Consider the following 144,179-nt stretch of genomic DNA (forward strand, 5'->3'; position numbering starts at 1 on the left):
CTGCACCTGGTGATGTTGGGATGCTGCAGCGTGGTGAGTGTCTGTGGAGACAGACGGGCGCTCAGCAGTCCCATTCTTTCCACCACACCGTCGCCCCTCCATCCACTGCGCCTCTGTTTGTGTGCTCGCACATAATAAAAAGGCCATCCCCGAACCATATTGGTAGTGGACTATAAATCCGTGCTGTGCTGTGCTGTGCTGGTCTGGTCTGGGGAAATGGAAAAAAAACATTACATAAATGTGCTGCATTTTCCTTACACTATGTTTGATTTCATGGTGGGTTTAGTGGACATATCAGAAAATGTGATGGCATTAAAATAAAACCGGGATATAAATGCATCACGTTGTCCCTGAATTCATTTTACATTAGACTTGAATGTCCAGACATCAATTTAAAGAAAAAAAAAAAAAAAAACTATCATGTTGGACAAGCTGATATGGTTTTGTTGTAGGGATGTATGCATTTGCAGGGAAGCATTTTGCAGGGAAGCTGTGCAGAATAAAACCCAACAGCTGAGCAAGCAGTGCATCTATCAGTGTCAATGGTGATGGCTGAATCCTGTTAATGATGAAGTCCCAGGGTTTACCTGTTATACCCTCCCTCTTAATATGGAGGACCCTCCACAGCTAAAAGTGTTACTTCATGCAGGGGTAACACTTCACAGTGAAGAGCTACTGAGGAGGGATCGTTTTGGGATAGGCCCCCTGTGTCTGCCAATCAAGTGACATTGCAAAGGCCATAATGTCTATATTTTTAAAACTCTGCTTGGACACCACCCAACAATATGTCGAGACAATGTTCTTTGATTTGGTTCTCAACGGTTTTCAATATGGCAATGGCTGAGCCTGCAGCTGGCAGCTAGCAGTGCTAACACAGCACTGACAGCTAACAGGGACTTGAGGGGGAACCTGAGGGCGGGTGCTTCGCGTCCCCAACGACGCTATCGGTCTGTACGGCGTCAGTGCAGCTGTTTATGTTTGTAAGGTCACAGATGAAAGTACCAGCCTTGACAAGCTCAGCTGAGGCTGCTCATGCGTGACTGACACTGACGTTGCCACCTGTTTTGGCTGTTTGTTAACATGCTTGTCTTCGAAACTGGTTGCCGCCGGCAGCGGGGACAGGGGTGCAGCGGTGGAAGTAATAGGTCTGTTTGCGCTCTTGCTTATAACACCTGATGCCAACTCAGTCCCACCCTGGAGAAAGTCCAAAAAAGGGCATGTCTATGTCCACCATAACTGCACAATGTATTAATCAATGCTTAATGAGAGTGTACTTATGTGTTTTCACATAAGCAGTCCTTTGTTGGGACGCAGCTGAAGTAAAGGATGCATCAATGAAATGAAGATGTTGTTGAATAAAATGGCACAAAAAGATATGAAGAGGACCAGGGAGCAAATTATTAATTCAGTAATCGTACCAGGGTGGCTGGAGAACAATTGTTGCAATGCTGATTTGCATAATGAACTGAAATTGACCATACGCACCTTCCAACCCCAACTGATATCCCCTGATCCAGAATACATTACGCAGGCAAACAAAGAGGTCCTTATTAGTCAATCCTTGCATGTGTGTAAGTGAGTGAGTGATGTTGGAGGGGAGAGCTTTGGCGACTCTGACATCAGTGATTTAATTTAGCACCATTGTGTTGTGGCCGGGCCATTCATCTAGCTGCATTGTGAGTGTGTGTGTGCGTTGTATTTTGAGTCTGACTGCTGTGTTTGTGCTCTTTGATAAGGCTTTCGACTGAGGCAGCGCCGTACTAGGGATTTTTGTAAAGGGCAAAAGCGTAAAGAGAGTATAAAACAGAAAGAAAAGAAGAGAGAGGGGGATGGTCAAGCAGAGGTTTAAATCACATGTAAAGTCAAGGTGATAGTGTTATATATGTTCAGATGACCAATATTTCGATCTTTAAGCCATAGGCTACAATATGATGATGATTTACATTTAATAGTAATTTTTGAAAATGTTATGCAGCAAGAGTTAAAGAGAGTACAAAAATGGAAGCTTTGCAAAAACATATGTACTTTAAATATGATCTTGTTCTACCTACAAACATAACTGAAGTTCTGAAATGGCAGCCTGCCAGCGCTGTCAGTGTCATTGCAGTCATTGTTCCTCCCTTGATTGATGTTACAGAGTTTATTTTATTATTTCTTTAAGTATTGTGCACCTTTTAGTTAATAATGGAGGGTGCCCAGCCTGGGTTTTCTGTAGTTTCTGAAGGTCTTGCAAGTTGAGCCATATCTGACAGCATTTGGTGAACTTTATTTTTAGAAGCTACTATATAGGGACCAATTACACCAGTGCAGAACACTGTGCCTCTGCAGCCCCTCCATTATCTGTGTATTATCATTCAACACAACAATCCTTGGAACTTATTGAGCACATACAGATCTATTAGCTGTCATGCTCTTGAGGGGAGCACTTATCCAGTGGTATTTCCAGGTCAGAGGTGAGGGAGGATGAGGAGCATCAACAACATGATAACTATGTATCGAGGAGCTACTGTACTAGCTTAGGCCTATTGACTCTGCTCAAATTACAAAAGTACACATCAGCAGTGGCATAAGCCTGTTTAAGTCAATGCTGGGTTAATCAGTAAACACAGAAAGAAATACACTAAATCTATACTAATGAATATTTTATACAATTTTTGCTTTCTTTGTTTTGAATATACAGTGGCTCAGCAGAGAGACAAGAGCATTGTCAGATTGCAGATTACAGAGTGAAGTGACAGCTATTTAGAGGTGCACATTCGCATTCATTACACAGATGTTTGCATAAAGAGGATTAATATGGATCTACATAATTCATATACATTCATCTACATGCATCTCATTACTCTGACTTTACAGTGTAGGATTGTATGCAATCTGATTATAGAAGAATGTATTTTTTTTTAAGTAATTTTGTATCTTGACTGATTTTCTAACTTAAATTACGAAACAAAACTAGACAAAATGAATGTGGAGTTCCATAAACAGGCCACGCTCACAACAATGTGCATATGCACAAAGTACAAATGTCCTTACACACAGACTATTCACCTCTTGAGGATTCTAGCCACTTAAAATCTTACAGATGACCTAACAGGGAAAGACCTTGTCGCACTCTCTCAAACTCAAGACGGATCCATCCGAAACGCGCCACACTGTGCAGCCCCAGAGCTCGGCATCACAGTGAGCCCTGTTTGACCCCTATAGCGGCGAGTCCCAGTGCTGGAGTAAGTGAAAAAATCCAGGAGGACACAGGGGACAACAGCAGGTCGCAGAGAGCCGGGGCGTCTGCCTGTCATGCAGAAGGACTAGAGGGACAAGGACCTCTCCGCCCTCACTGACAGCTGTAGTTAATCAAGTGAATCATAGCACACCTGAGTTTAGGGCTTATGACCCCAACCTGTCCTGCGGCATTCAACCACTGTGTCCTAATGCAGTAAGTATATGCAGCACAGCACTAGCTAACAAGTGAGAGGATATACAGTATCATCACACATATAACTCACCCACACATGTGCTGGGGGCTCGTGATTAAAAGAATCAAGCGGAAGATGCTCACACAAGTAGGTTAGTCACAAGAATTTGTACACTCGTAAAAAAAAAAAAACAGAGGCAAAGAGGAAACATACGAAGCTAAGGAGAGTATGCTTGACACACTCACACGTCCCAGGAGATTGCAAGTTAATGAGTCAATGCCCTTGAGGGAACACTTGATTGTCTCTGCTTAATTTAAATAGGAGGATGTATTCAATGTCAAACATTCCCCCTGCAAACACACATGTAGATGGGCCGATGCGGATGGCAACAAAGCTCGGAGGGACATCTGTAATTGTTTCCTCCCCAGAGCTCCTCCCCCCACCCCCCCACCAGTCCTTATGGTTACACTGGGGCTTATAAATATTGATGGGAGGATAAAAGAGATGAGGAGATGGGGGTGAAGAAATTGACAATACCATAACGCCTTCATCACGTTCATAGCTTTCCTAATCCAAAAGCTAGAGTCTAACACAAGCATGAGTTTATGATCCTGGCGTCGCACTTCATTTTTGATAAATGCGGGAGTGAATAGAAGACCGTAAAGATCTTTCTCCACCACGACAACAGTAAAGACGTGTTGTCAGCTCAAGCTTTCAAGGTCATAAGGCCATACGTACCATACGTACCTAACGAGCCAGAAATTCCATTAATTTTGTGGCTTGTGTGTGTATGTGCAGGTATGTTTAGTGCAAACATCTCAGGGGATGGACGTTACACAACTGCAGCTTGTCTCTACTCAGGGCAGCACAGCTGGTATCAATTCCAATAATCAGCCGAAGCGAGTAGCTCACAATCAAAACACACACACACACACACACACACACACACACACACACACACACACACACACACACACACACACACACACACACACACACACACACACACACACACACACACACACACACACACACACACACACACACACACACACACACACACACACACACACACACACACAGATGGATGTTGCTATAAAGGTAAAGGGCAATGCCGATGTTTCCATTGCAGCGACTCAGGACCTCGTTGAGGACAGGTTCTTCGAAAGAAGCTGCAGTTGGCGTGAAGCTAATATGAAGTTGGAGATTTTTATAAAAAAGACATGGGAGGTGTATAGCATTTTGTCCTCAGTTCAATGTCACTGACTCAATAAATCAAGACCACTACTATGAGCAGTCCCTGAGGTTTAAAACAGCAGACGGGAAATCCAATACGGTATAAGAAAGCCTACCATGATTGTACTAGTATCCGGGTGAACATTGACACAAAACTCAACACCTTCAGTTTTATATATATATATATATATATATATATATATATATATATATATCCTGTTATAAAACTGAAGGTGTTGAGTTTTGATTTTATATATATATATATATATATATATATATATATATATATATATGAATGGTTAGATGCACAAGGAACATTAGGATCAAAGGGATGTGAGCGTGTAAGTGTGAGTCTGAGAAAGAGAAAAGTCTCCTGTCCTGTTATCGAAGATAGCAATAATCAATGCTGAGCACAGGACAGTTTATCGATGACTCCCTTGTAGAGCCACCTCCTGTTGGTTTTAGCTCTGATAAGCTCACACATCAAATCAGCACTTCACCAAGACCATGCCTGTGTTGGTGAACCTGTATGAGTCCTCTGTGTCCACACATTAGGAGTGAATGTCTATCAGGTAAGAGTCATGACCTGGTGTGTTCAAATAAAAAGAGAAATTGAAAGCCTAACAAATCGTTGCTGAAGAAGGCACACTGAAAAGCGGATTCTGAGGAACGTTAAATTCCTTTTCCCTCAGGACTACAGCAGCGTGATGGTGAGCCGCCTTGCCGAAGTCTCCTCTCTTTCTGTAGCCTCTGATGGCGAATTAAGCCCCACAATTATCTCTTGTGATTGGCAAAGGCTATTGCACAATCCAATAAAGTGGGATGAAACTTAGACCCCTGTTTTATTGGCAACCTGACACATCTCAGCTATGCTGTGTAAACTGAGTCTGGATCGCTGAATTAATGTAATCATCTCAACACAATTAGGTCTGGCAATTAGGTTTGTATTCAAGCAGTTGCTGCGATGCTATTTAAGGAAATTGTGTGTATCCTCCCATCCAGCCATCTATCTATTAGCTTACCCTTCATCCATCTATCAGCTGAGGCAGAGCTTTGAAGAGGGGACATCAAATGATGCATGATTAGTGCTGTGCTAAACAAAAGTGTGCCTTATACACAGGTACAAGCAAACAAAGAACCACATCTGGGGCAGCCTAAATCCACATTCAAAGGTCTTTTGAAATAAACACTTTGGACAGGCTGTGGCACAACAGGAAGTTACATCAGCTGCATCCTGACAACCACGATTGCTTCACCGTAATAGATATAGACACAGGCGACTTTTGAAACACAACAGCGGCCACCAAAAGAAGTTCCCTCCTATCAGTAGCAGTTAGTACAACTGTCAGGCGATGTAGTTGGGACTAAAATATCTAAGAAGACAGCTCGGATGCAATAACAAACTTTGATCAGTATGTACACACACAGGAAGCAATGTGCCCACACATACACACACTTCCTTGATCACTCCACTGTTAAAGTTTTTGTAGTGATGTGCTGAGTGAGGGACAGCTGTCGACCCAGGCCTGTGCTTTGAATAGCAACTTGCCCATTTCTGCTGTCGCTGGAAACTCTTTAAGTGACCATGGAGCTGCACCAGATACATTTTATCATATTGAAGCAGGGCGGTTCCCCAGCCCTGCTTCAATATTGACTAGGTTTGACCTTCAAATAGGAATAGACTAATCTTTAAAAAGTATTAACTGGTGGTCCAGGGAGGATACTGCAGACACTGATAAGTGAGGGCCCGAGGGAAATAAGAAAGATACAAGTAGAAAGCCTATCTGTATAAGTTACAATAGAACACATTCTTACACAGGATTTCTCACGCTTTACACTAGGTCTCATGTCACCTAAATCTGATGACAGGTACTGTTTTTCCAATGGTGATGATGACCTTGTGTTCGGTGTTTCATTCACTCGGCTACTCTAAAACTGAAGTGTTGCAGTTTTTTTGTGAACTTCTCCAGACTCATTATTTGATTTTCACATCCCCCCCCCCCACCCCCGGTGTCTGCAGAGCTGCGCTCTGTTGGCTGAAAAGAGAGAGGTGGCTTGCTGGAGGCGGGTGGGCCAACAAAAAAAAAAAAAAAAAAAAAGAGTGAAGCCAAAGCAAGGTGAGGCAGGGGAGCTAAATAGTTGGGTTACGAGAGTGAGGCTGCAACCAGGTCAGCATTTTTGTATGTGTGTATGTGTGCTTCAGTGACAGAGTTATTTGGGATTACTGCAGTACAGTCTGGATGTCAATCTCACCTTTTCTCCTTCAATGCTATCGCTGTGTCAACATACAGGAACGGGTTGGCCTTTTGCTCCTTGTCGTCTGAGCTGAGTCTTAGCCATGGCAGCACCGGCTTCTCTCCCTCAAGTCTTGCTCCTCTGTCTTTTGTCAGCGTAGCACACTCTGTGAACAGACCTCGAGAGACATTCAGTCCTGAAGGGAGAGAGCAACAACAATCTGACAATGCTGCAGCATGTTGAGCCAATAGACCAAAGGACCCTGTATCCACCTCTTGCCAACCCCTTGCCAGCTGGGAGTGCATATTTGTGTGTGTGTGTGTGTGTGTGTGTGTGTGTGTGTGTGTGTGTGTGTGTGTGTGTGTGTGTGTGTGTGTGTGTGTGTGTGTGTTTAATGATGCGTGGGGGACTGCATGTGCCTGTGCAAGGCAGAGAAAGGTGAAAGAAAACACAAAAGGAGCTAAGGGATCATAAGGCTCTTGAGGACTTGGAGGGCATTGCATATTCTTTGCAGACATTACAGATTTATAGATCGAATGCAAAACAAGACTACACTTTTTTATGGAAGAAAAACACTGGGTGGTGCATTATTCAGAGATGTACACTTAAAGGAATGGTTCAACATTTTGGGAAATATGCTTAGTTGATTTCTTGCTGAGTTAGATGAGGGGATCAATAACACTCTCATATCTGTATAAAGCTACAGCCAAGATACGATTAGATTAGCTTAGCTTAGCTTAGCATAAAGACTGGAAACTCTGGGGAACAGCTAGCTGGGTCTGTCTTCAGGTTAAAAAAAAGCTAAAATCAAGACCCAACAAAAAAATAAATGTAAAATTGTTGATTTGTGTATATTTACATGCTTGAACTATTTCTTGCTTTGAACTATTGCCAGTCTGCCGATCTCCTTGCATCAGGCTAGCTGTCTTCATGCTAAGTTAACATGCTCCTGGCTCTACTACACCGTTCATATAATCAGTTTAACCACTAACTGATATACGGGAAAGTCAATGTCAGTGACTTGGATTAGACTTTGACCCCGATACTGAGACACATAATATATGAGAAAGGTAGAGAGGACAGCATCATAGCTCACTGAAAAACAACATTAAGTAGCCTATATATTGTACATTTGACAGAGATGTTGCCATAGAAACAGAGAGAGAGAAACGTTGAATACACAGGCAGTTCCTGGAAGTCGCCCTTTTTGTCATTCACAAAAGTAATAGCAAAGAAATTGATTGAGGCACTCTTGAATTATTACCTCTAAAATGGAAAGTGAATTAAAGAGCCACCACAGTCTGCCCACTGCTCTGGGAATGTGTATCTACTTTCACTTAATTTCATCATCCCTCTATGTGGGTCCATTTAAGAATCAAATATTTTCTTATTACTTGTGGGAAGTCAAATGCACACACACACACACATAGACACACACAATGGACGAATGTCCCCGGGTTTTCAAGGTTACACCAGAGTTCTTCCGTCTCTCACAACACATTTGCATCAAACCACCAGCCAACAGCTGCCAATTAACAAACAGCCTCTCTGTTAATACACACGTCACTGCCAATTACAGTGTCGGGGAGGAGGTGGGCGGGTTTAGAGGTACTGAAAACAGCAAATAATAGCAAGTGTGTTTTTAGAAAGGGAGTAATGATTTGGCGAGAGGGAACAAGGCTTTCAGGATTAGCTCTGTCATGCAGTTTAAACGGTAGAAATAGTGTGGTTTTTTTTTATTTTTTATATATGAGGCCTTACAGATAAAGTGGAAAATACATATCACACAGCAGCATCATTTTATAAGCAAAAGAAATACACTAAGCAATGTAAACATGCACACACTGTGTTCTGTGTGTGGAGCACAGCAGCACAAGGTATTTGTATCAAACATTGTGTGCACGTATTTACACTGACATAAACAAATTAAAGTTTGCTTGTGTCTACAGCATCATTGTATGAGCCCAACTATCTGATACATATTTTGCATACTATTCCTATTTGAAGTCCAATATCATAACAAAAGGGAATCATCTCCTACAAAGACGAGTTTTAATAAACGAATTGTCAGCAGCAGGGTACAAAAGCTTTAGAGCAGGAGCGGATTACTGCAGGATGACTTTGCACATGCACACACACACACACACACATACAAGGAAGAACAAATAATACCTCTCACCCCGCTATCTTATACACACACGTACATCCACACACTAACAAACGCTCACACACATGCTCACTATAGTCATTTCCTTCATGCAGCAGCACAAAATTGAACTATTCATTATTGTCAACCATGAAAAACAGCATAGTGCAGACATGGTAATGAAAATGAATTAAGATCCACAGCCACTAGATGGCACCCTCTTCCCTTTCATTTCCAATTTAGCTTCCCATTCCTCAGCTGGTGTGGGACTTCAAATACTATGCTAAGATAAGGGCAATTACTTTACTAGATCATATTCATTTGACAAATTTACACCTGCTGATGAAGAGTTATGCATATCAGAAGCCTAAGCCTCACAAATGTATTCACTTCAACCTTAGGGATTATCGGATCGTTAGCTGCAATGTTGCTGAAATATCTGCCACTACCTATCTATGTTGCAGTTTTTTTTTTTTACACTTCGTCTTGGTCTTGTAGGAATGGAGTCTTTGGAGGTTTTATCAGCAAGAAAATATCAATTAACCAATCAATCAGTACCGCTCAGTCCGTTGGAGGTTGGCTGTGTCCAGCATGCCTGGAGTCATGCAATCAATACAGTGACCTTTAAGAAAAACAAAAGATTTGTGGAATATAACCAGGCATACTGGGCATTAAAAAGTCAAATCCATACATTGCATGTGAGAATACCTGACATTCTCAGTGGAATGAAAAATGCACAGTCAGTAACAGGCTTTTTTCCCCCTTATAAAATGTATTATACTTGATATTTCCAAAGCAAATGAACACAAAAAGCAAAGATTGCTTTTGTAGGTGAACAGTGGCCATGTCAACGCAGGTTAAAAATGGAAGAAGAAGGATTTAGATGTGTGGTATATGCATGTATTTTTTTTTAAATATGATAAGGAATACAGTACACACGTTGTGAAAGTATGAATACATTTGGTAAAAAACATTATAAACATTAACAAACTAGCTTTTTAGAGTTTCATATTTCAAAAGAGTCTAAAGACAAATGCAATAGCACTCTCAGCTCTGAATCAGGTGCAACAACAATCTATTGGTCAGGTATTATATCATCTAGTGCAGGCTACTATGGTAAATTAAGATTATTTAGTGTTCAAACAGACTTGTTGAGAGCTGTCTGCTGAGGAGAATTTAGACTGGAGCTTAGTGCCAATGACCATCATTTCTTCTTGCCAGCACTCTTGGCGCGTTTGTTTGGCTGCTGGTTGGCAGAAGAGGTGGGCGTTCTTTTTCTTGGACTGACTGTTGAGCATCCTCCAGACCTTGTTTCTCTTCTTGTTTCTTTTTCACGGCCTCCATCTGACGGCTACTTAATGACTCGCAAGCATCCAGGAATTTCTTACAGCGCTGCCACAAGACTGCCTGGAGTCAAGACAGAAATGTAAAAAGAAGGAAGTTACACAAATATGTTTACCCAGAGGGAAAGGAAGCTGACAAGTGATCTTTCTCACTCTCTTTGATAGTCCTAACTGTCTTCATCTTCACTTTTAGACATCACACAGTCCCCCTGTTTGTCTTTACTGACCTGCATGTGCTCATACATCTCCAGCTGGTGTCTTATTAGCTCCTTCCTGTTGAGCTCCTGCTGTTTCTGATGCTCCAGCACATTGTCTCGGACCAACCGGTAAGTCTGGATCTTCTCTAAGCGCTCCTTCTGCTGGATCTCCTCTATCTGCGAGTCCATCAGTGCTGGAAAATCCTTTTGGTGTCTACGGACGTACACAATCTTTTTTTCAATATAGTCTCGAACCAGAATGTTATTGCTGGATGGTTTATGTAATCATCGTGAAAGCTCAATACTTTTTCTGTTAAATACAGTGTTGTGCAGTTGCATATGTTCCATTAAATTCTGAAGGGAGTATTTTGAGGATCGGATATGGCAGATGTCATCAGCTCAAGCAATAGAAAATGTCATAAATTCTACTGACAAAGTTGACACCGGCAGAACAAATAAAAATGGAAATGTGGCTAATAAATGCAAAGAAAGGCAGAGGAAATGATGGACACACAGTCCCATGCCTTATATCATATCCCAAGTTGTATATCCAGACTCATATCTGAGAAGTCTATTTGGTTCTGGTTGTAACTACTGTATTTGTGTGTGTGTGTGTGTGTGTGTGTGTGTGTGTGTGTGTGTGTGTGTGTGTGTGTGTGTGTGTGTGTGTGTGTGTGTGTGTGTGTGTGTGTGTGTGTGTGTGTGTGTGTGTGTGGGAGGGACATGCATAGAATGAATGATTGAAGCAATCTACATGAATTTGAGGAAGAGAAATGTCTAGGAGTGGCCCTCTGAGGCAGACACACAGAGGGAGAAATTCAAAGAGAGATTATAAGGGCTAAATATACGGCGGCCTTTTTTCCTATAAGATGACCTTAATGAAGTGATGAGGCCAGATGAGGTGATGATAGAGTTCATGGCCTGTAACAACGTGTGTGCAAACGTTATAAAGACGGCATGCATGCGTACGCCTGCGTGCATAAGTGTGAATCTGTGACGTGCCCTGTGGTGCGCCTTTGTTAAAGAGAGAGTTGTATTTCAGACTAATCAGACTCCCCTAATAGACTTCTCCTCGGGATCTCTCTCTTGGCTCGGATTGCAGGCCACACTGTCAGCAGCCATTAGCAGCTGGACAAGGACACAGGTGCGGGCGGGTGCACACACACACACACACACATACACCCGCAGCAGGAGAGGGTGGAGAGGTGATGGGAGTGGGGCACATCTCATCGGAGCGACGAGCTCATTGGGGTCCGGAAATAGCGATCTAATTAACAGACCCAAATATCATCTCATTTATCATGGAGACAGACGGATACGGGGAAAGATGGAGGGAGGGCCATGAGGGAGAGCAATGGGAGACTCCGAGGGTAACAATGGAGGGAGACTCTTCCTTTAGATCCCTGTCAATTGAGTTGACACTTTATATTTGATAAGCAGGAAAGTCATAGGTGCTTACACCACGTATTGATTATAAAATACTCTATTATTCTTTTGCCAATGGTGAGCACAGTTTTTCAACAATTTACAAAAAGATGTCATGCTGTGGAGCTGTTGACTTGCATCTTAAAATGATGTTAAGTAAGCCATGAAGCTGATGCATTGGGGGAAGCCATCCTCAAGTTAAATCAAACATACATTGTTAGTACATTAAAGCTGCGTTGGAAACATTGGAGAAGCAAGCAAGAGTAAGCTAGATTTTATAGCTCTCTGACCCTCAGCCCAGTGTTGCCAACTATTTTAAATTGAAAGTAGCAGTTTCCGTTGGTTGGTAAAAAAATGTAAAATTTCGATGTAAAACAATACAACAAGTCCTGTGTCATTGTTTACATTTTTGTGTGACTAAGAACACAATGCCTAATGAAGATTTGTTCTTGAGGTTGTTTATGGAGAACATTTCATCTGTAAGCCAATGTATAAATTCATAATCTTTGAATTGTTTGTCTTTTTCTCCACTTAGCCTCCCCTTAATGTCTAGTGTACATCCCTGTCCACTGGAGTCCATGTATTGCCCTTTCAGGCTAGCCACAGTGCACAGTCTTTGTGCTGCTATTCACTGCTATCCACAGCACCAATGGGAGCAAAGGTCAAAAAAACAGGGAATCACTAGCAATGTCCTGCAGACACTGTATGAACCAATCAGCTGGAGATACAGATGCCGGCATGTCCACCAACATAGCAACACGCATACTGAAAATACACAACATACACACACTCACAGTCCCCTGGTGCAACCAGGCCTTGCAGCTATAGTAAGACTGAACTCAGACTCAGAAAGCTAGAAAAGTAGAGGGATCCAATGACTTAATATTGCTGCCCTCTATGCACAGATATTAATGTGTCTGTTTGGAACGGGGTGAACTGAATGTCTGTTACAGGGAAGTACACAAGCAAAAACAATGATAAATCTGCAATGTTTAGTTGATGTGATTGAATAACTATGACATTATGGAGTGACGGCCACAATCTTCTCTGACCATCATTTTATCGTTATATTTATGCTGTCTAATAAAAAAAAAAAGAATTCCATATAAACACAAAGAGTGTAAGAGTGGCAAGGTACCTGATGAACGGAGTGTAGTCCATGGTTAGTTCTTTATTAGATAGAATAAGAGCAGTGCCAGGATCAGATCTGGAAACAGCTGTCAAAGAATCATAAAATGTCTCATTACCACACTATATATGACAAATAAAAGAATCATAAAATGTCTCATTACCACACTATATATGACAAATAAAAGAATCATAAAATGTCTCATTACCACACTATATATGACAAATAAAAGAATCATACAGTACCTAAATACATATGTATGTATGTATGTATCAGTGTGTGTGTTTTAGAAGTATGGTACCTTGCTCTATGCTTTCTGCGTCATCTGTAGTGGTTTCATCACTTGCTTGATGCTGGTTGAGAAACTTGAAACGAGACTGTAAAGCCTTAAGGACAGCAAAGAATGTTTTGTATTGTATGTTGGAGTATAGAAAAGTATTTATACACATTTCTAAGTCATACCTTTCACATCTCTACAGGTGATAATATTGGACACACCTCATTGAAAGGGCTTCATATTGTAAGTAATGTCATTAAATCACCAATACAATCACAGCTTCTGGGTTACCTTGGCACAGCGGCCTGGTTCAGCCATTACCCAGGCTTTTTTAATAGCTTGAATCTGGTCCGTTCTCTCCGTGTCCTTTGACACCTCAATGATCTCCGTTTTGCTCTTGTCAGTGACCACACGCAGAGTCCAGTTCGCCTTAGTCAGGTCAAGGCTCTGCACAAAGCAAACAGACAGACAAAAACATGACGCACATGTTCAAGCACACAAACATCCCAGTTGAAGGTCACCTTACCACAATGCATTATGAGTATGTCTCTTTCTATGAGCCACTCAGACAGTCTGGTACACAGTCAGCCAGGATTATATATCCTGTTCAGCTATCTCGTCTTCATAGTAAAAAAATAGATAAGTGTTGGTTCATTTATTCAGAGATCATCCTGTCCTCTACCTGCCAACGGCCCCAAAAAAATTCAAAATGGAAATTTATTAGGACCGCTATTCGAAAAATCAGCCTTTCAAATGTAACCGTCTTCAGGTTTGACATGTAATGCAGTAGAGAATAAAAGGCACTTGCGTGGATCAGAGATTTTTCAAGCAGCTGTGTTTCTGACAACTAAACCAAGACCATAATACTGAGAATTATAAACTGCGAGATTATAGTGTGTGATAAATACATGCAGGTCATCCAGACAGTTGTGGGTTTCCATTGATGCCAGTCTCTCTTTGTTAGCATTTCAGAACCAAAGAAATAGGTTAATATTGCTCTGCCTGATAAAATAAAACAAATAAAAATGATACAAAATATTTCAGGACAGTTCAACAACAATCTCATTAACTGTGGGCGGGAATCTGTGAAGAGGGGTTAAGTGTGTACTCAACTGAAGTGCCTCCACTCCCTCCTCTGAAAAAGGTTAATATTAGTACTTTTGCTAATTCTTACTAAGTTAAACATGTTCCACTGCACCTTATCTTAACATGGGACAATGTGAAAAAAAGAACTTATCTAAAGACTACAAAAGGAGTTCACGGCCTTAAGTTTATATTGAGTGAATATTGTCTATTGCATTTGACTTTGCTAGAACCTATTGAATAATTAGTTTTCAAAGCTAGCATTGTAACATAATTGCCTCTTGCAATCAAATGAGAATACCCAATCCAATAAAAGCTAATGGGACAGTTATTTGGAAATTCAATTAAGCAGATATGATACGATGAAACGCTTTTCAAAGGTTCCTGGGCTGCATAGTGACCACTGGTAATGAGAGAAAAGATTTTCCTGCAACAACTAAGCACTGAGTTCATATAAAAATACATATATAAAATAATAACCAATTTGCAGTAGACAGTGTTGCGGTGTTATGTGGCTTTAGTCAAGTATTACCGTTTCCTGCCTGGAGCCAGATTTAGAGTTGGCAGCTGGCTTCCCCTTCTCCTTGTCACCTTCCCCTTTGCGGTTGGCTTTGGGTGTGCCAGATTTGTGCCCATGTTGGTGCGGCGTGTCAGTGGTGGATGATCGGTTCAAGTCCTCAAGCTTGTATACTACATTTTGCAAACAGAGATTAGATAGATTTGCTTCAATCATTATCTACAGCACGTCATCTGTGTACGTATGTGATCAATATCGGCAACCTGGTGGTAATTACTTAGTGATGTAAAAACATGTCTATTAGTTAGCATGTCTAACATTAAAAGTGAGTAAGAATAGAATATCAAAACTATGGATACCTTAAAATATTTAGATGTGCAAACATAACTTGTATGTGTGCAAAATTATCATTTTATTTCCAAACTTTTGACATGTTTAGATCAAATAAATTATTGTTTGAAGGGGCAAAAATACTTCCTTTTCAACATATATATTTCCATGAGTGAGCATTGATCTTCACAATGAATCAGCTGTTCGCATTCTAATCAACACAATTAAGGCTCATCTGTTGTGGGAGTGTGACATAGTGAGCAAACGATGCATATGTTGTGTGCTCACATGTGTGCTAGATGGCACTGTTGCACTTTATAGCTAAAGTGAACACAATCTCCAGCATAGATGAAGCATTAACGATGAGTCTCACTCCTCTGAAATAGAGAGGCATAATAATCCATCATTTATCTGACACCCTGCCATTCTGCCTGAACAGCTTTGGTGCATGCTCATTAAGTTACTCTTATCTCAAGCCATACAGATATTCAATATTCAAATTGGATCTATCGGTGTTGTAATTTCTGGCTGATACATGTTTCGAAAACAGATTTTTTCAGCTGGCTAAACATTTATAGAATGTATCTTTTTTTCTTTTACTGAGAGCGTAAAAGCAGTATTGTTTAGATGCTAAAAATGTAGCACAGTAAAGTAATACGTTAAGGAGGTTGAGAAAGGGAATGAATAGCTTCTGCTGACAGCTCTAACTGTATATAATGGGGTTTAAAGCAGATATGGGTAAACGTGCATTCATTAAGCACGTGCAGTACAGTGTCAGCTTGTTAAAGAGGTTTCAAAGCTTGCCGTAGCATGTACTGCTTGTGTATCCATGTAGCATGTAGGGAGCATGATCAAGGGCACAGCCTCACCACTGAGACTGAGTTAAACTGGGTGAAATTAATTCACTTTCCTGCTGAGATATTTCCCAGGGCACCAGGGGGCAAGAGCCAACTTCATTTGACTTCCCATTGACCCACTTTCACAAGCTTATTGGAGAACCACAGGAGGTTTGTGTGGACATTGGCCCACACGTACACATATGGACAAACTAAAGAAAATGTTGGGAAAAAACCTTAACATGCTCACATTTATCCATGAACAGAAAGCACATGCAAATGACAAGAAGAACATGTAAGAAATCGTTACTGTTCATCCTGTACCACCATAACTATAATACGTATGTAAACAGAGGTTTGACTTCCTCTGTAGTCAAAATACAACTGATTACTGTATTTTTTGTTTAGGAACGCCTCCCACAGAGAGACAAACATGGACCCTCACATACACAAACACATCATCCACAGATTTCCTGCCCATGCAAACTGAAAGGAATGTTGTCAGAAGCAACAGAGAGAAGAGAATGAGAATTCAATGACAGCAGGCTGGCCTTTCTCTTCAGGCAATCATGCGAATTGTCACCCATGCAGCACCTCTTTCACATCAACATCCACCCGTGTCGCAATTAATTCATCCCCCTTAAAATTTTAAAGAAGCCTCTGCAAATTTCAAAGCCCGGATTTTTCAATCGATGCAATTTGTGCAGAATGATTAAAGAAAGAGAAGCAGAGTTGGTGGCAGAGGACGGGATTATTGCCTCAGCCAACGACCAGTGGGCACAAGGAATCACGCTCTGATCTGCGAAAGCAGCTGTATTCATTTGCCTTTCATTAGGCTTGTGATTAAGAGGCCCCTGGCTAGTAGAAGCAAAGAACAAACAGCTTCTGCATGGCCCCCGACACTGCCTACTGTGTATCTGCAGTATATCACACTGAACACAAAATAAGCCCTGCAAAAATGAAAATGAAGGCCATATTTGAAAATGCATTCAGAACCCAGGGCTTAAATCCTGAAAACATTTAAATGCTAAAATAAAAATTACCTATTATAGGGATATTGGGAATATCTGAACCCTGCATATTGAATATTTAGACCCTTATTTGGATGTTCAGATTAATTTAACATATATATGTTTTCAAGGGGAGCAGAGTAAAAACCCTAAGTTTCTTTCCTGTCTATCCCTTGGGTGACTCAGTGCAGCTGACTGTTTGATGTTGGGTTTGGGATTGTCTTAAGTATGTACCTCTCATTTCCTTCTTCTCCAAGTCTCTGAGTGTCTGGACAAAAGCCAGCTGAGATTCATCCAAATCCCAGCTCTTATGAAGCACCTCTGCCTGCACCACATACTTATGAACCTGTAAAATACATACAAGCAAAGGCAGTGAACAACACTCATACCACTGTTTAAACACAAACATAATAGACAGATACATGCATTACAAAAATAAACATACAGCATAACACATGTGGCATGCAACCCCATAAACGCACAGCCAACATGAGATTTTTTTTTTTAGTGCTGATGAATCAGAGAGAGACACAGAGATCTTAAATATTTTTTTTTTGCTGTTCTCTTCGCTCTTTGACAGAAGCAAATGCTTGGCATAATGGGAGAGAGGAGGCAGAGGGCGTGATGGCCAAGATTTTATCAGGGGTGGCAACTCCCACATCCATCTCACTAAACAGAAAAGACAGAATTTAAACTAAATCCCAAGCTGAAAATCAAACTAATAGAGCAAGACAGAAAAAAAAACTAAAAAATAAGCCCTTAACAGAATTAAATTCTCTGATGTTATGCTTGTTATTGTACTAGAGCCTAAAAATTACAATTTGCACACGTGATTGTGTTCCTATTGAATTCCTATAACACCACTGTACATCTCTATAGATAAAATGAAGGACACGTTAACATCAGTGTGTTTGTCTTTTCCTGTATTTACATGTTTATTTATGTCTCACACAAATAACCCTAAAGGAGCGTTTACCATTAATATACCATTACTAAGTTGGCATCAATATGTCTGATGTGTCTCCCTGCAGCGCAAAACAACGCTTTAAGCACTGACCCTTTGCTCCAAGTCTTGATCAATGGTCTTAGTCGTGATCAATAGCTGTATATTCTGGCCTCCTGCTGATTTGACATGATATGTCTCGATGTTATTGATGTCACTACAGTGTTGGGTTACTTTGTTGAAGGATGTGACCAACTTCTTGAGAGGTCTATTGCAAAAAGATGTTTGTTGTTAAAAGGTTCAATCCACTGTTGTAAATTACATATATATCGATTTAATTTATGAGGTCTAAACATTAACTGAGGGAACATTAAAATGATGCTTGTACTCCAGATGTATCGCTGACAGTCACCGCAACAAAATGAATAAACCTCAGTTGATTTCCCTAGTTTTATAGACACTGTACAAGCGATGTGTTGTGTGTCTGGTGGTAGAGTACGCTCTATATACCGTGGCAATCATCACACTATGTCTTTCTAACAGGTCTGTTAGATAGGGGGTCTTCAGACATTCGAGTGGCTCATAAATCATGCACAAATCACTGCTCCCTGACAAGCACTGATAAGTCAGACAGTAACAACAAAACCACCCCTCCAGTTTCTGCTGCTCTACTCTCGCAAATTTTGTCTGTGCGAGAATAAGTGAGTGGGTGTGTGTAAGTTTGTGTGTGTGTGTGTGTGTGTGTGTGTGTGTGTGTGTGTGTGTGTGTGTGTGTGTGTGTGTGTGTGTGTGTGTGTGTGTGTGTGTGTGTGTGTGTGTGTGTGTGTGTGTGTGTGTGTGTAAGGCGTTATGTGTATCTGGCAGTGAAAAATTGATATCAACACAGGCAGCAAGCAAGTGGGTGACAAAGGCAGAGAGGGAAAGTGAAATGCACGCTTGTGTGCGTGTGCAAGTGAGATTAGTAAAGTGTTTGAGCAACAGCAGATACCACGCAGGCAGTTGTCAGTGATACCATAGTCTCTGTGGGAGGCTGGAACTGGTCAGACGAGGAGTCTGATTTCCCAGCTTTGCTGTCCTCCTCATCTTTCTCCTGGGGAGTGTCCACCACCTTGACTCCCTTTCCCCGGGTGGGGGATCCCTTCTGGTTCTGGTTCTTTTCATCTGTGGAGATATCAAAACTTCATATCAAAGAGAAGACAAGAGTGGTCATCAATCTGTGCATTTGTAACTGATGGAAGCATCAGTGAAAAGTAGACTGAAGGGTTTGAGAGGCAGGTTTTGAAGAGCTCTTTTGTATTTTACTGTACATCAGGCTAACGTAGAAAAAATAGCCTGTTTAATTTTACTAAGAGGCTCAGTTTAGCCAAAATGAAAGTAAATAAAATGTCCTCAATAACCATTAGTGGTATTTATCAATGGGGATAGTTTAGAATTTTTTTTTAAGATAGCTCTTTCTGTGATTTTCCTCCACCACAATACAATAATATTTTATTAATGTTGCTCACAGCGTTTGACAATAACATTCAAAAATGCGAACAGGGTGTGATATATATAAAACCATATAGCGTTTCTATTGTAGTGTAGTTTAAGTAGCAGAGAAAACAAGCTAGTATAACAAATTAGATTTTGAGTCTCAAAAAGGAATGTCTTTATAATATCTATAAAGAGTACATTTGTATATGTTTTACCCTAAAATGGACCACATCAAATCAGTTTGTTAGTCCATCTTGTAAAACATCCTCTAAAACATTTGTGTTATATTTGAGAAAATCTCATTACATCACAACAGCAATCAATGAATCAAATGACAAAAGACAAGAATAAGAGTTGCAGGACTGTATTAATTAATCATTTTCATTTGGCTAGAATTTTCCCAAGTTCGTAGTTTAGTTCATTTTGACAGGACACATTTTTTTATAGTCATGTGTACTTCTACAGAGTGAAAATGCATTCAGTGTGTGTTGCCATTAATCTCTTTGGGAGTGGCTGGCCGGCTAGCATTGTCCACCACATAACTTCTATAACATGAATAAGAATGTTTAAAATAGACAAGAGAGAAAAGAGTAGAAGGAAAAAGGGTCCTGTTACCATAGCAGAGTAAAGCATACAAACTTAGACTGGAGTGCAGAATCTGAAAATCCAGTTAAATGTTCGGTGATTTGAGAATGGCAAAACAGTGACACGGTTACATTGCTAAAAAATCTTCTACAGTGATCCACAAGGGTCACATTCAATTACCTCAATTACTTAATCCTAATGACTCACCTTTGTTTGCCTGGAAGCAGAACACTGGAATTACCACATGTCCCTTGCCAGTATTGCCGGCCACCACCTTCTCCTGGTCCAGAATGGACAGACGGATCAATACCTCTGGCTTAGAAGTCTGAAACTGAATTGTTCCAAGGACGTCTGCAGTCACCTGCACTAAGTAACTGTGGGAAAGTTTTAAATGATTGTGGGTACCATTCGTCTTTGAGAATCTTCAATGTTGTGTTGTGTTAGAAAAAGTGACCCCTTTGCAAGGTTAACGGTTGTGTTTAGTAAAATATGTGCGCTGACTCTTGTCACGCTTTGTTTCTAATAATCAAACATCTCAGATTCATAAACTGTAGTGTTTATGACCCACCTCAGGTACAATGGATTTCAATGGACCAGTATAAATATAACTCTTAACCAGAGGTGGAAAGTAACGAATTACATTACTCGCGTTACTGTAATTGAGTAGCTTTTTTGTGTACTTGTACTTTTTTAACTACTTTTTAAAATGTGTAATTTTACTTTTACTTAAGTACATTTTCTTTGGAGTAATGTACTTCGGTAATTTTACAGCACAAGCGTTACTGAGTAAAAAAAAATCTCACTGAAACAAAAAAACATGTTCTGGTAATGAATTATGGGATGTAAAAAACTGAACGTTGTGCCCCTGCGCGCCGGCAGCTCTAGAATTCTAGCCTAGAACCTAGTTCTTTTATAGAGTGTTGGCGCGTACGATCTGTCTCTCACTCAAACGATGATGGCTGACATGGAGGCAGACGATGGAGATTCACCTGCTACTTCAGAGGAGACCAACACGAGCCGTTCATCCTCTAACCTAGTGCACCCCTGGCCCTATCTTGAAAACATGTTCAGCTTCGTGGAGAAACGTGGAGAAAGCTATATCATGCAATGTAAACTATGTGTGCCGAAGAAGTCCAACATATCAGCTTACAAGAATTCGACGTCGAATCTCCGAAAGCACGTTGAGGTAAGTCATGTTTCTCGTGCCTTTCCAGGTTTAAACTGACAACAAGCTAGCCATATCCCGAAAACTGTGTATGGTACTGCTAATACTAATAAGCGAGTGCGAATGTTGCAGGTTTTGTGACCAAAATGTTCATTCAGATGCACAAAATATATAGTGTGTACAGATTCAGAAAACATGTCTGCATATTAGGGCTTTGACTTCGAACTTCGTGATTCGAATATAATTCGAATATCAAAAAAATAAATCAAAATTCGAACGAATATTAGGCAGCCCTTAATATTCGAACCTGTTATGGGCAAAAAAGTAACTTTTTACTTTTACTCAAAGTACATTTTAAATTATTTACTTTTTACTTTTACTTGAGTAGATTTTTTGACCGGTAAATTTACTCGTACTTGAGTACAATTTCAACAGAGTAACAGTACTTGTACTTGAGTAAAATATTTTAGTACTCTTTCCACCTCTGCTCTTAACATGAATATTCTAAATAAATAGATAGTTTATAAATTATCTTACCGACATATGAGGTTTTCGTCATTGGGAATGTAATAATCACGGAATTCCTTCACTGAGAACGTGTTGAGTGGAGTCTCACGGGACAGTTTTGGAAGAAGTTCCCTTGCGCCAATCAAGCGCATCCTCCACTTGGCACCAGAAGGGGTTGATTCAGGTGTGACAGCCTCTGCTACAAAGGTATAACCAAGCTGGAAAAGGAGAGATTTAATCATGAAATCAAATATTTATTTTTTTCCGAGGGAATGTGTTGGGCAGATGTAAATAAAGAAAAGCACAATTTACTGTTCTCTCCTTTAGGATTTCTTTCTTATGAATAATACTAGAAGAAATGTTCCCAATATTACACCAGGATGCTACAACTTGTGGCCAAACAGTCAACAAGTTGGTACCCAGTTTTTGATTTAGTCAGAAAGGAAGCCTTCCTTAATGAAACGAATGTATCATGGTAATATAAAAACTGGTAAAATATGCAAATCTTTCACACTTACCAAAAAATATTACAAATACATGAAAGTTTGAAGTGCATATGCATTTACAGTATCCACAGACCTTGTTGGGTTGATAGACATGGGTTGCTACTTTGTTGAAGAACATGTCCAGCTCCTCTCCTGTGTCGTTGTTTATGACGTGTAGCAGACAATTAGGGACTGGGGAGTAGACCTTTGGTACTAGCTTCATCTCCTTATGCACCAGGAACACCTCTCTTAACAAACAACAAGGCATCAGGTCTGACAAAATTGTCAATTCTTTTAAACCATTTTTGTTGAAATTTGGAAATGTAATGTTACAGAAATATCTACATTTCCGGTATTAGCTTTACAATAAAAAATGAGAGCGTAGTGCATTGATCAAATGCAGTTTGCACCTGGATTCAACCAGATTTTCCAAGGCAGGTTGTCTTTTACTGACAAGCCTAACGAGCAGGAAATTACACAGTTCTCTAACCTAAAGACCAAGACCCAGGAGTTGGCTGTGTCTTGAAGAGAGACGGAGTAATCAGCGAAGGTGACTCCGGTCCATTCATCCTGCTGACAGGAGTAGAGCTCTGCTCTCCTCTCAGAGTGGTCAATGATACACCTGTGCAGAAAACACAGAAGTACAGAGCACATTTAGACATTTAAAATGTAATTGAAGTATTTAAACCATAATTTGGGTAAAATCTACACAAACTGCTTGGAGAAACACAACTATGATGTGGCTGATTTAGAGTGAAATCCATTAATGCATTGGAGGAAAGTCGATGTGGTTCACGTCTCAGCGTGAACTTTGACTGAAGTGGATGTCAGTTAAGAAAAACACATGCTCAAGGGGTCACAACACCCAACAAACCAACCCCCTCCCCATACTCCACACACACACTCACTGAACGAGCTCTTAATGCTCATGCACACACATTCTTCCCCAGGCATCGGGTCATTCAGCAGACGCTGCTAGCCGATTGGAACAAGGAGAGGATAAACAGCAGATGGTACCACTGGGAAAAGATGGAACACAATGTGGAAAATGCTCCCTGCCTGGCCGCCACAGGCCGCCACAACCAGGAGAGGAGTAGATTCTGGGCATGCAGTGCAACAGAGAGGCTAAATACAAGCCATACAATGCACACAGCATTGGCACAGGACTGCAGTAATAGCCCTGGTATCCTCTCTTTTAATGACATCCGTGTGAATGAATACCAGCTAGGTTAATACATTGTGAGATGTTACAGTTAATACATTGTGTGCACATTATTCAGGATCTTTCCTTATTACGTCTTCATGATGACACATTTTTCTCTTTCATTTACCGTAGCAAGAGGGCAGCATGTTTTTCTCCATCCGATTCAACCTTCGGCCACATGTCTAAAAGGATCTTAGATGCACTGAGGTTCTCCTTGGTGCCTGAATGACATGAGCACACACATGCACAAACAGAAAAGTAGCAACCATTACAGATGAAAGACAACCTATGTTGCTGTCGAACACATACAGAAATGATTGTCAATGATCTTGTTCAAGGTAGATAACAGGAATTACAAAATGCGGTCTGACACCTTGACATTAACTTTCACACTCATCTCACCAGACGATTAACAACTCTGACAGAACAGAACATTTGATAAAAGATGCGGTACCATGTGTTTTTGAGTACATGTGTGTCAGTAGATGATGGCCAGTGCATATAAGTGAGAGAATGACTGTGAAGAGACAGCTGCATGGTAGAAGTAATGTGTCCTCACAGCCTACCTCCACTGCTCCCTCTCTAGCCCTCGCTTTTCAAATGGCCACTTTTCCAAATTGATATAGCCATTATAGCAGGCCATTGGCCAAGACTGGCTATTGAGAGATGAAGACGTCCTATCATTAGAACCAAAGAGGGGTGCCTTTCAGACAGACAGACAAAGAGGCAGACAGGAAAGAGTAGAAAGAAGAACAAAGTGGAGAAGAGCAAGGAGAAAAAAAAGATGTGGTATAAACAGGTGTGCTGGCAAATAAGAAATATGAAAAGGCAAGTACTTACTTTTCTCAAACGAATGGCTTTTCAAATTGTAGTTAGAAAGGTAGTGTTTTTAAAACATGATTGATGTTTTGCCATTACATAAGTGCCACTCTGAAAGCTGCACTTTGTGCTTTGACAGGTAAATGAATAAGATTTGAGAGAACTTAACCATGACAGGCCTATTTCTTAGAAGTCAAGCAGTTCAGACTCTGTGTGTGTGTGTGTGTGTGTGTGTGTGTGTGTGTGTGTGTGTGTGTGTGTGTGTGTGTGTGTGTGTGTGTGTGTGTGTGTGTGTGTGTGTGTGTGTGTGTGTGTGTGTGTGTGTGTGTGTGTGTGTGTGTGCTCATGCTAATGCCACTCAACCGCAATGCTTTTGAGGTTGCTGGCAGATTGGTTCTATATTGATGTGGATATTTTGGATGTTTGCGATGCTCAAATCAAATTTTCAACTCATAAACAGATGATGACAGAGTCAGATGGTAACTTCAGGTCCAAGCAATAAATAGAGAATGTCTGGGCAATGAAATGCTGCAAACAGCAGTGCACCTACACAGTAAGACAATTACCACCACTTCTGGAGAAAATTGGATATTAAAAATAATTGAACTGAAATTGGGGACAAAAGAAACAAAAGCAACACATTATTCCAAAGAAACATTGATGAATCAATTTACAAAGGAATAGCTGCTCAGTTCTGTCCACATATTTACTCTCTTTTTCTTTCCTACAAACTGTCCAGTGTTTCCACGTCTTCTCTTGCCCATCTTTCAATTGCTGTCACTATTGAGAGGTTTGGCTATTGATGCAGGAATGTTTTGTGCATATGTGTGTGTACATCCCCTCTGTGGCCACCGCTCATCTGTCAGGGTGTATTAGTAAGAGTGGCAGTCTCATCAGAGGCTAAATATATGCCATCAGGCTAAATCAAACAGTGGATGTAAGACACAGAAGGTGATTTGTGTGTTTTTTTGGACACTAAATAATAATCTAGAAAAGGATCACAGGTATTCTGTTGTTTTCGTTCCCCTTATTTGGCCCTTTAACCATCCCAATTGCTGCATATTTGTTTGTCCTTCAAACCTAGAGCATTGAAGAAGAAAGCTGAATTTACTTTCATTTTACAATGATACTTGAATGAATACGTTTTCTATGTGTGTATGAGTGTTTTTACCTGGTTTTGAGGCACTCAAGATCTTTCCCACCAAGTGTCCTTTGAATGCAACCTGCAGAACGGTGACTGCTTTAACCTCCCTGTCTGTTGGCTCCCTGTTTCTCCAGCTTTCTGGAGGCTTTGATTCTGCATCCACTTAAGAGAGTAACAGTAACATTGCAGGTTAATATTGAATAGTGAACCACAGAAAAGGCAAAAGAAGATTACTTTAAATTAATTTAAATCACTTTACTGTAGTTTAAGGCATTTACTCACATATGCAGATGGCAACATACAAGATTAACAAATACACAAATGACACTTACATGTAGGGGAGTGTTCTTTGGGATCAGTGGACGATAGGAAAGGGTCAGCTGTGAGGGCCAGTATGGCAAACCGCTCCTCTGATGTCAGCTTCCTGCCCAGAGCCTCAAACAGCATCTTGTGAACTGCAGAGTTAAACACCTACACACACACACACACACACACACACACACACACACACACACACACACACACACACACACACACACACACACACACACACACACACACACACACACACACACACACACACACACACACACACACACACATTAGCAATTGTGTGCTGTATATGTGTCTATTTGTGTGTGTGGTTAAGTAGGCGAGATGTTAGACCCCACATCATTCACTTGTTTTAATAACTGATGTCTGTTTACAGACGTTGATAAGAATGAGATTTCAAGCTTAACAGACATTTTGCATTCATTCAAAACTTTATAAACAATGTGATATTTAAATAAAAAACACTTTGTCAGGCTTAAAAACATGCTATTTTACTACTAAACAAGTAGAATAAGCAGCTTTATAAAAGGTGAAACAGGTGGCCTTATAATCATGATTAGCTTAGAACATTGTTAGCTTACATCAGTATGCATCCTGGTGTGCAGAACTGATTATTGTCAATATAATAATAGTCAATTATTATAGTCAATTATTATAGTCAATAATAATAGTCACTGCGAGCCGGGGGCGATGGTGATTAAATACTTCTGCATTCTCTTAAATAACATTATCGCTGAATGAAAGAAGTTAAAAACATCAGTTGACTTAGTCACACACTTCTTCCCCAGTAAGTAAACAACATGGCTGGTAGATAATTTAAGGAATGAATAGTACAACTATGAATGGTCATTTTTTTTTCATTCATTATTATCTCAATTACATACTTCACAGGTGTACTACAAAATTTGAATTAGCCAAACCAACTGTATCTCAAAGTAGCAACTGTAATATAAAGCAAAGTGTAAGGTATAAAGCCATGTGAGCTGTCCAGTATGTACCACACAACAGAGTAGTACTACACTGTAGGTAAACAAGATACCTTGTGGAGTTCCCCTTTTCCCAGGGCTGTGTTGATGTTTTGGGGGCAGTAAGCCTCTTCTAGAGTTCTTCTGGCTGCTGGCTGGTCCTGCTCATCGCTAAAGGAAGCCACTAATCTTGAGAGGGCCCTCCATATGGACGAGGCAAGGTCAGTGAAACGAGCACTTTCCTGTTTAAAAAAAGAGAAAGCAGTGGGGTAGCATTAAAAATGTTTTTAAAAAATGAGAAAAACGGCCAAAATAATAAGACTTTCCAATGTGAAATTCGGTGTTGGAAGATCAGGTTAAGGAAGCTAGAAAACAGAGGCATCATCTTACTACCATGATGTCATTTTTTTTACAATTGAAAGCCTTATTATTAATTTTTTTACAGCAAGTACATTGCAACTAGACCAATAACATCCTGTCCGTCTCTCTGTTCATCCAAGTTGTCCTATACTTTTTAAAATGATCATGAGATTGAACACGTTGCATTTCTTTTTTCCTTATGCAAACTTTTTGTTCCAAGATTTCTTTGTTCCAACACGTCCAGATTAAAATAAAAAATATATATATTTTCATAATTTTTCTTTTTAAAAGGATTGTGCAGCCTTGGCAGAAGTTTCTGTGCTCTCAGTGCTTTCTAGTTCATTTGTTTGCCACCACTGTATTTCTCACTCACAATGTGCCACTCTCAAAGCCTTTTTGTTTCTGTGTATTTAACAAATTTTAGCTTCTATGAGCGAGGAAGTGACTTTGAGACGGAGAAGGAAATTAGGAGAGAAAGAAGGGAAAAGAAAAATGTCATGTCAAATTTCCTTTACTGTACATTATCCACAGATGGATCCTCATAAATATTTATCCACAAATAAAAAAAATATTAAATAAACATTCCTTATTCAGCAAAAAAACTAAAATGACTATCAAATCTCAACTGACTGCCTCGGTCACCTTGGTAAGGAGTGACATGATGGTTTCTTCATCCCCAAACATGAAAGGTGTCTTGCTGCAGAGGTGAACGTGGTAGCCCAGTGCTGCCTTTGCCTGGAAGGACAAGACGTGGCGCCTGGAAGGGAGAGAAAGGAAACTGTTTAAACAAATAATCCGCTAGTGTCCATTTACTGGACACTACAAATTATTCTAAAACATAGTTTTGACTTGTGATACATTTTGAAGATGAAGTCTATTCATGACTCACTTGCTGCATATGTTGCTACAATGTCAATGCCTTATTTGAGAGTTGTAATTAAAAAAGATTTAGAGGCCTGCAGAAATCTAACTCTTGATTTTCAATAATAAATCAAAATACAAAATGCATACTATTTTCTTTATTCCCCTTTCCCTTGCAGATCCTGACTCCCGGGTTGGGCTCTAGACAATTTACTTTATCTTTTTATTGCAATTACTAAAAGTAACAATGTCTAAATATGAAGCTACTGAATTTAATGAACTGATATTAAGGAGCACAGAGGTGTCCCTCCACAAACGACCCTGTGGCTGCACAGTATTTGGTCAAATAAATTGCGTAACGATAGAAAAATACATGACATAACAGTGCATTCCACTGAAAAAAATCCCTTTCTATTCTCTAATAGAGGAACTTTGTTTCTGTCAAGTAATACTGAATGGGTCAAACAGTCAGAAGCGATGTAGCCTAATGTCCTGTCTGCCAAGTGCCAAGCTGAGTTCACAGGGCCTGGTCAGGCATGAGAGAGTGGAACCCCACTTCCTTGGCCCCATTAGCTTTACATAATTCAGCTATCACAGCCTAACTAGATGGTTGAGCACCGGGGCAGAGCTGGGCTAGTGCTGACAGCATATGAAAGTGAGAAAAGAAGGTAAAGAGTATGGGAGAGAACAAAAAGAAGAAGAGACAAATGGAAATGGAGAGGGAAAGAAAGGGAGATGTACAAAGGAGGAGAGAAAAAAGCCTAAAAAAAAATTGTAGATTATGTTCAAAAATGTAAAAGACTACAGCACACAGGGTCAGTATAGAGACTATAGATAATAACTAGTGTGCCTTATACAGGTGGGCTATCAGGGAGGAAAACAGGTGAGGTGCTGCCCAAAAGCCTGGACACGTCAGCTATTCTCTCTGGGAGAGAGTGTACTATATGGCGTATGGGCATGATAAGTTGAGTGCTAAGAATGTGATTATGGCTCAGTGGTAATTGCAATGCTGCATACCTGCACCTGACCCCAGAAACTAGGCCCTCTGCTTCTAGGCCAAGTAGCACCCATTAATAGAGACTAGGACAGATGCTTTTTACTGCTTTTCAGAGCATCTGAGAGGTAGGCAGATGTCCTCTGCTCACTGTATGATCGCTTTTAGTAGATCTCTGCCTAGCTGTACCAATCACAACAAGAGTGAAATCCTTTCACCGAAAGCTCCTAAGAGTGCTGTCCAAAAAATGCATACATATATATAATAGGTTCCCATGATGGAAATTAAAGCTCTAACCTTGGCATCATTATGATGAGCACTTATGGTAATGTAGGGTTATGAGATGTAAGTGTGAGTGGAAAAATGAAAAGATGTAATGAAAGCGATGACATTTTGTTTAGATTCTTATGTGAAATGTGAAAAAAAGTGTAAATGGCGCCAGAGAATTGTGAATATTAAGCCATCAAAACCTATGATGAGACATGACAGGTCACACTTGTAAAGGCTTTTCCTAGTATGGAGTAGAATATTTAATTAGCATTGGATGGTAATATCAGGATGTCAATATTTTTACACAGATACACAAATGTAAGTTTATAAATATAAATATAATATATGAAATGGTATACTGACGGATATACTGTACGTGGTAGAGTTAATGGGGATTACAGAGTCTGGGAACATAGATTTGCGACATCCTAATCTGATCATGAGCTTGATCTAAGCTTTTAATTGTGATCAATACAGTATACAGGCCTAAGTGTTCATTAACGCTGTCCTACCCGGGGGGTAAATTGAGCATGGCCGCCTTTGAGGAGGTGGTCTTGATGGTGAGTACTGGCAGCTGAGACTGCAGGCTTGTCCAGGAGTAGGCCTGGGCGATGAGAACGGCAGACATACATGCTGTGGACATTTCCTTTTCTATGACGTGTTGGAGAGTGGAGAAAAATGTGTACTGGTCAAACACCACAGTGAAATATCACAAACATAGGAGGTCATATTCATGGAATGTTCATAAGTGTTTTGATGAATATTTGCATAGACTGTATATTCCAAATAAGTTCTAGTATATGGTTTGTGCATACTTAGATAGAGAGTAGAGAGTGTACAAATAGGTCTGCTCCTTCAGCAGTGTCACGGATTTATCAATACACAGTACAGTAGTTAGGCTACAGAGATTTCAAAGCCAATGTTAGGGCCATAGATTTATTCAGTCAGATAAAGGATCAATGAGTTAGGCAGACCAGATTAACATATTCAATTGAACAACCCCTCTGCCTCTGCACTCCCACTGCTACTAGGGGATGGAGAGAATAGGTGGCAGGTTAACAAGGGGCATACATTTTGGTCATTTAGCTTACAAAGGGGGCTGTCATCCCCCATCATACCCCCTCATATTGCCTTCTGGCCTTACATTACATGCATCAGAAAATCCTTTTGTTTCCGAGTATCAAGGTAAGTGTGTGTGTTTGTGCGTGTGTAGATAAATCCTTACTCTCCTCAGCGGCATCTGCCCAGAGAAGCAGAGCAGAGAAGCTGATCAGGATCTGGGTAGGTTGCAGGCTGTCCACATACAGGTAGTGATTGCCTCTCACCTCTGGACACTGGTGGGGGGGGGGAGAGACAGAGACACACACATACACACTGGTATTACTTATCAGTATGGAAGCAGACAAGTAAAAAGACAAGCGAAAGAGAGAAAGAGCAGAAAGCTGTTGGGAGGACTGATGATAAACTGATAGAAGGGTGGCTTAGTTCAAGAGAAGGTGGGGGAAAAACAAAAAGGAAGAGAGGGAAAGAAGGGGAGGTAAGTGGAGGCAATAAGAAGATATAGAAAAGAGCTGAGTGAGTTAAGGAAGCTTTTAAGGTGGTACCTACATAGGAGAGGCCATTGACAGTCAATTTAGTAATGTAAGAAAAAGCCTCCAGTGAGAAAGACGGCAAGAGAGGCAAAGCAGGAGACCAAAAGATGTGCAGAAAAGAACAGATAGAGAACAAGAGAAGAGGGAGAGAACGCATACGTGTCCAGAGTGACAAGCAGACTCAGCAGTCTATAAACACAGACGTGCAAACACACATACACTTACACGTAGATCTACAAAAACCTGCGCTACACACATACGCACTGTTACTACTTTCTTTCACATGACTGCTTTTACGCTTTTGACACTAAATCATGCTAAATTTCTGTTTTCCTGGCACCAGTGAAGCAGATTACGGTTACATTTAGAATTTACTCTAACATCCTCCTCATTACTTACAAAGCTTTGCAAAGCTTACAATCTCTAGATATCCTTAAATTGCTGATCCTTCAGGAAGCTGCATCTTTTCCTCAAATAAATTACCTGTGCCTAGAGCCTACTGTTCTCTATTATTATATTATATATATTATTACTACTCTTTATACACAGCTTCTCTCCATTAATGGTGCTGTAGTAAATAATGTAGGTGCTCTGTATATATTTAAAGCTTGTGAAGCTTAGAGGTTTGCCAGACACACATCAGTTATCTGCGGGCGTCCATGTTTTCTCGAGCCGACGCAAATGGATGCATTTACATTGGAAATCGGGAATACCGACACGGAATTATCGATTTCCGACTTGCAATGGACTGCAGCATATGTACAGAGTAAGGTTAAAACACACATTTTATGCTAATTATTTGGGCTTGTGTGTGTTTCTGTGTGTTTGCATGTGTGTACTTCAGGGCTAGCTACAGTAGACGTCACAGGGAGGGATCCAGTAAGGTGTGTTGATGACCCAGTAGAGTTGGTGCTTGATGTAGTTTTGGACAAGACGGTGCTCTGCAGAACACAACAGTAAAATGAATAACAATATATCCAATACTAACAAATAGCATTAATGTGTCAAAACCACATGTGGGAAAATAAATGTAAAGTTTAGAAAATATCCGCACAGGAGACCAAAGATGTAGAAATAAGTCACTGGGTTCTTTTTATGATAAATCCTTTACCTTAAAATGTGATTTCTTGATATGATGTGGGTAGATTGGCGTTTTATGAAACACCAAGAGTTTCCTGGAAGAAAATGACAAATAAATGCAAGTTATTTTTGATCTTAGTTCTTACAAAATCAATTATAATCTTTACCACATCATTTTTAGACCCTTGAACCATCTTTTTCTCACAACTGTCTATGTTTATCTATTGGTACAATATATTTGCAGTACATAAGTACATATCTGTGTATGCGTGTGTTTGTCTCACTGAAAGCATTTAGCAAAGTCATTCAGGTCCATCCAGGTCTCCTGCAGGAGGGGTTTGACAGGAGCCGAGGGTTCCTCAGTTACAGACTTTTCCATTGCAGTTTTGGGTCGATCTGGAAGCGAGATTCATTGATGATTAATTTAGTTATTTAGAAACAGTTTTGTTGGGTTGGACATTGAGTTAGAGATAGTAGAGATATGGATTGCAAAGTACTTTAATTAATATCAGTCATTACTGTTAAAACAACTCTGCAGCATCCTAATATAGGCAAAACATGTCCTAATCAAGCTAGTAGCATGAGAGTTAAATGGTGCTTTTCATGCCACACTTAATAAAAAATAGATTTAGAATTGCCTGTGAAATCTTCCATTTCAAAATGCTGCAAGCAACAAAATGCTTTTCCTCTTGTGACTCATAGCAAGTTATCCTAGATTCAAATCATTATCTTAAACACAGTGAGCCGAATTGGCCAAACTCCCACATAATGGCATAGTGTAAGCGCACATGCACATCCATACTCCCACTCACTGACTCCCACTTTCTCAATGCATGCAGAGAAAGTCATAGACATGTGCACACAGCCACACTCTACATGAAAAAAACAAAAAAAACACACACATGCACACATGCACACATACACTTAGTTGCTCTGCCCCCAGGCTCTTCTCAAAGCGAGAAGTCTGATCAGAAAGCTGAGGCGGCGAGGGCCAGTGTCTCTGCTGCTGAGCAATGGTGGTCCGCTAACTCAAACTGCAGGTGTTACTAAGCAACTAAACGGGGGCAGAGAGAAGGCAGGGAACTGGCTTGTCATAAGGTGTAATTTCAGTCCCATCTTCTTCAAAGTGTCTTGGCCAACCGAGGAGAGAAAGATGGAAGGAGTGGAGGCGAGAAATGGAAGTATTTCTAATCATATTAACTGGACTATGCGGCACATGTGCTGTTCAAGTCGACCAATAATGAACACCTTCACTACGTTCACAACTTCGAATAAAACAGAATTAATAATCCTAATATTTGACCTCAGATAAGGCAGTCTTGTGTACAGATACAATACAGAATATTTTCGGCATGAATGAACAGCCCAGCATTGCAAAAGGAACAGCTTTTACCATTTGATATGTCATCAATGTCCTTCTTCATGTCCTTTGCAGTAACCTTAGGGACAGAGAGGGAGAGGGAGAGAAAGAGAGGGGCATGAACAGTGATTTGCTGTTAGAGTAACATCGCCAGAGATTTGCCTCCGCCCTCTAGTGATTCCATGCCAGCTGTGGTGTTGCGCCATTCTCGCCGAACACCACAGGACAAGGGACGCGGTTTAATGTGACAAGGCCTGCTCCTCTCCTGCTAAAAAAACACCACCAGGGAATACCAGCTCTGATGTACTTTGACAGTCAGTGACAGATGAGAAGTTATTGTGTTTTTAATGTTACCTCTCTTAGAGGGGAATTACTCAAAAGCTAGGATTTCATGATTGTCTGCCAATCAGAATAAAGAAATATAGCTAATGAGTCATTATTAAATCCTTCAAATACCACATACTTCTGTCAAGAGCAAGGCACAAAATGATGTGATCAGGAAAAGGGCATCACTCCACCAGGTTCCTTCATTTGAAGTTTTTTTCTTTTTGAGATAATGTAAAGTTTACTCAGCTTTGAGTAAGAATTATGGCTTTGTGTCGTGTAACTTCAGAGCAATCCCAGCCAATACACTCTGGGTGAGTCAGAGTGAGTGCGTTTGTTTGTGAGTCACCACACATTTGAATAAGTACCCTGAGGCCCAGACAGACGGAAGGAGGCATCGTGATTGGGAGGTACACTTGACCTCCTCGCCACCACTATAGCAACAATTCCACAGCAACCACAAATGTAAATGTGTGTGTTGACAAAAATGTGTTTAAAACTTTAGCTCTAAGGCATTGTATATCCCATCCACCCACAGCATGCTATTTATTAGATTGCTTACCTGTGCACAGTTAGAGGACATTCAGGCTGATAAATATTACCCACAAAGCACTTGGGATTTTATGCTGCTACTTTTGGAGCAGAAGCCATTTTGTTTTCTGTGATCAAATCACAGCTATGGGCTGATGGGTTGACGAAGGCACATTTCTATAAATCCACACTTTATGGGGTTTTATTTTCCACAGCCAGCGTAAAGTCTTTGCTCTTCAAGAAACACTCTCCATATATCACATTTTTCACTGAAGTGTACCCCAGTTCATACATAAAAAATACAAAAATACAATTAAGTTAAATATCTCTTTGTAGCTTTTGACAGTTAGTTCACAGTTAAACCAGTATCTGATTATTTTATCCACACTAATGTTGAGTGAGTAGGCCATTGAGGGTTTTAGGGACAGCATGTAACGCGACCTTCCTATATTTTAGGAGTTAGGCACAGAGGTTGATACTCTTGGCCAGTGCTGACAGAAACAGAGGGAGGGGTCAAAACAAAAAAAAACCTTCTCACTTGATGTACAGTCCCCTCAGCACGTGACCCACCACATGCCTGCGAAGAGCGGGAACACACACCGAGTAAAAATGTGGCACACATACACAGAGCAATCCACACGAGTGCCTGTGCACATGCACATCAAACCCAAATGACACATCAAATTAGTGTGTCCATACTTCCCTAGCCTAACCGCTCTATAACTGGTCACAGTTACACAAGAGGGCGATTAATATGAACTCTATTTTTTCTCTGTATGCTAGGAGTGAAGTGTAATAATGAACCCCCCAGGAGACGCAGACACTGATGGCTCACCATCTAATTGCACTGCTTTTTTCATCAGCACAGTACACGACCTCTCCCTGTATGAAACCCACGCAACCCGTTCACCACCACCCGGCACACAACAGAGGTTCTCTTTTCCCATCTGGCTGTGTTTGCTGCTCTGCTTTCATCTCTCCCTGTCCAACTGTCCCTTTATCCCTATTTTTCAGTCCCCCTCCTTTCTTATTCTGTGTAGTTGTACCCCTTCTTTACTCCTCTCTATCATTGCTTCTACTCTCATCTCTCTGTCTGTCTCTCTCTGGTGCTGCCCGCCCTCATCTGCCTTCCCTCGCTGGTTCTGTCTTTAGTGCACAAGTGCCCCTGGTCAGTGGTGGCCTGGCTGGGAGACAACAGAAGTGACTTTGAGAGTGGGGATGGCAGCCTTGTTGTCACTGACACACAGAGCTACTCTGATGAGCATTCAACTGCATACTTACAGGGGCAGACAGTGGGGGAAGACTGAAAATAGGAAATATCATACAGCTGCTGCTATCTTAGTTGTTGGACAACAAGCATTACGCTGAGCTGCACAGATCCTTATATCGCTTTACATAAATGCCTTGGGTATCCACAATTTACTGAGGTTATTTTGTTCAACAACAAGATGCTCTTTAAAATGTCAAACACACACGCCAAATATATAAATCACCTCTGTGCCCCAGCAGACAGTAGTTTCTCTGTACCTCTATTTTGTCTTTTGTGCCGTTTGGTGAGTCAGTGGTGACTTCAGCTGCATCAGGCTGGAGGCCTTCTCGGTGTTCGCTCTCCTCTCTCTCAGCAATGGACACCAGAGGGGATCCATGGGAACGTTTCCTCTGAGAGCTCTCCTTGGCATCTCTGTTATGTGGACACACAGCACATGCATGCATCATATCATAATCACAACAAACACGTATCTCATCACATGGTAACACATTTAGAAGCAATACATCATATCATCTACAAACGAGTCATGCATGTCACATAATAGACCTCAAATGAAACCAGAACAACATAACAGTGTAACATCGTAACACTGCTTTGATATGTGATTTTTTTTTTGTTAAACAATGTAGGCAAACATTTCTTTAAGCGGGTCTAGTAATAGTTAAGTGGGAAAAATCAATCTTTATAACATTGTAGGCTTCTGTATGCTAGTTTGATTTATTCAACTGCTACCTGTAAATCATTGCGCTGTTGCAGGGAGAACTGGGGAAGAGATAGAGGTAGAGTACGAGGATGAGGAAAAGACTAATGAGATCATGATAATGTTCATTTTTGATCCCCAGATGGAGGCTGTTTTCCTGCTTTGCTTTCTCTACAGTGAGGTCACAGTGAAGGTTAGCTAGTATAGAAAAGTGAAATACTCTTTAAACAATATAGTTAAATTAGCAGAAGAGCCGGACAACAGTTTTAGATCATTTAGGTGTACTCACAACTCAGGGATCGGGCCAACGCTACTCTTGACATTGTAGGAGAGAAAAGGGCTGGCAACCTCAATGAACTGTTCTGGTTTTGACAAAGGAAGCACTACGAAAAGAAAAAAGGGAAGAGAAAAAAAAGTCTCGCACATCATGCCAGCACTACTTTTTTTACACTCTGACTCTTTTTACTGCATTTTTTGTTTCACCCACAGATGAGCTGATGTCAGATATGCCTGAGCCAGCAGCTATTTTCATTACAGAAATAGTTAAGCTATCCTCCTCCTTTTTTCATTTCAGCATGCGATACTGTATGCCCTCTGTACAGCGGGTTCTGAATATCCTGCATTAACACTTACTCTCCTTTCTAGTCATATTTATTTATGAAATTCACCTACACACTATCACATAATTTGTGCTTTTCTATTTATTTGAAATCCTCCCACTGCATCCTACTCCTGGTTTCACCCTCTCTAGGATTGTTTTTTTTTCCAAACTTCATTTTCATTTCCGGCCTCCTTCTCTGTCTCTCACGCACTTTGTGGTTCATCGGTGACCGTGATCTCCTTCCGCCGGCGGATGAGTTTCCATTGGGGTACAGGTGGATGTTTGGGTGGTGCCTCCAGCGGGCATGCCCTGGTTCTTGTCAACAGGACAATGTGGCTGTACAGCAAGGAGAGACCGCACTGACGAAGAAACTCTGAGGAATTAGCCTGTGTACCCGCATATAGACAAATGCACAGAAATAAACAGACATGCAATACTTACTCATGAACATACATAAATGCAGTTTAAAACATATTCTCCCATACTGAGAATTACTGTCACCTGTAACCAACTACAGAAGAATCAAATCTGTAGAAGGGATTCTGACCAAGGATCAGAGACTGAAGGTGATAGAACACCTCCAACAAAAGAAACTCCTGTCAAATAATCATCCTTAGCATAGATGTAAATAATAAATCAAGCGAAGCCTGTTGAGGCGAGGCATCCAAATAGAACACACCATGCCCCCAGGTCACAAGCACTGTTATGTTTCATCTCCACCACCCACTGTTACTTTCTCAATTACATTTTTCACATTACTGTTCTAAATCACAGAGGTGATTAAGACGGTATATATTTTTAAAAGCACTGAAACAATTATATACATGTTTTCACATAGTAACGTGAGAGTTAATGTAATTCAATTTCCCCATTTAAAAATTATTCTGTCACTTATTTGAATCCATATTGGTCAACACAAAAATGAGCGAGAATGTCTCCATGAAGGTTAAACCTTAAAGATGCTTTATATGAGATTGGGAACATTTTGATTGCTCCAACAGCTCTAAACATTGTGACGCCTCAGCCGCTAACGTAATTAATGGTGCTAACAGCCCTAATAGTTCAAACTACAGCAAACATGCTGACAGAGCTAACAGTGTTCACCTGTAGGATAACTGGAAGATTGAGTGCTGGGCTTCCGTGATAAAGCTGTGGGTCAGGTCGCCGTTATCAGCTGTAGACACCATATGCAAGCAGTTCAGAGCGGTGGCCGGGAGCTAGCCAGTGGGGCACGCTCACATGTACAATCATGCACTAGGAGCATGTTTGATCTCCCTCGACACATCTTTAAAATGCTCATGGAGACATTCTGGAAAGATTGCATCTAGACTATGTAGTATTTGCATCACAATGTGAATCTCTCTACTGTAGGCGTCCAAATCTGTAATGAGAATCTGAGTGCAATCTACAGTAGGTGAAATCTTATTTTCATTGATGCAAATGCTTCTCGTTGCAGCGTGGCTGATGTACAAAACCTGCATTGAATGAGAATGTGTATGCATAGCTAGCGAGAGAGGAGGAATAGAGAAAAAGACAAACCATTTGTCCAAACCCAAAGGAGTTGTTATGTGGCTGTAATGGGTAGTAGCTGGCACACACCACTACCTCGGGGGTACCTGAGAAATGCACACAAAGAAGACTGACATTCAAAAGCAGGTAAGTATCAGAATATGCAAACTCACAGTAACACACAAACACACACACTCCAACATGGACACCCATGCAAAATGACTGTAAACCCTGGACTGCATCAGTGCAAAGTAGATTTAACCAAGACACTGACATGATTGACTGACTGATTCAACATATTGATAAAACAAACAAAATTAAACAGATTTTACACTTCCAAATCGATGTAAAGTGTAACCCTGGAGATGTGAAAGCACTGTTGGCCTCCACATGTATAAATAAGGCAACAGGAGAGTATCTAGGTTATCTATGGATGGCCCTGCCCCCCATGCATCTCGGAGTATGGTATAAGAAGCACATGAGCCAGGGGACATGGAAAATCAATTTGAAGGACCATAGTGAAGAGAGATTGGAGCACTGCTACACTAATATAAAGGCTACACATTAACAATTGAACAGAGAAGTGGTTCTCATTCTGCATTTCAATTTATGCATTTCAATTTATACATATACTACAGAGGGCACCAAAAAGAGAGAGAGAGAAAGAATGTTAAGGGATTTTTTGTGTTTGCATGCTTGTATGTGAGCACCATGTATTGCATGTCCCTAAAGGATAAATGTTCTGTGAAGTAATATTACTTTGTGCATGCATGGCATTACAATATGTTAGTAATACCCAACACTTTCATTATTGTAAACATATGGAATTGTAGAAGAGACCAAGTAACAAATTACTGGCAGAGAGAGCAGGTGGGTAAATATCAAAGCAAGAGGGAGGGAATTTAATTAGTACTGCGGCCCACTCATGGCAATGTGAATATGTTGTTATACTTAATTCTTCCTTGAATTAATTGTACAGCCTTTAAAACAGCCTTTACTGTATATTTCATGACCTGAAACAACTCCAAGCCACACACTCTTTTCTGAGGACACGTTTCAATCCTGCCTTCATCACATCAACCATATTCCACTTGTAAAGGCTCTTCTGCCCTGAGGGAACACCAAATAATTCACCCTGCCACTGCTCCCTCTGCTGGTTTATTTATAGTCCACCATACACGCATTAACCCTCCCTGCGCTACATAATACATGGACTTTGGAAAACAGGAAGTGATGCTTGAAACAACAGGAAAGAGGCAGAGGGGCAATAGCTGGAAATTGAGGTAAGTTGCAGGATGGCACGATAGTGACCAACGGCCTGGAGTCCTAAAGTAAATCACCAAGCAATACTATAAATGTTAAAAGGTTTAAGGGTAATTACTGCTATAAGAGAATTGAATCATTGATAAGCTTGAGTTTTTGCAGGACAATGAAATATTCATCGTCATGCACCATAGAAGTTGAATTATGGATGCAGAGGGAGAAAAATGGAGATTTACACACTGTGCATTCACACACATACTGTATACAAATATGTAGTACAGTATTGCACATATACACAGACAATGGATGACTGATTTAATTGACTTAATTTAATGTCCAAGCAAAGTGTGTTATTGAAGTGTATGTTTCCGGGTATGCACGTGTGCATATTTATTTGCCTTTCTGTGTTTGTATGTCTTTATATGTGTGTGTGTGTGTGTGTGTGTGTCTGTTCACACTTCAGACCTTTACTTGTCTCTGGCTCGGTCATCTCACTCTTGCTTTCATTACAGATGGAACGTCTCCCTGCAGCTGGATCTGCAGTCTGAGACTTTCTCTCCGGCAAACTCTCATCTGGGTGTGTAAATATGGGAATGGTGTCTTGTAAGAAATCCCACGTTTTTCCCAGGTTTACAGACCTGAGAGGAAGTTAAAGAAACTAGGTTACAGGCTAAAAGGGATGACATTATTATAAAATCTAAAAAAAAACATTTTTATAAAAAATGTATGTCTGAGCTGGATTTGAAAACAGTAGGAGATGATGTAAATAAAATCCTATGCATGCATGTATGTGTATATGTGTGTGTGTGTGTGTGTGTGGGGGGGGGGGGGGTACATGCACATAAGACTGCAAACCCATGCGTCACGAATCAATCTGAAACACAAACACTGTCATGCTCAGTGTTTGTACGTATTGATAGACTCCCAAGGCGACCCACTAACAGCAGGTAACCTGCTGAGCAAGAGAAGAAAACACTCCCAGCTCCTCTCCAAAACACTGTTGCCCATTAAAGTTCCATCACAGACAGGATGAGATTCTCCACTCCATACTGCCTCTCCTCCCTCTTTATTAGACATTTTCTTGTTTCCATTTTAGACCTGAGCTGTTTTCCCCTAAAGAGTGACTTTCCATATTATTGTAGACAAATACACTTCTCTCTCTCCCTCTTTGTTCCAGTATACTTTACAAATCGTTAGACTGTGCGAGTGCATTTAATGCCACAGCCTTTATTGTGATAAAACTGAGGATAGTCAGTTTAATTCTCACAAGCATTCTATTAACAAAGGCACAATTATGGGGGACACTTATGTTAACATTTAGAACAAGTTGCAGAAGACAGCAGTACAAGAGCGGAGTAGACCAATGAGGACCTTACTTTATCGGACAGATTTCTGGGATCCAGCCAGTGAGGGTGTGGATAAAGGTGAACTCACCCATCTCTCCGTAGACCTCAGACACTACACTGAGAAACACACAAGGAACGGTTTAAAATAAGAAAAGACAACCGTGCAAGAAACAATTCAAACAACACATTGTGGCATTTGCAGTGCTCTCAAATGGAACTTGTGAGGTCACGGTTTCAACATGTGAAATAGCAAATATGCTTTACACTCAAGTGATAGAACTCATGACAAAGATGTTGCATAGCAACCCACAATAAAAATGGACGTCCCTCTCTCTTGTTTACTGTCTTTATTTTAGCATAATTAGAAGGAATGACACCACAATAAAGATCACTAAGGTATCTGACAACTGATTTTGAGGAGTGTATGTCTGCATCCTTGGACACAATTCAAAGTCCAACCGATGGCTGCAACAGCTCTGATTGGTCCACAGTCATAATACCCGTGCAAGTGAAATCAACACAACTTGATCAGTAATGCCACAGCCCATACTCACTTCAGAAATGCTACTCAGCACCAAATGATGGAGCCCTCAAATATATATTTTTAACAAAAAAAAGACTAGTGCGAGTCCCAGCAGACACATGGGCAAAGTTTGGTACTAGTTCAGTATGAAGCACTTTCACTATGACTCATAAATAATTCAGAAGAAGAAAGGCTCCTTTGTTTCCTGTCTTGGATGAAACATTAATGTCCCGATCTTATGTGGACACAGCCACCTTTACACACGCCACGTTGCCCCATCATAGACACACACAGTGTCAGTCTGTCACCAAATTCGAGACAGCCCAAGGCAGAGATTAGGTCAGGTGAAGGTTTGGCTTAGTCAGCAAAACTCACTCTGTGGGTGTTCTTGTGTAGGAGTGTGAGCTTGAAATAGTTCAGCTCACTCTGTAAGGTTCAACATGCACATACGTGTAATCCAGGATATTAACATCCTCAATCCCAATTTGTTTTGAAAATTCTCCTTCAGTAACTTTAAAGTAGAGCGTACTCTGTTAAGCATGTTAACATAGAGACCCGCATTTAAAAAGGTGCTTGATACGACATTTGGAGCCGTGAGCTAGCCAGTGGGGCACGCTCACGTGCACATACATGTACTTAAAGCATGCACCACTGGCCCGTCACAAAGCAAGGAGAGGTTCATTCTCTGCACAGGTAGACATTACTCATCTGTATCTTCACATAGAAAGTACACATTTTGTATCTTCAAAAACACTGATCTTGACTAGATTTTAAAATAAATCTCTGTGGCTTTCATTAATGTCTTTGAATTGGAAGGGTCAAAATATCGTTAAAAATCAGTTAGTAAATGACATTTTGTTCATGCGAATCACAGAGGAATCACTGCACCATAATTATTTGGAAATTTGGCAATAGCATCACCCTGTATTCTACTTTACTTAGTGTACAGTGTTAGTATACAGAGTAAGTACGCATAGTGTGTGTTTTATTTTTTACAGTGGTCTGATTAGGGTCAGGCTGCATTGCGTAAACATACTTGGAATAAGCTTGAGTCTTTTCTTCAGCCCTCTTACTTAAGACTATTATTAGGGTTTCCCAACTCCTTATGGCAGTAGTAAGATATTTATGTATGTTTCAGCTGGAATGTACAGTCACTCACTTTGTGTTGGCCACTTTAATAAGAGCCTTGGCTAACAACATTGGCCACAGCTCTGACTGACAGGTGGAGACAGGAAGAAGGAGGTTGTTTTCTTCATCAAATGGCATCGAATCATCTATTGTTATCTTCCTCCAGCAACCCTAAAAGCAAGGGAGAAAGACACAGTGAGTGAACGTATGGCAAAACAATCAATGCACATCAAATAGTAGTTCTAAGAACGTTTTGTTCTCCAGAATGGAGCATTGCCTTCAGGACGAGTACTGAAGTAACACTGGCATCGGCTGGTTAGCTATCAGCTGATTCATCCATGCGTACTATCATCGTCTCATTGACAGCTATCAGCTGACTAGTAACATCCAATAACAATCATACAAGTGTACTACGTAGCCTTCCCAACCTTATGATTCAAACTTTTATTTGCCAATACATGAATGCCAATACTGATCGCAAAGGCAGCTCCCTCAAACACCCCAAACCCCTCCAAATGTGCTAAGATTTTGGTAGTTATCTCTCTACTAGGATCCAATTCACGCAGGCTAACACGTTTCACTGATTGTTTAGTATAGTTTGTTATATCCAGATTCCTTCCAAATTTAACTTTATAACCATTTGCATGTAAAAGTCTTTACCAAAAGTCAGTAGATGGTGTTGTGGAATACAACTAGATTTAAAAGGTAATAAGAGGAGCTTAACCTCAAACTCTCTGATCCATTGGCCTCACATTCCAACACCTCTCCTAGCATTAGCTACCTTATGCTTGCATATCCTGTTTGGTGTCAGAGCTTGTTACATGCTGTCTGTGGAGTGGTCTGTCTACTGGCCATCTGGGGCAGTTTCACACTGCTTGTAGGAAGAAGCAGCACAAGCAAGTGATAATCTGACTGACTGTTCACAGCTGTGCCTCTCCTTATCTATCAAAGCAGGACTAGATAGAGTGTGGGCGAGCACACTTTCCTTTTCTTGCTTGTTCTTCCACGTTTTTGTCGAGCCATCACCTCGAGGAGGAGCTCCATGTGTTTGCAGATTGGGTAAACTCAAAGGGGGAAAGAGGAAGAAAAGCAGGAATGGAGAGACAGAGTTGTAGGACTGTGAAAAATAAGGTGACAAAATGAGAATGGAATGGATATTCACAGCGGCGTGAAGGAGAAAAAAAAAATCAGTGAGGAACAATATATAATCGTATGAGCAGGGGAGAAAACGAGTATCCAGAAACAGGCGAGGAAATGGGAGGGGCTGTTGGGGGCTGGGTGCTTAATGCCATCCCAACAACCATCTGTTAGCGTGCTATGGTTGGCACGGGGACTGCTGCCTACAACCGTGTCATGCTTGTTTGTCAAGGCAGTCAAGAGTCACAGTGGTACAGAACACAATCATTTTTAGCTCTGTCTTTTTTCTCTCTCTCGCTGACCCAAATTGTTGTGCTGGAAGAAGTTCCCTGTCTGAAAGGACACATTGATGTATTATCCCCTACTTAGAGATCTGTGGCAAGCAACACACATATTGAAACTCACAGGCCAGCGACTTAAAGCTGTATCACAATGCAATGAAGAGCTTTATTTAAATGAGAAAAAGAATCATTACAATTGCATATAATCAATATGATTGACATTGCAGTGTACAAATCCCTCTCAGGGTTGTGCCCTCTCTCATGGTCTTACTAGGCATATATACCCAACTTGAGCCTTGCTCTCTGAGAAGCAGTTAACTCCGGTAAAACCTTATCTATCTATTCATCAGGGGTTATATGAAGCCCGGCCACTTTTGGCACAGTAGTGAGACTGATTGATTTGAGCTCTGAGTTTCTCATCCCTTCCCCCATCCATCCCTCAGTCCATCCCCATCCCCCTTGCATCTGCTGCATCCTATGTGGTTTGGTCTTCTGAACATTACAATGCAATGCAATTTCATGTCATCCATTGCCTCAAATGTGCCTCTGAAAATGTCTGATTAACAAATTCAGGTATTGTGAAGCATTGACTTCATCTGCAATGATATCACCATTTTTGAGTTACCTACAACGACATTTTAAAAGACTATGTGAGAATGGGTGTTTGTGTGCATGCGTGTCACAGGCTCACCATCCAATAGAGTCTGACCACGTATTTCCCATAGTTGTTGTAGAGAGGCACATGACCTTTCGCCACCTTACACAGCGAGTAGATGTGCTCCCAAGGTCTCCAACAATCATGTTCTGTATTTGTGCGGTTATGCAGCGTCCAAACAATACAGATCTCACTGATGACCCACCTCATCAGCTTGAGCGAAGATGGAGGAGAGAAGGGAGACAAAATAAATCATGAGTTTAACAAATACCGAACAATCTTTAAATCTATTACCCGAATCCTCAATTATCTGATCCATCATTTACAAAATCAATAGGGCATGGCATTACCCCAGCCTAATTCATTTCTGTCAATCAAACGTTACCCTGTCTGACATCTGAATTACACCATCCAAGTGCTGATCAATACTGTTTACCAAAAAGTCATTGCAATCTTTCATAGAAAAGTAGAAAACAATAGTTGACACTAACCTCACTGCAAATCAGATGATCATTGGGGGAGATTAGGTCAAAGGTCACTTGATTTTCAACAACGGTGAGACTCTAAAATAAAGCACATCATTGTTTTTATTGAAGGCACAGACTGAAACATTCCCCTGAGAAGTTTAGCACCTTCACAGCCAGATGATTGACTGACAAACTCAAGTTCGGTGTGTGGCAGAATCTCTCCAAATCATTCACTGCATTAACACAGGGGTCAACCAGCTTTCAAAATATTTCTGTCATGCGTCACGTCTTCCAAATTGACATGAATATGTAACCTGCTTAGCACTTCTCTGCTCATCCCAGGTCCTAAACTGGTCTCACCTTGCCATGATACTCCCAAGACTGTGTCTGGGATGAATAATTCACTACCAAGTTAATAGACTCTACTAAGTTACAAATTAAAAATAAATTAATGGGTCAGATGATGGCAAGAGAGCTCAGCTGCAGGTCATCGTAGGTTGTGTTTTCTCCCATCATCACAGCAACTCTAAGTGAGAGCGAAACTTTACATTTTTTTTGACAATTAAAACTGGCTTTGTAAATACAGACTGGTATAGACTGATGAAGAGAGTGTTTCACAGTAGAGCTGACGCAGTGCCTGCATCTGCACGGCTGATTGCTTTTGTGATTAACTTGTGTTCCTCTTCTATGAAATTAAAGAAATGCTTTTGACATCTTGAGTGAAAAGGCAGCATGTGACCTGTCAAGGACTAATTCAAAAAGCAGGAAGCTTCCCGTAATTGCTCCATATAGCACTTAGAGGGGGGTAACTGAAAAGTGGAGCGATGCAATTAAACTTCATTGGAAGCAACTAGAGAGCAGATTTGCTTAACTACATTCCACACTGTGTGGCAAAGACATACACTTTGTAAATACATCTAATAGCTGCAAGACTTTTTTATCAGAAGATGAATCATTTAGTCTATGTAAATCCATGTAATCTTTTAGTCATTTAATCTACAAAATGGTAAATATAGACAAATGACCACAAAAGGCTATAGGAAGACAATATTGTCATAAAAGGGATTCTTTATTTCTGACAAACAATCCAAAATTCAACATAAATCAATTAAAAGTGATATGGGGAGAAAATAGCAGCTCTAAAGAAATCATACAGACAAATGTGTATTTTTGAATGGCAAATTATATTCACCATTACTTTATAAAAAAGTATAATCAATTTGTTATGTCATTTGAGATGAAATTATTTAATCACTTATAAGTGTACACCTGTATGACACATATTTAGCTACTGTTTATTATTGTCACATACATAGTGTGGTATACATCACAGTCCAAGCATAAAGCACTTTTATCATTATAAAGTGACATGGGATAACTGTCATTGTTCTAGCCAGAGACTAACCAGAAACCATATCATTAACATAGAAACATGAAGGTTACCTTGTTGACAATGAACTCTGTAGGACGCTTCCAGGAGTGCACTTTCATAGATGGAGGCAGTGAAATTTTTCCCTCAGGATCTTCAAAAAATGGCTGCAGACAAAAGCAAACAATAGTGAGTGTAATATACAGTACCAGTCAAAAGTTCGGACACACCTTCTCATTCAATGGTTTTTCTTTATTTTTATTTTTTTCTCCATTGTAGATTAATATTGAAGACATCCAAACTATGAAGGAACGCATATGGAATTATGTGGTAAACAAACAAATGCTCAACAAACCAGAATATGTTTTATATTTGAGATCCTTCAAAGTAGTTGAATGAGAAGGTGTGTCCAAACTTTTCACTGGTATTGTATAAAGTACAATGAAAAATAATCAACATAATGTCAGTCTTAAAGTGGATTTGAGGCAAAATATCCACTTTCCAATGCAGTGTAAAGTATATGTTGCTCATGGGAAATCAAATTATTTAAACTCCAGATTTACAGCATTGTGATTCTTGGTCGTCTTTCCGTCTTCAGCTCCTTTACTTGAGTCCCATTTCTCCTTGTTGACTTCTGCATCATTCCACTCAGGCCAAATGGGAAATCTGCATCTCCATAAACCTCCTAGGCTCTCAGAGGAAGTGGCTGCTAGGGACGCTGGTCTGAAATGATGACACACACACACTCTTAATGTTAATTTGTTCTTGGCTTCCCTTTTGTCAATATTTAGCAGCAAAACTAACCAGCTCAGTGGCAGAGATTCAGTCTGGAGTAAAACCACCAAATACTTGTTTACCCTCTCATTCTGGCTAGCTGTTTACATCTTTCTATTACATAACCCAGTGAAACCAGCCACAGTTCGAGGATGACGTCACGGCCGGCAGGCTTCCTGAATGCTAACATTAGCCGCTAGCTCACTCAGTTTATTGATGATGTGTTGCTCACGCTAACTACAGCTGGCCTTAATTAACGCTCATTACATCATTACCCAAACTCACTCAGTCTGTCGGTCGGATAAAGAGACTTTACTTAAGGAGGACTCCTTTTTCTTGGGCTGTGTCTTAGACATTGCACTAAGATCCGAACAAGTCGAGTAGCGTGCCAGAGGTGCATTTGTTTGGTTGTGCTCTTTAAGAGTTGACTCGTTGCTAAGCAACGTGGCTTCAATGTGGGCGGGGTCTAGAGCTGTTGCGTCACTTGTTTCTTTACAGTTTCTCATATACAGTCATTTATTTACAGATATACTGAAATTATAGCCTCAAACTGTGTTGTAGAGTTGATTCAATACCTTTCTGGAACCATTTTGATAAAAGTGTAACAGTAGAGTGTGCATTTTCCTGAAGGAAATGGTATTGGATTGCATTGTAGTGCCTCAAGGTGATGCACACACATATACTGTAACACTGACAACTGGAGCACAGTTTATAAGGAAATATAGGCAACACTCTGGATGAAAAGCAATCCATCACAATGCTGTCAAATTGCCAACTTTCTCTGAAATGCATGCTGAAATACGTTTTCAGTATTGGCACAGCATTAATGATTACACACAACACAACTGGCAAGCCACCATTGTATTCCTGGTCTGGAAAAACAGTTAGGTGTGTGAAAGAGCACAAGCTGCAGTGGTGAGAGCTCAGTGTCTGATGACTATCACACACTGTTTCTTGAGTGGAATCACATGGTCCTGTGTGTTTGTCTCTCTTTCTTTCTCTCTCTCTCTCCCTCTCTCTCACACACACATACAGTACTCATACTTTTCACACATACAAATTCATCTATTGTACACTGTGCCATAAGTTAATTTGAGGGAAACTTATCACCTTATTTTCTCCAACATTATGTAACTCAAATAGAAACAACTGTGCCAGTGCTTGCTCTGCACACTATACAGTGCTAAATTATGTACTGTAGAATCTGTTATGAAAGTCTTATTACAGCAATTGACCTAATCATTGGCTATTATTCTGTGCTTTTCATTAGGTTGACTAACATTTAGGACAGCTTTCAAATATAAATTAATGTTACCACTCGGCCATTCTTCAAATGCAGTCAGATTGATGTCTACTGTCATTCTGTAGTGTTCTGCAGCAGCACGGCAATACCAAAGCACTGCAATTGGAAATCTGTTCCAAGAACCGGCACCAAGCATTATTACTTGTGCAGCGTGCTAATAACTTAAGAAATGTGTTCATAGGAGTATAATCCCAGCTCAAATGGCTTGATCCAAGAAGTCTATGTGCTGGTAAAACAATTATACAATCTGAAACATTTGCTTGGGACATAAAATCCACACAGGGAAACAAAATGTTTTTCCTGTATTTTCCGACACCTCACAAAGCTTGTAGCTCAGAAGGTTATATGATTGAATAAATTATAAAGCATGTTGAGCAAAACCAACATTGTTCCAGTGTTTTGTTATATTATATATATATATATATATATATATAGATAGATGAACCCATTTAAATAAATTACATGAATACATTTCAACAGAGACAGCAAAAAACAATTGTTAAAATGTTTATTCCATTTTGGTCTTGTATATTCAACGTATTTTCACATGTAAACTTAATCTGAATGTTTAAAAAAATCCTTCATATTTCATTTGAACACTGATGTACAATATGGTGTTGTCCTCTGTCTGATTCTGTTTTTTTATCTAACCAATTGCATAATAAATGAACCAACATATAAAAAACAAACAAAAACAGACAAACCTTAAATCACATACATTTACATACGTGTGTCTCATATAATACCATTAATAGAGTTTTTTCTGAAAAAACTGTATTGTCTGCCGTGTCTTCGCAAATGTTTGAGTGAATAACAAAAAGTGTTCCCCTCTAACTAACATAAACTGTATTATGGCACATAACGTCAGAGAAAATATGGCATAAAGACAACAATTCATGACAGCAATAGGAGATACAATAACACTTTGATAATGCTTAACTTCATGGTCCGTTTGCTTATGTTTTATACAGTAGTCTAAAGAACAGCTGGAATCACAAACAGTGTGCTGTAAAAGAATGATTGTCATTAATGTCCATGTATGTGAATTGAAGAAATGCTTCAACACTGAACAATAAAGTGTCTTGTTTCCCAGGTAAATGTGGAATAACAAGGACACTGAAGGAGAATAGAGCAAATTGACAGAAATTAAGAGGCTACATGTTGTTTTCTAGCTTGTGTTTCACCAATTCCAGTTTAGCTTGCACCCCTCCTCAGACAAGGTTTGGTCCAGGGCTTTAAAGGCCGTCAGGTTAACAGGAGGAGCAGCAGCGTTAACGTGTGGCGCGCTAGGTGGGGTTTATAGTTGATGGTGGAATACACAATCAAGGAAATATGCACTGAGGAAAAAACAATAGTAAAGATGCTGTAGTTTAGCGGTGTGGGACTAAGAAGGAAACAGCTTGATAGAGACGGTGACATAAGCTGTGACAACATCAAGATAAAATTGGCCAGGAGAACTACGATGAAACACTTGGAGGTGCAGGTCAAACAAGCATCAGTGCAGAGAGGAGAAGATTCTGGAGCTTTGAAGACCCAAGAATTCATATTCCTCAGAGACGCCGCAGTAGAGGGCTGAGAGCCACAGGCCGGGTGATCGGGTTGGACCTCGCCAAAAGGGAGGCGGATGGCTAATTTGAATGGATTCAGTGTCAACAGCAGCCTGACTTGCTCTCAGCAGCCACAGTCTCCTGGTCCAGTTTGATCCGGTCTCCATTGCTCTCCTCATACGGCAAACCTTTGTCGTTTGCCAAGATACTCTCTACCAGGAAACGCGCTGCCTCGTCGACGTTGATGTTGTCCTAGGAAAAGGTCAAAACAGTCCGTCAGAGTGGTGATAAGACATTTTTTAAACATTATATTTATTGTTTTTTTTCCACATAAAAAGAACAGTTACTGTGAAGTCACTTGTTTATAAAAAATATTGTACATTTACACCTTAGTGACTATTCAGACACTAATCTGTTTCCTTGTTTCAGCTTGCCAAAGTACATTTAGTAGGAGGAATCACAGGCTTTTATGCATCTTTTCACTTTTCCACTTTATATGAGCCAGCCTGATAAAGCAACAGCTGAGAGACAGAGACGGTTGTCAGAGATCTGAAGCCAGCAGAGAAAAAGGTAAAAGAATTCCATTTGTTTTTGTCCTTCACACTGTCATCCCATGGGTTGAAGAAGTAATGATTATTAATGGCCATTCTCCGGGCTCTATAGTAACAAATATGTTTACAAAGAGGCCTGGGCATCCTGGGTAAAGGGGTAAAAATATATTTAAAAATTGCTTGTTGGAAATAAAATTATCGAGTTGCTAAAGACAAGAATTAAATTAGCAACACAAATCTAATTGCTTTTCAATTTAGAAAATAATTTAAAAATCTGGCAAGAAGCAACATGGTATATTATTTGCCCAAATTTACTGTCCCAATCTGTAAATTAATTGGAAGTGCATGTGAATACAATAACATGATTATGAGAACGGTCTATATCGCTTTTGATTTATTAATGAGTAGAGGGCATGCACCAATCAGAACCAGATGAACATCCTAATTAAATAGCCTTAGTTGTTAATTTCATTATAGCAAATGCTGATTAGGACCACAGAAATTTAACAGCACCTCAACTTTTAACAACCTGATCTTCCACAATCCATATCTGTTTATATATATATATATGTTTATTATGAATTATTATTTTGTACGACCTAAAGGAATTTGTTCTGTCACTTCAAACTGAAAGAAAGATTGGTACTCGCATCCAATCACACATTGTTGTAGGTTGAGTTTATAACCAGCGTGACAGGCACACAAAACAACAACACTTCATTGCACTCAGAAAAAGGCTTTGCACACATCTCTCACACACACACACACGCACACACACAAACAACATAGCTGCAGGGCCTAAGGACATTTGGAATGAGTTAACGAAGTTTACTCCTGCTGCCAAAATCCATCACAGCATTCCTCAAAATGGAAGTGTTTGTTTGCAAGCATCTTTGGGCTCATTTATTTTTTCTTAAAAAGGATAAGGATGTATTCGAAAAAGACACAAATGTGACGGCAAAAGGAGGTGAGGGAACACGTGAGGAGGCTTATCTCTGGAGTCTCATAGTTAAGAGGATGAACATTTGACTTTACAGTGATTCAAGCACTCATCAGACACAGCTGCATCTATCAAAGGGAAGTCATTTCTCACTGAGCATGAGGTGGCACACAAAGACTGCTGGCACCCTTTTGTTTGTGTCAGCCTTCGTGCTCTCACACACCTGATGATGAGTTTTACATTATTGCATCGAGATTTGCACATTCATCAGACACGCCTCCCAACGAAGACTAACAGCTGTGTAAACGCAATCAGTAGATTTACGAAGTACTGTGTATTTTTTGGTACTTGGACAGAGATTTCAAAAGCCATAGCTGCTACTACTACTACTACTACTACTACGTATCTTTTTTTTTTTTACAAAATATGTTTCATTTACAAAATGTGTTGATTTTTACACATTAAACTATCCAAAAGTATTTTGAATGAATGCAACCTATAATTGGTAAACCCTTGTCTAGACACAAATGGGCTTTAAAGCTCCGTAAAACACACTCCATCCAAACTCAAGAACAAGCGATGAATGCAGGCAATCAGCTCACAGCCGACTCTTTTACTTGCAGAGTAGAAGGTTTATAGTGTGGTGTTACTACTCCTACTTTAAGAAATGACATGAATACTCATTCCTTCATTGCAGACTAAACAGTCAATGTTAATTAACTCACTTCACAAAAGACTATTATACTCAAAAAGTACAAAAGTCTATTGTTAACATTTGAACACAGTAACACCAAAACTGTGACACCATGTCCAAAGTTTAGAAGAATCACAACCGAACATTATCTTTCAGAGCCCCACCGCTGTAACCTTCAAAGCTCTGGGCTACAACATCAGTCAATGTCATGCGGTACCGTACCCTACCAGCTGGCTAATACATGTCACTGGTTGGAAAGATAAATGTCCATAGCTGTTGTGCATGAATGGAAAAGACAGCAGGACAAAAAAGTGCAAATTTCAAACCGTCTCATTAACATAATGTAAAAAGACAACTTCAGTCATTTGGCAAAGCTTCAAAGATTTATAGTCTTAATTTAATTCTTATACCAATTATCTACAACCTGCCATTCCTAACACTGTATTTCGGATCAATAAAATACTAATTTGAATAACTGTTGAGTGAGTGTCTACTTCATGTAGCTATTTCACAATTGCCACAGTGAAACCAGTATGATTTCACCATTCACAATGGGGCCTGGAGGATTTCCTGTTATGGGAAGTGAACAAGTCATTCTGTTAAATGGAAAAATGTCCGGCATTAAAATCACAATGGCTCCTCTTATTTTGACTGGACTGTGTGGGCATTTCAAAGCTCCTATCACATCTGATTTGTCCGCATACTCAAGTCAAGTTGAGTAAAATAAGATTTTTCAAGAATGTCAGGGAGCTCTAAATGTATCCTCATTATGCAAGATATTTCAGCTAGCATTTATAAGCTCCAACTTTGGTAATTTCATGCTGTTGAAATGTAAAGTAACCAAAAATAAAAACACGAGAAACATCGGAGAGTATATTTATGGAAAAAAGCCTGTTAAACAGATATAAATAATAATGTATGTAAATGTGTGTGGATCTATTTTACACATAAATGCAACCAATAGCTTCTCCTTTTAACGTACTGATCGCTCACCTTAGCTGAAGTTTCAAACCAGCCCAGAAAGCCAGTCTCTTTGCAGAAATGGTCCATTAGGGCCGTGTTGTTCGAGCTATCTTTCTTCTGGTCACATTTATTGGCGAGCAGCACTGAGGGGATGGGGTTGCCATTAGCCAGCTTCACCTTGCTGTCCAGGTCATGCTTCCATTTAGACACCGCCTCAAACGTGGAGCCCCTTGTCACATCGAACACCACGAATGCCCCCACAGCCTCCTTGTAGTACACTCGCGTCATGTTCCCAAATCGTTCCTGACCTGAGTGGATAGGAGGAGAATTTAGTGGAATACTTGCATTTTTACAATGCAGCTAAAAGTTAGATGAGTAAAAAGAACCTTAAGCTGTGTCATTAAACACCAACCTACCGCTCAAGGGTGCAACATGTCATGGCTTACACCAACATCAGACATGTTAACCCAGAAGATCTCAGTGCAATTACCTCAAACCCCATTCATTTTCCCCATCCCATCACTCCCTGATCTAGAAGACTACTATAGTGATTGTTTATCTTTTGTACTTGACTCTAGCCTCTCTGAAAACACATCAGCTCAAGGTTTTAGCTCAGCACCAGGAGAGACTCTGCTCGGAGACTGAATTTCATTAAAAAAAATAATAATAATAATTTTGATGATATACGCATTTACTAAAATGTTCTTTCAAGAGCTAAATCCTAAATTATGCAAATACCGCTGTGCAGGTGACAGGAACACTAGAAACCTCTTACACAGTGAAAAGGTTGCTCAAACTCCTGAAATCAATATGAACCTTTCTCATGAACAATGCGCTGCTTTTTTAAAATGTTTTTAAGATACAAAATGAACAAAATTCATGAGCAGCTGGCTGCTTTTATTATACAAACGGATTTACCATCAGCAAGTCCCATGGAACCGTCCCTCCCACTGTCCAATGTGACCTCAGTCTTTTTAACTGAAATCTTTTAAAGTCCAACATCTCCATTTATCACCTGGATCCAATCCCCACAACCCTAATTAAACTGATCATTTCTTTCTCCATTTTGTCAGAACTCTGTGAGAGCTCAATAATTTTCCTCCTCTAAATGTGGCTAAAAAATCCGACCTACTTCCCCTAATTTGCCAACTTCCCTATCCACACAGAGAATGGCAGAAGTAATCTGCCATGATAATAAGCCCTTTCTCTGTAGTCGTTCTCTGAGATGATCATTTCACAAAGGCAAAGAGAGGGGAATCACCAGCAGGATATTTGGTGTCATTATCAATCTGAGGTCTTCTCTGGCCACGTTTGTTAAATACTTCTCTTAAATCTACTGATTGTATTCACGTCACACCAACCTCTTAAATAAATCAATTAGAGATGTATTTATATTTTGTATTTGAAATGCATTCAAGTTTATTTAAGATGCCATCACATCATGGAAAACAACTACAGACACAGTAGATCTAGGGTTTAATAACTAACTATTCCAGATTTTCATGGTAATTTCCATACTTTAAAAATTATGTGCGGTACTTTTAACTGGTTATGAAACAGTCTCAATGTAATACTGATCCCTCTATCTGGCCTACACAAGCAAACAAGACCATCAGTTAGATTGGATATTTCTATATAGGTTTTCTTAATGCTCTTAATCAGCGCCACCAGCCGGATTCTGTCTGAAATTAGAAAAAGTGACGCAGGTTCAACAGAAAACACCTTCAGCTCAGTCTCCAGTGCGGCCTCCGGCAGAGACGAGCCAACCGCCGACAAACCCAGATCCGACTTTGCTGCACCTTTTAGCCTGCCAGGTGCAAAGCTCTAAAACTCAAATGCCTCCTGCGGCCAGGAGCAGAGACGAGCCTCATTTCTCGGCCTCTCCCAGCTGGGAGCCAACTGCGACACTATGCTGCTGGAGGCCCAGACCGTATTGCTGGGCTCGCTGGAGGGAAGGGAGGCACGGGAGAACCAGGACGAGGACTGTGCGGGCAGACTCAAGTGACACGAGAGGTTTTCTAAAGGGACCCTGGTGCTCAGAAACACAACTGCTCTTGTCCAAAGTGACTGCCAAATCAACACAAAGTAAAAGTTCTTTGTCCATCCATCCATCTTCCGTAACCGCTTATCCAGTTAAGGGTCACGGGGGTGCTGGAGCTGATCCCAGCTGTCAATGGGCGAAGGCAGGGTACACCCTGGACAGCCTGTCACAGGGCAGACATATAGAGACAGACAACCACTCACATTCACACCTACGGGCAATTTCAGAGTCATCAATTAACCTAACCTGCATGTCTTTGGACTGTGGGAGGAAGCCGGAGAACCCGGAGAGAACCCACACTGACACGGGGAGAACATGCAAACTCCACACAGAAGGTTGTCTGGCCCGGGAATTGAACCCGGGCCCCTCTTGCTGTGAGGCGACAGTGCTAACCACTACACCACCGTGCAGCCGAAAGACTCTTGAGGTGAGAAAAAAAAATTCCAGGAGCAACGCTCTGACGTACCTTCTTGACTGCTCACATCACTTCACCTTTGCATAAGTGTGCACTGAGCTGTGAAGCACAGAACCTGATTGGAGGGAAGTGAATCTATAATCAGCAGTTCAACTGGCGAAAGGTACGACTAGTCAAGTTGGCTGACGTCACACTTTCAAGCATTCCTATCTGATAAAAAGATCCCATGATTTCTGCCTCCTATGCTTCAATTAAATCTATAATCATAAGAAGCAGCCGAGCCCTTCTCCATTTTTCATTCCATCATTAAACTTCCCTTTGCTTTTGTGCAGCACTAATGTTTTTTTGCTGTGTATGAGAATTAACAACAGTGACTGCCTCAAACTTTAACCACTCTGATAACTTCTGGCTTGTAGTGTTCCTCGGAAAAAAGACACATCCTAAATTTAAAGGATAAGGCTGACGATATTCTGTATTTTTCTTATTGTCAACAAATTCCATGAAAAAAACCAAACCAACAATGTGTTAATCCATCTCTTGATTCTTTCAAGTTTCTCTAGCCTGTATGTTGCTCTAAGCCTACAAGCTGATTTGATCTGTTTCCTCATCCTGTTTAAAAGATGGACTACAAATATTTACTTAAACAGCTGGGCACAGTAGTTTTAACAAACACTACTCATATAGGAGTAAATAGTGGATTCGTTGGGGACTATTTGCAGTCATGGGTGAGGTTCAATGTAATAATGAAACAAGTTAAATTGATGTGTTTTAAATAGTTTTGAACAACAATGTTGGTCTATGGCACAGAGCTAGCATCATGCTTTGGATATACCAACAATACTTATTATTGGGATTAATTCATGTTGGTTTTGGTTTTTTTATGGATTAGTTGATTATATAAGAAGTATTACCAGACTCATCCTGTTATAACCACTGTGGTGCACAGATAAGTTGGTTGCTCAAAATAAAACCAAAACCGGTTACTTAGTAACTGGAATAAACATTGGTTCATTCGAAAGAAGAACTGAGAACAAGCATGCACAGGCTGAAACTTTGATCATAATCTGTGACCAAGACAGTCTGGGTTGCAAATGCGAATAAAAAAATATTCAGACAGAAAGCTGTTTGATCAGGGTTAACATGACATCTACTATTTTTCAGACAGTCAGGCAGAACTTTTTGTCCACATACAACAAAAAGCAGTTTCACATTCAAAGCTGGTGGGTCAGCAGTGTAGTTTCTTCTCATAAAAAGTAGTTTATCACACACAAGAGATCTTGCGAAAGCTTCCAAATATGGTTCCTGTTTATGAGCGTTTGTGTGCCATCATCAGTTCTATTGCACAAGATCCAGATTTTCCAAGACTAACTAAAAATATAGGTCTCTTTTAGTTTTAAGATTTGAACACACCTATAGCAGCATCCAAAGACATATACAAGTCAGATTTAGTTCTGTAGTCTAAACTACAGATCAGATTACAATCAAGTGTTTCGAGCTGTTTTTTGGTTGAGCTAACTCCTCTTTATGTTGGATGACATGTATGACATGTTGTGCCTTTGAAGCACCTGGTCATTTAACTTACACTTGGATTCAGTCTCTGCAATAATATCAGGTTTCAAATGACTTGTGATAGCATTTGACAGATTTAGCACACATTTTTGGTACACTGCTCCAATTTAAGAAAGCCTACAGGGCAAACTTAATTCGACAGTGTATTAGACAATTTCCAACCCCTTGAGCTGAGTTAGAGTGATAAAATGAACCAAGAACAGGATTGAGGAACAGTGAGCACAGCTTCTCCCAGCATACTTTCACTTTACTGTTGGTTCTTACCCAACCACGCAAAGATCTGGAATGGCGTGGCGCAGTGCGGGTGTGAGCGAGAGAGTGAATACACTGTGGGGCCTACAGGCCTGACGGTAATTGCTCATAATTGAGAGTCTAATTTTAGCTGATATAACCCCAGGTGAATTCACCAGAGACACGACACAGTGGGATAAAGAGCCGATAGACTGAAAAAAGGCTTTTATTTCCAGGCCTTGTAGAGCTCACACATTTAGCAGAGCGGAGGCAATGGCAGGATATAGAAAGAAATAATAGCGTAATCATTTTAAAAGGCACGCGTCTTCTTTTTCTTCATTTGCAAAGTCTGACTCAGCCCAGAATAAGGTTTAGCCAGAATAGAGAGCCTGAGTATTCATCAGAGGTGAAAAATACAGTATTCAATGATTTATTCAGCTAAACAAAATCCTGGTTCACCAAGAACAGAGCAGCAAGGACAGGTGAGCAGACCCGTTATTTACCAACTTTTGTGCTGATGAAAATATGGAACACTGATGAGAAAATAGCTGAAATAGCTCTGGACAATATATTTTTTTGCCAACTCACCTTGGAATAGTGTTACAAATTAAGTACAGACTTGCAAGGTTGGCCAGCAAACACTGACTTGCTTTAAGAATGCTTGTCGTGTACACACATGCGCTCTGCCACTCATATTTTCTGACTCTTTTTTATTAAAAAATAAGTTACTTAACCTTGAGAATAAGTATGATTGTTCATTTATACTAACTGAGGAAAACACTTGAGGAGCCACCATGTCATTATCTACATTAAACACTTCGTTTGATTTTCTGACACTTCCAGTCCTTATAGATGGGTCGATGTGCGAGCACATCCAGTTTGGGGTCGTAACCTCACTTCTCCTTGGGGAGAAGCGGCTGGGTGGAAAAGATGTGTATGGGGGGACTAAAGCAATCAATATCATCATGTGATTGCAGTTGCACATGTGCCCATACACGCACACACCTGACTGCGGCATGGTGTAATTGGTTACTTGGGGTATTGATAAGGGGCTGGGTTTCCACACAGAAGTCACTTATATTAGATGACAGCAAAGCCCATTATGCCTGACCTGTCATAAGGAAGTCCTGATAATCATTCAGCTGCATTGACTAAACCTTGCTTTGTGACCGTGCTTTGCTAAACAAAAGCCCTCTTTGTTGAATGAGTGTGTGAATCAGTGTGCATCATGTTGGTGCTGGTAATATTCTATACTTTTGTAATTGTCAACAAAAAAAAAAAAAAAAAAAATCACATGGAAAGACAGAAAACAACATTGCTTTAGCCTGTCTCCCAATAATTTACTACAGCTCCATTCAGTTTATGGCACACAGCCCCGAAACCACAAGTTCGTACTGATATAAATCCGCAAAAACAGGTTACGAATATATACTTTCATTTCAAGTCCAAATAATTTTCTAAAACAGCTGGGCACTGCAGTGTTTAGCAATCAATACTGAAACATGAGTAAACAACATATATATGTTGGGGACTATTTTCAGATGCGGATTTGGACCGCTAGCATCCATGTAACTGTGGAAATTACTTCAAATAAACTAAAGTCCTACATGTTCATCACAATCAAATGAACAGGCCACTCACTGCAATGTCGTGTCTCATGGATGTGTTTTGAAATATTTTTTGGTCAACAACAGACTTCTTTGGCACAGAGGAATACGTTTTATCAGGCTTTTGATTCACAGAAGATGGTAGAAGGATAATTTTATTGTCAGCTTTGATTATTTCATTGGGTTTGTTGACAATAAGAAAAGTATAGACTATTGTCTCTATTAATTAAATAATCCCTTTTGTCTATATAATGTTTGTCATGAGTTTTTTATTAATATTATTATTTATTTAGTTGACAGGGACCGTGCAAAGCTTCCTAGTTGTACAAGAGTTAGCTATAAACTAATTTAGATATGTATTCTTTTGGCAACAACCCGAGAATAACATCTCTGTTCAGAAAACACTGTACTATAAAAACACAACTACGAGACAGTTATGTACATATAGAACAACAACATCAGCAGCCACAACAACAACAACACAAGACACGTCCACCGCCTGTGTTTATGTGTGATGGGTACAGGATTTGCTTCATTTTATTCAAGTTCATCTTGAATTTTAAAAACAGAAAAGCTTGTGCACTCTCTTATATAACTTGGTAGTGAGCACCAAGTGTATTGCTCTAATAGAGAAGGCTCATCTGCACTCTCTGTAGATCTGTGCTGTAGTCACAAGTAGGAAAACCTGTTAGTTTCCTAGTTGTGTTCCCATAATCTAAGGTGATATCTCTTTTAAATGATCATTGATCACTTTGTACACATCAGCAAGATACACAAAGTTGTCAAAAAATGCCATATAATTTGTATAAAGGTGCTGACCAATTGTCCAAAATACAAAAATATTCAGTTTGCTATTATGTGATAGGGATGAACAATTTAAAAAAGTATATCATTGTGATTATTTTTACCGATATAGCAATTGCGATATGATTTCTGATACGACAGGAACTTGTTATTTTTAGTTCATTATGGTGTGATTCTTTGGGGGATCTGTACAAAACAAAGATTTTTTTTTCAAGTCTGTAGAATATGTGTGGGACAAGACATCTCACGGCACGACAGTATTTATTTCAAAATGGTATTTTGACTCACATTTCAATTTTAACAGATATTGCAATTTAGATAAAAATGTGATTGTTATTTTATATATTGTGCCTTATTATGTATGACAAAGCTAAACATTAAATCCTCCCATATATAGTATAGTAGCTTGAATCAGCAAACCAAACATGGAAATTCAATGACCCAATCTACATATAAATAAAGGACAAATCTAAATTATGCAAAAAGCGTTAATGACTGTCATATGCTGCTAACCCAATCAGCAGTAAATACAGGAATGGAATGAGCTGTGTGAACAATGGAGTATTTACTCACTGAATGCCACAGAGGAGCATGAGACTGCAGAGAGAACAAAGACGTGTGCTGCTGCCTCAAACGCTCAACATGCCTACAAATTAAAGAGAAGTATACGTCGGAATCTGTCCCTAAAGAAAGACAGTAAACTATTGTGGAATTCCATAGGATTTAAATGTGGACAATTCACTTCAATCTACCACACTGCTGACCTCAAGTACGATTAGGTATCAACACGTGAAATCTTCAGAAATCTGCAGTTACAGAGCAACATAATTAAAAAGAATGTGTTTAGTTACAGCAACTGTATCATCTCTGTTTGTGTGGGAGAAACAGAAATAAAAGTCTCATCATTATCCATAGCCCTAGCAACCCCAGTTTCCTCTACGGTCATACATATTGCTATCCTGTGGGTGGGTTACCATAGAAACTGTCCAAGCCAGACATGGCAGTAGCAACAGCAGCAGTCTCGGTCTGTTAGGAGACAACTGGCTGTGAAACTTCCCCACACGCCCTCCCAACAACTAAAATAAAGACAACACAGGCCCCAGTCATTAAGGTAGTCTTCAGCACGAGCTGCAAAGGAGAGACTGAGCAACACATGACTGGCACGTTCAAATTCCACTGAGTAGCATGTGAGAACTTACTACAGCTTACAACGGCCTTTAGAACTGAACAGAAAATCCCCAACTTTAAGTGGTACGATATGACCCTTGTTTCCCCTTCAACCGACAGTGTTAGTGGGGCTGATCAACGTAAAGCTTTGGCACAAGGTTGCAGGAATTAGGCAAAAAAAAAATACTAACACAGTGGAAACAGCTTATATGGATACAAAAGCTTGGTACAGACTCATTCCTATACAAACTGTTTAAATTATTTGCTTATAGTGATAGAAAGTAGTCCCAATGTCAGTCAATAAAAATCAGTAAATAGTGAAGCTGTCCACGTCATTACTGTATATTCATGCAATATTAGAATAGTAATCTGCATAAAAAATACTTTTTTTTGTTATGTCCGCTTATAGTGATCAATGTGACCCAGTCAGACGTGATCTCTTTAAGGGGTTTCCACCCTCTTTGTTGTGTAATTTGTGTAAATTATTACTGCCGATTATCTTTTACCACTTCCAGAAAAACTATGACATGGAAAGTACCAATGGATTTATTAGGTCATATTGTTTCATATGAGCCCAGTATCTTCACTAGCTTTAATACTGAGACCACTTCAGACTCTTAATGACAGTAATGTCGGCTGGGATCGTATACGATCCAGCGTGTCTCAGAGGGTTAACCTCTTCCTCTAACCTTTTAGGTTTGTGACCCCTTAAATCAAATCATGTCTACTTTGCCACAGGTTTTGTGGCCTTGGTGTGAACAGGATTTTCAGAAGCTTAAAAAAAGTAAACTCATCCAGTATTTTACACAAAGGCCAATGTTACATAAAAATCAGAAAAATAAATAAATAAAACAGAATGTGTGGAATTGCGGAAAATGGCAGCGTTTGAGTGAGAAAAAGAGTGTGTTCTTAATGTTGGTGTCAGGAGTCAATGTAAATTGGGTTTTCCGAAACAGTACAGTCGGTTAGTACTGTGATGGAAGCCACTTCAAACATCCTGTTAATGTGCGACCACCTGCTCCAACAGGAGCGTTTTGTCCTACAAGGTGCAGGCTTTTTTTACACTATGCCATGGTGGTAATCATCCTGTCCGCTGGCATCGACAAACCCAGGAGACACTAGCAATTCTGGATGAAAAGGGGTGGTAGAGCTTCAACCTTCACGCGGTGACTTCCATGGTGTAACCATCTCGTACAAGCCTCTGATTACCATCATTCCTCCCAGACTGTAATCATTAGTATGGTTGGTAAAAGTCAACGCAACCCGGAAGTTGCTCTTAGCGTTGCCATGAGGATAATTCCTCCTCCTTTTCTGCACGATTAAATGGCTTAATGGCTGGTCTTAATGACTTGACAAATATACCTCCAGCTTTTGCGCTTTCACGCCCACGTTATGTTAGTTATTTTAGCCGAGAAATGTCTTCAGGCCGCGCTGTAGGTGTGAATAATAAGGTTTTAGTATCTGTGTCATCAAACCTCAAACTTTCTTTCTGGTCACAGTGTGTGTGCATGTTTGGTTAACCTAATCTGTGCAAGCGCATTCCCTTTATCTCTACCCTATCAGTCTATCTAAGTGTGTGTGTGTGTGTGTGTGTGTGTGTGTGTGTGTGTGTGTGTGTGTGTGTGTGTGTGTGTGTGTGCGTCAGTGTTTTATTTACTCATGCAGATCCTCTGATCGAGTGCTGTCTGGCTGTGACAGGCGGACGGCCTTCCCTTGCACTCGGTCACAGATGCCCCTGCAAACTGAGCTTGTGTTGGCAGGGCCCAAGTGACAGCGGGGAAGTAGCCTACACTGCCAATCAGTCTGTAACAACCCAACACACACACACACACACACATCGAACTGTCCACCCCCTTTCTGTCACCGCTGTAAGCTACGTAATAAATATAAAGACAGCAGTACTCTGACCATCTGTCCTGATCTGTCTTAGCATATGAGGTTTGTTTGATTGAAGGAGAGGATGGACCTGCGCATCCATGGTGACGTTCAAACGTATGAATAAAACATCAAATGGGTATGAAGGTATTGCTCCAGCCCCCTCCCCCCGTGACCCTGATCAGGACAAGCAGTTAAACATAATGGATGGTTGAACTCAGGCAATAAAACATTTTACAGCATGAGGAAGAAAGAACATGTAACTTCCACTTCAGGCAAGGTCTATCTAAACAGCATGTACTAGTAAACAGTCCCTATTCTCTGCAGCGCATGTGGTGCTTAATCACTTGCACGTGGTGACTTTCAACCATCTTGCATATTTGGGAAAAAATGGAGTTTTCCTACGCTGTTTACCCGAGTATCTCCAGCTCTGGCATGTGCATCAACTCTGGAAACCCATGACTTGGAGTCAGGTACAGAAAAGGATTAATTTTAAATCCCTGGGTTGCTATGAGCCAATCAACATGAGGGCGTGGTTTACTTCTACTTAAAGAGAAAATGGACCATATTGTGTGAGCACAAAGTGCAATCTTTATGACAGTATACGTAATAATTAATAGTCATTTTATCATCCCACCTCAGACAAACATCAAAATGTTTCCAGCTGGAAACAAAAAAAAAAAAAAAAAAAAAGAGCTTGGTAACAATGTATTTAATTTATCTGCATCAAAGTAGCAAGATTTTAAGAGCAACCAGCTGAAAATAAATGTTTGATAGCCAAAACAATTTGATTATCAATTACTTTTTTGGGGGGGTATTTTCAAGTAGTTTGTAGTAGTACTTAGTTCCAGGTTCTCAAAAGCGAATATTTGCTTGTTTTTTTATGATAACAAACTGAATATTTAGGGTTTTGGCCTCTGAGCCAGACAAAACAAGCAAATTAAATATGTCAACTCCAGTTTGGGGATTCGTGAAGTCCTCTATTCCCTATTTTCTGACATTTAATAGACCTGAGAATCAATACATGAATTGAGAACATAATTTGATGAATCAACAATGACAAATTCTTTACACAGAGACAATCCTTCAACCACAGTCCTCTCTTCAATTCCCCATTCTGAGAGAATGATTAACTGCTGCTTCTGCTCCTCTTGACATCTGAGACAATGATTGTTTTTTTAGGGAACTGGACAAAAACACATACACTTTGCATTCATAAACTGTCATGAAAATTACCATTTATAACTACAGCAACTAAAGAAAAGCAGGCACAATCCTTGGACCCTTTGCCACGAGAGCATCCTAACACACACACACACACTCACTCACACATACACACACATAAAAGAGCCTTGAAGCCATGTGATCTCTTTCCACCCAACATAAAAATATCCACTGTAAATCTGCCTTATGAGTTACAGTTTATATGATTTCACAAGCCCTAATGTGAGAAATATGTTTCGCTATGAAGATAATCCGGATCCAACATGAAGAGAGAGAGAGAGAGAGAGAGAGAGAGAGAGAGAGAGAGAGAGAGAGACTAATGGGACATCATATAGGACTGTAGAGAGCCTGCATCTGTCTGTTTTCTGTTTGCTGGTTTGTCTTCCTCTCACTTCCTCCCTCACCTGTCCTCTGGAGCGTGCCACACTCAGACCCTCTGTTTGCAGTGTGATATTATTACTTAAGAGTAGAACTGCCTGCATGTGAGAGGAACTTTTTTTTATTGGCACTGCTTGGGTTTCTGTGGGGCTTGCTTACTCAAGCTGCTGGGACGCACTGAACTGAAATCCTTCCATAAACGCACGGGGGTCACATGGGGCAAGGAAATTTGAATTTCACACATGACACAGAATGAAATGCATATTATAGTGAGTTTCATGGAGGAGGGGGGGGCGGGGCTCAGTCGGTAATAACAACGTGACCTACATTCCGCTGACAATTATGAGCTGCAGTGATCACGGAGTGGAAGAGACAACGAGGAGACGTGATCAACCGGTCTTTTCAGCTGGAAACCCCTATGAACCCGTGGGAATTTCACACGTGTCATGTTGTTCATTTAAACACTTTAGCGTGCACAACTTTTGGCCACCATTAAATGTCTCATCTCATCATGATAAACTCTTTGCCAAAGCGGCGTGTGAAAGTGAAACTTTTACGCGCGTCGCACCCAAAAGTTGGGCATGGCATCCACTCACGATACATCCACCTCAAATGGAAGTGAAGCAGCGTGTCCTTACCTGCGATGTCCCACAGCTGTAACCTGACCAGCGTTTTGCTGTCCCAGTTGATGACTTTGAGCGCAAAGTCGACTCCGATCGTCGCCCTGTAGTGCTGGGAGAAAGCTGGTGAACGTAGCGTTTGATGATGCTCGTTTTCCCGACGCCCAACTCCCCGATGACCAGCACTTTGAACAAGTACTCCTTGCACTCAAACACCGAGCCCCCGGCCATGCTGACTGACTGACTCTCTGACAACTTTTTTTTCTCTGAACTCAGGCAGCTTCTGCTTTCTAGCTCATGTGTGCTTCCTGTGCGCGGATCTGCTGTGTGTCGTTGGAGTGGGTTGTGTCAGAGGGCTGTGGGGCCAGATGCAACAGAAATGAATTGTCTCACCCCTTTTCTCCTTATCCTCCTCCTCCTCCTCCTCCTCCTGCTGCAGCTCAACAATCACCTGATAAGTCATAGGACCCGGAAATGCAATAAACTCGGTGATCAAGCTTCCTCGTGCCGCTGCGGGTGACAGTAACCCTTTTCATGTTCACAGAAAGCTCCCCAAACTTTGTCATGTAAAGTTTGTTTACCATCAGGTAGACCGACCATCAACCAAAAGACACTTGGCCTTGTGTGTGTGTGTGTGTGTGTGTGTGTGTGTGTGTGTGTGTGTGTGATTTCTGTTTTTTTCACAAAGAAACAAGTATCCATTGTCTGCTAAATTGTGTGTGATAGAAGACACCTTAAAAAAGATATTTCCCTCAAATCTGGGCTATGAGTAATTATTTCTCCTATGTTATTTTTTTTTTCTTGAGAGAAAAAGTCCAATTAACTAATTGAAAAGAAAATCTGGCAAATATTTGATGTGCCGGAGGGTTCAAGTTTCCATCACATATGTGGAAGTTAATTATTGGATTAAATCTAGTTATTATGTTACTCAATCATGCTAATACGTCGACATCTTAAAGTGGGTTTTAAGATAACCTCTTCAGCTGAATATGAAAAAAGCCTTTTACTGTCAAATGCAGACAGTGAAGCTCAAACATCCAAGTGAAAGAACAATCAGCAAAAAGCATTTTTGAGTACAGGAGGACTTTAAGCTCTATAATATCGCTTGAGATGCCTTAAAAAAAAGCTCTTAAGGATCCCTGATTGCCAACAAAATATATTTTGGAAACATTGATTTCAGTTAATATTGAGCTTTGTACGGTTTTACGATTTTTGCAGTTGAACCTAATGGCAACCCAGTTTTCAGGCTGTTGTAAGCAGTAATCAGTCTTCTTAATATAAATAGTTTTATTTTACAGCATTGTTCAGCTTGCCCAAAACATAAAGGCCTATTTCACTCTAGATTTGACAGTGTTCAACAGGTGGCACCCTCGTATATTTTACACTAGTTAAAATCATTTAACAACTTACACTATAATAGACTAAAAACATTTGGAAATACAATACAATTGCACTGTGTACTGTATAGTCTTGTACTTTGAAATAATTTGCATTCTTATAGATAAAGAACTAAGAAACTTAACCTCAAATAAACTACTTAAGTTTATAATGCAAGATTTAAGCAAAATTGAAACATGTATAATCTCATTACAAGAAGCAACTAATCATTGGTTACTTTTACAACTGAATATTTTCAAGAGGATACAGTGGACTTCAAGTTAGCTTAAAAGTTACCCAAAAACCAAACACACTGCTCTTTGACAAGTATCTTGAGGACAGTTTCAAAATGTATAAATTATTTTTTTCTGTAGACATTTTAAATATAGAAACATTTATCAGTATTACAAACATACCACCTGTGTGAAAAACAAGAGATGGCTTAACAGTATTACAAACTTTGAGAACTTGTACAAGTACTGTGTTTTTCATTACAATGACACAGCAAAAACATGAAAAATATCAACACGGCATGGAAAGCAAAAGTAGTTCTGTACCACGTCCCATGCTTGTAAAACTTGTTCTCAGGGTGATGATTGAGTGCAAACTAAATAAACAACATCGGCATCATCTACAATCACGCTCACCTGTATCATCTACATCGTAAAAATTGAAAGCGGGGATGTAGGTTGATAACAGCTTTGATTGGCACATCATATCTCATATATCATACAGCGCAAGTCTTCAACAGAATCTCAGTTCAGTGATAATATTTTTGTGCACATCTCGCAACACATAAAAGTAATAATCAACCAACTTACTGCACGTTTTTTTGTTAATTAATCTCTTTATATACTTTAATTGCGATGAGGTCAGATGAGAGAAAGCTGAAGTGAAAAAGCGAATCATTTTTTCCGATGCAGCTGCGACTGCTACACACATGAACAGACCTGTAGGTGTGCAGCGGAGAGCAGCAGAGCTAATCAAAACTGGCATGAAATGCGCTTCAGCTACTGCGGTCCTAAGAGCCAGTTTGGACTCTGGTTGTATCTTACAGTGCACATAGAGTATATACACATTGACATGTGTTTGTCTTTCCATTTGTCTCTCCTAGACCATTTAATTGCACTGCCATTATGAGAACCACAGCTACATCCTTCATTATGATTCTCCGTGTTGCTTAATTCATCACAATTTGGCATGAGAGCTGACTGGTTTTGGCACTCTTCCCAGTTCACATTTTACAGAAAGGCTTTGTGCACTGACAGCCCTTCAGGAATATAAGCACTCATGAATGATTCCTATTTTTTTCTACTTATAATATTGATTAACCCCTTACTTGTAAAAGCAGAGTAATACATAATAAGCAATCCAAATGACAGAGCAAAAGAGAAATGCAAAAAACTTAAAATGATAATAAAATAATGTTGTACACTATGTCTCTGTATATATTTGTGTGTGTTTGTGTGTGTGCATGAACCTGTACGTGGGAAATATGTCTGTGTGAACAGCAACTGTGTCAGCGCCTGTTTGGCTCTCACAGTGTCGAGGAGCTGTGTGCGAAGTCTTGGAGGGTGTTTGAGGTGTAGACTGAGCCCGGAGGGCATCCGAGCATCGACTCCATGATGGGGGAGTTGCCGATAGACTCCCCCGAACACACAGAGTCTCTGAAGGGGGAGGGGGGCGACAGAGCAAGGGAATCCTCCAGATTTGCCTTGTGCGGAGTTAAATCCTGGCCTTCCCCGTCCTCCCCCTCCTCCTTGGCATCATAAATGTAGCTGTGTAAGAGGTCCAGTTCCTCGTCCTCGGACCCCATCTCTTCAAACACCCCCACTTGTGGTGCCAAAGGAAACTTAGATGGGGTCAAGCTCAAAGGCTCGTTGGAAGGGATGGCCTCCCTGGCAGTGTGCTCATTAGGTGCAGGGACATAGGAGCTGTGTGTGTCCACCACGGCCCCCTGTAAGCGCTCTGTGGTGCAGCCCATCAAGTGAGGGGCCAAATAAGAAGCTGGCTTATCTAAATTAGACTCCAGCCCTTGCGTCTGTACAGAGCAAGTCGGGGTCCAGAGGGGGCGCTGGGAATCTCCCTCGTCGTCGTCCTCCTCCGCCAGGTTGTACAGAGGCTTAGCGCCACACGGTTCTTGGGGAGGATGGGGTTCTGTGCCAAGGTCGCAGGTGGGGGGCGCACAACTGTGGGGGTCGGGGGTGTTAGTTAGGGGCCTGATGACCGCCGTCTGATTCAAGCCGGCTTCCTGTTTCCTCACATGCACAGACAGTCTGTGCCACACATTCCCCCCGCTCGGAGGGTGTCTTGCACCTGATTCAGACCATGACACAGACTTGCCATTAGAACTATGAACGAGATAAAGACCCAAGTTACTATCACAGGAAACCGGGACGTGGTTTCAGCAAAACAACATCAACATAGCAGCAACGTAACAGAACTGAGCAGCAGCATTTCAACATTTCTGAAGCATGTTAAAATACTTTTTTAACCACATGACTCGACATTAACAGCTTTGCTAAGGGGTTCACTCATGAGCGTTAAGGAGCATTACTTTTATCAACTGTGGCACTTCACAAACATAGTGAGTCATAATGTGCTGCAGACAGCATTATGATCTTGAAATTGCTTAGAACATTAAGCTTACAGAATTAGGAGCCAACCAGCTAATTCCTCCTGTCTTAACTATTTGCTTATATAGTCAAATGAGACACATGCAGTCTGAATAGGTATTTTAGTTGGTGACTGAGCTGGGCTGAAGACGACACAGAGTTTAGTGCAGAATGAGCTAGGACTGGCTCTAATGTGATTAGTTGGAGTGGAGAGGTGGGGAGGAGAAGGGCTTTCATGCTGAGAAAAGTTAAATATGAGGTTAATTCAGGATAAACCGAAAGCAGCAGGGTGGCAGATCTCCTCTTTGGAGGGCCGCAGTGTCAAAAACATTTTTTTTTCTATTGCCAACTCATAAGTGACAGCATGTCAGAGGCAAGTGATTCTTTAATTCACCCAGATAGGCTGGTTAAAGTTGTTGGTGGATACAAAACTAATTAACAAACTCAAGCTGAGAGCCAACTTAATTATATAGTTAATTGAATAGTTACTTGCTACACCTTTTACTTTATATTACTCATTAAAATCAAGCATAATACAATGCAGTATCTTAAATAGAATAAACAAAAGGTTTCCACACAACAACACTACCTCAATAGACTTCGGCTATAACATTTTTCTCAAACTTGCTGATTTTCTTTATGATCCATCTATGATCATCTGGCTAGTGAGTGGCTGATGAGTCCTCTGGTTGTATACAATAATATAATATGTCTAAGTTGACAGTGCAGCTCTCCAGGAAATGAGTTGAATGACCACCGTGCCTAAACATTTGCCAGCCTCGACACTTTGCAGACATTATGCTGCTCAGTTTGGAAGGTTAAAGGGTTAAAAGATTAGAAAGGCTGCATAGCAAGGGTGGGAGACAACACGTAAACAGATTGGGATCACTCTCATACTCTGCCCCACTCCTTACTTTAGATACCTGTCCATGTGTCACTGCTGTGGATCTCAAAAAAGTTATATGCAAGTCTTATATCTATTTTAGATGCGTCTATCCATACTTAAATAATCACTGATACATGAGCATGGCCTGTTCGCTTTAAATCTACAACATCAAAATGTCCTGTCTTGGGTTTTCTGTGAAATTTAGCTTAATTTCAGTGATGATATTTCACGCCCCTCAGGGGGAGGGGGATGTGCCACATACATCTGTGTTCATTTCTTACCGTTTTTACATCAATGTATCAGTTTGGTTTTACACCGATTGGGGTAGTGGAAAGTTAAAGTGACCTTTAACATCAAGCATAAACACTCAAACATTCTTTCAAAAAATAGGCACCTGCATGTTCATTTGATGATTTATTCAGTGAAATGCCAAAAGATCAGCTTTATACAACTCACTGTACCATTTGAGTGTTTAGGCATGTTATAATTTTGTTAAAATAGAATCTAGCAAGATGAACAACGTAAAAGGTCACTCACTTGGCATTGCCAGTCACAGCTTTCTTCCGACGGAAGATTCTGAAGAAATTGTTGCCCCCGCATTGAGCGTTCTTTCCATCTCCAACGTGCATTCGCACCACATCAGATGTGGTGAAGGCGCTTCGGACATTCCTCTCTGGTTTGGAAATGATAATGTACATCTTAGGCGTGAACATGCACCCCAGTGCCACTGTTACACTCAGGCTGACGGAGAAGGATGTGGTTATGATCTTGTAGTTTGAGCCAAAATAGATTGGCACAAAGGCCAACCAGATGATGCAGGTAGTGTACATTGTGAAGGCAATGTATTTAGCCTCATTAAAGTTGGCCGGGACGTTGCGCGTCTTGAAGGCATAGTAGGTGCAGCTCAGAATCAGCAGGCCGTTGTAGCCCAGCGGCGCCACCATGCCTACGTTGCTAGTATTACAGATGAGGTAGACCTCACGTATGCTCGGGTAGGACTTGACGGGTTCAGGAGGCTCCAGAATGATGAGCGTGATCTCCAGAGTTAGCTGCATGCTGATCAGCATAAAGGCGATGACAACCTGGGCCCAAGCGCTCATGAAACGGGGCTTTTTGGTGCAGATCTTCTTCTTGCTGCCCGCCAGGATGCGGGCGATGCGGTTCGTTTTGGTCACCAGGGCAGAGTAGCACATGGCAGATGAAAGGCCGACCAGGAGCCTCTGCAAGTAACAGGAGGCCACCGTAGGACGGGCAATTAAGGTGAATGGACAGATGTAGCCCATGAAGATGCCTGCCAAGATGATATAACAGAGTTCTCTGCTCGAGGACTTCACCACGGGTGTATCACGGTACTGGATGAACACAAAGGTGACAAAGGAAGTGATGAGGATGCCAACGCAGGAGAAAACCACTGCCACTATGGATTCCACATCCGCCCAGTCAAGATATTTCAGAGGCAGCGGCTGGCAGCCTGAAAAGAGCAGAGGAGATGTCGGGTTAATCAGAGAGGAGAGCAACACAGATTTGGAGACACAAGGTAAGTCAGGTGTGTAGCAGGCATCAGAGACTTCCAAGAGGGCCTAAAAATGCTCAGGAAGTAATTGGCAAGTGTCAAAGCTCCAGTTCTGTCAGAATACTCTCATCTCATTATATGCCAAATATGTGTGTGCAGATATGTGTGTAGGTATGTGTGTTGACTCTGTCATGATGCACTAGTTGCCATCCAACACCCAGAGGAAGTTTATGGAGCTTAATGGGAGAAAACTGACATCCCTAGACGTCCCCAGCTTAACACTCCATAAATTACATGCTGCTGCTAATAGCATTACAGTCACTGCCATCACAAGCAAGGCTACTCACAGAATAACCCACTTCTGGTCTGCATTGCTAACTCCCAATATGTCAAATCATGGGAAATCTGAAAATTTTAGTTGCCTCAGGAAGCCTGGATATTTTCAACATAAGGTTTGAGAGGTATTTCTGCAAATATGAAGGTGTAAATCAGTTGTTACGCTGTGATATTATTCAAAAGCACTTCAGCAAAAGCACACTGAGGAACACTTGAGGGGAAAGTGCCTGAAGTGCACAGCAGTGAACTGTTGCTATTTTTTATTTTTTATTGACCACCCACCCTGCTTAGTTTACTTAGGCATCAGCCACACTGCGTGCAAATGGACAAGGGTGGCAAAGATGAAATGCTCTTATCTGTATCTGATCTTACACAATCCTCAAATCCCTTATTCCTCTAAAACATATGCTGTCCTATCTAAGCTGGGAGAACCTTTGAATAATTCCAAAACAAAGCTTACTCTTGTGGTGTGCATGGACTCTGGGCAAATCCAAATTGACTTCCAATAGAAGCCAGCACAACAAGAAAATTATGTTTAAAAACAAAGGTTTAATTTTAGGTAATTGCCCTTAAAGAGGAAATGAGTGAACATATGGACAGTACAACCTCACTCTATGAATAGGATACCAGCTCTCTCTCTATTAGTATTCTCCAGATACGGACATTTAATGAGAGTGAAGGGAGAATTTCTTCCTCGACAGACTGCTGAAATGCATCCCCAAGCCTCTCATGGCAGTAATAGGATTTTACACCTGGGAACTGAGAGCTCCTCTCAACTCTATAAATCGCTGTCAAAACAACCACTGGGTCACAACAAGGCAAGGGAGTAGGGAGGAGGGAAGAGTAGTCTGGAGGTTGAGAAAAGCTAGGAGAGCAGGGTCATTGGACCTGGATGATGAAAAGCATCAGCGAAAGGAGGTGTCAGGGTGTGAAAGGGCTTATGGGGGAGGAGGATTTTTGGGAGCGCAAAATAGTTTGAGGGAAAGTGTTTGTGCTGTTTTAGTGAGATTGGGGTTATATGATGTAAATGACCTGACAAGGAGCAGGCAAAAGGTAGGTTAGCTAGGAGCAAATACATGAAATGGGTGAAATAATGAGTGAGATTTGGTAAAGAGATAAGAAATAAGACGTATCAATGAACATTGTTAATAAAATCAAAAGTGGATTGGTTGAGAGCATCTGGTTCTGTCTTTCCTACCTTCTAGGTCATCATCGGGCCACCATCCTAGCTCACATGCCTTGCAGGTGAACTCATCCAGGACAATCTCATTGTCCTTGCATGTGGTGCAGATCCAGCAGCAGCTCACCTCGCCCTTCCTGATCACCTGCACGCAGAGAGGCCAGACATTAACAATCAGGTGTCACAGACATCTCGGGAACCAGTTACAACACTGATCAAACCGCGATAAGAAGCACATCACACCCACGGCAAGCTAAACAGTTAGTCAGCATCAAGGGGATAAAAAAGTCAGGGATATGTTGTTTTTATCTTTTTGAGCCACTGACAAACTGTTTATAAAACAAGGCCAGCTGATTTCGCATTCTGCTCCCAGGGAAGCTTTTACCAGCACTGTGATATGTAAAGCAGGGTGATAAGTGGGGCAGGAAACAAAGCAGATAGAGGGGGAAGCGTGAGCAGCCAGGAGAGAGGATGCACCCTCCCTCAGGGCAGCTAAGAGTGTAGCTAGACTAAAAACAGTCAGCTCAAGATGAAGCAAATCAGGCCATCTTCAAACTGGGCTCAATAGCAGTTTATCTTATTTACTGTCTTTCTTCTGAAAGGCACAGTATATTATTTGTTCACTTGTGCAAACTTAAACTAGACTTGAAATTGCATTGGTTTATCATGAAAGGGACATTTTTCATCGTGATATATATTAGACAGAGAAAACATGCGCTTGTAAATTATTTTTCTCCATAATATTTAATTGATAAAGCAGGATGCCAGAATGTAGGACAGAGTAACATCCTCAAAGTTTACTTGCCGCTGCTGCTGAGGATAAGTTAGATCAAGTGTATGTTAGCATATTGGGTTAATCTGCAACGACACAGTAAAACCCACCTACCTAAAATTCAAAGAAAACATTTATTGGTACCAAAGGGGACAATAGTACAAAACTATATTGACGCACAGAAGATTTTCATATTTACAGATGGTTGAAACGGACCAGAGAATGGGCACACAGGTGCTGCATTCCTCAGCCATCGTTGTGAGGTATTAGGGGGAAAAGATAATATAAGACCACCTTTCAACATACACAGCTGAATGCATTGGACTAATGTTAGCATCACAATGGGTGGAAGAAAGTAACCAACCCAGTGTCGTAATCGCTGCTGATAGCTTAGCTGCCCTTTCAGTCGTCATGCAGGTAGGAAAGTTTGCATGACATTTTCCATGTGCTCCACAGACTATTTTGTAGGGGATTTGATATTAGCTCCCTTTTGGTTCTTGCTGACGTTGGGGTGGAGGGGAATGAGAAGGAGATATGTTGGCTTAACAATCTTTAAATGATAGTTAATTGACATACAAGTACCGTTAAGTAAAGCAGAGTTTAAACAATCACAAATAACTATTTGCAAAACCTGGTAAGAATACTGGGACTTAAGTGACACTCGGAGACAACTGTACAAAATACAAAAACATGTAGGCGTTGGTGGAATACGGAGTGGGTGCCCAAAAAAAGAAATTGTTATTACCCGGCTGAGAATTGGACAAACATGGATTAAACAACACTCCATTGGATAGGCAAGCACCCAACTGGACTAGAGCATTCTAGAGTATCCTACTTGCGATTGCATTCTGAAGTTGATAAAGACCAAGTCCTTTGTAAAAACTAATTACGTATCTGCCTGCCCAAACTCATCTCCTTGTTGCACAGAAAATTAGCAAGTTAGAGCAGAATCAATGTTAAATTGGCTCTGCTGGTATTTAATTACGTAACTGGCACAGTGTTGAATTAACACTTCTTGGTAATTTTGGACCTTCACAGTCTCACTCCTATGTTAATGTTAATGACTTCAGGTTTTTCAGACTAAATTAACTCCGGTGGAGTTCATTTAATGCTGGAGGATTTGAATCCCTACCTTGATCTGTCCTTTGGAGCAGGGCTCGCTGCAGACTGAGCGGACCATGTCACTGCTGTTCAGCCACAGCTTGAAGTCATCGATGTATAAGATGCCTTCATGCCAGGAGCCCACATTTATGTAGTCATGGTGACCATCACTCACACCCTGCAGATTCATGATGTCATATCTGGATGGAAAGAGAGAGGGACGGAGAGATGAGCAAGGACAAGTTTATTAAGTGACACAAAGAAAAAAATACTAAAAGGGGGATGGAGTAGAACAGGTGAGAGTGAAACGATTACGGACAGAGAAAGAGTATAGAAGCGAGAGTTAGCGATGGAGGGGGAGAAGGAGAGAGTGACAGGTAATTTAATGATAAGGATTCCGCAGTTTAGCAAACCTTTTATCCAAAGTCTCTTAAACAGCTTACAACCCTGTTAGTGTTACATCAAGAGCTCATGCCAGTGCACACTGTGGCCTCATCTATATGTTGGACCAGCAGGTGCTCCACCTGACCCCTAGACGGAGTAATGACACGGCTGTGTTTTCCGACTGTCAAATGCTGTCTGGTGGACTGAAGAGAGATGAAAGTGGCTGCCACAGCGGACAATCCACTGAATCTGTTCCAGTCCAAACTAATTACATCCTTCTGTGCTCAAGACTGGTGCACACTTGTGTGCATGTATACGCCTGCTAATGAATAGGAAAGTCTTAGACGGGAGACATTTACAGAATACAACCACGTTGAATATATGAAATCTCTATTTCCATTTTCCTGTCTTTTTTATATTCTCGCCACTTAATCATCCTCTTACCTTCCTGGGGTGTCTCCGTTTTGATCAAAATAAATCTCCTCTCCTGAGACTCCTCTGAAGGATGTTTTCAGCAGGTAGTCCAGCAGCTTGCTGCCATCGATTGGGTCCATAGCCTCACAGAGCCCTGGCTGCCCTGGGCACAACTCCTTGTGCATATCATGGAGGCCATGAGCCATGGCATAGATGGCATTGATGACAAATCCCATTTTACTGTCCTGAACATAGTTGTCATGCAGACTCTCATTGCCTGTTAGAGGGGGAAAAGGAGAGGGAAGGTAAGGGAAGGAAGTTTTGTCATTTTTTACAATTTAAGAAGATTTCCTGTGTGTCAGGTGTTTTGTGATGTATTCAAACTGCAGTGAAACCGTAGGAACATACTGAATAATGCATGATTACCAGACCTGGAGAATCTATTGCAAAGCAGAACTTTCGTTTGCAGCAAAATATATCAACATACAAGGAAATCCCAACATGATATCCAAAAGCTCAGTAGGAAACAGATGTGGAGAACCCCCATTTTTCTGGGAAAAAACCCAAGACTGAACACAAAGTTTCACTTCACCACCAGCCCTCTAAAGGCACCTCCCCACAGTCCAACCTAAATGTTTTGTATGAGTGGTAATTAAAGGTATAAATGATTACATTTTTTGCATCCTTGTATGAAGATATTGTTTCCAAAGTTTCCTCTATGTTTAAACATTTTCTTTGCCCCCCTAAGACAGTGCATCTATCAAATACATAAACATGCACAAACAGAAGAGGGTGTGATTCATTTTAATACAGCGAGATCTATTTCAGCCTTAATGGTGAACATTTTGTGCACGGTGAGCCATTCCTTTGTGCAGAGTGTAAGGCCATTTCCTTGTTATTCCTCATAAACAAGCCCAGTGCTCCACATCAGAGTTTGAATAACGCAATCCTCGCTCTGGCTGAGAGCCTGAGACTGCCAGGATCAAGACATCTCACATTTTAGGAAATAGTAGTTTTAAAAATCACAGATGGTATTGTGTCAGAGAGAGCATCAGTCAAACTCTTCCTGTCTTGGAGGAGTCAAATGCTTGAAGAGTGCAGGTGCAATTCAGATGAAATCATCACCATAGTAGTGACAAGAAAAATGCACTTACCACCTTGAAGGTCTTTGGAATAAAAGAGGTGTATAAAAATGTGATAGAGAGAAAGTAGACAAATCCTGTACTGCTCTGAGATAGTAACCATCACAAACACATAATTGATTGTTTTTATCAATTGATTAAAAGCATGCTGAGCAATTATTGCTTTGCTCATTTGATTACTTTATAATTTTGATTGCTTTTTTTGTTAGAATTTAAAGTTGTTATTGTGCATTTAAATGCCGAGAACACAATTTACCATGATCACCTTTTGGGAGCAAAAGGAGAAGATATCCAGGGAGGAAAACAGAGAGAAAAAAAATACACAGTTGTTGTTATCATTCATGAGTTTAGCACTCTGGTCAAATTCAACCATCTACTCTCACTGACAGTAAGTGATAGTATAAACTACAGAGATATACATGTTTCTGTTGTCACCCACCGGAGCAGACTTTCTTGTAGTTCTTGTTCTCCTGTGGGTGGCCTGCGAGGCGGCACTGGAAACGGTACTGCCAGAACTCAGAGAACCACGGGTTCCTTGTGTTGGTGTCCAGACGTAGCTTCAAATAGTAATCATCAAAGGTCTTGACCACCTCTGATTGCAGCTTCATGGTGATTCCTCCCTCTGCTTCTTGCTCAAAACCCTCCACAACCTCATAACGGTCCGCCCATCCATCACTGCAGGAGCAAGAGAGAGAGAGAAGAAGAGCCTAACATATCGATCGCATGATAGTGTTCACTTGTTACTGTCACATGTCTTTTATATTGCATTGTTGTAATTATCATTTAAACTTAACTGCTAATTCAGACGTGCCCATAACACTATTCACAAGAGCAGCGTCATTGACACTATAGTAATTTCATATCACACAACGAAAACAAAAGAGCTTCCACTAATCCAGTTTTACTTTGAAGGATAGATTCTCTTTTTCATTCATGATTTTCTGTCTTTTCTTAGGGGGACAGGGCAGTAGAGGGGTTCAGTACATGTACAAGCAAATTTCAACCACCAAATCGTCAAAGTGAACTGATATTACTGAATCACAGCTGTAACTGGACAAATTCGTAGCAGTCAAGCTCCCCTCATTGGTGACCAAAAGCATCTTTGTCTGTTCAGCCCTCAGTTTGTTAGAAGTTGATTTAAAGACCCCAAAAGCAACAGAAACGATCATGATGCGATAACTCTATTGCAAATAGTCAGCTGTTGAGCTATCAACCTTATATAAAATGCTTGCATAGGGACTAACAAATGAGGACAGTCAGAATTGCTAGAACATTGCTGCTGTATGAACGGCAATTCATTCACTGATCAATGTAATGATTCTGCATTTGATGGTTGATGTGATTGCTTTGCTTTGCAAAAAAGTAAACAGACGTTTTTGGTGAGTAGAAATCTTTGAACTGTATGATTTTAATTTGGTAACTGATTTGTTATTTTCACATCTAAGGGGACAGTTTGATTGTAGAGCATGTACAGCAGCACAACAGAACTACTAACTACCGAAGGCCATTTGGACATACAAAGCAGTAAACATCAGCAGCAGTTCAGATCGAGACTAATGTGAAGGTTTCTCTCATGACAGCAAATGGAATTAAAGAACAACATCAGTGCACAAACCCAAAGTCTGGTCATGTTCTGATTTTAATTAAATAATGAGCTTCCACTACATGTAGGTAGACTACAGCCTCTACACTTGTACAATGTTGTTTTAAATCAGTGTGGCAGCGCTGGTTGGAGACTTATCTCAAGTCCACTGCAGCAATCCTCAAAGAAGAGGATGGAAATCTCACCATTAGTGCCTCAACTGTAATTGTAGGCTTTACACAATCCCTTCAGCTTGCTTGTTTGTTTCCTTGTGTAACCCTCTGTGTGAGAATGTTTTCCCTACCAAGCCAATTTGGTCACACAGCTGGCCAGTGGGCTCTAAGATAAATGGGAAACACCACTGAAAAACAAATTAACACATAAACAGCACCACTTTGAGCTCTGCTCTTTCTCTAAATCTGAGCTGGAGTGAGGTTACCGGCTCTATTTTATTCAGTGTCTCTTTAATGATGGCTCCGGGTTACTTCTTTGAAATACCTGTGTTATTGACAGCTACACACCAATTAGGTATGACTCACCATGGAACCAATTACCTCGCACACATGGGATGTTCTGGGTGATGGATAAGGACTTGTGCGTGTGTCTCTGTGTGTGTGCGGGTCAAAATCTCTGGCCTTTATGTCCACAATTAACGTCAGTCACGAAAAAGGAGACATTCAACTAAATTTGTGAGGAGGAAACTTTGCAACCAATGTGAATGAGCTAGTATATCCCTCCTCGAGGATGCCTATATATATCAGGCAGCCTGTATGGAAATTATCCTGAAAATAGAGACCATGTCAACCTGAAGTTATGGCTTCCGCTGTCCCTTACATGTCTCTCTGAGTCTGCATATTGAGAAGTGGGAATTTAGTCGATGAGGCTGGCGATGTTTTATATTTTTCTTTATTATTTTTTCTTAGTTGTTCTAAGAAAACGTAACGCAAACAAGAGCGAATTGTGCATTTTTTTGGGTCTAATTTCTATCACGGAAGAATACACATTCAGTGCACCAATAGGTATCTTCATTACCAGAATGATGTATAAGGGGTTAACTCATAATAAACAGTGCCCACATTCATGGTAATGAACAAACATGTCAAACAGCGCATGAGGTTTGGACAACAATGGAGCTGAAATCAGAGCCAGCTGGATGTGTTGTTGCATGGGATGCAGCTGAGAAGATATATCCTTGCATCTTTGCACAAATGCATTGGAAACAGAACAGATTTTATATCAATGTTCAGATTTGTAGGGCTTTTATGGAAGATTTGTGATACAGCAAATGTATAAAGTTGACAAAAGATTGCTTGGTCTAAGTGATTAAATTGTGATGCTTTTTAATGAATGGTGTTAAGTAAGGTAAGCTAGGATCTATTAAATTATACATGTGTGCTTTTACTGCAATTGTCTGCAACAATTACTGTTGGACGAGACAAGGGAGCGCGATCTGTAAGACAAGAACAGTGTTGAGTAATGCTGAGAGTACAAAATTACAGCAATATGGTAATGATCACAACATATTCTATGTCTAAGGATATCCGCATGTTGTGTCTCCTGAAATGTTTGCTGTATATTTTAAAAGTACAATTCAACTGAGTCATTCCTTTCACTCAGCTAAATGAGTTAAGAGTCGGAAACATTACATTACAGTCATTTAGCAGACGCTTTTATCCAAAGCGACTTACAATCAGTAGTATATTACATATCATTCACCCATTCACACACTGATGACAGGCTACCATGCAAGGTGTCACCATCAGACTCTAACTAACACTCATGCAACATCCAGTCCACACCGATGGCAAGCCTTCGGGAGCAACTTGGGGTTAAGTGTCTTGCCCAAGGACACATCGACTGCTGAAGCCGGGTATCGAACCACCGACCCTCTGATTGGAGAACTACCTTGCTCTCTACTACGCCACAGCCGCCCCACATGAACTTCATCAGTCCTAGTCACATTTCCCTGATTTGCTCCAGGTGATTACTGTCTCTGTCCCTCCGTCTATCTTTCAGTTGATGTAGTACAGATAGAGACACAAAGACACACACTGTAAAGATTAGTGTTTATCATAAACGTACTTTCCTTGACATGGTAACTGCATTTACTACGGTCTATTCATTGTTATTCATTGTTTTACATATTTGCTCCAACAGAACAGTGGAGAACAGATTGTTTTTTAGATAAAGAGAGAGAGGTTTAGCACTCTCCATGAATAAGGCATGAGGCATTGAAGGCATGCTTGACTGTTTCTCACAGTGGAGTTTGTGATGAAGTCAAATGACATTCTCTGTTCTCGCTCTCCTCTCTCAGGATGGCGCTGTCTGGAAGAACTCCAAACAGCTCATCAAAAACACTTGAGCCATCTGAGGGACGCCTAATGGGACAAAATCTGATTTAATGTCACCTCAATGTTGCGCCGCTTCATACCGCATACCGGAACGCCGTCATTACATAACCTGAGTCAGATTTACCAGAGGAACACCTGTTAAAGCAGATTAAGGAGTCAACGCTGTTCAAGTTGGTAATTAGTTTTACAGTTATTGCACTAAAGGCTGCAGAAGGAAGTAGGTCTGAGATATTAAACAAAGCATAGCGTTGATATAGTTGTTTTGAAATAGCTCTTAACATTAATTTTAACTTGAAAAGTTAAGAAGGCTGAGGTTTGTGACCCAAAGGCAACAAACTGAATGCCAGTTTCACAAACACAAACACTACGTCTTTGAGTATTTATGGTTAATCCAACAATCCTCATACCTTAAACACAAAATAGGTAATTTGTCATTGCCCTTAAACATGTGAGCGTTTTCATTTGCCAGTGCCTTCAAAAAGGACCCATGTGACCATAACAAAAGCTATTCACATGAGCTGTTACTCATCTAGCAACAAAAAACGCTAAAAGAATGAAAGGAAAGCATGTTGTCATGGTTAAAAGACACCAATTTCAGCTGTTGGTAGGAATTGTACCATTAAATCCATGTCCATGTTACATTATAAACCTAAATAAGTACAGTACAAATGTAATTTAGGCACTGTGAACAGAAAAAAAGTAAAACCCACAAGACTGAGTCTAATTGTGACAGTATAAACTTAATGTAATTTCTTTATTATCCTTCAACTTTCCAATTACATTAAATTAATCATTTAAGTCAGTGCCTATCTCGCCAAGTAAAGTCAGCAGGATGCTATTCCTTTGATGCCATATGCTTAATAATATGACTTGCATATTTCAGTGATTAACTGAGACTTGATGATGTGTGGCATTGTTTCGAGGAGCACAGAAGGACACCAGCACAACAAGAGAACAGCTGGATCATTTATAGAGTAGTATACAACAGTGAGTAGACTGAGAGCTCCCCCGACTCTCCCAGATGAACTAGTTCCAGTTTGATAGCACATTTGTATATTTATGAAGCCATGAATTAATTGGCAGGGCAGAGATTTAATCACATGCGCTGTTTCCCCTGGAGGATGAAGAGGAAGAGTTACTTTAAAAAGGAGGAAAGGGAGGATAGGGGAATCAAGAGTTTCCTAATTGCTCTATGCAATATGTTAGAATAAAAGTTCAGGTAGTTAATGGAAAAACTTTAAAACTGTTTTAAACTGTCTGTGATTCACAGAATGTCAACCGGCCTAATTACAAGATTTACATTATTCTATTCAATTAAAATCAGTTTTTAACTCTCACACACACTTCATTTACTCCCCTCATAACATCTTGTCTCACTTTGTCCTTTCAATCGTTGTCCTTCTATCTCATTTTCAGTGGTGGGAGGAGCTATCAGATCTCAGAGTACATAATTGTTAGCAGGAATATGTGCTTCAGTATCAGGTGTATAAAGTGCAAGCAGCATTTTAACCCTTTTAAGTTATGCGGCTACTTACATTTATTTGACTTCTTGAATAACCTTCGAATAGCATTTGGAATATTATCTTTTTTTTTAAGACAACATAGGCTGTTTGAAAATGAAGAAATGTTGGTTTGTGGATAATTTTGAATAATAATTATTTGTAGACATGCTGGTTCCCCTTGAAGGTTTCTGTTACAAAATTGATTTGTGAGAATTCTGAAGGTGTCAAATATGACAGCTAATTACAAAACAGTACTCCTACTAACCTGTGAAATCTGTGAGGATTATGGTGTAAGTGTGTAAAGCAACTATGTGCTTACTGTACAACAGCCTCAAAACCAATTAATAGACCTCATACTTCAAAACTTTTGTTGAAGAGTGTTTCAAACAAAACTTCTGTCCAGTTCCTACCCGGTGCACCTTTATGCAAATGCTTTAAGCTATTTCCCAGCAAGCTCTCTTTAATTTAATACAGCAGGAGCTCTTAGAGGTAACTTCTGTTTTCTGTTCTACATTTATGTCTACGGTGATCCCACACCATTCTTAATTAATTCAAAACTGCTCTGGCAGTGGAAGAAATATTCAAGCAGGGGTTTCTCTCCTCAGCTGAACATTAACGCCTCTCTTTCTGTCTTTATCCCTCCCTCCCTGCTTTCCCATTCTCCTCAATAACTCTTATTTCTACAACTCTGTGCAGTTAAAACAGGAGTGGTGGTGGCTTGTTAGCTATATGGCGGCAGCAGACTGACTCTCTTGAGGTGACACAGAAGACCCTGAGAGAGCCGGGGAGCCTTTAAAAGCCCATCCAAGCTGCTTTTACTAATTCATCATGCCCCAGTTTGAGTTGGGGGATCAGTCTCCTCTACATTGACAGGGAACACTGCTGGGAGAAAATCCTTTTTGCTTTTTACTACCAAGGAACGTAGATTCACTACTAAAACCCTTTACAAAGTCTCTGCATCCAATTACAGCAGTAGCAGTGACTGATGGATGACAGGGTCTTATTATTAGTTGTTAAATTTAATGTAAAGCCATTACAGGTTGATTGGAATACTGAAGCTGAAGGATTCCTTCATTTTTCTCAATGCTTCCATGATCCTTTTTGGTTGCTTTTTATTGCAATAATTACAACTACTTCAGGTCCATTTTTGTTGTTTCACTGAGAAGAAGGTATAAATTGTTAGGGGTGCAAAATAAATGTAATTAAGTGAAAAAAACAGACAAAAAATAACAGACCCACCTATAATACAACAAAATATCGCCTGTTATTCCAAAATAATTTACTTTGCACACACGTAAACACTGTAGCCTAAACAGGACTATATAAAGGATTGAAGGCTGTATGTAATTGCATTTTTGCATTACTCAGCTTCCTAATGAGGCGATTTGTAAATGTTGTACGTGAGAAGAAATAAATGGTCCAATATTAGCTATCTGTGCAAGAAAATATTTCAGCTTCTGCAAATCAGGATGTGACAACCATGTCCAGATGCAAAGCCAGTGTGCTATTTCTGATCACTCCAATGTCATTCACCAATCCACTCGCACAAGGGAACACAAGGCATCCATTGGAAAGAAAGAGATGTCCTTGACAATGTGTGGCTGCTTTCAATTAACATCAGAGGCGTGTTATAAATATTCAGATGCAGCTCATTGTGCTCAGTAGAACACAAACAGATGCAATCACAAATTCTGGCTCAACATGAATGTACCGATTTCCAGAGCCATGTGTGTACGAGTAACGCAAGCACGGCTCCATGACTAAATTAATGCAGACAGTGTGTCCTTATCTTATAATTATAATCTTTGTTGCTGTTGGTGCTGGGAGGAATTTTTCAGATGTCAGCCATATTTTACGAGACGGGACTATTGTGTTAGTAGCACTGCTGACAGACTGAATGACAGATCTGCAGTGAGACGATCGCACCAACTCTGTTATGAGCCCAAACAAAATCTCCATGGTGACTGGAAGCGAACGCAGCACACAAGCCTTTAATTCCAGTGGTATAGTAAATCCTGCACTGCAAACAAAAAATATATTGAGCTTGATTTCCTGCATGATGTGCCCCAATAAACTCTCACTAAACTTGCAGATTGCTTTACTGCAGAGGGTCGAGAGGACAGAGTCATGTCGCACAGAGGGAATAACATAAAGGTAGAGGCTCAGCGCTCTTCAGTTTTTTTCTCTCAGTTCCAGCGCACACCTCTACTGCCTGCCACACTTTCTCTCTTGTTCTCTGAGTCCTTAAGTTACATTCATAGAAATGTATCAGTCGCTATTGTTCTCTCACTGGAAGCTTAACAAAAAAAAAGATGTTTCATAGAGAGAGCGTAGCAAAAGAGTGCAGTATATTGTCGGTCATGGGGATCATGCCTCACACATATAAAAGTAATCCTGATAAGGGGAAGAGGAGAATTGTCGAGGATCAGAGAAAACAGCCTGTGATTTTTTTATATAAAGCAAGAAGGCTATCATTTACAGTGTTTCATTTTAAACTTTTAAACTTTAAACATTAAGTAAAGGTGATAAATGTAAATCTTTATCTGCTGTCATAAAATTTCTTCAATCCTGTTTTCATTAATCTGAATATAACTTCTAACGTTTGATTGAGAAGAATTTATGAAGGATGGATTACAGCAAAGCCTAGAATTTAAAAAATCTGTCTTAACCCGTTGTACATCTTCAATTCTGGATGAGGAAGATCCTTTTTTATTTTTTGCGGCTATTGCCAGAGATATGTTCTCCCTTTGCTCATACCCTGCTATTTGCCAAATGACTTGCAAGTCAATAGGCAGAATTTCACATCCTCTGCGCTCTCCTTCCTCAGATGGGAAGGAGATGAAAGCCTTAGAGATGACAGGGAAAAGGCTGCTTAGTGTGTAGCGCCACAACTCCCCTCTTTTACTCTCTGGCGCCCTTAACGTTTCATTTATTCAAGCTCAGAGCAAAACCTGAGTCCTATTGTTACAGGAAATCGAATAGGACAACCAAATGCAGAAATGCATGTGACACACAGCTTTCCTCGCACCTCAGCACAGTCTTAAAAGACTCAATCATACCCTGGTAATGACTTGGCCATGCCGTTACAGAGGCAGAACATCCACATTTATGTCTCAGTGTCCATTTTGTTGAGAACAACATAAAAAAATAACAAACAGAAGCAAGCATTCAAAATGGGACCGAGACCGAAACTGTGTGTGAAAGACAGGGGCAGAAATGAGCGTTACATGTGGAGAAGCAGCTTATGCAAATGATGTTTAGTAATAACAGCATTCAAGTAGCATTAGAGAGAGAGAGAGAGAAAACGAATGGAGCTAATTGCAAAAGAGCGAGCAGGCAAGCAAATGGGTAGGTGGTTTTACTCCATGCTGCCAGGAACTGGGCTGGGTGTTGAGGAACAGGCATAGAGGGAATGATTACAAAATACACTGTACAGTAGATGTATATTTAGCTTTCAAAGCTGAAAAATGATTTCATGGCAATTTCTTTATTTTATACTGAGTAGGTAGAAATTGACTGTGATACTCAGTTTAACTGGAAGAAAGTTTAATGGTGATTACCTCGGGGAAACCTTAGTTAAAACACACACTGACAGATATTTACATGGAAACAATCCTGTCAGCTTAGTGAGCTCACAGACATATTCCATCACATTCACTACGAATATTTCAGCAGTAAGACTTGGCTTGACCTCAAGGCCTGAAAAAAGACAGCAAAAAGGTCAAAGTAACCATGGTGATTTTCTAAATAAGTATGGTACTCATGGAATAGTTGTTTTTAAGAATCTTCATGACTCTATTCGATTTACGATTGTGTCCCGAATGTGCAGTATATAGCTGTTGCTAGGTACTTTTTACTCCTATCAAGTGTGTCTGTTATGTAATTGGTTATAAAGTGTGTTACAAAACACAAATATGTTGCTTCCATAACGAGGTATCTAATGTACCAAACAGATTTTCAAGGGCCAAATATTGGGGCCTGGATTGCTTTTCATTTTCTAAAGTGCAAAATGATTCCGCTGATAAGGTAAAAAATCTCTATAAACATAATCTATTAATGGAACAAGTGCTTCAGCAAAAAGGCTCTTTGGCTGCAAGCACTGGTCACAGCTGACGAACAGCAACATGGTGGTGGATCTGTAATAAAATGGGCAGCGACCTCCTGGGAGTCATTGTGTGTATTGCTCTCTGTGGTCAAATAACAGGCATATATAATAACAGTCTGTTGCTGTATTACTGCATCAAGTACACTCTATGAAGCACACACTGTTCTACACACGAACTTCCTGGTCTCCCCGTGAAACTTAATAGTAAATAACTTCACTCTACAAGTCGTGTGGCTGTTCTGAGGATAAAGTGTAACAATGATTGTATTTTCATACATATATTCAGCTCATAATGTGTATTACCTGTAGCTTTTGCTTTCTCTCCAATGGACATACAAATGTTCCTTTCTGAGTTGCATCCTAAACTATTTGGGTGAAAATCCATATCAACTTCAAAGAGGCTTTGAGAAAGATGTTGAGGCCTGATGTTTCTAATTCATCTTGGCAAGGTCTATTTGTCATGGAACTGCATAATGTCTTTGATAGTTTATGAAAGGAAAAGCAAAACTCTGTTCATTTCCTTAAAAAACTGATCTGTGAAAATACATCAACTCCCCCCAGGCTCCAATTACAAGCTCTTTATTGAGCAAATGCTTTCATGAGATTACCCGATGTGTTACATGCAACAAGTCCTTCTTCCTACAACAACAAAATATGTCATTTTTTTCATTGCCTTCAAAAACAACACATATGTTGGATTACTAATCTAACACGCCTATTGATCAGGTGACAGCCACCGCTAAGATTTGGTGAGATTTTGGCACTTTGTTAAACCTGAGTAAGCTGATTTTTCTCCACTTGAGGGCAGCAAATCAAGCTGCAAAAACAACTTTGATTTGTATTTGCATACATTTAAAGTTGGCTATGATGACAGTTAAATGAAGCCCATAGAGATAGAATAGGAGTAGAACGGACATTGAACTGTTTACCGTGTTAATTTGACAAGAACAAATGGAACAGTACACATAAAAATGTCTGCCACTCCGACCCTCCTGCTATGTTGATTTGAAGGATTTTTCGTTGAAAGCAACTGTGGCTGGAACAAGGTAACTTTATACAGGCAATACAAAGGACACATAACCGTTTTATCCAACGTTAATATAAAATATTTATTAGTGAATTCAAAGTTAAGACCAACAAAGTTCAACAAAGTCATATGCTTTACCAAACCATCTATCCGTCTAAAACTCCTCCCTATGTCGCTGTGGCAAACAACGCCACACTACTTGATTAAAGGCAAGGGTCCAAAAGGTCTCGTTTTATGAGCCTAGGTGGAAGAATTTCTAAGCCTATTGAGAATTTATCTGAAAATGTAAAAATTAAAACTTGGTTTTTCACAAATCAGTGATAATAAACTAACAAGATCTACTCCCAACAGTGTTTAGCTTTATCATCTTCTCCCCATCTCTCTGTCTCTACCTTCATCTCTATTTATCTTTGTTACATCTAATATGATGGGGTCTCGGCCTTAATCTGTGGACAGACCAGCAGGTCTCCACAACCAAAGAATTGACAATCTACTCCTATCAATCTTCAACCAACCCAGTGCAGAATTGACTGAATCTGTTCAGCAACCAGCTTCCAGCTCAGCTGTACAATATAACTGAGGTTACATTAATTCACTTCCAGCTTCATTCTGCCGAAGCAGATGTTTCTCATCACTTGAAATGTACTTGAGCAAAATAAGTCTGAAATCAATGTCTTCTTGATTGGAATGAAGTGGATAATCTACGTCGGGAGCGTGTCTGTATTTGTGTGCTATTTGTGTGTATTTGAGTGTTTGCATGGAATAAATGTCATCTCTTGTGCGTGTGTGTGTACAATCACGAAATACAATCGCGAAATCAGAGAAATTGAGGCAGCTGATTGGCTAAATCATGATTGACATCACAGAGAGAGAAAGACAAGAGCCCTGTTGACTGACAATAGCACAGCAGAGTGGATGTAAAGTGTTGAAGTGATGCAGAGCAGAGTCTGCAGGTCAGGGATAAAGTGGGTCGAGCACGCAGCCCCACCCGGCCCTCGTCTGAAGAGCAGGTTAGCCGAGCAGCTGAAACAAAAGCCCTCAGATTCAAAACTCTCTGCATGTAGTTTATGTAGCCACTGTTGTGTAGTGTTTTTGTCTGCCTCCGTGGTGTTCTATGATCCTCTCCACTGCCTGCTCTTGGATTTTCCAATTTTTTTTTAATGTTGGGTACGGCATCTCTAAAGCCGTTTTGTTTGTTTGTGCCGGGTGCACTAAAATGGAGAGATTTATAAGGTCAAGGAGATGAATAAGCCAATAACTGTCTCACCACCTCACTGATTTTGCTTCAAGCTGCTGCAGACAGCTTGTCATCCTTACAAATTATACTGACTACCCCAAAGTAGTGCAATCGCTAAAACACCACTATCCTAAAATGTAATATTGTGACACTGCTGACTGACTGTAATGAGGGGCGATGCATTTTAGTGTGGTGATTTGACATTTAAATTGTTACGCTGATTGACCTGACGGGATGCTATAATTGTGAGAAATCTTTGATAGCGACGACTGCAACAGTGCTGCCTTGTTCTGGCTTCATTGTTGCCATGTTGATTTTAAAGCTAGTGATGTTTTTCAAGGCAGAATAATAACTTAGATTTTTTTACCAGTGTTGTAGTTGACTCATACAGAAAGTAATGAAACATTTAGTTTATATTAAGACGCTTTCCAATTGCCTGTTGTGATACGAGAGAGCGCACTGCTGTGCAACTGTAGTGCTGCACAGTAATTTATCCTTTTTTTGTATAAAAGTAACAGAAATGATGTTGTCATTACATATGTAGGTGTTACTCGGTACAATTCAATCTGCAAGCAGCGCAAGGTCATTGGTGTAACCTGTAAACACACCATTATAATATTTTAAGTTGATATGGTGAACATATTAGCAAACAGTTGCCTATTAACTCATCCAGCAGACACATAGTACCATAAGTATTCATTTGGAGTCAAGTTTTTGGCCAAACGATGAACAACGCTCCATCAAGTTCACCAGTTAGGCACTAGCTTTCTACTGGGCAGGTAGAGCCTTAAAAACAGTGAGCTGAAAAATATGAAAACGCTTAGAGCTAAAGTGAAACTACAGAGTTGGGTGATAGTTCCCAGTGTGTTCATTACTACGATTGACCCCTTTTACAAACACATTGTCGTTGGTGCATTGTTAATAGAAAATATTGATTATAACATCTTCAATGTCAAAAAACTGAAGAAGACTTGAGGTGCACATTTTATACTTCTGTTTTGTGCCACATTACTAGTTTTAATGCAATTCGATTTTTGTAGAGAATGGTTAATGATAATACAATTAAAAGAGAGGCCGGTGCATTAGATGTTCGACAACAGATTTGCTTGTCTTTACTCTTCTTGCTCTGCTCACTCTTTGTTTGAATTTGTGTATCTAACATTCTTCCAACTCCACAATCACACACACACACACACACATCATGAAAGAGGCTTTTTTAGAGGTGAAAGCATGAATTAGGAAAACAAGCTCCCCTTTGATGAGATAATACCTGTCTGACAGCCTCATTCAGTCTTTCACTACATTCTGAGAAAGAGCCACATGGCTCGGCATCTGTGTTGACCCAGACTCCCTCTGTCATCTTTACACACTCTGTGTCTCTATCTCCTTCTCTCTCTCCCTTTCTCTCTCTCTCTCTCTCTCTCTCTCTCTGACCCAGAAGCATTTCTTCTGCCCATGGAGACTTCCACAAAAGCTAAAAAAAGACCCACTTTCCCATCTCCTATGGAGGAAAAAAGAAGAGGGAGATATGTGAAGGAATGTAACCCTAGAGTGTCATTATAATGGATAAAGGCATGTTATGTTTCTGAAAAGATAGAGTGCCTTGCCCTGCCAAGAACTTAAATATGCACAAATGTGTTGAATATAACACATACAACATAAACAGAGGCAAGTAAGAGAAGCACTTGTCTTCCCTTATTGCCACCACTAGGAGATATTACAGGAAATAGGAAAGGCCTCCTCAAGGATAATGGCAATGTCACGAAACAAAGCCCACAGTGCCAGCCAATAGAGAAGTGTCTATTAGACTGGAGAACCGTCTGTATCTTCATACAAGGAAGAACTCTTTGCGAGATTGTATCGAACGCAACAAGGTCAAATTCAAATCTATTAGATATTGTAGCCATTCAAAAAGACAATATTAAGTTTCTTTGCATTTGTCTTACTGTCAAGATATCCCATGAAAAGACCAAAGTCGACACTGTGCTGCACTCATGCAGTGTTCATCAAATCTCCAACGATTACTGCTAGGCTACAAGTCTCATTCATCCTTAGCTGTCTTTATTATGTCCTCCTCATATAACATGCGGCTGATCATTGCCCCTACAACAGACCAGGGCCAAGAAAAACTCGTCCCTCTCTGAAATGATGTGGGAAAGATATCGCATGAATGAACTGAAAAGTAGCATGAAGGTTTCTGTGGCTTTTACTGACAAGTGTGAAGGTTCCTTTAGGGCTATTTAATGGTGCAATGTGCAGCTGTATATGTGTGTGAGACGACTTGCCCTTTTGTAATGACTAAGATTGCAGCTACAGTCAGTCACTGTCACTCAACATTGACTAACAGACAGAGAAAGAGAGGAGTTGGAGAAAATGGAAAGCAAGAGATGGAGTGAATGTCAAGTGGCGTAATCACAACGAGGAAAGATTTTTACAATTCAGGTGGATTCAGTATGGTCTTAAATTGATATGTCTGTACCTCTCTTTAATTGCTAAAAGCAAAATCTCTCTGATTGCCTTGAAAAAGCAAATAAGAGACAGCCCAAAAGAGAGAGAATGGACTGAAGGCATTGTACCCTTCTCTAGTTTTGTGTCTGTGACAGAAATACCAATTATTCATTGCTGGAGAATATTTCGATTCAGCGCTATTGGTATGTGGTCTAATTCTCTCGGTTGCCTTGGTGACATGCACATCAGGAGGACAACACCGCATCTTGCAGCCTTCCAGCCTGTTAACCAATTTATTGCCATCAAGATAGATGCTCTCAACTGTGAATCAAAAGGTTAAAAAAAATATCCATACCTGCCGATGAGGAGGAACTCCCCAAACACCCCCAGTCTCCTCATGGCCATCAGGAGTCCTCGGACTGTCATGCCCTCGCAGAAACACACCACTACACGAGCTTTGGGTAGACGTTCCCGTAGTTTCCTCAAAAGGCGATCAAAGTGCTTCTCCCCCGCGTTACTGTAGATCTTGTCTGAGTGGGCAATGCATAAACCTTCCAGAGAGGCCAGCTCCTTGAAGGCCTCCATGCCACTCTCCCCATAGTTTCCTATCGGTGATGAAGGAAATAGATTAAATAGTGAGAAATCTGCAGGAAAAAACATTCTGTCCTTACTGGAATTTAACAATTAAACTTTTTCCTTGTGAAATGTATTTTCACTGTCTGGTAATCGCACTTCTTTAATTGGCCTTTGTGGATATGGATAATACACTGGCTCTGGCATTTTCACAAATTGTTCGTCAAAAATACAGGGAATTATTTCCTGATTGTAAGTGACACACTCAATGGTTTAGTAATGAACATTTCACATGCCTTGTTACTTGCAAAAACATAATTACAGTAGTGTGTAACTGTTTGCATGTGTGTGTGTTGCTGATTTCAGATATGTTTCAGAAGTAAAAGAAAAAATAGAAGGGTTTTCCCAATGATTGCAAGAGAGTTTATTTTTGAACATGTGTGTCTAATGTAAGAAAGAGTGTGTAGTGTTTTGCAAGTGGAGTGTGGCAGAATTGCAAACAAAGTGCAAAGCAGAAAATGTGTTTGTACTTTTGGTGCCTTTGTTTAAGGCATGGCTAAACAAGTTAATGTTTTTAATGCTTTTGTCTTAACATTCACGTTTAGTGTGGACATTGTCCCCGAGCAGTTTGTCAGTGTGTCAAGTTCTGACTGAGCTGAAGCTCTGATCCTCTCATAATGAGTGTCAGAGAGTTTGCTGGCTACTGATTGCAATCAAAGCCAAAAGGGGTGACGATAGCTATCCTTGTTTAACAGTACATCATCCCAATCAAGAGCCCGGCAAAGCTGTTGAGGTCTAAATCTTCTATTTCCATGCGGACTGCAGTGCTTGTACTACTGTGTCACGATCTGGAATGTTGATAAAACCCACAGCTCTTTAGCATGAGAGCTGGATTACACAGACAATCCAATCACTTGTGCCTGCTCCAACATGTGTCTATGTGTGTGTGTGTGTGTGTGTGTGTGTGTGTGTGTGTGTGTGTGTGTGTGTGTGTGTGTGTGTGTGTGTGTGTGTGTGTGTGTGTGTGTGTGTGTGTTTGAATGTGCATGTTTTCAAAAAGGAAATTAAGAGCCTCTTCCCCATCAAAATCTGAAAACATTTGTTGTGCGAGTGCCTTGATAAGGAGCCAGGGTTTCTAGGGGCCTCCAGGCCGCTCTACTTTATATGACAAATACTATCTGTGTGGCATGGCTTTATAGAGCAAGGAAGGCGACAAATGAAATAGGCATCACAGTAATGCATTTACTCTGGCCCACAATGTGCCCATGTGTTGGTTTTCCAATAGTCCTTTGATGATAGTTTCAGTTGCCTCATTTCACTCTCCCACTGGTAAATGGAAATAATGATACCCAATTATTCTACTCTTTCCATCTAGACTGTGAGACAGGTGGGTGGTGGTGGTACATTAGTTGACAGCCCATTTAACAATGAATACCAAAAACCTGCTTTGAGTATTCCTACCAGTCTGATGATAATCAGGACAGGTAATTTATGCAATTCCACAGCCCTGGCTGTTGCCACGGGAACGAGCTGCATCTATTACTTGTCTAAGGTGGTGGAGAGAGAAAACTCATGAGCTTAAGCCGGTCGTGACCACCGTTTCAGAGATAAGTAGAGATAGAGCAAAACAAACATGTGGATTTATTTATGGCTCCTCAAAGGTCAGGGTAAGGTCTGCATCAGAGAAATTAGGATGTAAAGTCTCAGTTTGAAACATTTACTGTGGCTCCAAACTTCTCTGTTGTCTCTTGCATGTAAAAGAAAAAACTCAATCTAATTCCAAATAAAGCAAACAAGTATCCTATTTTTATCACTCACACTGAAGCCCGTTGAGTAAATGATGTTGCTTGCAATAAAATCCATCCTTCCCCTGACTGGCTTTTCATTACTCTTAAATTATGACTTCAGTCCCAGAGGCACCTGCTGTATGTTGAAGGTCAGACAGCTGACGCCACCTATTTATGAGTCCAGGTACTACAGCTCCATATCGCCTTCTCTTCATCTATTTGATAGCAACCCGTGTTAAACCCCCTCTCCAACATCTAACTATAGCGGGACTTTCCAAATATGTTTTAGACTCCCCATGAGTCCACAGCTCCTCAGGGGATCTTGGGTAATATAGCCTGTCAGTCATATTTTAGTTGAACTTCAATGACTGTTATTTACTAAAACTTTAATTAAAAAAAGCTATGGATATAATTTACTTCACAATACTTGCTCTGTCTACCCAACTCCTCTCTATTTTTTACCTCCTGTCTGCACTATAATACACTGTTGTTGTGCTCAGCTGAACAAATTAACGTAAGAGTTCTAAAAAAAAAAAAAAAGTGAGCCCACCATGGCTTGAAAAACTAAATAATATTATTGCAAGGGTTTCTATGGAGATATGAAATGTATTTCAACTATGTGAAAATGGAGAAATGCAAAACATTAATGTAATTTTTTCATCCTAGCCTCATCCTCCTGACTTATCCATGGAATTAGTTTAAACTGTCAAATGAACACCTAAATTGTTAGTGTTAAAACAGTCCCTTGTCTGTTTGGCTTGATACAAACCTTTAAAACTAGCTTCAAGACTCGAATAACACAGCCTGTGTGACGATGTTTAGGGTTTGTGGGAAGATGCTTGAAGCAATGTCCACACAAACCCCAACTCCACAATCACACTGCGTATGAAGATCTGTGGCTGCAAAAACCTGCTTTAAAAAGCCTGAGAGCAAAAGACTGAGACAGTGACAGGCAGATACTTTACATGTGAAAATGATCTATAAAGTATTGTGGGGAAAGAGCTGTATAATAATCCTGACTACTTTCAATATAATAGCCTAAAATATCACAGCACATGTATGTATCTCACACTGTAGTGATGCCAAAATCGAAAATAACACAATGAACGATGAAGTCCCTATAAACTCAACATATTATCCACTACAAGACTAACATGGATGCTGACACATGATGGTGATTTAGGGAGAACAGTGATAGAGGCCTCACCCTCCGTGTGCACGGCAGACACATAGGTCCAGTTGTATCGCTTGACGATGTCCAGAATGGCCCTGGCCTGGAGGGTGTCAGAGGGCACAACCCTCAGGAAGTACTTGAACAGAGTCTTGTCACTCAGGTCGATGCTGGTGGCAGAGTAGGCGATCTGCGGGATGTTGAAGAGCTGCAGGAGGTTCTGCACCTGAATGGCCACAGAACTGGATCCCGGTCCGATCACTCCTGCGATGGGCTTCTTGGAGGGTGGAGGCTGGTGGGACGGGGTGCCGTCGATGCACCATTTGGAGCCGTCCTTATCATCCCGGATGGAGATGAGGGAGTCCCGGATGAACTCGATGCTCTGCTCCAGGGCCACGGAGGAGTGCCAGCAGGAGTCTCGGATCTCGCATCCCAGGCTGATGTTTGGAAGCAGGTTCGGGTCGGCGTTGATCCGGTCCAACGTGTGGAACATGGCCTCCACCCTTTGGATGCCATACTGCTCGCGGACGTCCCCACATTTCCGCTCAGCTACTTTCTCCGCCGACGGCTGGTGGTGGACGGAGAAGAGCGCGCCGATGATCACGTCTCCGTCCATGCGAGCCACGGAGCGGACCACGGCGCGAGGGACGGCCGAGCGCTCATAGATGCTGCTGTGGGAGAGCACGAGGACGCGGAAGAAAAGCGCGTGGAGACAGAGGAGAGCGAAGGGACCCATCTTTACGCGTGCCATATTGTGCCACATCCCGTGAGCCGATCCAACTGTGCCGACATTACTACCTGCTGTCTGTCAGTACATCCGAGTTCACCCCAGCTACCGCGACCCGTGAGCAAGACACCGGGGGCATATCCGTGCACACCTGCAGAGAAACAAGACAAAGTGCTGTGATGTGGAGCCAGGGGAGAGACGAGGCCAGGTGTGCTCCACTGTTATGTGGGAAGAGTTGAGTATGCACGCATGCTCCCTTCCATCGACGTACAGCAGGTCCTCACGCCTCTCTTATCAGCAAACCCGGGGTGCCTTTGAGCAAGGCATTTAACTCTACCTGATCGGTTGGGCTGGTCGTAGCTGGGCAGTACTGCTGTCCACTGGGAATCGCCCAACCGTGCAGTTGGTTAAAGCTCTGAAGGGAACAGCTACTTTAACATTTCTCAACAGAAATGTCCAAATAGCCAGTGCTTTTCACCGGGAGAGGCTGGGGGTGCTGTGCTGAGTGAAAATCGGGCAGAGAGCAGATTCCAGCACCGCGGACAGCGTCACAAGGACGTGTGTGGGACTCAAACCTGGGCTCGTCATGTTCTCACACACATTCTTCACGATTTGACTCTCTAGCTATTTTCTAATGAAGCCGAGAAACAGCAAATCCCTCCATAGGCGACTGTTAATTGAATTCTACATGACAATGGATAAGACAACCTAGTTTTTTTTTTAATTTTCTTTCAACGCACTCTTCTTTACATCGCCTAAGGTAGTATCGGCTGGTACTATTACAGCACTACTACTGATAATAATAATAATAATAATAATATAATAAATAATAATAATAATGATAATAATAATGTTAGTCTTACAAAAACAATATACGAACTAAGCTATTATCATTCAGCAGGAACAAGCAAAACATGAATAGTCTTTTCTCAATAGACTATAATATTTCTTATTCATCTTTTTCATTTCCCTATTAACACCATCGCATACATTTTAAGCTGATTTTTCTATGTCGAGTGCATCCAAACTTACCAGTATCCTTGAGACATGTCGCCCGTCTTCTGTAGCGCGTGGTCCTCGGCTGTATCACTTGAGTATCTCTCTCTCTCTCTCTCTCTCTCTCTCTCTCTCTCTCTCTCTCTCTGTGTGTGTGTGTGTGTGTCTCTCTCTCTTAACTCTAAACGTGAAGATCCCCCGCAACCGTCGCCTTTTCTACAGTATATACTATCTCTAATGCCTGCAGGTCTTTAAAAACATACACTATACACACACAATGCTTTATCAGACGGCAAAAACATTGAAATCGGCTGTCAGGCATTATATTGATTCATTATAAACCACATCCGAGGAGCATTTGAGCTTCTGTGCAAGATAGATAGTTGGCTATCTACGCTGGTTTATTACTCTACCATTAGTATTAATATAATATCTCATGTACGACATTTTGTCCACTTCATATAAGCTGGTATGAAAATGTTTGATGAGAAAAGTAGAGCCTGTCGGACAACATCGTCACCATCGTATCACTATCATAAAATGATTTTGTAGCAGCAGAATATACTGCTGCAATTCCATCATAAATGGTTGCAGCAGCGTAATAATTCAGTGTGTCAACAACTATGTTAGTCTGAGAAGGAGAGAGAGAGAGAGAGAGAGAGAGAGAGAGAGAGAGAGAGAGAGAGAGAGAGAGAGAGAGAGAGAGATTGGGTACTGGTGTCAGGCGTTAACCACCATTTGAATTAGGTGACAGCTCGCTATCACAGAACAGAGTTTATGGCATTTTAAACTGACAGGTGCTAACAACAAACAGACAGATGCGTCAAGCACAGCTGTCTTTCATGACGAACATATCTCATATGTTTAATCCTTGATCTTACTTGAGGCCCCTGGCTTCTAATAGGCCACAATGTGTGTTTTCAGCACCATGGACAGCAGTCAACATTTAGCACCGCGCCATCTAGCGTTTGATTGAAGGTCATAGATGACATGTGCCATAAGTCATTAGGTCAACGGAGGCCAGTCATAGATTTATTTTTTAAAAAGCACGCATTTTTTTATATCATTGATTGTCTTTTGGTCAGCTCGAGGAGTTTACTAGCGAAATGTAAGCAACAATCACTGAGTAGGACTTCTGAAACGGCGCTGCTCCTCAGTGATGAAGGCATTAAGACTCAATCAGAGTCTTAATGTTTTAACTTCACTCGTTATCACAAGCAAAGACCCGGCCCGCACCCGGGGGACATGCAGTTTACTTGTTTGGGTCTTGTCGTGACTCACGCCAGGCGGTATAAATCACAAATAACCTTATAAAAGAATCGCTATGACACTGCAACTGCTGGTGCCCAGGGCTTCAGGAGCGAGCATCTGCTATTGAACCTGAATTAAAGTGACATGTTTGAGGAGGAGGGACTACTTGGATGCTGCAGCCATACTTCAGGGCAAAGGGCGACGGCGGTACTCGGTTTATTCTAGGACTGCAGTCTGCGTGGGTTGACCACAAGTCTCTCCAGCGATGACCTAAGGCATAAGCATTAAGCTATTATTATCATGATGATGTAGCATTGGCCAAGGAAGACTGGTTAATTATATAAGTATCACTTAAAGGAATAGATATTGCAAAGCTTTATGTTCTTTTTGGGCTCGTCACTGTCTTTGCTTACAGTTTTGAAAAATTGGATTATGCAAAAAATAAACATTCATTTCTGTTTTACTTAGTCAAAACATAAACCTCATCAATCAATCCTTTGGCAAGTCTATTTTTTGTGACATGGCTTTGTGCAACTCGGCGGAATCAGGAAACTTTGCGCATATTCAGCAACATTTGTCCTTTTCATCAACGTGGGATTGATAGCCTTTTAGAAACGTTACAGTTTACAGACAACAGAATAAATAATCTTATATAGAGTAAATACTTGGTTTGCAGTCTAAAATGCAACATTAATCCACTTATACAATAGTTTTCATCACCAGAAGTTCACAGCTCATTTAGTGGGGAAGTTAAAGATCCATCCAACCAACATTCATTCTCTTCACCCTTGTTTGTCCGATGGGTTGGGAGGCATCGGCACGGTGCATAGTAAAATATGGTTGCCTAGCATCTAAGTTAACCCCCATCAGTGAAACAAAATTGTTTGCATGACTTCATTCTTGGATAAATGGTAAATCCAATATGCAGTATGCAGAATCCACCGAGCATAGGTTCTTAAAAACGGTATTAATAATAATAAACTGTATATATAACATCCATGGTATACAGATTTATTAGGAAAACTCATTGGAAAAATTCGGACCACTTTTTATATATTTACATTTCACATTATGATGGTCCCACAGACTGGGTTTTTTTCAACACCTCATGACAAGTGTATTCAGTTCTGCTAGCACTGTCCTGCTGATGTGTCCATGAGTCAGCCCCTCCTGCTCCAGGGGTGGTGTTCTGGAGGTGACCCCGACCTCGAAACGTGGCGTCTCCCTCGGTTAACTCTATGAATTTAGGCAGTCTAACCATCACCAGCTAGGAGGCCGTGTGGCAAAACTAGTACAACAGTGACCTCTGCTGTTTGTTACTGGCCCCTGCAAACACCCAGAGAGGGTGTGTCTGTTTGCAAAGGATACTCTATTTCGGATGATGACATTTACTTTTTAGGTGGTGTATATTCATAGATTCGAAATGCAGAAATAATTAGATTTGAAATAAACTGCACAAAAACCACCTTCCTCTTTTACCAGATGGAATTTTACTTGTCAGATTTGAATATAAAAGCAGGCTATCATTTCTGTCAACAATTTATTGAACATATCGTAGTGTATTTTAAATTAAAGGGCAGAAAGATGAATTGAAGTGCAAAAGATTATTACCCATTTTGGGGTAAATGCTTTATTAACAAAAATAGTTATTTTGGTTAACCTTCCCCACTTTACATGTTTGCTTATTGATAAATACTAAAATGATTGAATTAATTAATTAATTAATAAAGAATGGCCATCTATATAATTACATTTTATTCTATTTATTTCTCTTCTTGTCGTTTTTATTTGTTCATGTCCATATGAACCCACGTTGTACTATTGTTGTAGGCCTACACTGCAGTTAATAAAGTTTTGACCGGAAAAAAAAAAATGGAGGCTGAGTGACAAGGACTGTGGAAAGCTAACAATAGCAGTTTCTCAAGAAAGGTAACTACAGTCACAGCTACCTGTTGTTATATAGCGTTATAACAAACAAACATATCGTATCATGCGTTTCCCTACCGACACCACGTGCAGGTGAGAAGCTGCTCTCGTGCTAACCCAACATGAACATGCTAAGTTAGCTTTGTGTGAACTTCCGAGCTAGCTAGCTGTTAGCACAACATTAGCCGGTCATTGCTAGCTAGCCAGCCTGCCATTGTTACAAACACAAGTTCATTTAACAGCGAGATGACAGGTGACGACACACTGGTTTGCAGTACTTGGGCTGTATATGAACCACTGTGCACACCAGCTAAGACTTCATGACTGTGCTGTGTTCCTCAGGTGTCATCAGTCTATGTGGCAGCCTGCTAAAACTTATCCCACCACAATGGGCATAGTAGATAGTCACAACAGTAAAGGGTTTAATGATGATTAAATGGCTCCCTGACTACATGATGCACGGTTATTGATATATGTGCAAGCTGCATTTATAAGTGATAGTATAGCTATTCCTTTTCAGATGATCATTTATGTATATTATTGTTTATTGAAATGGTTATGGGAACAGGCAGACTGCTGTTACTTTACCAGAAGTATTATAGATGAGCATCTCAGTTGCAGAACATCCATTTTCTCTGTAACATGTACCATGTTGGATGTAACCTACTAAAATAAATTCAGTATAAGTGTCCTTTCTGTCTGCCAAAGTTGAGTCTGATCCACTCCTGTTGTTCAAGTACTGTATCTATATTAATGCATGTACTATTCATTATATACTAATCTCTATAGCACATTGTTTCTGCAGTTAGTATGTAAGAACTCAAACTTTGCCATGTCATGCTAACTATAGGGAATCATTCAATGTGTACATATTCAGACGTCAATCAAACTGCAACTTTGGCATCATCACACACTGCCAATTTAACACCAAAATACCTAACAGCCTGGTTGTTTTGTTTTCTAAGGTCTTTCTGGAGCTGTCTCGCGACTTCCTAATGTAAGAAAGAAAAGGGTTTGACCTCCTGAATATCGCTCTGGGAAGCTTCCTAAAAAGGTATTTGTATAAAACAGCCTTTTAGATGGATTACTAGACTGCAGTTGACTTCAACAAACGAGGTGGGGCGCTGTTTCACAGACGTTGAGCAAGCTCTAGACAAGGGAAGAGACCAACATCAGCGCATCAGACAATTTAGGTTTGCTTAGTCATTCAGTTTGTTTGGTAGTCTTGTTTCATTGACTTATACAAGGTTATGTTAGTACGTCAGTATTCAATCACTTTTATAAAAAAAAGACTGTTAACTGTTAAATACTCTGTATTTCGTGTAGTAGTGTAAATTATATTTTGTACCTCAACAGGACAGCTTGTGATGATGCTCCTTGGGATCACTAAGGTTTGATTTGTTGTGTCTCATCTCATCTTTAATCCACTGACATTATTTCTCTTTCTGCTTATTTGGCAGGGCAGTGGATTTTCTCACAGTCCTTATCACAAGCTTTACACCCCTTTGAGGTCTGAAGATGGAGGAGGACCATGTTCACTGTATGTCCTGTGTCAATCAGAGATGCATGGTCAGACCTCAACCAGGCATTTCTTGTGATCTTATCGCCTGTCCTCTGGTGTGTGGGGCTGTTTTTCACTCCTGCAAAGTTGATGAGCACCACCTCATGTGCGCACTGGTGAGGGTTCCCTGTCTAAACAGTGGCTATGGCTGCCCTGTCGCCCTGGTTCGCAACCAAATGTATGCACACCTTGAAGTGTGTCCAGCCGGAGTGGTGTGCTGCACTATGGAGTGGAACAGATGGCCCGTTAGCTGCCTGGACTATACTTCTTATGAGAGCCTGAGCCGTGGGGTGGAGGAGGTGGAGCAGCTAGATATGGCACTTGCTCTTCAGGACCAGCGTACACTACTCGAGTCCCTAAAGGTGATTGCCATGGCACCTACTGCAGATGGAGAGCCACTCGACACTGTCAGTAAAGACAACAGGGAGCCCGACTCTGCTCTGCTTACATCTGCCACTGAGGCCTCCACCATCATTGAGTCACCTTCACAGTCGTCATCCTCACATCAGCCACAACCTCCCCCACGAGGCTCGGCAAAGGAGAGAATTGTCAGTGGAATTAATGGCTTGAACGAGGAGCATTTCAGTAAACTCTACGAGGCCACAGTGGAGACTGCGAGAAGCTTAGTCGCTGCTCTGGACTTTGTTAGCAGTGCAAACTCTCTTGGCAGCAGCAAAGAGTGTATCGAGAGTAAATCGAGCAACATTGGAGACATTGAAAATGGACCCGACGACGAAACACCTGAGGCTGCTGATGGTTCGAGTAAAAAAGAGATGGAGGAGCAGAGTGTTTGTTCCAGCTGTTTGAGTGGAAATGGGGCTGTGAAAGGAACCGATCTAAACATTTTAAAGACAACAAATGGACCCCGGTCAGGAGGAATGGAGGCCTGTCTGGATACAGCCTGTCCTGTTGAGGTGAAAGATGACATGAATGCTGCGGTTGCTCAGGAGCCTGTCACCCCCCCAATGGCATCTCCAGTGCATGTGAGCCAGGGTGTTGCACAGAGGGCTGCTCATGTGGTCCTAGAAGATAGGGGGCTAGTTCTTTTAGAAAACCATGGGCATGAGCGAAAGTTCCACAACTACCATTTTTTTAGGGGCCAGGGCCAATGTTCACTACCTAATGGACGGATAGGTTTCAGCCAAGACAGGTCATTGTATAGATTGCGACCCAAAATGGAGGACAAGGCAGTAGATACCTCAGATCTGGAACAGGATGAGGACCCCATGGGTCTAGGAGAAATTGACCTAATCACAGCAGCCCTGCTCTTCTGTTTAGAGGAGTCCAGAGAGTGTAGAAGGATCTCTGACAAGGTCTATGTTGATGGCTACCGTGTTGACTTTGGCACACAGACTTTCACTTTCCCTGCAGCAATCCTGGTAACCAACACTAGAGTGGGTGACATTGCCTCTGCATCTGCCTGTGACCACGCTGCCCCTCAGCTCTCCTACCCGAGCCCTTTCCGCACCCTCCGCCTCGGACTTGTCCTGGAAGCTCTGGAGGTCGAGGCAGTCCCGCATAACCGCTACCTCCCTCCTAACCCCCGCTACCAGCACATGTTCCCTTTTGTCTGTGGTCAGTCGTTGCGTCGGGACCAGTTTTCTTCCCATTTCATAAATGTCCATGGTGACATTCACGCTGGTCTAAATGGTTGGATGGAGCACCGCTGCCCCCTGGCGTATTATGGCTGCACATTTTCTCAGCGGAGGTTTTACCCATCCACCAAGGGGGCCAAAGTGGTTCATGACAGGAACCTCAGGTCCTTCGGGGTTCAGCCTTGCCCAAGGGCAAAATTTCCAAGTGACTTCCAGTCTGACCAAATTAGTGGGCTTCCCATTGAGATATTGTGGCACATAGCTGGGTTCCTTGACAGTTTCAGCCTGTGCCAGCTGTCACTGGTGTCACGGACAATGAGGGAGGTGTGTGCCAGTCTCCTCCAGACCAGGGGCATAGTGGAGCTGCAGTGGGAGCGGAGACGGTGTCCTGGTGCCCCTGGCACAGTGTCATGGCAGATCAAAAACAGAGTGAGTAGTCAAAGATGTTATGCTTTTCACAAGATTCAAAACAGCCCATGTAGCGCTACAGAAAATGCTTTAATATTATACGCACAAACAAATGTACTCTGACCATATTTAAAACAACATATAAGTATAGATTTATTTTATTTATGATGGCATTGAGCTAGAAGTAAAATTTTAGGATTTTTTGGTTTCTGTAACAAAAGCAGGAAAGAATATCTTCAGAAAAGGATTAGGAGCCCTTCTAAAGGTTTTGACCTTCATTTCAACATTTGTATTTTATTTTCTGATGCAGGTGTGGAGATTCAGCACGGCGTTCAGCCCAGTGTTGTCTTGGGGTTTCACTGATCTGCCCAGCATGTCGGACCATCTTAAGAAGTGCCACTTCAACAATGTGGAGCACAAGACCGAGCCAGTACCCCTTCCTGCCATGTGTACTGCACGAGATGGACACTCGCTGCGTCGCGTCCTGCGTCACGTTAACTCCTGATCAAACATGGCTGACCTCTCGTAGCTGCACAATAGTCACTGTGGTATTATGTGGATGTTGCAATTGCAGATTTCATGTCTTGAAAACATATAACTCTTCCTGTTTTTCGCTACATTATGAAGAAGCCTTAATTGAATGGATTTGTGCTGAAATGTGTCCTTATTCTGGAAAGATTAAATATATTTTCTTGAAGACATATGCATAATAGATTTATATTATTCTATATGATATACTGTATAAATGTTTTCACTATCTTGCCTTTCACAGTAGCCATGGGGGGAAAAGCAGATTGATGGTTATATTGCATTATTTCTGTGACAGAAGTTATGCCAGCACTTTGCACAAGATTTGCTTAACACTCCTATGTTGATATGTGACCCTAAGTTATCTAGTCTTTCTGATTTCTATAGCGGGTGTCGACCCATTGCAAGTCTGTTGTCTGGGTTTGTAGGACGTCAGGCCATGAGTCAAAAAAGATGGAACTTAATACGAGCATAGCTTGATAATGCATGTGATTTGCTACCATTTAATAAAGTCTTTACAGCCTTTTATGGATTTGTTTGTCTTTAAAGCTTTCCTTAGTTATTCAATATAAAAATGTCATTGTTGTTAGGCATAGCCTCTTGGAAAGAGAGAAATTATTAAATATATATAAAGTTATTATATACAGTGGGGCAAAAAAGTATTTAGTCAGCCACCAATTGTGCAAGTTCTCCCACTTAAAAAGATGAGAGACGCCTGTTTTCATCATAGGTATACCTAAACTATGAGAGACAAAATGAGAAAAAAAAATCCTGAAAATCACATTGTCTGATTTTTAAAGAATATATTTGCAAATTATGGTGGAAAATAAGTATTTGGTCAATAACAAAAGTTCATCTCAATACTTTGTTATATACCCTTTGTTGGCAATGACAGAGGTCAAACGTTTTCTGTAAGTCTTCACAAGCTTTTCACACACTGTTGCTGGTATTTTGGCCCATTCCTCCATGCAGATCTCCTCTAGAGCAGTGATGTTTTGGGGCTGTCGCTGGGCAACACGGACTTTCAACTCCCTCCACAGATTTTCTATGGGGTTGAGATCTGGAGACTGGCTAGGCCACTCCAGGACCTTGAAATGCTTCTTACGAAGCCACTCCTTCGTTGCCCGGGCGGTGTGTTTGGGATCATTGTCATGCTGAAAGACCCAGCCACGTTTCATCCTCAATGCCCTTGCTGATGGAAGGAGGTTTTCACTCAAAATCTCACGATACATGGCCCCATTCATTCTTTCCTTTACACGGATCAGTCGTCCTGGTCCCCTTGCAGAAAAACAGCCCCAAAGCATGATGTTTCCACCCCCATGCTTCACAGTAGGTATGGTGTTCTTTGGATGCAACTCGGCATTCTTTCTCCTCCAAACACGACGAGTTGAGTTTTTACCAAAAAGTTCTATTTTGGTTTCATCTGACCATATGACATTCTCCCAATCCTCTTCTGGATCATCCAAATGCTCTCTAGCAAACTTCAGACGGGCCTGGACATGTACTGGACATGTAAGTGGCACATTTAAAAACAGTTTTCACTGGCCAAAGTGCCGTACATTGTGCAAAGAGGCATATAAAGGAACACATACCACATACATAGACATAGATAAAACATATAAAATAAACGAGATATCACAAAAGGCACTTTAAAAATGGTGATGGAAGGAGCGTTTCTGACTGCAGGCGGCAGCTCGTTCCAAAGGCGGGGGGCAGCCACAGCAAAAGCCCTGTCACCCCAGCAGATTTGAGTCCCTGGCGGCGTAGTGTGTTACTGATGGTAGCCTTTGTTACTTTGGTCCCAGCTCTCTGCAGGTCATTCACTAGGTCCCCCGTGTGGTTCTGGGATTTTTGTTCACCGTTCTTGTGATCATTTTGGCCCCACGGGGTGAGATCTTGCGTGGAGCCCCAGATCGAGGGAGATTATCAGTGGTCTTGTATGTCTTCCATTTTCTAATAATTGCTCCCACAGTTGATTTCTTCACACCAAGCTGCTTACCTATTGCAGATTCAGTCTTCCCAGCCTGGTGCAGGTCTACAATTTTGTTTCTGGTGTCCTTTGACAGCTCTTTGGTCTTGGCCATAGTGGAGTTTGGAGGGTGACTGTTTGAGGTTGTGGACAGGTGTCTTTTATACTGATAACAAGTTCAAACAGGTGCCATTAATACAGGTAACGAGTGGAGGACAGAGGAGCCTCTTAAATAAGAAGTTACAGGTCTGTGAGAGCCAGAAATCTTGCTTCTTTGTAGGTGACCAAATACTTATTTTACCGAGGAATTTACCAATTAATTTATTAAAAATCCTACAATGTGATTATCTGGATTCTTTCCCCCCATTCTGTCTCTCATAGTTGAAGTGTACCTATGATGAAAATTACAGGTGCCTCTCATCTTTTTAAGTGGGAGAACTTGCACAATTGGTGGCTGACTAAATACTTTTTTGCCCCACTGTATATCCGATTCAAATACAAAGATGTGTAGAAAATGTAAAGGACTTCTGGAAATTGATATTTATCTTGAACTAATTTAATGAATAATATCCGAGAAGGAGATATTGACAAGTTCCACAAACACTTTTGTATTGGAATCAGTGTCTTGGTTTAATTTGTATGTCCTTGAGCAGCACCTTGTGGCGATTGTGAATACATACTTGCAAACTTGTCGCTTTTCGGCGAAATTCGCCATTTTTAATCAAAATATGTCATCCACGTGAATCAAGTACTTTTATTTTTTTTGAGGGGGGTCAACTTGCCAGCCAGCGTTTCTCAGATTGGAGTGAGACAAGGAGAAAGGGTTATGTCGTGATCTTCGCAATAAAACGTGACGTGTCGAGTCTGTCCAATCAGCGTTAAGATGTCTACACCGTCTTCATTTCCCTCAAACTTTTCATCCATGAGCTCGTGCATGAGCATGCATGAGCATGAGCTCATGCATGAGGTATATAAACAGCTGCCCTGAACAGGAAGTGAGTTTTTTTCCATGGAATCACAGAGTGACCATTTTAGTGAACAATCCTCTTACTCCTTTGCCTTAAAGTCCACAAAATCGGCTTCATCCGTAAGTCATCTTCTATTTGCAGTTATATTAACATGATCAGGCTAATATTTCTTTGATTTGAGTACAGTATTGTTAATGATGATTAGTTTACTGTCAACTGCATATGGATGTATCAGTGTTCAATGGTAAAAGCATTGGTGCTTCTGTAAATGGTATTTACTGTTGTATTTCATCTTTTAATACGTACATTTTAATAATTTTAAGCACCTATCCACTTTGGTTTATGTCAGTAATCTTTTATCTACTGATGTAATAGAGATATTGCTTAGTACGTGCAAATTTCCCCGCTGCGGGACTAATAAAGGATTATCTTATCTTATCTTATCTTACGTACAAAGGCACTTACCTTTTGTATTTTTGTGCTCTTTTTCAGTTTTACTGCAAACATTTGTGGCCCTATTATGCTTTTCCACTTTTTCCCTCTGCTTTAGTGTGTTATATATATTTTTGTACATGTAAAAGGTCCGTAGAGTGTAAAACCCCAAGTCCACGCCTAAAAGGAGTTACCCTCCCCCCCTGAGAAACACCATTCCTGAAATGCCTCGAATGAATTATCTCCTTCCGTAACGGACATGAAAAATACTTTTAGTGAGGACAGCATAACGTTCATCCTTGGATTGATTTAGAAAGTAACCTGTCTAGAATGGGGAGTCCCTGAGCACCGTTTGACCGGTCAGTCACAGACAGATGTGGTATCATTGAGGCCGTTCTCTCAGTAAAACACCTTATTCTGTTATCAAAGAAGTTAAGTTAAATTACCCATAGTTAATTTGGATCCTGCCTCTGCACTAGAAACATCGCAATAATACTTTGCAGTCCATTTGCACATGCAAATCATACCTTACAATCTATACAGATGCAAATATACTGTAGCTGGCAGCTACAGCCTTCTGGGAACCTGACAGCAAAGACATGTTAACTTAAAAGGACATTCAGTAAAGCCCAAGATCAATTGTTTTTTTATTAACTTTTGGCCATCTATGTCTTGAACAGATACAGTATACGTATATAGAGAGAGATTATTATCCAAAACAAGATATATTCTCCAAATGTTTTACTAAGGTTTTGAATCCAGGTACACACGCAAAATAAATGTTTTGCGTTCCTGCGAGCCCCTCTGCAGAAGATAAAACTTTACAGTAAAGTGTTTCAGGATATTAAGAACATTCCTTTCCTTTCCTTAGAGTGAATGGTGCAACATGCCAGTTTACCCAATTTAACTTGCCTAACACATAAAAGAATAATCCCAGGTGAATAATCCCATCCACACAGTGAAGTATACAGTTTATCAATCAAACACTGACATCAGATCAGTACTCTGTATCGGCCGTTTACCCAAAGACCAGTTATCACTATCAGGATTTAAAAAGTTGGATCGGTGCATCCCTAATCTTAACCCTGACCACTGAGGACTTTTGTTGTCCATCTCCCATTTCCTCTTATGTCTCTCTACTATTGCTATCTAACGAACAAAGGCATACAATTACCAAGAACTAATTATAAATGTATGTGTACAATACTTTTGTACCATTTGTCTGTGCTTTCTTTATAGACAGGAGGGTATGATTTGCTTGTGGATTTGCAAATGTTAAAGATAACGGATGTAAATGAACCTTCTCTGATATTTGATAGTTTAATCATTTCTTACAAGTCATACCTAAATGATTTGCTGTTACTGAACCTAAAGTGGGAGGTGCATGAGCTGCAGGGACATAAAAAGGAGCAAAATTTGTCAGAGAGTTTAGAAATTGAATTACATTTTTCAAATACAAACAGAATCGCTACTGAATGGCCATGGCTGAGTACAAGCTAGAAGTGACAACAGGGAACATGACAAATGCCAGCACATTTGATCACATACACGTAACCGTAATTGGAACTGGAGGGGAGAGTGAGCGGACTGAATTGGATAACTACGGTGCAGATTTTAAAACTGGGACGGTAAGTTGAATCCAATTGTTGACCATTATTCAATATGCATGTCTCAAATTTAGTTGACAAGAATATACTGGCAGTTTTTTGTGCATGCATGAGTGTTTGGGTGGCATATGTCTACATGAGTGCATACCTCTTTTAAGACTAGATAACCAAAGTATTTTACTGCACTTATTTTACTCTACTGCAATTATGCCTATACGTAAAGCATCCCATATTGCCAGAATAGCCTCAATAAGCCAATCAGCATGACCGTCTATTAATATGTATGTTTTCATGCGAATCCAGATATTAAATAAAGCTTTATTTTTCTAGACAGGGACCTACATCATCAAAAGCAGTCTGTCTCTGGGGAAACTTCTGCTGGTCAATGTGGAGAAAGACCCTTTCTTATTTCTCCCAGAAGATGAGTGGTACCTCTCTAAAATAGTGGTGACGACTCCAGAAGGAGAAGCCGTTCTTTTCCCCTGTTACAGATGGATCTCCAGAGGAGAACTGGTGGAGCTGAGAGGAGGGAGAGGTCTGCTTCAAGTTCCCCAAATAGTTGATTCAAATTTTGCCCTTTAAAATGTTACTGATGTTATGTTCTTTTCATGCTTCAGCCTTGAAGGGTTTTGAGGAAGACCATCCCTTGTTGATTGACCACCGCAAAAATGAGCTGATTCTGAAAAGGAGATTCTACCAGTAAGTGTTTTTATGTGTGCAGTACAGTATGAGCCACTGTTATGTCCTCAGAAGTTCATCAGGAGAAATGTCAAGGCGCTTTTCAGTAATTTCTTCTTTTTTTTTTAGATGGAAGATTATGGAAGAAGGACTACCCCATATCAACCATTTCAATGATTCTGCTGAGCTCCCGGCTGAAATCGGCTTCTCTAAGTCCAAATCAACTGAGATTCGTCGTCAAAAAATGATAACGTGGGTCTACATAGATGCAAAGGACACAACTCAAATTTAGTCATATTATCAATGTCTCAAGGCAAAAAGTACATTAGAAACATTACATTACAAACTTACATGTCAGTGTGCTGTTTAATTCTGTATTCTGTAAACCTTTTTTTTTTACCTGCTTTACTTCAGTGGCATTGAACTCAAGCTCAAGGGGCTATTTGGATCGACTGAAAAATGGGAAAGCATTGAAGACATGAAAAAAATCTTTTGGCAGAAAAAGACAACAATGTCAGGTAGATTATTTCCCCCATTTTCCAGAACTGCAGTGCAACAACACTGTCAGTGTCATAGTTTCATAACAAAAAGTGATCTCTGTAATCTGTCTTGGATTTAACTTTTTTTTTAACAAATATTCTTCTGGCAAAAATAATTCACCTTTAGTTTCACCTTTTTTTTCTAATTCTCGAATTGTGCACACAAATAGTCGCGCTCTCATTTTTCATTTAGGGATAAAGTAAACCCAAGAAACACTTCTTTCAATAAGCTATTTTCAAAAAATGTATATTTCGTTAAATATATTGAATACCTATGATTGCATTGGACTTCAAAAATGTAATTTTCAAGGACATGTTCAATTATTATAATTTTAAAAAACAGGCTCTGCGTGATGCCATCAATCAAACCATCAATCTTTTAGTGACTGTGATTATGACGTTACGCTTCAAAAAAGTGAGACATTGGATATAATATTATCATATTTACAATTTTCAGAGTATGTTGCAGAGCACTGGAAGGAAGATGATTTTTATGGATCCCAGTTTCTGAACGCAGTCAATCCAAATGTGATCAAGCGCTGCTCAGAGCTTCCCCCAAACTTTCCAGTCACAGAGGAGATGGTGAAGCCGTTCCTGGAAGAGGGAAGCTCTCTGCAGGAGGAAATGAAGGTATGAAAGAAGAGTGGCTTTAATTCGGAGATAATCTCTGCTTTGAGAGACGATTTGTGTGTGTATAATCAAAACATGATATTGCCTCGATTTATCTGTGAAACTCATTGATGTTTAATACAATTCTTTCCTCTTTCTTTCTTTCCCATTCAGAAAGGCAATATATTCCTCTATGACCAGAAGAAGATGGATGGAATACCCCCTAGAGCCTATAATGGTGAACCTCTGCACGTGACTGCTGGTCTCTGTTTGCTCTACTCGAACCCAGAAAACAAACTGATGCCCATTGCAATACAGGTCTAGTTACATGATCACATTACATTCCACAGTACATTTCTATGCTTTCAAAAGTCCAGTTGCACTATTTTAACATACCAAAATAAAACATGTTTTTGTCAAATTCCAGTTGCATCAACAACCTTCTGCGGAGAACCCCATCTTTGTGCCCAGTGACCATTACATTACAGGAGACTGACTGGCTGCTTGCCAAGATGTTTATTAAAAATGCAGATTCCATTGACCATCAAGCAGTCCAGCACCTCATGAAAACTCACTTTCTGGCAGAAGTCTATACTCTTTCCGCTCTCCGCAGCTTCTCTGTGGTTCATCCCCTCTATAAGGTATGATGACACAGCAGAGGTCAGAGTGCTGGTGCACTTTTTTTAATCTATTCCCTTGATCTGAACTGATTATCTGACTTTTTATTGATTGAGTCATTTAAGATATGATCAATGACAAATCTGCAAATTTCTTGGCAGAATTTCTTGGTGTAAAAAGAACAATGCTAAAAAATGTACATCTTAATTTTCATCACAGAAAGAGCAGTTTGTGTTTTTCTCTTTTTAGAATTTCTGCATGTAGTGATTGGTAAGGTAATATTTATGAATCATTTTGAAAGACACTTCCTTAGAGGTATAAACTGAGGAAGCACCCTGCCCTTCCAATATATTACATTAACAAACCCATTACAATATGCTATGACGTATTAAAGTATAGTCAAATTGGAAAGTAGTTTCACATAAAACCCCAACGTTCCTTGTATCAGTTACAGCCAGGCACCTTTGTTTCTGGTCAATAAACTCTCTGTTTTTGATATTGCGTTTGGTAAGTCCACAGTCTGACCACTTTTTAAAGCCTACAGCTATATGGGATGTTGCCCTTCTGATATACAGTCATTAAGACTAAACGAGAAATTTCCTTGGTAAAGCTGATCGTATGATTCTTGAAATACTTAAAGTGAACCTCGACACACCACGATTTGAGTATCTTTTATAGACTAGAAAATATAGCACATTGAAAGGCACATCCCACAGAGGCTCTTTTCCCTAGTAAACCAATTGTGTATGTGTTAATCCATGTAAGCAAAGGTCTTAATAGTGCAGACCAAAGATATACTTGGGAGTCCAACCCCAGCATTCTATCTAGATCCCTGAAATGTTCAATTCAAAACAAGATCTTTACTAAGAATGTGGTATTATTTTCTATCGATGGTGAACCCACTCTGAACATGACTCTTTTGACTCTTCGTTTTTCACTTTTTAGCTTTTGAAGTGACATTTAACTTGTTAGAGATCAAGAACTTTGCATCCTTCAAGGTTTAGTCTTGTTTTTTTTTTTTTTTTTGCTTATGGCTTCCTTTGGTGATCAACACAAACAAAATGCCTGTTGTTTGCTCAAATAAGCATCTTACTTTGACTTTTCTATGAATTCTTCCCTTTGTCTGCACAGCTGCTGTTTCCACACTTCCGGTACACTCTGTACATAAACACTGGAGGCCGCACATCTCTTTTTGGACCTGACGGGGCTTTAAGTATAGTATGGCTCTGTAAAATACAGTATTCAAACTACTCCAATTCGATTGCACCATTGCAAATATAATTTATAGCCTTTGACTTTTTAACAATGCTTGATTCTTTTACTTCAAGAAATGTGTTTGATGGTAAATATTTGTGACTTTTTGATTTATTAGAGTTCACTTGGATTTGACGGAATGACAGAGCTCATGAGAAGGGCTCTCTCCGAAACGACCTACAGCTCCCTCTGTCTGCCAGAGAACATCACTGCACGAGGACTGGAATCAATCCCCAACTTCTACTACAGAGATGATGGCCTGAAGCTGTGGAACATCATCAACAGGTCTTTCAAAAAATATCGCAACTGTTCATAATGATTTATTCTACAAGCAAAATAATCTTTCTGTCTTATTCACATATGACATTTTATATCTGGTTATTTTGTGTTCACTAGCTTTGTGCAGGCAGTAGTGGAGTACTACTATCCTTCAGACAGTGAAGTGCGTAAAGACACTGAGCTGCAGGAATGGATCAGTGAGATATTCACACATGGCTTCTTAGGAAACAAAGCCTCAGGTATCTAACCCGTGTTCTGAAGTCATTTGTGTACACAAGATATATAAAAACTTAATAGTAGCCTTTAATATTTACCAAAGGTAGGGATTACCGATAATCAACTAACAGTCATTGTGCTACCAACAGGGTGTCCAGCAAGCTTTCAAACTGTCAAGGAGGTGATCAAATTCATCACCATGGTGATCTTCACAGTGACGGTTCAACATGCTGCAGTAAACAATGGGCAGGTAAATAGTTGTGACATTGGAATATGTATTCATGTTTGATTATGTATGAGTTAGTTTTAACACTAACAGACTTCTGAACATTTGGCAGGTCTGCAATCTGCTTTAAGTATATCACATTTTTTCTTTAGCTGAGCATTACATTGGGGTAGAAGTTTAGCAGAATATCTATCAAACCAGCCGTCTGTGCATCGTTATAAACTTATCGTTCATCGGTGGTTTGGTGCCAGCATTCTGCCCAAATAAGCTGTTATTTTATCTTTTTGATGAGAATTAATCATTGATATTAGATGGAAAACATATTTGATACAGGCTATCTCCCCTGATTAATTAACTAGTCGAGTAGTCTTTGGGACTGGTCCATGACTGCTAAATTGCATTGTAGACTAACATAACTTTTTCTGCAATGTTTGACATTAAAATTAGTTTATTGAATAAGTTTTCTATCAAAGTTGTAACATATTGAAATTTCTTTCATAATTTAGTTCGACTACTGCTCCTGGATGCCCAATGCCTCACTTCTGCTGCGCAAACCTCCTCCAACCACTAAGGGGCAGTCAAGCATGAAGACAATTTTGGAGACCCTCCCAAATGTTGGCGAGACGAGCAGCTTTGGAGCACTGGGTTGGATACTTACAGAGAAGTACACTGACATAGTAGGTTTGGTGTTGATAAACGCTCATTATAACCCATCTACAATTTAAAATTGCTTTAGAAAAGCATTGTATCCAACACAATACTCTTTCGATATGTTTACTCTTTCGTTTTGTCCTTTTGACAGGTTCCCATGGGTACATACCCCGAAGAACGATTCGATGAGCCTGCCCCAAAGCAGATGATTAAGGAGTTTCAAGCAGAGTTGTCCTACTTTAGTGAAACAATTGTAGCAAGAAACTTGCAGCTTGAACTACCCTACACTTACCTGAACCCTACTCAGATTGAGAACAGTATTACTATTTAACTCAGCCCGACAAGCCATTTTTATCTCTCTGCATTAGGGAACAAAATGTATACCTTTTTAACACCTGTCTTGCAGGCTGGGTTGTGGGTTAGACTATACTCTAGGCTGTATCATGTTAAGTCAGCCTATTATAGGGTACTTGTATCTTTGTGTGAATTATGTTTTACATAAACATATGTTGGGAAATAATAATCAGCAGTTTAGGTAACAAATGTTTATGTTCTCTCTGAAAATGGTTGCAGAAAATGTCCAGACACGTGTTATTAGGATTAATTGACTACATATTGGGAATCTAAAGGGTTATTTTCTAGCAGGAAAACATATTAAACCTTATTAAGTGACATATTATCAGCTTTTCTCCTGGCTCAAAATCTTGCAAGAATTATGGCCGGTTTCAAGGCCCTCAAACACAATGTACTGTGGGGCACTTTATTATTTCCTCTTTATTATAAGACTATAACCCCACTATTGTCTAACGTTGTTACCGAGCTTTAACATAAAGTGCTACATGTTTTAGTTTTGTTTGTTCTATTTTCACCTTTATCACATAACTGACTTGTGTAGGCCATTAGAATGAGGGGTGATGGGAAGGGGGGATGCATAGTGCAATTGTGATTTTTATTAATTTCTATTAATTAATAGTTTACATTGATATGCTATAACACTGCCCTGTGTAATTGTCATTGTCATCATTAAGTGAAATAAATAAAATACATATAATAAACATATTGTTAAAAACAAAAAATACATGTAAAAGTCAACATAACTTGAGCAAAGGTAAATACTTATGTAACTCCAAAAGTGAATTCAGTAGATTTCAGAATTTCGCCAGGTGTGCCTACAAAAACTACTGCTGTAATGTTGGACTGAGGGAATAGAAACCACAGTTTTCCATCCCACCACATCTAAACTCTGTGTAACCTTGTGTTTGTCTACTTGCACGTCTCAAGCACCTTCATTATAACCCTTGCAGGTGTCAGCTACGGCTCTGTGCTGGCTTGTATCTGAGCGTTGTCTCACGGGCGTAACCGCGACCTGAAGCGTTTTTACATTTCAGGTTTATCTATCTTTGCCTGTGTAAATGCAAGGTTGATGCCCAGAGACTGGTTTAAAATCCCAAAGACTCTCCTTTCACTTTTGCCCAGCAGCTGGCAAGCAAGACACAATCATTTCTTGACTATTGAGAAGTGTTTTTACAGTGTTTATTCATGGGCAAACCGTTACCTTAATTGTGCATTTACTGCCACAAGACAACTTCACTGCTAACCTTTTCCGATTGGCGACACCTGTCTGCTACACCTGTCTCTGAAGCAGACACACTTTCGTCTCACACACACTAAGCTTTGCCCCATTGAGCCACTATCATATGCAGCAGAGTTGATGGAAAATAGATCATGAAAACTACTGGAATGCAAAGGTTGTTCGCCGCTTAGTTTGGCGTTTCAATCTTGCCAGGAACAATTCCTAATCAGAAAGAGGATTTTAAACTGAAGCAGTGGTCTTAATGTCCATGGTGACATTCACGCTGGTCTAAATGGTTGGATGGAGCACCGCTGCCCCCTGCCGTATTATGGCTGCACATTTTCTCAGCGGAGGTTTTACCCATCCACCAAGGGGGCCAAAGTGGTTCATGACAGGAACCTCAGGTCCTTCGGGGTTCAGCCTTGCCCAAGGGCAAAATTTCCAAGTGACTTCCAGTCTGACCAAATTAGTGGGCTTCCCATTGAGATATTGTGGCACATAGCTGGGTTCCTTGACAGTTTCAGCCTGTGCCAGCTGTCACTGGTGTCACGGACAATGAGGGAGGTGTGTGCCAGTCTCCTCCAGACCAGGGGCATAGTGGAGCTGCAGTGGGAGCGGAGACGGTGTCCTGGTGCCACTGGCACAGTGTCATGGCAGATCAAAAACAGAGTGAGTAGTCAAAGATGTTATGCTTTTCACAAGATTCAAAACAGCCCATGTAGCGCTACAGAAAATGCTTTAATATTATACGCACAAACAAATGTACTCTGACCATATTTAAAACAACATATAAGTATAGATTTATTTTATTTATGATGGCATTGAGCTAGAAGTAAAATTTTAGGATTTTTTGGTTTCTGTAACAAAAGCAGGAAAGAATATCTTCAGACAAGGATTAGGAGCCCTTCTAAAGGTTTTGACCTTCATTTCAACATTTGTATTTTATTTTCTGATGCAGGTGTGGAGATTCAGCACGGCGTTCAGCCCAGTGTTGTCTTGGGGTTTCACTGATCTGCCCAGCATGTCGGACCATCTTAAGAAGTGCCACTTCAACAATGTGGAGCACAAGACCGAGCCAGTACCCCTTCCTGCCATGTGTACTGCACGAGATGGACACTCGCTGCGTCGCGTCCTGCGTCACGTTAACTCCTGATCAAACATGGCTGACCTCTCGTAGCTGCACAATAGTCACTGTGGTATTATGTGGATGTTGCAATTGCAGATTTCATGTCTTGAAAACATATAACTCTTCCTGTTTTTCGCTACATTATGAAGAAGCCTTAATGAAACAGATGTGGTATCATTGAGGCCGTTCTCTCAGTAAAACACCTTATACTGTTATCAAAGAAGTTAAATTACCCATAGTTAATTTGAATCCTGCCTCTGCACTACAAACATCGCAATAATACATTTGCAAACCATGATCCATTTGCACATGCAAATCATACCTTACAGTCTATACAGATGCAAATATACTGTGGCTGGCAGCTACAGCCTTCTGGGAACCTGACAGCAAAGACATGTTAACTTAAAAGGACATTCAGTAAAGCCCAAGATCAATTGTTCTTTTACTAGTCATCTATGTCTTGGACAGATATATATAGACAGAGATTATTATCCCTGACAGTGCAGTGTCAGCAGATTCTGAGCTCCAGGAATGGATCAATGAGATCTTTTACTATGGATTTCTGGGAAATGGTGACTCAGGTAGTTCACTTGTGGCAAGTAAAACATATAGTTTTATATATTTTTCTGCTAATGTTAGCATGTTGGCATTTACTGTAGCAAAGGCAGTACTGGCAAAGGCAAGATATATTCTCCAAGTGTTTTACTAAGGTTTTGAATCCAGGTACACACGCAAAATAAAAGTTTTGCGTTCCTGCGAGCCCCTCTGCAGAAGATAAAACTCTTCAGGAAAGTGTTTCAGGATATTAAGAACATTCCTTTCCTTTCCTTAGAGTGATTGGTGCAATATGTCAGTTTACCCAATTTAACTTGCCTAACACATAAAAGAATAATCCCAGGTGAATAACCCCATCCACACAGTGAAGTATACAGTTTATCAATCAAACACTGACATCAGATCGGTACTCTGTATCGGCCGTTTACCCAAAGACCAGTTATCACTATCAGGATTAAAAAAGTCTCTCTACTATTGCTATCTAACGAACAAAGGCATACAATTACCAAGAACTAATTATAAATGTATGTGTACAATACTTTTGTACCATTTGCCTGTGCTTTCTTTATAGACAGGAGGGTATGATTTGCTTGTGGATTTGCAAATGTTAAAGATAACGGATGTAAATGAACCTTCTCTGATATTTGATAGTTTAATCATTTCTTACAAGTCATACCTAAATGATTTGCTGTTACTGAACCTAAAGTGGGAGGTGCATGAGCTGCAGGGACATAAAAAGGAGCAAAATTTGTCAGAGAGTTTAGAAATTGAATTACATTTTTCAAATACACACAGAATCGCTACTGAATGACCATGGCTGAGTACAAGCTAGAAGTGACAACAGGGAACATGACAAATGCCAGCACATTTGATCACATACACGTAACCGTAATTGGAACTGGAGGGGAGAGTGAGCGGACTGAATTGGATAACTACGGTGCAGATTTTAAAACTGGGACGGTAAGTTGAATCCAATTGTTGACCATTATTCAATATGCATGTCTCAAATTTAGTTTAGTTAGTTTTTTGTGCATGCATGAGTGTTTGGGTGGCATATGCTTACATGAGTGCATACCTCTTTTAAGACTAGATAACCAAAGTATTTTACTGCACTTATTTTACTCTACTGCAATTATGCCTATACGTAAAGCATCCCATATTGCCAGAATAGCCTCAATAAGCCAATCAGCATGACCGTCTATCAATATGTATGTTTTCATGCGAATCCACAGACAATTTTCGAAAGATATTAAATAAAACTTTATTTTTCTAGACAGGGACCTACATCATCAAAAGCAGTCTGTCTCTGGGGAAACTTCTGCTGGTCAAGGTGGAGAAAGATCCTTTCTTATTTCTCCCAGAAGATGAGTGGTACCTCTCTAAAATAGTGGTGACGACTCCAGAAGGAGAAGCCGTTCTTTTCCCCTGTTACAGATGGATCTCCAGAGGAGAACTGGTGGAGCTGAGAGGAGGGAGAGGTCTGCTTCAAGTTCCCCAAATTGTTGATTCAAATTTTGTCCTTTAAAATGTTACTGATGTTATGTTCTTTTCATGCTTCAGCCTTGAAGGGTTTTGAGGAAGACCATCCCCTGTTGATTGACTACCGCAAAAATGAGCTGATTCTGAAAAGGAGATTCTACCAGTAAGTGTTTTTATGTGTGCAGTACAGTATGAGCCGCTGTTATGTCCTCAGAAGTTCATCAGGAGAAATGTCAAGGCGCTTTTCAGTAATTTCTTCTTTTTTTTTTAGATGGAAGATTATGGAAGAAGGACTACCCCATATCAACCATTTCAATGATTCTGCTCAGCTCCCGGCTGAAATCGGCTTCTCTAAGTCCAAATCAACTGAGATGCGTCATCAAAAAATGATAACGTGGGTCTACATAGATGCAAAGGACACAACTCAAATTTAGTCATATTATCAATGTCTCAAGGCAAAAAGTACATTAGAAACATTACATTACAAACTTACATGTCAGTGTGCTGTTTAATTCTGTATTCTGTAAACCTCTTTTTTTACCTGCTTTACTTCAGTGGCATTGAACTCAAGCTCAAGGGGCTATATGGATCGACTGAAAAATGGGAAAGCATTGAAGACATGAAAAAATCTTTTGGCAGAAAAAGACAACAATGTCAGGTAGATTATTTCCCCCATTTTCCAGAACTGCAGTGCAACAACACTGTCAGTGTCATAGTTTCATAACAAAAAGTGATCTCTGTAATCTGTCTTGGATTTAATTTTTTTTTTAACAAATATTCTTCTGGCAAAAATAATTCACCTTTAGTTTCACCTTTTTTTTCCAATTCTCGAATTGTGCACACAAATAGTCGCGCTCTCATTTTTCATTTTGGGATAAAGTAAACCCAAGAAACACTTCTTTCAATAGGCTATTTTCAAAAAATGTATATTTCGTTAAATATATTGAATACTTATGATTGCATTGGACTTCAAAAATGTAATTTTCAAGGACATGTTCAATTATTATAATTTTAAAAAACAGGCTCTGTGTGATGCCATCAATCAAACCATCAATCTTTTAGTGACTGTGATTATGACGTTACGCTTCAAAAAAGTCAGACATTGGATATAATATTATCATATTTACAATTTTCAGAGTATGTTGCAGAGCACTGGAAGGAAGATGATTTTTATGGATCCCAGTTTCTGAACGCAGTCAATCCAAATGTGATCAAGCGCTGCTCAGAGCTTCCCCCAAACTTTCCAGTCACAGAGGAGATGGTGAAGCCGTTCCTGGAAGAGGGAAGCTCTCTGCAGGAGGAAATGAAGGTATGAAAGAAGAGTGGCTTTAGTTTGGAGATAATCTCTGCTTTGAGAGACGATTTGTGTGTGTTTAATCAAAACATGATATTGCCTCGATTTATCTGTGAAACTCATTGATGTTTAATACAATTCTTTCCTCTTTCTTTCTTTCCCATTCAGAAAGGCAATATATTCCTCTATGACCAGAAGAAGATGGATGGAATACCCCCTAGAGCCTATAATGGTGAACCTCTGCACGTGACTGCTGGTCTCTGTTTGCTCTACTCGAACCCAGAAAACAAACTGATGCCCATTGCAATACAGGTCTAGTCACATGATCACATTACATTCCACAGTACATTTCTATGCTTTCAAAAGTCCAGTTGCACTATTTTAACATACCAAAATAAAAAATGTTTTTTATCAAATTCCAGTTGCATCAACAACCTTCTGCAGAGAACCCCATCTTTGTGCCCAGTGACCCGGAGACTGACTGGCTGCTTGCCAAGATGTTTATTAAAAATGCAGATTTCATGGACCATCAAGCAGTCCAGCACCTCATGAAAACTCACTTTCTGGCAGAGGTCTATACTCTTTCCGCTCTCCGCAGCTTCTCTGTGGTTCATCCCCTCTATAAGGTATGATGACACAGCAGAGGTCAGAGTGCTGGTGCACTTTTTTTAATCTATTTCCTTGATCTGAACTGATTATCTGACTTTTTATAGTCATTTAAGATATGATCAATGACAAATCTGCAAATTTGCAGAATTTCTTGGTGTAAAAAGAACAATGCTAAAAAATGTACATCTTAATTTTCATCACAGAAAGAGCAGTTTGTGTTTTTCTCTTTTTAGAATTTCTGCATGTAGTGATTGGTAAGGTAATATTTATGAATCATTTTGAAAGACACTTCCTTAGAGGTATAAACTGAGGAAGCACCCTGCCCTTCCAATATATTACATTAACGAACCCATTACAATATGCTATGACGTATTAAAGTATAGTCAAATTGGAAAGTAGTTTCACATAAAACCCCAACGTTCCTTGTATCAGTTACAGCCAGGCGCCTTTGTTTCTGGTCAATAAACTCTCTGTTTTTGATATTGCGTTTGGTAAGTCCACAGTCTGACCACTTTTTAAAGCCTACAGCTATATGGGATGTTGCCCTTCTGATATACAGTCATTAAGACTAAACGAGAAATTTCCTTGGTAAAGCTGATCGTATGATTCTTGAAATACTTAAAGTGAACCTCGACCCACCACCATTTGAGTATCTATTATAGACTAGAAAATATAGCACATTGAAAGGCACATCCCACAGAGGCTCTTTTCCCTAGTAAACCAATTGTGTATGTGTTAATCCATGTAAGCAAAGGTCTTAATAGTGCAGACCAAAGATATACTTGGGAGTCCAACCCCAGCATTCTATCTAGATCCCTGAAATGTTCAATTCAAAACAAGATCTTTACTAAGAATGTGGTATTATTTTCTATCGATGGTGAACCCACTCTGAACATGACTCTTTTGACTCTTCGTTTTTCACTTTTTAGCTTTTGAAGTGACATTTAACTTGTTAGAGATCAAGAACTTTGCATCCTTCAAGGTTTAGTCTTGTTTTGGGTTTTTTTGCTTATGGCTTCCTTTGGTGATCAACACAAACAAAATGCCTGTTGTTTGCTCAAATAAGCATCTTACTTTGACTTTTCTATGAATTCTTCCCTTTGTCTGCACAGCTGCTGTTTCCACACTTCCGGTACACTCTGTACACAAACAATAGAGGCCGCACATCTCTTTTTGGACCTGACGGGGCTTTAAGTATAGTATGGCTCTGTAAAATACAGTATTCAAACTACTCCAATTCGATTGCACCATTGCAAATATAATTTATAGCCTTTGACTTTTTAACAATGCTTGATTCTTTTACTTCAAGAAATGTGTTTGATGGTAAATATTTGTGACTTTTTGATTTATTAGAGTTCACTTGGATTTGACGGAATAACAGAGCTCATGAGAAGGGCTCTCTCCGAAACGACCTACAGCTCCCTCTGTCTGCCAGAGAACATCACTGCACGAGGACTGGAATCAATCCCCAACTTCTACTACAGAGATGATGGCCTGAAGCTGTGGAACATCATCAACAGGTCTTTCAAAAAATATTGCAACTGTTCATAATGATTTATTCTACAAGCAAAATAATCTTTCTGTCTTATTCACATATGACATTTTATATCTGGTTATTTTGTGTTCACTAGCTTTGTGCAGGCAGTAGTGGAGTACTACTATCCTTCAGACAGTGAAGTGCGTAAAGACACTGAGCTGCAGGAATGGATCAGTGAGATATTCACACATGGCTTCTTAGGAAACAAAGCCTCAGGTATCTAACCCGTGTTCTGAAGTCATTTGTGTACACAAGATATATAAAAACTTAATAGTAGCCTTTAATATTTACCAAAGGTAGGGATTACCGATAATCAACTAACAGTCATTGTGCTACCAACAGGGTGTCCAGCAAGCTTTCAAACTGTCAAGGAGGTGATCAAATTCATCACCATGGTGATCTTCACAGTGACGGCTCAACATGCTGCAGTAAACAATGGGCAGGTAAATAGTTGTGACATTGGAATATGTATTCATGTTTGATTATGTATGAGTTAGTTTTAACACTAACAGACTTCTGAACATTTGGCAGGTCTGCAATCTGCTTTAAGTATATCACATTTTTTCTTTAGCTGAGCATTACATTGGGGTAGGGGTTTAGCAGAATATCTATCAAACCAGCCGTCTGTGCATCGTTATAGACTTATCGTTCATCGGTGGTTTGGTGCCAGCATTCTGCTCTCAATGAGCTGTTATTTTATCTTTTTGATGAGAATTAATCATTGATATTAGATGGAAAACATATTTGATACAGGCTATCTACCCTGATTAATTAACTAGTCGAGTAGTCTTTGGGACTGGTCCATGACTGCTAAATTGCATTGTAGACTAACATAACTTTTTCTGCAATGTTTGACATTAAAATTAGTTTATTGAATAAGTTTTCTATCAAAGTTGTAACATATTGAAATTTCTTTCATAATTTAGTTCGACTACTGCTCCTGGATACCCAATGCCTCACTTCTGCTGCGCAAACCTCCTCCAACCACTAAGGGGCAGTCAAGCATGAAGACAATTTTGGAGACCCTCCCAAATGTTGGCGAGACGAGCAGCTTTGGAGCACAGGGTTGGATACTTACAGAGAAGTACACTGACATGGTAGGTTTGGTGTTGATAAACGCTCATTATAACCCATCTACAATTTAAAATGCATTGTATCCAACACAATACTCTTTCGATATGTTTACTCTTTCGTTTTGTCCTTTTGACAGGTTCCCATGGGTACATACCCCGAAGAACGATTCGATGAGCCTGCCCCAAAGCAGATGATTAAGGAGTTTCAAGCAGAGTTGTCCTACTTTAGTGAAACAATTGTAGCAAGAAACTTGCAGCTTGAACTACCCTACACTTACCTGAACCCTACTCAGATTGAGAACAGTATTACTATTTAACTCAGCCCGACAAGCCATTTTTATCTCTCTGCATTAGGGAACAAAATGTATACCTTTTTAACACCTGTCTTGCAGGCTGAGTTGTGGGTTAGACTATACGCTAGGCTGTATCATGTTAAGTCAGCCTATTATAGGGTACCTGTATCTTTGTGTGAATTATGTTTTACATAAACATATGTTGGGAAATAATAATCAGCAGTTTAGGTAACAAATGTTTATGTTCTCTCTGAAAATGGTTGCAGAAAATGTCCAGACACGTGTTATTAGGATTAATTGACTACATATTGGGAATCTAAAGGGTTATTTTCTAGCAGGAAAACATATTAAACCTTATTAAGTGACATATTATCAGCTTTTCTCCTGGCTCAAAATCTTGCAAGAATTATGGCCGGTTTCAAGGCCCTCAAACACAATGTACTGTGGGGCACTTTATTATTTCCTCTTTATTATAAGACTATAACCCCACTATTGTCTAACGTTGTTACCGAGCTTTAACATAAAGTGCTACATGTTTTAGTTTTGTTTGTTCTATTTTCACCTTTATCACATAACTGACTTGTGTAGGCCATTAGAATGAGGGGTGATGGGAAGGGGGGATGCATAGTGCAATTGTGATTTTTATTAATTTCTATTAATTAATAGTTTACATTGATATGCTATAACACTGCCCTGTGTAATTGTCATTGTCATCATTAAGTGAAATAAATAAAATACATATAATAAACATATTGTTAAAAACAAAAAATACATGTAAAAGTCAACATAACTTGAGCAAAGGTAAATACTTATGTAACTCCAAAAGTGAATTCAGTAGATTTCAGAATTTCGCCAGGTGTGCCTACAAAAACTACTGCTGTAATGTTGGACTGAGGGAATAGAAACCACAGTTTTCCATCCCACCACATCTAAACTCTGTGTAACCTTGTGTTTGTCTACTTGCACGTCTCAAGCACCTTCATTATAACCCTTGCAGGTGTCAGCTACGGCTCTGTGCTGGCTTGTATCTGAGCGTTGTCTCACGGGCGTAACCGCGACCTGAAGCGTTTTTACATTTCAGGTTTATCTATCTTTGCCTGTGTAAATGCAAGGTTGATGCCCAGAGACTGGTTTAAAATCCCAAAGACTCTCCTTTCACTTTTGCCCAGCAGCTGGCAAGCAAGACACAATCATTTCTTGACTATTGAGAAGTGTTTTTACAGTGTTTATTCATGGGCAAACCGTTACCTTAATTGTGCATTTACTGCCACAAGACAACTTCACTGCTAACCTTTTCCGATTGGCGACACCTGTCTGCTACACCTGTCTCTGAAGCAGACACACTTTCGTCTCACACACACTAAGCTTTGCCCCATTGAGCCACTATCATATGCAGCAGTTGATGGAAAATAGATCATGAAAACTACTGGAATGCAAAGGTTGTTCGCCGCTTAGTTTGGCGTTTAAATCTTGCCAGGAACAATTCCTAATCAGAAAGAGGATTTTAAACTGAAGCAGTTGTCTTAATGTCCATGGTGACATTCACGCTGGTCTAAATGGTTGGATGGAGCACCGCTGCCCCCTGCCGTATTATGGCTGCACATTTTCTCAGCGGAGGTTTTACCCATCCACCAAGGGGGCCAAAGTGGTTCATGACAGGAACCTCAGGTCCTTCGGGGTTCAGCCTTGCCCAAGGGCAAAATTTCCAAGTGACTTCCAGTCTGACCAAATTAGTGGGCTTCCCATTGAGATATTGTGGCACATAGCTGGGTTCCTTGACAGTTTCAGCCTGTGCCAGCTGTCACTGGTGTCACGGACAATGAGGGAGGTGTGTGCCAGTCTCCTCCAGACCAGGGGCATAGTGGAGCTGCAGTGGGAGCGGAGACGGTGTCCTGGTGCCCCTGGCACAGTGTCATGGCAGATCAAAAACAGAGTGAGTAGTCAAAGATGTTATGCTTTTCACAAGATTCAAAACAGCCCATGTAGCGCTACAGAAAATGCTTTAATATTATACGCACAAACAAATGTACTCTGACCATATTTAAAACAACATATAAGTATAGATTTATTTTATTTATGATGGCATTGAGCTAGAAGTAAAATTTTAGGATTTTTTGGTTTCTGTAACAAAAGCAGGAAAGAATATCTTCAGAAAAGGATTAGGAGCCCTTCTAAAGGTTTTGACCTTCATTTCAACATTTGTATTTTATTTTCTGATGCAGGTGTGGAGATTCAGCACGGCGTTCAGCCCAGTGTTGTCTTGGGGTTTCACTGATCTGCCCAGCATGTCGGACCATCTTAAGAAGTGCCACTTCAACAATGTGGAGCACAAGACCGAGCCAGTACCCCTTCCTGCCACGTGTACTGCACGAGATGGACACTCGCTGCGTCGCGTCCTGCGTCACGTTAACTCCTGATCAAACATGGCTGACCTCTCGTAGCTGCACAATAGTCACTGTGGTATTATGTGGATGTTGCAATTGCAGATTTCATGTCTTGAAAACATATAACTCTTCCTGTTTTTCGCTACATTATGAAGAAGCCTTAATGAAACAGATGTGGTATCATTGAGGCCGTTCTCTCAGTAAAACACCTTATACTGTTATCAAAGAAGTTAAATTACCCATAGTTAATTTGAATCCTGCCTCTGCACTACAAACATCGCAATAATACATTTGCAAACCATGATCCATTTGCACATGCAAATCATACCTTACAGTCTATACAGATGCAAATATACTGTGGCTGGCAGCTACAGCCTTCTGGGAACCTGACAGCAAAGACATGTTAACTTAAAAGGACATTCAGTAAAGCCCAAGATCAATTGTTCTTTTACTAGTCATCTATGTCTTGGACAGATATATATAGACAGAGATTATTATCCCTGACAGTGCAGTGTCAGCAGATTCTGAGCTCCAGGAATGGATCAATGAGATCTTTTACTATGGATTTCTGGGAAATGGTGACTCAGGTAGTTCACTTGTGGCAAGTAAAACATATAGTTTTATATATTTTTCTGCTAATGTTAGCATGTTGGCATTTACTGTAGCAAAGGCAGTACTGGCAAAGGCAAGATATATTCTCCAAGTGTTTTACTAAGGTTTTGAATCCAGGTACACACGCAAAATAAAAGTTTTGCGTTCCTGCGAGCCCCTCTGCAGAAGATAAAACTCTTCAGGAAAGTGTTTCAGGATATTAAGAACATTCCTTTCCTTTCCTTAGAGTGATTGGTGCAATATGTCAGTTTACCCAATTTAACTTGCCTAACACATAAAAGAATAATCCCAGGTGAATAACCCCATCCACACAGTGAAGTATACAGTTTATCAATCAAACACTGACATCAGATCGGTACTCTGTATCGGCCGTTTACCCAAAGACCAGTTATCACTATCAGGATTAAAAAAGTCTCTCTACTATTGCTATCTAACGAACAAAGGCATACAATTACCAAGAACTAATTATAAATGTATGTGTGTACAATACTTTTGTACCATTTGCCTGTGCTTTCTTTATAGACAGGAGGGTATGATTTGCTTGTGGATTTGCAAATGTTAAAGATAACGGATGTAAATGAACCTTCTCTGATATTTGATAGTTTAATCATTTCTTACAAGTCATACCTAAATGATTTGCTGTTACTGAACCTAAAGTGGGAGGTGCATGAGCTGCAGGGACATAAAAAGGAGCAAAATTTGTCAGAGAGTTTAGAAATTGAATTACATTTTTCAAATACACACAGAATCGCTACTGAATGACCATGGCTGAGTACAAGCTAGAAGTGACAACAGGGAACATGACAAATGCCAGCACATTTGATCACATACACGTAACCGTAATTGGAACTGGAGGGGAGAGTGAGCGGACTGAATTGGATAACTACGGTGCAGATTTTAAAACTGGGACGGTAAGTTGAATCCAATTGTTGACCATTATTCAATATGCATGTCTCAAATTTAGTTGACAAGAATATACTGGCAGTTTTTTGTGCATGCATGAGTGTTTGGGTGGCATATGTCTACATGAGTGCATACCTCTTTTAAGACTAGATAACCAAAGTATTTTACTGCACTTATTTTACTCTACTGCAATTATGCCTATACGTAAAGCATACCATATTGCCAGAATAGCCTCAATAAGCCAATCAGCATGAGCGTCTATCAATATGTATGTTTTCATGTGAATCCACAGACAATTTTCGAAAGATATTAAATAAAACTTTCTTTTTCTAGACAGGGACCTACATCATCAAAAGCAGTCTGTCTCTGGGGAAACTTCTGCTGGTCAAGGTGGAGAAAGACCCTTTCTTGTTTCTCCCAGAAAATGAGTGGTACCTCTCTAAAATAGTGGTGACGACTCCAGAAGGAGAAGCCGTTCTTTTCCCCTGTTACAGATGGATCTCCAGAGGAGAACTGGTGGAGCTGAGAGGAGGGAGAGGTCTGCTTCAAGTTCCCCAAATTGTTGATTCAAAATAATAAATATGAGATTTATACATATCACTTCTTTTCACGTTTGTTTTGTTGACAGTTTTTTCAATTTTGTCTTTTAAAATGTTACTGATGTTATGTTGTTTTCATGCCTCAGCCTTGAAGGGTTTTGAGGAAGACCATCCCTTGTTGATTGACCACCGCAAAAAAGAGCTGATTCTGAAAAGGAGATTCTACCAGTAAGTGTTTTTATGTGTGCAGTACAGTATGAACCAGGAGCCGCTGTTGTGGCCTCAGAAGTTCATCAGGAGAAATGTCAACGTGCTTTTCAGTAATTATTATTTATTTTTTTTAGATGGAAAGTTATGGAAGAAGGATTACCCCATGTCAACCATTTCAATGATTCTGCTGAGCTCCCGGCTGAAATCGGCTTCTCTAAGTCCAAATCAACTGAGCTTCGTCGTCAAAAAATTATAAAGTGGGTCTACATAGATGCAAAGGACACAACTCAAATTTAGTCATATTATCAATGTCTCAAGGCAAAAAGTACATTAGAAACATTACATTACAAACTTACATGTCAGTGTGCTGTTTAATTCTGTATTCTGTAAACCTCTTTTTTTACCTGCTTTACTTCAGTGGCATTGAACTCAAGCTCAAGGGGCTATATGGATCGACTGAAAAATGGGAAAGCATTGAAGACATGAAAAAAATCTTTTGGCAGAAAAAGACAACAATGTCAGGTAGATTATTTCCCCCATTTTCCAGAACTGCAGTGCAACAACACTGTCAGTGTCATAGTTTCATAACAAAAAGTGATCTCTGTAATCTGTCTTGGATTTAACTTTTTTTTTAACAAATATTCTTCTGGCAAAAATAATTCACCTATAGTTTCACCTTTCTTTTCCAATTCTCGAATTGTGCACACAAATAGTCGCGCTCTCATTTTTCGTTTTGGGATAAAGTAAACCCAAGAAACACTTCTTTCAATAGGCTATTTTCAAAAAAATTATATTTCGTTAAATATATTGAATACTTATGATTGCATTGGACTTCAAAAATGTAATTTTCAAGGACATGTTCAATTATTATAATTTTAAAAAACAGGCTCTGTGTGATGCCATCAATCAAACCATCAATCTTTTAGTGACTGTGATTATGACGTTACGCTTCAAAAAAGTCAGACATTGGATATAATATTATATATCATATTTACAATTTTCAGAGTATGTTGCAGAGCACTGGAAGGAAGATGATTTTTATGGATCCCAGTTTCTGAACGCAGTCAATCCAAATGTGATCAAGCGCTGCTCAGAGCTTCCCCCAAACTTTCCAGTCACAGAGGAGATGGTGAAGCCGTTCCTGGAAGAGGGAAGCTCTCTGCAGGAGGAAATGAAGGTATGAAAGAAGAGTGGCTTTAATTCGGAGATAATCTCTGCTTTGAGAGACGATTTGTGTGTGTATAATCAAAACATGATATTGCCTCGATTTATCTGTGAAACTCATTGATGTTTAATACAATTCTTTCCTCTTTCTTTCTTTCCCATTCAGAAAGGCAATATATTCCTCTATGACCAGAAGAAGATGGATGGAATACCCCCTAGAGCCTATAATGGTGAACCTCTGCACGTGACTGCTGGTCTCTGTTTGCTCTACTCGAACCCAGAAAACAAACTGATGCCCATTGCAATACAGGTCTAGTTACATGATCACATTACATTCCACAGTACATTTCTATGCTTTCAAAAGTCCAGTTGCACTATTTTAACATACCAAAATAAAACATGTTTTTGTCAAATTCCAGTTGCATCAACAACCTTCTGCGGAGAACCCCATCTTTGTGCCCAGTGACCCGGAGACTGACTGGCTGCTTGCCAAGATGTTTATTAAAAATGCAGATTTCATGGACCATCAAGCAGTCCAGCACCTCATGAAAACTCACTTTCTGGCAGAGGTCTATACTCTTTCCGCTCTCCGCAGCTTCTCTGTGGTTCATCCCCTCTATAAGGTATGATGACACAGCAGAGGTCAGAGTGCTGGTGCACTTTTTTTAATCTATTCCCTTGATCTGAACTGATTATCTGACTTTTTATAGAGTCATTTAAGATATGATCAATGACAAATCTGCAAATTTCTTTGCAGAATTTCTTGGTGTAAAAAGAACAAAGCCAAAAAATGTAAATCTTAATTTTCATCACAGAAAGAGCAGTTTGTGTTTTTCTCTTTTTAGAATTTCTGCATGTAGTGATTGGTAAGGTAATATTTATGAATCATTTTGAAAGACACTTCCTTAGAGGTATAAACTGAGGAAGCACCCTGCCCTTCCAATATATTACATTAACGAACCCATTACAATATGCTATGACGTATTAAAGTATAGTCAAATTGGAAAGTAGTTTCACATAAAACCCCAACGTTCCTTGTATCAGTTACAGCCAGGCACCTTTGTTTCTGGTCAATAAACTCTCTGTTTTTGATATTGCGTTTGGTAAGTCCACAGTCTGACCACTTTTTAAAGCCTAAAAAGTGGTCAGACTGTTGGGATGTTGCCCTTCTGATATACAGTCATTAAGACTAAATGAGAAATTTCCCTGTGAAAGCTGATCGTACTATTCTTGAAATACTTAAAGTGAACCTTGACCCACCACCATTTCAGTATCTATTATAGACTAGAAAAGATAGCACATTGAAAGGCACATCACACAGAGGCTTAATCCATTTAAGCAAAGGTCTTAATAGTGCAGACCAAAGATATACTTGGGAGTCCAACCCCAGCATTCTATCTAGATCCCTGAAATGTTCAATTCAAAATAAGATCTTTACTAAGAATGTGGTATTATTTTCTATCGATGGTGAACCCACTCTGAACATGACTCTTTTGACTCTTCGTTTTTCACTTTTTAGCTTTTGAAGTGACATTTAACTTGTTAGAGATCAAGAACTTTGCATCCTTCAAGGTTTAGTCTTGTTTTTTTTTTTTTTCAGAATAAAAAAACTATACAAAAAAAAAAAAAAAAAAAAAGAGATCAAGAACTTTGCATCCTTTTTAGTCTTGTTTTTTTTTTTTTGATGGCTTCCTTTGGTGATCAACACAAACAAAATGCCTGTTGTTTGCTCAAATAAGCATCTTACTTTGACTTTTCTATGAATTCTTCCATTTGTCTGCACAGCTGCTGTTTCCACACTTCCGGTACACTCTGTACATAAACACTAGAAGCCGCACAACTCTTTTGGGACCTGACGGGGCTTTAAGTATAGTATGGCTCTGTAAAATACAGTATTCAAACTACTCCAATTCGATTGCACCATTGCAAATATAATTTATAGCCTTTGACCTTTTAACAATGCTTGATTCTTTTACTTCAAGAAATGTGTTTGATGGTAAATGACTTTTTGATTTATTAGAGTTCACTTGGATTTGACGGAATGACAGAGCTCATGAGAAGGGCTCTCTCCGAAACGACCTACAGCTCCCTCTGTCTGCCAGAGAACATCACTGCACGAGGACTGGAATCAATCCCCAACTTCTACTACAGAGATGATGGCCTGAAGCTGTGGAACATCATCAACAGGTCTTTCAAAAAATATCGCAACTGTTCATAATGATTTATTCTACAAGCAAAATAATCTTTCTGTCTTATTCACATATGACATTTTATATCTGGTTATTTTGTGTTCACTAGCTTTGTGCAGGCAGTAGTGGAGTACTACTATCCTTCAGACAGTGAAGTGCGTAAAGACACTGAGCTGCAGGAATGGATCAGTGAGATATTCACACATGGCTTCTTAGGAAACAAAGCCTCAGGTATCTAACCCGTGTTCTGAAGTCATTTGTGTACACAAGATATATAAAAACTTAATAGTAGCCTTTAATATTTACCAAAGGTAGGGATTACCGATAATCAACTAACAGTCACTGTGCTACCAACAGGGTGTCCAGCAAGCTTTCAAACTGTCAAGGAGGTGATCAAATTCATCACCATGGTGATCTTCACAGTGACGGCTCAACATGCTGCAGTAAACAATGGGCAGGTAAATAGTTGTGACATTGGAATATGTATTCATGTTTGATTATGTATGAGTTAGTTTTAACACTAACAGACTTCTGAACATTTGGCAGGTCTGCAATCTGCTTTAAGTATATCACATTTTTTCTTTAGCTGAGCATTACATTGGGGTAGAAGTTTAGCAGAATATCTATCAAACCAGCCGTCTGTGCATCGTTATAGACTTATCGTTCATCGGTGGTTTGGTGCCAGCATTCTGCTCTCAATGAGCTGTTATTTTATCTTTTTGATGAGAATTAATCATTGATATTAGATGGAAAACATATTTGATACAGGCTATCTACCCTGATTAATTAACTAGTCGAGTAGTCTTTGGGACTGGTCCATGACTGCTAAATTGCATTGTAGGCTAACATAACTTTTTCTGCAATGTTTGACATTAAAATTAGTTTATTGAATAAGTTTTCTATCAAAGTTGTAACATATTGAAATTTCTTTCATAATTTAGTTCGACTACTGCTCCTGGATACCCAATGCCTCACTTCTGCTGCGCAATCCTCCTCCAACCACTAAGGGGCAGTCAAGCATGAAGACAATTTTGGAGACCCTCCCAAATGTTGGCGAGACGAGCAGCTTTAGAGCACAGGGTTGGATACTTACAGAGAAGTACACTGACATGGTAAGTTTGGTGTTGATAAACGCTCATTATAACCCATCTACAATTTAAAATGCATTGTATCCAACACAATACTCTGTCGATATGTTTACTCTTTCGTTTTGTCCTTTTGACAGGTTCCCATGGGTACATACCCCGAAGAACGATTCGATGAGCCTGCCCCAAAGCAGATGATTAAGGAGTTTCAAGCAGAGTTGTCCTACTTTAGTGAAACAATTGTAGCAAGAAACTTGCAGCTTGAACTACCCTACACTTACCTGAACCCTACTCAGATTGAGAACAGTATTACTATTTAACTCAGCCCGACAAGCCATTTTTATCTCTCTGCATTAGGGAACAAAATGTATACCTTTTTAACACCTGTCTTGCAGGCTGAGTTGTGGGTTAGACTATACTCTAGGCTGTATCATGTTAAGTCAGCCTATTATAGGGTACCTGTATCTTTGTGTGAATTATGTTTTACATAAACATATGTTGGGAAATAATAATCAGCAGTTTAGGTAACAAATGTTTATGTTCTCTCTGAAAATGGTTGCAGAAAATGTCCAGACACGTGTTATTAGGATTAATTGACTACATATTGGGAATCTAAAGGGTTATTTTCTAGCAGGAAAACATATTAAACCTTATTAAGTGACATATTATCAGCTTTTCTCCTGGCTCAAAATCTTGCAAGAATTATGGCCGGTTTCAAGGCCCTCAAACACAATGTACTGTGGGGCACTTTATTATTTCCTCTTTATTATAAGACTATAACCCCACTATTGTCTAACGTTGTTACCGAGCTTTAACATAAAGTGCTACATGTTTTAGTTTTGTTTGTTCTATTTTCACCTTTATCACATAACTGACTTGTGTAGGCCATTAGAATGAGGGGTGATGGGAAGGGGGGATGCATAGTGCAATTGTGATTTTTATTAATTTCTATTAATTAATAGTTTACATTGATATGCTATAACACTGCCCTGTGTAATTGTCATTGTCATCATTAAGTGAAATAAATAAAATACATATAATAAACATATTGTTAAAAACAAAAAATACATGTAAAAGTCAACATAACTTGAGCAAAGGTAAATACTTATGTAACTCCAAAAGTGAATTCAGTAGATTTCAGAATTTCGCCAGGTGTGCCTACAAAAACTACTGCTGTAATGTTGGACTGAGGGAATAGAAACCACAGTTTTCCATCCCACCACATCTAAACTCTGTGTAACCTTGTGTTTGTCTACTTGCACGTCTCAAGCACCTTCATTATAACCCTTGCAGGTGTCAGCTACGGCTCTGTGCTGGCTTGTATCTGAGCGTTGTCTCACGGGCGTAACCGTGACCTGAAGCGTTTTTACATTTCAGGTTTATATATCTTTTAACAATGCCTGTGTAAATGCAAGGTTGATGCCCAGAGACTGGTTTAAAATCCCAAAGACTCTCCTTTCACTTTTGCCCAGCAGCTGGCAAGCAAGACACAATCATTTCTTGACTATTGAGAAGTGTTTTTACAGTGTGTATTCATGGGCAAACCGTTACCTTAATTGTGCCTTTACTGCCACAAGACAACTTCACTGCTAACCTTTTCCGATTGGCGACACCTGTCTGCTACACCTGTCTCTCAAGCAGACACACTTTCTACTCACACACACTAAGCTTTGCCCCATTGAGCCACTATCATATGCAGCAGAGTTGATGGAAAATAGATCATGAAAACTACTCGAATGCAAAGGTTGTTCGCCGCTTAGTTTGGCGTTTAAATCTTGCCAGGAACAATTCCTAATCAGAAAGAGGATTTTAAACTGAATCAGTTGTCTTAAGGCCCCTACCGACCGATTAAGTGAGGAATCAGCAGTCTATGATAGTGAATCTTTTTTTTTTTTTTAACACACGCGAATCATCGCAACCATGAGAGATTATTGAGTCATAAATAAGCACTAAAACTTTATGCCAATGGCTCCGATAGTGTGCAAGATTAAATTAATTAACCAATTAAAACATGACTTCAGTGTGGTTACATCATTAGCAATTCTTCTCAGACTAATTTAGTATTTTGTAACTCTGTTATGTTGTTCATTCTGTACACATGACATCTATTGCATTTCTGTCCATCCTGGGAGACGGATCCCTCCTCTGCCGTTCTCCCATAGGTCACTTCCCTTTTTTCTCGCTGTTAATGGGTTTTTTTTTATGATGTGAGGGTCCCTGGACAGAGGATGTCGTATGTGTAAAGATTGTAAAGCCCTCTAGGGCAAATCTGTAATATGTGATTTTGGGCTATACAAAATAAATTTAATTGAAATTGAACTAATTTTCAGCACCGAGAGAGGAAAAATGTACTCTCCCCCCAGAGATTTCAGGGTGTAGTAAACCCTCCAGGATGAAATAAGGAACATTTAAGCCTTTGATAAATTTTATAAAGCCATGAATCACAACAGGAAATTGCCTATCACAAGCACAATCATCAGCTTTAAAATAATGAGTTTGTTTGAATGCAATAACCAAAGAAACATATCACTATTACTTTGAATAATGCCCTTCTCCTTAGATAACTGGGGAACGGCCTGGCTTTAAAACCTGTTTAATGATCCTTCTGCAGTTTATAATAGATTTAACCAGTGATCAGCAAATATGTACATCCATCACAGTCCTGACTCTGAGGCACAATTAAAGGACCTTCTGGTAAGCTAGGTGAGGTTCATTTAGTACCTAAGTGCAATTGTAAAAACATTGATTAAAGGTTCATAAAGAGAGATTGGAGGCACTTGAAATGTGCTTCTGTATCTTCAGACCCCCCACCCTCTGCCTCTATTTTCTTATTTTGTTGTATTTATTGGCGTCACCTTCTATAAAAACAACGTAACAAGTGTCAGTTTTAACAACTATAGCTGCTGTAGTCTGAAATGTGGCTGTAGTGCTGCTATAATACAGGATAATAAGCAGCCTATTTGTGATGACATTTAAAGCCTCTCAAAAAGCCAGCTTCTATCAGAAGCAAAGAAACAACATATTTACTTGCACATTTCCACCCAACACCCATTGGGACAGTAAATAGCTCATATAGTGATTCATAAATTAGGTCTGGGACAATGTAATGGCTTTGGATGTGCATACATAGATGTTGGTGAAATATTAGTCTCTATGAGTAATAAGAGTACTTTACATTTACTTAATTTTCTACACTTAACTATACATAGCAATTAGCATAATCATGTGGCAATCTAGTGGGCACATTTGAGTTCATAATTAAAGGGCCCTGAGGGTTTGTTCAACACAAATCGTGTGGACGCAACAAAGTTTTACATGACACTTCATATTCATACACAAATTTCATCCAGACCTTTCTAAATTTACCATATACAATAGCTCAAAAATATAGTTTTTCATACAGTGAGTCACACTAGCTGAATTAGTTACCAAACTATTCTTCAAGGTGTGGCATATCTGAATTTAACCGCCATAACTCTTACACAGAATCTGCTATTGCAATTTAAAAGGAAAAGTTTGGAAAAGGTGCACATTAACACAATGCAATGACACTTCACCTTTATGGTGCAACAGTCACATGATGCATTTAAATTCACTTGTTAGAGTCTAACTCATTTGAAATAAGCTGCTATTGTAGAAAGTCCAAATATTACCAGACAGGATTTAGGTATTTAGGTAAAAATCAGGGCCTTCACCAGCCAGTTGGCATGATTGTCTATCACTAATAGTACTTAAACGCAGATCCATGCTTCTACATTTTTTTAAATATTAAATAACAATTTAAGAAGACAGTTGAGTCTTGGCAGACATTTGTACTCTTTAGAAGCTTGCCTATATCATATTCTACTAAGACAGTATGAGATATTATGAGACAGATATCTAACTAGATCTATCTATTGAGATCTAGAGTTCACTCTGATGTGAGTGATGTGTGGTGCGCTTTAAATCTGTCTGAGAGTTTATTTTTAGATTACACCTTACAGTCAATGGGCCGCGCAGACTGAACACAGTACTGCAGTATAGAATATAACTCAAGACCGTCGTACTAATCGATTGAGGACGCATCATTGGGTTAAGGCTGCAACAATGATCTTCAGGTTCGGTGTCATTCTCACTCCGGAGTCCTCAGATGTAGAGGTCTATGTTTTGGGTTCGCGTGAGGAAATGGGCCACTGGGACCCTCGCGGAGCCGTCCAGATGAAAGCCTTGCAGAAGCTCGTGCTGTCAACACATGAACCGTGTCTGTGGATCGGCGACGTGCAGCTGGCAGAGCCCTTCAAAGACACGTTGTGGTTCAAGTTCGTCAAAAGAGTCCGCGGCACTGATATCTGGGAAGGTATAAGTCAGATTCAGCCGCGTGAACAAGCAGAGGCAATTGTTTTTGAGACATCACATAGATGTTCTGTAATTCCCATCTAAAGTAACGTTTTATGCAAAAGACGAAAATAACTCATACGCCATGTTCGGTTCATGTTTTTGTAATCCATCCTCAGCGCCACATGATGGCGCTAAAGTGACGCTAGTTATTTACTAGACGCTCAGTGGCTGGTGGATTTCAGTGCACTAGTATACCTAAATAGTGTTCCCCAGTGTTCAAATACAATCTTACATTCAATGTTGATGCATTCAAAATATACATTAGTGTAATTCATTTTATTCAACTGAACAAAAGTATTATCCGCCTCAGTAAATGGACTCAGAATGCAAAAAGGCCCCATTCAGTGTTATTTCTTTTATCATATTATATTACTGGAATTTTATTGTTGAAGCATTAAGATGTAATAAATATTTCAATGCTGGTTGAGCTGGAGCTTATTTAAACTATGTTATATACTGTTGGGTTGTTTGTAAAAATGCATTTGATATACCAATCATGTGATTTCTATTTTATTCAAATCTGCAAATTAACAAGATTATGTACCTATCGGATTGATGTCCTGTAGTGGAGTCAAAGCTGTAAGATTTCCCTTTGAGCTTTCGTGGAGTCAAAGTATTCAGTAGCAGAAAAAGGAAAGAATCAATAAATTACAAGTACTTTAAAAGTAAATGTACTTTGTTACTCTCCTTCACTGGTTTTTGTTATAAGACCAATTTTCTCCTTTTGTTTATGATGCTTAATCAGTGGTTTTCCTGTTTAACGCAATAAAGTATTTTTTTACCCTCAAAGAAAAATAAAGGCAACATCTGCCTGTGTTTGTTTAGGAAAGTAAATCTTAAAAACATCTTCATGATCACTTCATGTCCCTAAACATCCTAAAATCAGTATGTGGTCACTAACCTGCTGAAAGGTTGTCTTCTTTGTCACCAGGTAGCGGTCCAGGCCATGACAGATGTTGTTCATACGATGAGAAGAACATAGTGGATGGAGTGTACTGCCATCCGATCGGTCACTGGATAGAGGAAACAGGAGCCACAGATGAGCTGAAACACACCACCGACTTCTACTTCAGTGTGGCTGGTCAGAAGGCCATTCATTTCTCCAGGTAATACAGTACAACAGCCAAACAAAGCCAAAGCCATCAGTGTGAAGTTTTATGGGAATGACTTGAGTATCTAGATTTCATTAAACAATGAATAATAAACTGATGAAGTGTACTTTAGCAAAATGCCCGCCAGCATCAGAGCCTCAGGGTGTTTTTCTTGTTGTTGTTGTTGTTGTTGTTGCTGAGCTTTACCTCTGACTTCACAAGTATTAAGAGGATTAGCTCTGTGTAGGTAAACTAAGTATTAAACATTAAAAAAGCAGTCAGATATTTTTTATTTTATGATATATTTTAAAATAACCTGATGAAGGTCTACGCACCGAAACGTCGTGACTAAAATACATTTATACGCAAGTGAAGAAGCCAGTGTGCGGGAGTTTTTGTTCTATATTGTCTACTTAAGGTATTCTCCTACGCACCTGTCGTCCTACTGGAGTGCAAAAGTTTTGCTCTTTTTATGATATATTTTCCAAACTTATTTGAATTATTGCTTTGACGGTTTTCTGTTATGATTTTCTGTCATCTGGACATTCATATATTCTTTACTTCCTGTCTGCACTTTCCAGTGACAAAAAAAAAGCCCTAAAACCTGCCAAAGTACTCTTCTTGTAGCCTGTAGCAAGTACTAATTGAGATCCATCAATTTTCCCCCCACTCTAATGAAAGGTGATGCTCGTTGAAAGGTTTCTCCCCTTCTGATGTGAAATCCGATGTGTGTACTACATTTAATAATACTGAAAAATAATGACATCCCAAGGGACGATGGATTTCCATGCTGGATTGTTTGTTGAACTACACAGAGGGCTGATCAGCTCCTCTGTTATCTTTCTTAGTGGTTTCAAACATAACCAATCCTCTTTAGTAAGTTTCTCAGTCCAAGTTTGAATTCTGCTTTGTTGTGATCCTAAATCAGTTAGAGAAAGTTTGTCTGCTCCTGCTTCTTCTTCTGCTGACATGACTGTCCTGCTTGAAGGGCAGGACAGTCATGTCACACTGCCCTTTCTTGATGAAAGTTGTCTGTCTCTCACATGGCGGACAAAGACGCAATCACCCTATTAGGCCTGATCCCTCTTTTGTTTTTTGACCTTGCTCTCTCCCATTCAGTTATAAATAATCCTGTCTGGCACTTGAAAATCATTGTCCTTTGAAAAAGTAGTTTGCAAGCAGTTGCATTATCTCATACGGTGAGTAAAAGGTATTTTAGGGATTCAAATCTCTGCCTTTTCACAAGTCTATTAGAGAGAGATAATGAGTTGTTTGTGTCAGCTCATAATATCTCAATGACAGGTTCGGCTAAATCATTCATTTACAGCTTCCAGGCTCAATAGTTGAATTTAAATCAGTCACTCTATACTATAAATCTGTCAAAGAAGGTGCTTAAAGTCACTTTTGCAATCTGTCTGGCATTGATTTTAGTGTTTGTAAGTTTTGAGAATCCAGAACTATTTTCAGCACCCTATTAGATCCCCCACAATCTGTTTTCCTTCTTCAAAAGTTTCCAGAAATGTACAACTGGGAAAGTAAACACTCCTACTCTACAATTGCATCCTTGTTAGCGGCATTACATTACATTACATTACAGTCATTTAGCAGACGCGGCATGGGTCTAGGGATGGCAATGTCTGTTGACTTAGTCAGTCAGTCCACCACTTCGATCAATACTGAAATATCTCAACTGTTACATGGATTGACGTAAGATTTCCATGGTGCCCAGAGGATGGATGTCTGTCTTTGGTCCATCATCCACTGGGTAAAAAAACAACAGTCCACAACCATGTTTGCCTGTTTTACGCACTGTTACACCACCCTCTGATGTGCCTGCCTCACAGACTATATATAGTATTTATATATATATAAACTCACATCTGTAACACAACCTTAGTAATGTTGAAGCATGAGCAGTAGTGATGTGATTTACTTAATATCTGGTGACATCTGAAACAAAAACAATTCAAATTGATGGATTGGATAATACCTGTTCATATTTAAATGAAATCTGTATATTGGGCATTAATTGCTGAGCAAATAGTCACAGACACACAACACCCAGCATTGACTCAATCAAACTACCCATGCATGCCTTCCTTTTTTAAGACACATACTCGCTGCCATGATACACCAGGCACAGCAGAATTTAACCCGGGACCCCGGAGGCAGTGAGCACATAACTTGCATAAGAATGAGCAGACCTGGCTGCTACCATCAGGTTTTTAATTAGTGTCCGAAGACCTTACAAGGCTTATGCCAAGGACCTGTGTTTCGTAGGAAGCACTGTGCCTTTGTGTCTTGCCTATTAATAGCTACACACTCACCTCTGCAATAACTCATATGATTCAAAGAGCCTTTAACTCACTGTCTAACAGGTTCTTTGTCTCTCATGCTGGTATTTACGAGAGAGGAGGCTTGAAGGTTATATAGCCATTAGCTTTTTACAACTGAACACTGGAGACAAAACAGACATACTTTCTAAAAAAGTATATTCCTACAATGTTGGGTTAACAATGAACTATCCACTAGATTATTTTACATTTTACTGTAATAAATTAAAATAGTCAGTCAAACAGGATAGATAATAAGCAAATTGGTTTTCCACAACTTGTACACCTTTTCAGTTTTTGTATAGTCCAAGCGTTATACTGTATATATTGATACTGTCTGTGAGAGTAGAACAAACAGGAGTATCGTTATTTTGTAGCGAAAAAGAGAAAGTGTTTCACTTCGGCAAAGCAGTTTTTAAGGGATTTTTTAATGTATAAAACAGAGGTTATTTTGGTATCAGCAGGTTGAGACCAGAGACTTTCACTGCAGTGTCACTCCGGGACATCACAGATCAGAAGCATCCTTCCTTCCTTCCTTTTATATTTCCCCTCCTCTGGTTGTTGATTGTATGCATGCTAATGAGCACTAAATGGAGTTTTCCTCAAACCACAGTTGTCACAAGAATTAGAGGGGTCAATAAAACATCACTCTATTCTCCTCTTGAAAAGCAGATCTACTCTGATCCCGTGTTATCTGATAATATTCACCTGTACATTATCTTGGATTTTTTTTTAGTGTGTAGTCAGTCATTCCACAAACCCTCACTGGTTCAGCATGTGTAGCATGTAATAATGACATTAACAGAAATGATGAATGAATCCCTGTTTATTGCCCCCCAGGGTGCTGCCACATATTTGGCTGGGCAGCTGCCCTCGACAGGTGGAACACGTGACTATAAAGATGAAGCATGAACTGGGGATTACTGCAGTGATGAACTTCCAGACAGAGTGTGATGTGGTGAACAACTCCGATGGCTGCAGGCGCAACCTTGGAGAAGCCATGACCCCCGAGACCATGATGCATTTGTACAAAGACTGTGGCCTGGTGTATGTGTGGATACCCACGCCTGACATGAGCACTGAGGGTAAGGAGAATTCTCAGGTATATAAGAATAAACTCAGAATAATAACAACAGTATTTAGTCAAGTCAGAGTTGAGAGAACTGAAAAAAAATTCCAAGACACTTTGGCAGTGCTTGTACAGTACAGTTGCAGTCCTGAGTCTGGGTCATCAAGCAGAAACGCTCTAAAGTTACTCAGTATGTCAATCTTCACCGGGCTGTTTTTTCTCCAGAGGAAGCTTACTGAAGGTTTCATTCTAATATTTAAAGGTTACCTTTGGTAATTGATGGTATTATAGCCTACCATGGCCACTGAGCACCTTCCAAGGTTTCCTTTAACCAGAATGTTACAGTATAGTGTTGTGTAAGTCACAAAGGAAGTGCCACATATGCTTCAACAGTGAATTCAAGTAAAGAAAGAATGCCCTTGGTTAACAAAATTACCCAAGATAGAGCTCCTACTACATGTGTAGCTGTCGATACTTGCAGTTTATTCCTGACAGTGATATATTTCACATGAGAATCCAGCAACCTGCACAAAGATTCTGACATATATACATTTTAAGAATGCATGGGGTGCCTTGAGGCAAACAACTGCTACAGTCCTTTATGGTTTATTTAAGTGTCTGTATTGCCTGTGTATTAAAAGCCTGATGTAACTTTTCTTCTGTGCCATAGACCAACATAGTAGACAAAATATATTAAAAACACCCCAATGAGCCACCCCCTTGCATTAGGTGACGTGTTTCATCCTGAGTAAATCCCACATACACTGTCCATTTACACTAGAACAAGGGATGGGTAATAATCCACAGCTGAACAAAGACAAACAACTGCACTATTTACTTACGTTTGAATAATGTTTGTTAAAAAAAACTGTATTGTGTGTTATTGTCTTCTTCTGCAGGTCGGATCCGGATGCTTCCCCAGGCTGTATTTTTGCTTCATGGTCTCTTGGAGAATGGACACAATGTCTACGTTCACTGTAACGCCGGAGTCGGCAGGTCGACGGCCGCTGTGTGTGGCCTGCTCATGTATGTCCTTGGCTGGAGCCTGAGGAAGGTGCAGTACTTTGTCACAGCCAGGAGGCCGGCAGTCTACATAGATGAGGAGGCTTTGGTCCAGGCTCAGGCAGATTTCATTCAGAAGTTTGGACAGCTACGATCCTCCATCTCTTACCCAGATACATGAGAATAGAGTTTCCTTAGACTGAAGTCTCCAACATTGAAGCAGAATTTACAGTTATGGGAAGCTCGACTGGACTTGACTCTTGGAAACTAAAATGTTTTCTGAATAAACTTACTCCATAGTCAGAAGCAAGAAAATTAACTTAAAAAAATTAGCCACTTCAGCTGAGTGGCTTTCGAAAAACTGGTTGATCCCAAAGTTTCCTAAGAGAGTTCCTAAGACAACATAGATCATCCAAGCTATTGATCCTACTGTGATGTGCTCTACAGTTTCTAATGCATGATTATGCATCAGTTTATTTTCTTGGAAAGGTCTTAATACTGCATGAACACGGCAGTCCTTGCGAAAGCAACAAATCAATTCCTAAAACCAAAATAACAACAATGCCTATCCCTGTCTGTCTGAGAGGTATTCTGCTCCGACACATTGAAGAATACAGCTCCGCCCCATCTCTACCAGAGAGCTTGATAGCATTTCATCTTTATTTATTAATCCGACAGATGCTTTTCCGACCCATCTCCTTAATAACGAGAACAACGTCACTGCCAGACCATTGTAATGCATACACAATTAGACATTATTGGAATACTGTGTCAAATATGAACTTCTGCCTAGACTCCTATTGAGGATAAACACAATTCATATTCTCATAACATTTCAGTGAGTCCCTACAGACACCGTATGAGGTGTCAGTAGAGATGGGTGGGAGGATTGAACCATGAATGTGTGCTAGTGAAAGCAAATCATTGTGGAGTTTTAATTCATTTAAAGACTAGTCACAAAAATATGATTAGTTTGTGACTGACATGCTTTTTTTCCTCTTTTGAAGAAGTGTTTACTGGTTTGAGGAAAAGTACTGTATGTCTGTATACAATGGATGTATAAAGAGAACTAGACAGTGTTGGAGGCGGCACTCTTTATTTCCTATGAAAGTTGCTGGGTTTTGTCAACATGTTGAATTTATTCCACTGGGTTATTGTCAGTGACTGATGTTGGAAAGTATTTGTAGTCCATATGATTTCCAGGATCTGCCAATCACCTGTACCGGTTCCCCCGGATCCTTGCATTTATATTAGAGTAAGCATTAGAGAGAATTTGCAACTGTCAAAGCGATGGCTTTTTATGGTGCAGATGAAGCCACAAATATTTCGAGTACCATTAAATCCAGAATGTGCAAGAGGATACACTGTGTGCTACACTGTGTACTTGGGTTGAGCTTATTGTTTTGGCATGCAGTGTCCCTGTAAGCCATCAGCTTGTATTTATTACTACTTCTATTACAGACATTCATTCTGCTGATTTAAAGCATCACAGTACCATTCTTTAAATTTGCTTATGCAGCACGCCTTCTCATTTTTCCATTAATGGATCCATCAACTCCATTTTGAACAAACTATAATGAAATAAACATTTAGGAGGAACAACCTTTTCAAGGTTCAATCCCACTATCTAAGCAGAGTGACTAGGTCTCGATAATGCATTTGTATGAAATGTGGACAATACAATCCAAATACATATAGTGGCATATAGTAATTTAAGGTAAATATTATACTTAAACAAAGACATTTTGAGTATAGTACCCTCAGTATTCATGTCTGTATATATAGTATACGATATAATAACTTAATGATTTCAGCAATTACAACTGCTTCAGTTGAGAGTAGAGGGGTTTATATTAAAACTCTTTGGACACATATTATGATAATTAGTGTGTTTTAACAGGCAATATTCATTTTACATACATGCTATGCTGTTTCAAATGCTCTCTGTCAGAGTGTTCCAAGTGGCGAATGTAAATCAGTGCAAGTTCATGACCACAGTGCCACAGCCTGTAATCAG

At 40.1% G+C, this 144,179-nt stretch overlaps 9 protein-coding genes across 10 annotated transcripts; 6 read left to right on the top strand and 3 right to left on the bottom strand.

Annotated features, from left to right (window-relative positions):
• Nucleotides 1-9,925: 9,925 nt before the first annotated feature.
• adgb (androglobin) lies at nucleotides 9,926-47,555 on the bottom strand. The gene is given in 36 exon segments (XM_054618677.1): nucleotides 9,926-10,302; nucleotides 10,305-10,437; nucleotides 10,601-10,784; nucleotides 13,134-13,212; nucleotides 13,426-13,510; nucleotides 13,693-13,848; nucleotides 15,017-15,174; nucleotides 17,412-17,523; nucleotides 19,133-19,281; nucleotides 20,386-20,552; nucleotides 21,881-22,068; nucleotides 22,430-22,583; nucleotides 22,826-22,957; nucleotides 23,667-23,760; nucleotides 25,530-25,664; nucleotides 25,835-25,973; nucleotides 26,875-27,042; nucleotides 27,803-27,917; nucleotides 29,798-29,936; nucleotides 30,511-30,619; nucleotides 31,717-31,818; nucleotides 31,989-32,052; nucleotides 32,242-32,353; nucleotides 33,351-33,396; nucleotides 35,700-35,853; nucleotides 36,432-36,525; nucleotides 36,955-37,129; nucleotides 38,283-38,359; nucleotides 39,981-40,153; nucleotides 40,892-40,978; nucleotides 42,544-42,683; nucleotides 44,622-44,798; nucleotides 45,077-45,148; nucleotides 46,496-46,588; nucleotides 46,985-47,144; nucleotides 47,481-47,555. Coding segments are annotated over 36 exon segments (4,461 nt in total). The 5' UTR covers nucleotides 47,552-47,555; the 3' UTR covers nucleotides 9,926-10,234.
• A 1,450-nt stretch (nucleotides 47,556-49,005) lies between these two features.
• rab32a (RAB32a, member RAS oncogene family) lies at nucleotides 49,006-65,551 on the bottom strand. The gene is given in 4 exon segments (XM_054618579.1): nucleotides 49,006-50,297; nucleotides 53,224-53,501; nucleotides 65,143-65,247; nucleotides 65,250-65,551. Coding segments are annotated over 4 exon segments (639 nt in total). The 5' UTR covers nucleotides 65,356-65,551; the 3' UTR covers nucleotides 49,006-50,147.
• A 2,487-nt stretch (nucleotides 65,552-68,038) lies between these two features.
• Nucleotides 68,039-95,390, bottom strand: grm1a (glutamate receptor, metabotropic 1a). Its single transcript, XM_054618738.1, has 9 exons — nucleotides 94,664-95,390; nucleotides 91,452-91,701; nucleotides 77,284-77,519; nucleotides 77,101-77,109; nucleotides 75,733-75,979; nucleotides 74,936-75,104; nucleotides 73,050-73,176; nucleotides 70,540-71,473; nucleotides 68,039-68,852 (listed from the first exon to the last, which is right to left on the bottom strand). Exons 1-9 carry the CDS (start codon nucleotides 95,388-95,390, stop codon nucleotides 68,039-68,041), a joined length of 3,513 nt encoding a protein of 1,170 aa, XP_054474713.1.
• Nucleotides 95,391-99,441: 4,051 nt separating this feature from the next.
• On the top strand, nucleotides 99,442-104,137 carry LOC129107126 (F-box only protein 30-like). Of its 2 annotated transcripts, none has more exons than XM_054618514.1 (4): nucleotides 99,442-99,530; nucleotides 100,493-100,581; nucleotides 100,988-103,112; nucleotides 103,402-104,137. In XM_054618514.1, the coding sequence occupies exons 3-4, from the start codon at nucleotides 101,046-101,048 to the stop codon at nucleotides 103,594-103,596; spliced, it is 2,262 nt and encodes a 753-aa protein (XP_054474489.1). In that variant the 5' UTR covers nucleotides 99,442-99,530; nucleotides 100,493-100,581; nucleotides 100,988-101,045; the 3' UTR covers nucleotides 103,597-104,137. The 2 variants fall into 2 exon arrangements, with proteins under 2 accessions (XP_054474489.1, XP_054474490.1); XM_054618515.1 differs by lacking the exon at nucleotides 99,442-99,530 and adding an exon at nucleotides 99,540-99,620.
• A 4,332-nt stretch (nucleotides 104,138-108,469) lies between these two features.
• LOC129107577 (hydroperoxide isomerase ALOXE3-like) lies at nucleotides 108,470-113,996 on the top strand. Its single transcript, XM_054619080.1, is given in 15 exon segments — nucleotides 108,470-108,616; nucleotides 108,926-109,130; nucleotides 109,213-109,294; nucleotides 109,403-109,525; nucleotides 109,688-109,791; nucleotides 110,270-110,442; nucleotides 110,596-110,739; nucleotides 110,849-110,896; nucleotides 110,898-111,062; nucleotides 112,171-112,257; nucleotides 112,412-112,578; nucleotides 112,690-112,811; nucleotides 112,938-113,038; nucleotides 113,521-113,691; nucleotides 113,817-113,996. Coding segments are annotated over 15 exon segments (2,019 nt in total).
• A 3,736-nt stretch (nucleotides 113,997-117,732) lies between these two features.
• Nucleotides 117,733-123,228, top strand: LOC129107578 (hydroperoxide isomerase ALOXE3-like). The gene is given in 14 exon segments (XM_054619081.1): nucleotides 117,733-117,879; nucleotides 118,193-118,397; nucleotides 118,480-118,561; nucleotides 118,954-119,015; nucleotides 119,018-119,056; nucleotides 119,535-119,707; nucleotides 119,861-120,004; nucleotides 120,115-120,318; nucleotides 121,414-121,500; nucleotides 121,655-121,821; nucleotides 121,933-122,054; nucleotides 122,181-122,281; nucleotides 122,765-122,935; nucleotides 123,049-123,228. Coding segments are annotated over 14 exon segments (1,884 nt in total).
• Nucleotides 123,229-124,768: 1,540 nt separating this feature from the next.
• LOC129107579 (F-box only protein 30-like) lies at nucleotides 124,769-125,621 on the top strand. The gene is made up of 2 exons (XM_054619082.1): nucleotides 124,769-125,137; nucleotides 125,427-125,621. The coding sequence occupies exons 1-2, from the start codon at nucleotides 124,769-124,771 to the stop codon at nucleotides 125,619-125,621; spliced, it is 564 nt and encodes a 187-aa protein (XP_054475057.1).
• A 1,343-nt stretch (nucleotides 125,622-126,964) lies between these two features.
• On the top strand, nucleotides 126,965-132,610 carry LOC129107580 (hydroperoxide isomerase ALOXE3-like). Its single transcript, XM_054619083.1, has 13 exons — nucleotides 126,965-127,111; nucleotides 127,437-127,641; nucleotides 127,789-127,870; nucleotides 128,271-128,374; nucleotides 128,857-129,029; nucleotides 129,183-129,326; nucleotides 129,436-129,639; nucleotides 130,802-130,888; nucleotides 131,037-131,203; nucleotides 131,315-131,436; nucleotides 131,563-131,663; nucleotides 132,147-132,317; nucleotides 132,431-132,610. The coding sequence occupies exons 1-13, from the start codon at nucleotides 126,965-126,967 to the stop codon at nucleotides 132,608-132,610; spliced, it is 1,887 nt and encodes a 628-aa protein (XP_054475058.1).
• Nucleotides 132,611-136,315: 3,705 nt separating this feature from the next.
• epm2a (EPM2A glucan phosphatase, laforin) lies at nucleotides 136,316-142,343 on the top strand. The gene is made up of 4 exons (XM_054618960.1): nucleotides 136,316-136,626; nucleotides 137,599-137,773; nucleotides 140,932-141,176; nucleotides 142,060-142,343. Exons 1-4 carry the CDS (start codon nucleotides 136,377-136,379, stop codon nucleotides 142,341-142,343), a joined length of 954 nt encoding a protein of 317 aa, XP_054474935.1. The 5' UTR covers nucleotides 136,316-136,376.
• Nucleotides 142,344-144,179: the final 1,836 nt, after the last annotated feature.

This window comes from Anoplopoma fimbria, chromosome 18, assembly GCF_027596085.1.
Source record: "Anoplopoma fimbria isolate UVic2021 breed Golden Eagle Sablefish chromosome 18, Afim_UVic_2022, whole genome shotgun sequence".
In the NCBI taxonomy this organism is placed as follows: Eukaryota; Metazoa; Chordata; class Actinopteri; order Perciformes; family Anoplopomatidae; genus Anoplopoma; species Anoplopoma fimbria.

What these genes read in the sequence shown, in the direction of transcription:
- grm1a (XM_054618738.1), bottom strand. Translation starts at nt 95,390, where the DNA reads ATGTGGCACAATATGGCACGCGTAAAGATGGGTCCCTTCGCTCTCCTC. An exon ending in GTCTGCCGTGCACACGGAGG is followed by an intron (nt 91,702 to 94,663) that starts GTGAGGCCTCTA and finishes CATCACCGATAG; the next exon opens with GAAACTATGGGGAGAGTGGC. An exon ending in GCTGTGACTGGCAATGCCAA is followed by an intron (nt 68,853 to 70,539) that starts GTGAGTGACCTT and finishes TCTCGTTCATAG; the next exon opens with TTCTAATGGCAAGTCTGTGT.
- epm2a (XM_054618960.1), top strand. Translation starts at nt 136,377, where the DNA reads ATGATCTTCAGGTTCGGTGTCATTCTCACTCCGGAGTCCTCAGATGTA. An exon ending in CGGCACTGATATCTGGGAAG is followed by an intron (nt 136,627 to 137,598) that starts GTATAAGTCAGA and finishes CTTTGTCACCAG; the next exon opens with GTAGCGGTCCAGGCCATGAC. An exon ending in GCCTGACATGAGCACTGAGG is followed by an intron (nt 141,177 to 142,059) that starts GTAAGGAGAATT and finishes CTTCTTCTGCAG; the next exon opens with GTCGGATCCGGATGCTTCCC.
- LOC129107579 (XM_054619082.1), top strand. Translation starts at nt 124,769, where the DNA reads ATGGAGCACCGCTGCCCCCTGCCGTATTATGGCTGCACATTTTCTCAG. An exon ending in CATGGCAGATCAAAAACAGA is followed by an intron (nt 125,138 to 125,426) that starts GTGAGTAGTCAA and finishes TTTCTGATGCAG; the next exon opens with GTGTGGAGATTCAGCACGGC.
- LOC129107126 (XM_054618514.1), top strand. Translation starts at nt 101,046, where the DNA reads ATGGAGGAGGACCATGTTCACTGTATGTCCTGTGTCAATCAGAGATGC. An exon ending in CATGGCAGATCAAAAACAGA is followed by an intron (nt 103,113 to 103,401) that starts GTGAGTAGTCAA and finishes TTTCTGATGCAG; the next exon opens with GTGTGGAGATTCAGCACGGC.
- LOC129107580 (XM_054619083.1), top strand. Translation starts at nt 126,965, where the DNA reads ATGGCTGAGTACAAGCTAGAAGTGACAACAGGGAACATGACAAATGCC. An exon ending in CAGATTTTAAAACTGGGACG is followed by an intron (nt 127,112 to 127,436) that starts GTAAGTTGAATC and finishes TTCTTTTTCTAG; the next exon opens with ACAGGGACCTACATCATCAA. An exon ending in CAGAGAAGTACACTGACATG is followed by an intron (nt 132,318 to 132,430) that starts GTAAGTTTGGTG and finishes TCCTTTTGACAG; the next exon opens with GTTCCCATGGGTACATACCC.